The following is a 144,179-nucleotide window of genomic DNA, read 5'->3' as shown; positions in this document are numbered from 1 at the left end:
CATTGTCACAGCTGTGTCTGTCTCACCAATGCAGTCCCGCAATCATTGGTGTGCTTGCTCCTTCGTTGGCAATTTCTCCAAGTGCCACACACCCAGTTGGGGGCCAACTATAAATAAACCCAGCGATTGCTCTCGGAGAATAAACAGGTTTCCCCCCTTCACACACTCGTCTGACAGCAGCGTGTCGAATGAATGAACCGGGAGGGCGTGCAGGCAGAGAGAAAACGCTCTCTCCCTAAAACATGGGCTTGTCTTTACATCTCTTCCCATTTACTCTGAATACCCACCGTGGCCTCTCTGCGTAGCTCAGGTGGAATAACTCAGCCCATATTTGCTCTGATGAAAAATGGTTTGCTCCTCTGATTCAAATGTCCATTGTCATTAAAGCAAATTGCCACTGAAGCGTCAGTCTGTTGTGTTATTCACTGTGATGTCTCTTCACATTTCAGAGACACAATACCCATTACAGTATATAGTTGGCTCAATAACCCCAGTGACTGGACCACTGATCTGACATGACAACCTATTCCGAGGTTGTTCCGGTGTATCTGAGAATCAACAGATCAACAGTGCTGTAAATTAGCCTAACCTCGAAGCATTATACTGCAACGCACCTGGCTGTGGGTGATTCGGTGGTCAGCATGTCACTGTTTTAATTGTTTGTTCCCTGTAGAAACCATTGGAGGAATGTAATGGGAGTCACATCAAAACCACTGAGCCTCAGATGAATATCTTCTTCAGGAAATATGCACCAATTTACACTGCAAGGCATGTATCGCCACATAGACAATGTTGACGATAACCACCACAAACAAATTGGGATGCCTTATGCAGATACGAGAGATGTAAGATAAGAAAAACATTATTGTCCCTCAGGGGACACAGCTGTAAACACCATATATGGCCATGTTTTGATGTCATACTTAATTCTTATATAATATGTGCAAATATTAATCTATAATAAAACCCTCAATGGTGTCAACCTTTCTCAGTCTGCTGCATCCAATGATAGCAGTGTGTAATGTGAATTAATGACTGACAACATTAGCAGTGATGCATTATCAATCATCGCAGACCTTAGAATGCAGAGACAGGAGCAGGTCTTCAAACTCACTGAGGATTACTACATTACAAAGAAAGGCATTGTCACTGTTAATACAATCATTTTTTAAGGCTACATCAGAATTTTGTCAAGTGAAGAAAAAAATTCAAGACCTGTTCTCATGTCCACAAAGCAATTCAGAGTAGCAGTGAGATGGACCTGTCCATATATTTTAATTATGATCCAAAAGGCCAAGCGTATCCTAGATCAGCACTCCTACCCTGAGACGCTTTGTAGCTATGGGACAAGAACATTAAAATAGGCTATCCTTATTGGTAGAGTCGATCATAGATCTAGAACAATTAGAATTACAGGCAACTGATATATTGTCTATGGGCTCTATAAGGTCTCTCCTAAGTGAAGTATAGTATAAGAGACATTCAATAATAATATAAAACATCAGATTCAATAACTGGATCCAGGCCAGATGAGCAGATGGCAGAGGGGTTCCCTGGTCTAGATGACAGTACAGGTTTGGTTCTGCTGGACTACAGGGCCCGCCAGCCCTGATGTTCCGTCCTCATTACTGCTGGATTCCAGAAATAAGGGGTCTAGCAATCACCATGCCAACAGCTTTATTACATCACTCTTCACAAGGGAGAAAAAAATTAAATAAATAGTACATTAGAGATGAAAAAAATAAACATTCCAAGAGAAGTTTTTGGAAACAGACGAGCTGGGATGAAAGGAAACAAGGCCCCAGATGGCTTTCTCTGTTCTAGTGGGAAGGGGTCTAGACTGGGTTAACAGTATTTGTGTCTTAATGCTGCCCCCTACAGGAACCATTATGACATTGCAACAACCCCAACTACACTAGACCAGGCATTACGCAAACACTCTTTCTGCTGGTATTGTTATAAAAAGGAATGACAGAAATAGTTTTATTGTAAGACAGCAACTTTATTTCACGAGGGTAAAAAAGTAACATACATGTCTGAAATATAATCTATCAGAAGATAAAAAGGCCCAAAAAAAGCATGAATGTGGGGGACAGTGAAATCTGAAGGATGGCCCTATTGAAAGTCACGGTAGTCTCCTGAGAGATGGTAAGAGTCAGTCAGTGTGATCAGAAAGGCTTTATGTATGTCTAGAGGTGGGTTTGGGTTTTGGGATATGATGGTTATGTTCAGGTGTGGATGCGTTCAGAAGGGCCTCCCCATGCCCATGCGTGGGTTAAGTGGGGGGGCTCTGTTGGGTGGTGTGATGGCTATGTCCAGGTAGTCTCCTATCTGGAAGCGCTGCGACTGTAGCGTCATGGAGTCATTTTCCCCCTTCCTGCCTGACACAGTGTTGCCGATGTCTTTCACTCTGTAACCATAGAGACCGTGGGTGAGACAACAGTACTTTCATAATGACATCATCCAATCAAACAACCGAGGCAATGTTTAAATACTTTTAAAAAGGCAAACTCAGCCGATTTACCTAATCCACTGACCACCAAGCTCTTGATTTAAGGAAAAGTCAGCCATGCACAAAGCAAACAGCAATGCCAGGACGACTTCCGCAACAACTACAGAGCATTCGGAAAGCATTTAGACCCCTTGACATTTTCTTATGTTACAGCCTTATTCTAAAATGGATTCAATTCATTGTTTTCCCTCATTAATCTACACACAAAACCCCATAATGACAGAGAAAGTATATTTTTTTGCTTAATTTTTTTTTTTTTTAAATACCGTATTTACAGAACTATTCAGACCATTTGCTTTGAGCCATGAAATTGAGCTCAGGTGCGTCCTGTTCCTATTGATCATCCTTGAGATGTTTCTACAACTTGATTGGACATGATTTGGAAAGGCACACACCTGTCTATATACGGTCCCACAGTTGAAAGTGCATGTCAGAGCAAAAACCAAACCAGGTCGAAAGGAATTGTCTGTAGAGCTCCGAGACAGGATTGTGTCAAGCCACAGATCTGGGGAAGGGTACCAAACATTTCTGCAGCATTGAAGATAGCCAAGAACACAGTGGCCTCCATCATTCTTAAATTAAATAAGTTTGGAACCACCAAGACTCTTCCTAGTTCAGGCCTCCCAGCCAAACTGAGCAATTGGGGGAGAAGGGACTTGTTTAGGGAGGTGACCAAGAACCTGATGGTCACCGACAGAGCTCCAGAGTTCCTCTGGGGAGATGGGAGAACCTTCGAGAAAAACAACCATCTCTGCAGCACTCCAACAATCAGGCCTTCATGGTAGAATGGCCAGACGGAAGCCGCCACTCAGTAAAAAGCACATGACAGCCCACTTGGAGTTTCCCAAAAGGTACCTAAAGGACTATCACACCATGAGAAACAAGATTCTCTGGTCTGATGAAACCAAGATTGAACTATGTGGCCTGAATGCCAAGCCGCACGACTTGAGGAAACCTGGCACCATCCCTACAGTGAAGTATGGTGGCATCATGCTGTGGGATGTTTTTCAGCGGCATTGACTGGGAGACTTGTCAGGATTAAGGGAAAGATGAACGGAGAAAAGTACAGAGCGATCCTTGATGAAAACCTGCTCCAGAGTGCTCAGAACCTCAGACTGGGGTGAAGGTTCACCTTCCAAAAGGACAACGACCCTAAGCACACAGCCTAGACAATGCAGGACTGACTTCGGGACAAGTCAATGAATGTCTGAGTGGCCCAACCAGAGCCCGGACTTGAACTTGATCGAACATCTTTGGAGAGACCCGAGAATAGCTGTGCAGTGACACTCCCCACCAAACCTGACAGAGCTTGAGAGGATATGCAGAGAATGGGAGAAACTCCCGAAATACAGGTGTGCCAAGCTTGTAGCGTCATACCCAAGAAGACTTGATGCTGTAGTCGCTGCCATAAGTGCTTCAACAAAGTACTGAGTAAAGGATACGAATACTTAAGTATAAGTATAAGAATAAGAATATATATATATACACACTTTTTTTTTACAAATAAAACCTGTTTTGCTTTATCATTATGGGATGTGTAGAATGAGGCAAAAAAACAATTGAATCCATTTTAGAATAAGTCTAATGCAGCAGTGTGTAGTGCACCTACGCAGATGTTTTTTGCCAGTGCAACGTCTTGCATTGCACTCATCTGAAAACCCTGCGGTTCATCCTGCTGCTCGTGACAACATGTCGCTGAGTCTCACTTTAATTAAGTCAGGTGTGTTACAGGGTTCCATTAGCCAGCTCATGCCAGCTTTAGCCATAGAAAAACTAAGCCAATGAATAAAAATGTTGCCAGCCAAAATATAACAAATCCAGTTGCAAAATATTGCTTTTTAATCATTGATGGAAATACATTTGACTGTCATGCTTATTGGTCTAAAGGTTCATTTGAATAATTTAGTGGAATTCAAATTGTCCTGTTTGTTACTCATCGTGTATCTTATTTATCCAATACAACTATCACACATGCATACACAGCCTATTTTAAGCAGGATTTCTGCTGCAGCTCCTCTACTGGTTACTGCTGGAGTAAAACATGTGATTTATCAGCTGAATCAATGCACAACAATTTCTAAATGCAATCGCATGTTAACAGTTTTAGTATACGATTTAAAAAAAATAGCTAGTATTTTTATTTTTCAACTGGTAATTGAAGTGTGCCTCCCATTCACCATTCAAGTGCAGGTCAACAGGCTATCAGCACATCACCCACCACTTTACAATGTGAGCTGGAGGCACTATGTATTTTGTTTTTTAAATACTTAATTGTTTGAAACCTGAATATTTGATTTAATATTATGAGACATGTCTTACCTTGCTTCAAAGTAGCGTATAGGCAAAATCCGACCATGGAAACGTGGAGGCAATTATTTTATATAGACTTCAAAGGCAGCACGTGAGTATCAAGTTTGGGAAACCTTACAATTTATCCTACCATGTCTATCGTTCTGCCTGCTAGTTATATTTTCAGATACTCATTTTCTTGGACCAGTTTCATTTCAATAACGTTTTTGTTTCTCAAAATCATTGAAATGTTTAATCATAAAAATCTCAATTAAAATGTCATTGAATATAAAAGTCTACTAACACGAGATCAACAGCCTCTGCCATATGGACACGTTTTCAAATCTTCCCGGTCATGTTGTCCGGCGCCGGACATTTTCCTAACAGAAACCCTGGTGTGTTTGTACTGGGCTGGAACAAAACCGTGCACACCCTGTGTCCAAGATTATAGAGCATAGCCTGACTTCAATCTACAACAGCCCAGTTGCCCTGAAGTTAGACCCAATGATATGACATTGCCACGAGCAGCACCGCAGATATTGAGATGAGCAAGATGCAAGACTTCGCTCACACAGTCACACACAGTATCTGCAGATGTGAATGGGTTCGCCTCACGCTGTTATAGGGTGATAGCCACGGGACCAAAACAGCAGAGAAGTTGAGACTTACGCTTCAAAGTTCTTAGTTGTTACTGAAATTGACCCACAATGCGGTTTACTTTGTGCCTGTACATCTTCCCGCTGACTCTACCTTTAAGCTAGGGCCGTAGAGTAGTATACTAACCTGTAGCCATTTCTTTTGGGCTCAGGATAAACGATGGCGAAACCAAAGTGTGTTCCTTTCTTCCGAGCATCAGGGTACACCTCCTTCACTAGGCTGGTCAGCTCCTTTAGCGAGGCATCCATCCTTCAGGAGAAGGACACAACATCATGTCCCAACAATAATCAAAACTATGTAGCCATGGTACCCTGTATAACACACACAACACTATCACCAGTGCTCGACTTGGGCAAGAGCAGAGTGCAAGGTCCACATTTTTTCTCCTTGAGTTCGTGCATGTCTTATAGAATATTAGCTCAAAAGTATTGTGGCGCTACTGCGCCTAAATATAAACAGTAACGACACCCAAAATGAGTGCCGAAAATCCCCCCCTTCACGTTCTTCATTTCTGAGGCTTGGTTGCTAATTCATATTTCTGCTCTTCACTCAGTTGTCAGCTTAGCCGACATTTCACTGATCTTAGTAGCAGAAATCATTTGGTCTGCAGTTTGGCTACATGTTTCAAGTGTATGTGGCGGTTACAGCTTGTATGGCGCCCTGGGCGAACCCCCCTCTCAGCGCCTGCCCCCGGGCCTCGTTCCACCCCCGGCAGCTGCCCATGTCACCTGTACAATCCTCTACTGCTTTTGTCTATAAATAAATCTCTTTGCCAAAATTTGTCATCTCTCCATGTCTTATTCGACTAGTATGTTTGAAAGTGTACGGACAACAATTCAGACAAAGTTGTTCTGAAATGTTTATTGCATGCCAACATTTTACTCCCGCCTCTTTGTTTAATATAACACACATTAATTATTACTTTTGGTTGCCTGACGTGAAGTTTGTTCTATAGAAAGTATTTGACTCCGACAAAATGTATGAAATTAGAAGGGGGGGGGATTCTGGCAGAGGGGAGGTTTTCAGAAACAACACCGGAACCTATTTCAGTCCAATTCAAGCACTGGCTATCACATTTTTTAAACCTTTATTTAACTAGGTAAGATTCGATCTAGTTTCGATCTAGTTATTGGCCCAACGCTCTAACCACTAGGCTACCTGCCGGTCCTGCACCTTGGCTTACGTGAACCTAGGTGCAGCCATCCATTTATATATTCTTACCATGTGTAGATTTGCAGCTCACTTGAAGGGACTTGTCCTCGGGCGAATTCGTCCCCTCTGTGATGCCTGCCACCGTTGGTCGTAAATACCCGCAGCAGAAGAGGACAAGTCTATAGACACACAAACAGTTAGTTAACTGGTTAGACAGGAACGTGGCTAGTCTCTTAGAAAATGTGGTAGCAGGAAAAAGTATTAAATGCCCGTATAGCCACTTACAGAACTACAACCAATTAGTTTAGTTTGAAGTGGGAGTCACTTGCACAGTTCAGGCAGTGCAGCTGCATTTGCTAGCACAGCAGGCTAGTTAATGCTAACTCCGTTAGCGAATTGCTGTCTCACAAACCAAGCGAAGATAAAGAGCTTATATATCTACCTTTTCTCGGTCGATAGGCTTTTCGGGGATTTTTCGTATCTCTTCTTGTGTGATTCTTGATTCAAGAGCCATTTTAGGAGTAAATAAGTTAATTAATTCACGTTGTTGCTCACAGCAGATTTGCAAACACTGTCCCAAATAGTTATTTCCGTTTCCGCTTTCCTAGCGGATGACGTAGGAAAGGTGCGCAAAAACTTTATAAAACTTTAACGATTGCCATATAAAAAAACATATACGAATAGATTGCAGTTTGCTTGATTTTACAAGCATTTTTAAAAATAAACATCTAATCTCCAGTCCGATTAAAGATCATTAAAGATAGTTCTCAAGTGTATGCTTGTATTTCTAGTTTCCTCCCAACAGGTGGCGGTAGACAATGATAACCATTCTTATGTTGATTGCAATCTGGGATCCTTGGGAGGTCCACACTCTAAACAAAACCCTTTTTATTTTTATTTATCCTTTATTTAACTAGGCAAGTCAGTTAAGAACAAATTATTATTTACAATGACTGTCTTCCCTTGCCACAAACCCTATCCTCGGACGACGCTGGGCCAAATGTGCACCTCCCTATGGAACTCCCAATCACAGCCGGTTGTGATACAGCCTGGAATCAAACCAGAGTCTGTTATGAAGCCTCTAGCACTGAGATGCAGTGCCTTAGACCGCTGCCCTACTCTGGAACCTTAACCCCTACCCTTGCCTTTACCCTTACCCTAACCATAACCCGTACCTAACCGTAACCTTAACCCTTAACCATTTTAAATGTCAACTTCAATGTACCCCATTCTTATGGGACAGTGGTGCATCTCAATAGTATAAATCTCCTCTCCTCAATAAGGTTAAATTACTGTAAGTGTATGTCTACTGAGAATATTCTTTCACTTCCCAGTTCATGTCAAATCAAATCAAATGTTATTGGTCACATACACATGGATAGCAGATGTTAATGCTAGAGTAGTGAAATGCTTGTGCTTCTAGTTCTGACAATGCAGTAATATCTAACAAGTAATCTAACAAATTCACAACAACAACCTTATACACACAAATACACACAAATGTAAAGGGACGAATAGAATATGTACATATAAATATATGGATGAGCGATGGCCGTACGGCATAGTCAATATGCAGTAGATGGTATAGAGTACAGTATATACATATGAGATGAGTAATGTAGGGAATGTAAACATTATTAAAGTGGCACTATTTAATGTGACTAGTAATAACTTTGTCCATTTACAAGTCCGTTTATTTAAGTGGCCATAGATTTGAGTCGGTATGTTGGCAGCAGCCTCTATGTTAGTGATGGCTGTTTAACAGTCGGATGGCCTTGAGATAGAAGCTGTTTTTCAGTCTCTTGGGCCCAGCTTTGATGCACCTGTATCGACCTCGCCTTCTGGATGATAGCAGGGTGAACAGGCAGTGACTCGGGTGGTTGTTGACCTTGATAATCTTTTTGGCCTTCCTGTGACATCGGGTGCTGTAGGTGTCCTGGAGGGCAGGCAGTTTGCCCCCGGTGATGCGTTGTGCAGACCGCACAACCCTCTGGAGAGCCTTGCGGTTGAGGGCAGTGCAGTTGCCATACCAGGCTGTGATACAGCCCAACAGGATGCTCTCGATTGTGCATCCGTAAAAGTTTGTGAGTGTTTTAGGTGACGAGCCAAATTTCTTCAGCCTCCTGAGGTTGAACAGGCGCTGTTGCGCCTTCTTCACCACGCTGTCTGTGTGGGTGGACCATTTCAGTTTGTCCGTAATGTGTACGCAGAGGAACTTAAAACTTTCGATCTTCTCCACTACTGTCCCATCGATGTGGATGGGGGGATGCTCCATCTGCTGTTTCCTAAAGTACACGATCCTCTCCTTTGTTTTGTTGACATTGAGTGAGAGGTTATTTTCCTGACACCATACTCCGAGGGCCCTCACCTGCTCCCTGTAGGTCGTCTCGTTGTTGTTGGTAATGAGGCCTACCACTGTAGTGTAGCCACGCAGTCATGGGTGAACAGGGTGTACAGGAGAGGACTGAGAACGCAACCTTGTGGGGCCCCAGTGTAGAGGGTCAGCGGGGTAGAGATGTTGTTTCCTATCTTCAACACCTGGGGGCGTATTCCTCTTATCCAGATGTGATAGGGCAGTGTGCAGTGTGATCGTCTGTGGACCTATTTGGGCGGTAAACAAATTGGAGGAGGTCTAGGGTATCAGGTAGGGTGGAGGTGATATGATCCTTGACTAGTCTCTCAAAGCACTTCATGATGGCAGAAGTGAGTGCAATGGGGCGATAGTCATTTAGTTCAGTTACCTTTGCTTTCTTGAGAACTGGAACAATGGTGGCCATCTTGAAGCATGTGAGGACAACAGACTGGGATAGGGATTGATTGAATATGTCCATAAACACACCAGCCAGCTGGTCTGCGCATGCTCTGAGGACGCGGCTAGGGATGCCATCTGGGCCGGCAGCTTTGAGAGGGTTAACACATTTAAATGTTTTACTCACAGTACGACATCTCCAATGCACTTGCTAATTAACTCGCTCACAGAGTCAGCGTATACATCAATGTTATTATCTGAGGCTATCCGGAACATATCCCAGTCCACATGATTGAAGCAGTCTTTAAGTGTGGAATCCGATTGGTCAGACCACCGTTGTTTAAACCTGAGCACGGGCGTTTCCTGTTTTAGTTCCTGTCTATAGGCTGGGAGCAACAAAATGGAGTCGTGGTCAGATTTGCCGAAGGCAGGACGAGGGCTTTGTATGCGTTGCGGAAGTTAGAGTAGCAATGATCCAGAATGCTACGAGATCGCGTCATGCATTCAATATGCTGATAGAATTTAGGAAGTGTTGTTTTCAGGTTAGCTTTGTTTTCAAAATACCCAGCAACAATAAATGCAGCCTCGGGATGTATGGTTTCCAGTTTACATAGAGTCCAGTGAAGTTCTTTCAGGGACAACGAGATATTTGCTTGGGGGGATATACACGGCTGTGACTATAATCTAAGAGAATTCTCTTGGAAAATAATGTGGTCGGCATTTGATTGTAATGAATTTTAGGTCAGGTGAACAAAAGGACTTGAGTTCCTGTATGTTGTTGTGATTACACCATGAGTCGTTAATCATAAGGCATAAATCTCCTGCCCTTCTTTTTACCAGAGAGATGTTTGTTTCTGTCAGCACGACACATGAACAAACTGGGTGGCTGTACCGACTCTGACAACATATCCCGAGTGAGCCATGTTTCCTTGAAACAGAGAATGTTACAATCTCTGATGTCTCTCTGGAAGGCAACTCGTGCCCTAATTTCATCCACCTTGTTATGTAAAGATTGAACATAGGCGAGTAATATGCTCGAAAGCGGTGTATGGTGTGCTCGCCTTCTCAGTCTGACCAGTAGGCCGCTCCATCTGCCTCTCCAGCGGCGACCACATTGTTTTGGGTCGGCCTCTGGGATTAGATCCAATGTCCAGGGTGGAGGTCCGAACAAAGGATCCGCTTCTGGAAAACGTATTCCTGGTCGTAATGTTGGTAAGTTGACATCGCTTTTATATCCAAAAGTTCTACCCGGCTGTATGAAATAACACTTGAGATTTTCTGGGCTAACAATGTAAGAAATAATACATAAAATAATAAAAAACAAATAACTGCATAGTTTTCAAAGGACCTGAAGTGAGGCGGCCAACTCTGTCGGGCAAAGAAGCAACTATTGAAAACCCACATTTGTCATCATCATTTGTGTTACGAAACAATCATTTTACAGCTATTGAGGTATAGCTCAAATCTGACATAATGCATTAATTGATTTATCTGCTGGAGTGTGGACAGTGCATGTCAATATACAGTAGGCTACAAAACATACCAGACACAGTGGGCAATGTAGTGCGCATGTAGGCTATCTATCAATGCAGATCGTGTGTGAATTTCTATGCACGGGTGTGTGTTTGTAGTTGTGCGCGTGTCTACGTATGCCTCTGCTTATCTCCACATACTGTACTGACTTAGTGAGTGTGTAAATGTACTGGATATAAATGATGGGTTTGCAGTTGGGTCTGCATTGCAAGCCCCATTGTTTGAGCCTCTGGCCTGGACATCTGTGTGCGTGCGCTCGTGCAAGTGTGTGAATGTGCATGCTTGTGTGTGCGGCATGCCAGCAGGAGTGGGACCGTCCAGTCGTAGATCACCTCTGACCCCTGTTCTCAGATCAGCCCAAACCTCCCTCTTCAGGAGTTACACAATACAGCTGTATATCAAATGTGTTTAGCCTTGAAATGAATTGAGTCAACCCAACTCCATCAAGTGACTTCTGGCCTTTTAAGACATCTAAAGACAACTATGAGATTACCCTTTGATACTGTTTATCAGTATTCAAATTGCTGTGTATTGAAGAAACTAGAGTCAAGCACGTTCCACCCTCATCTATCACAACAAAACTTGGCTGGGATTAATGGTAATTGTCCACCTACACGGCCGAGACCTACTGTTTAGTCACATGCAGCTAGAGCCTCTCTCTCCCACTGTCTATCCTTCCCGCTGAGAGAGCCCTCACACTGGCCTCTTCTGTTCGGCTGCTGGCTGGATGACCAGGGTCTACTCTAACTAACAATCACATCCATTTTACCCCGAACCAGGCCCATCCCCTCACAGCATCGCACCAGAATTCTCATGGATCTACTTGAAAGAATCTATCCGCCACTCTCTCTCTTTTCTTTCTTCTTTTCTTCTTTCTTTCTCTCTCTCTCTCTCTCTCTCTCTCTCTCTCTCTCTCTCTCTCTCTCTCTCTCTCTCTCTCTCTCTCTCTCTCTCTCTCTCTCTCTCAATTAAATTAAATTCAAGGGGCTTTATTGGCATGGGAAACATGCGTTAATGTGACAGGTTAAAGGAAATATTCATAGCCTGTTATACATTAAAAAGTATTAGTAAATTCATAGTATGTGAGGATCTTAAAACATCTAAGGTTAAAAAGATGCATTCAGTATTAGTTGATAGAGGTTGATAACATTCATATAATTGTGTTAAAGTTCAAATCCGTCAAGTGTACAAAGGGTACGAATTGTGAGAGGAATGTGTAAACATTATATTGATTACTTTATTTTGTGGTGCCTAAAAGTGTTCATCTGTGATCTACGAAATGCTCTTAATCTATGAGCCTGAGATCGATGGCTCTGGTCTCCACCAATATTCCTGGGGAAATCGCGGTCTTTTCTCATTGAACTGAAAATTGAATTTAGAAAACAATACCTTATCACTCTCGTGATTATTTCTCCCCTGTTTTCAGGTACTTTATTGATGATTTTAAAAAAAATAGTAATTTAAATGTTATAACTCGCTAACGTTAAGAGTGTTTAAGATGTGTCTTAGTAACATCTTGAGGAAGTTAGAGTTAAGTTTGAAGAGAGTAATATGAGTCCTGCACGGTTGTAGTGAAGAATAGCATCGTACTGAGAGTAGCTGCCATTTTATGTCGATTGTGAATGAACATGTGCGTTGTTAATAAGATATTTTGCTGTGTTATTTGTATAATGGTTTTTCTGTTGTTTTGAAGTAAGGTAGATAATATACAAAAGTGAAATAAACAATAAAAATGAACAGTAAACATTACACATACAGAAGTTTCAAAACAATAAAGACATTACAAATGTCATAGTATGTACTGTATATATACAGTGTTGCAACGATGTACAAATGGTTAAAGTACACAAGGGAAAATAAATAACCATAAATATGGGTTGTATTTACAATGGTATTTGTTCTTCATTGGTTGCCCTTTTCTTGTGGCAACAGATCACAAATCTTGCTGCTGTGATGGCACACTGGTATTTCACCCAATAGATATGGGAGTTTATCAAAATCAAGTTTGTTTTCGAATTCTTTGTGGATCTGTGTAATCTGAGGAAAATATGTGTCTAATATGGTCATACATTGGACAGGAGGTTAGGAAGTGCAGCTCAGTTTCCACCTTTTTCTGTGAGCAGTGTGCACATAGCCTGTCTTCTCTTGAGAGCCATGTCTGCCTACGGTGGCCTTTCTCAATGGCAAGGCTATGCTCACTGAGTCTGTACATAGTCAAAGCTTTCCTTAAGTTTGGGTCAGTCACAGTGGTCAGGTATTCTGCCACTGTGTTCTCTGTTTAGGGCCAAATAGCATTCTAGTTTGCTCTGTTTTTTTGTTAATTCTTTCCAATGTGTCAAGTAATTATCTTTTTGTTTTCTCAAGATTTGATTGGGTCTAATTGTGTTGCTGTCCTGGGGCTCTGTGGGGTGTGTTTGTGTTTGTGAACAGAGCCCCAGGACCAGCTTGCTTAGAGGACTCTTCTCCAGGTTAATCTCTCTGTAGGTGATGGCTTTGTTATGGAAGGTTTGGGAATCATTTCCTTTTAGGTGGTTGTAAAATTTAATGGCTCTTTTCTGGATTTTGATAATTAGTGGGATTCGGCCTAATTCTGCTCTGCATGCATTATTTGGTGTTCATTGTACACAGAGGATTTCTTGCAGGATGACAATGTCTGTACTACCGATTTATTTGATGAAGTCCGGGTTCTTGCTCTTTAGGCCAGAGGCAGATGACCTCAGGCCTTGGATATTCCAGGATGATATAGTGAAGGATTTGTGTTCCATAAAGTGTCCAATGTTGTTGGTTTGGCCTCAGGCCAGTAGGTGTGAGCAGAGCCTGCTGGGCATCTGGTACATGCCATTGGCTTGGGCGAGTGTGAGAGTGGGGGTTGGGCCTGTTTGCCCGCTCGCTACCTGGGCGTATGTGTGGCTTCCATGTTGAGGCCCTCTTTGCGAGGGTGGGGTGCATGGGGTGGGCAGGAGGGGCATAGGTCTGATCTAAGGGGGCCTAAATGGGGTGTGGGCATGGTTGATGTGGGGGGGTGTTGATTGGTTGGGATGTGGTTGGGGTTGCTGTGGTCTGGATGTAAGTCCTCTTGCTGTGGGCCCTCTATGTGTAGGTCCAGGGGGGGGTCCCGCAGGTCTGGGAGGGGGTCTCGCTGGTCTGGGTGGGGTGTCTATTGATCTGTTGCTCCTGTGTGAAGTGTTGGGGATACGTTTGAGAGCGATGTCCTTTAGAGTCCGGGCAAAGGTGGGCACTGCTGCCTTTTAGAGGTGGACCTGGTCATAGAGGCTATTGAAGTCCAGGGTGGAGTGGTAGGCCAGGAACACATTTGGTTTTGAGGCACAGTCACGGGAAATACTTGCGTATTGTGGCAGGGTGGAAGTCTTTTTGTGGTAGCAGGGTGGAGATAACCACTTGTGCATTGGGGAAAGTAAGCTTTTTCAATCACTCCCTTCAGTGCTGTGGCCACCCTTTCCTGCTGTGCTCTCAGGTCATTTGTGCCTGTGTGTATTGTTATGTGGCTAGGTGAACCTAGTTTGTCCTCAGACAGAAGGTCTTACTCTTTCTCTCTCTCTCTTTCTCTCTCTTTCTCTCTGTCTCTCTCTCTCTGTTTATCTCTATCTGTCTCTCTCTCTCTCTGTTTATCTCTATCTGTCTCCCTCTCTCTCTCTGTTTATCTCTATCTGTCTCCCTCTCTCTCTCTCTGTTTATCTCTATCTGTCTCCCTCTCTCTCTCTCTCTGTTTATCTCTATCTGTCTCCCTCTCTCTCTCTCTCTGTTTATCTCTATCTGTCTCGCTCTCTCACTCTCTCTCTGTCGCTCTCTCTCTCTGTTTCTCTCTCTCTTTCTCTCTCCACCCTTATCTCTCTGTCTCTCTGTCAATTCAATTCAATTGACTTTATTGACATGGCAAGTTCATTATAACTTACATTGTCAAAGTATACATATCGAAGAATATAAATCCAATGAAAATATATATTTATATATAAAAAATATGTATATAGAAATAAATGGTGGGACCAACAGCAATAATAATAGTAGTAGTGGACATGGGATTACCATTAACAACAACTACAACAATATTAATGAGAACAACAATACATTAAAGCAATGGTAGTGGACCAGTGTCAACATGACTGAGAAGACACATGATGTGGTATGAAAGATAAAACATAACGAGATGGGAAATATTATCGACATTACTTTGCACTTTTCACTGGCTATCCCTCAGATTGTGGCAGGAGGACACATATTTGGCTGCCAAAACTGCACATTTTGGCTTTTCACCCAATAAATATTAGATTTTTTCTTCATGATTTATAGTTTCAAATTCTTTGTATTGAGTTATAATTTTGGGAAAGAAATATTCTCTTAGGTCTGAGTATTTGTCACAGTGTAATAGGAAATGCAGCTCTGTCTCTACCTCTACCCTGGAGCAGAATGAGCACAGCCTGTCCTCTCTGGGCAGCCAAGTTTGTCTGTGACGACCGGTCTCTATAGCCAGACTGTGCTCACTGAGTCTGTACCTAGTCAATGTTTTCTTCAGTTTTTTATCAGTCACAGTGGTCAGATAGTCTGTCACCATGTACTGTCTGTTTAGAGCCAAATAGCATTGAAGTTTACTTTGATTTTTTGTGGTGTCTTTCCAATAGGTGATATATTTTTGTTTTGGTTGGGCCAGATTTTCTGAGTGCTGTCCCGAGGCTCTATGGGGTTGGTGAACTGAACCTCTGAACCAGCTGGCTGAGGGGACTCTTCTCTTGTTCCATCTCTTGACATTGCAGAGCTGTGTGATGGAATGTTTTGGGGAGACTTGTTTTTAGATGGTTGTCAAATTTTATGGCTCTTTTTTTCTATTCGAATGAGGAGGGGGTATTGGCCCAATTCTGCTCTACATGCGTTATTTGGAGTTTTTCTTTGCACTTGCAATACAGTCTTGCAAAACTCTGCATGCAGTATTTCAATTGGATGTTTGTCCCATTTGGTAAATTCATTATTAGAGATTGGACCCCATACTTCACTGCCATATAGAGCAATTGGTTCTATAACTGATTGAAAAATGTTGTAGCCAGATTCTATTTAGATATTGATGTTCCTTTTAATGGCATAGAATGCTCTTCTTGCTTTGTCTCTCAGCTCATTCACAGCCATGTGAAAGCTACCTGTGTTGCTAATATTTAGTCCTAGATATGTGTCGTTTTTGGTGTGTTCTAATAGAACTGTATCCAAATAGAATTGATATTTGTCATCCTTATTTCCAGACCTTTTTTGGAATATCATTCTATTTGTTTTTTTAGGTTAACGGTCAGAGCCCAGGTCTGACAGAACCTGTGGTTAACGGTCAGAGCCCAGGTCTGACAGAACCTGTGGTTAACGGTCAGAGCCCAGGTCTGACAGAACCTGTGGTTAACGGTCAGAGCCCAGGTCTGACAGAACCTGTGGTTAACGGTCAGAGCCCAGGTCTGACAGAACCTGTGGTTAACGGTCAGTGCCCAGGTCTGACAGAACCTGTGGTTAACGGTCAGAGCCCAGGTCTGACAGAACCTGTGGTTAACGGTCAGAGCCCAGGTCTGACAGAACCTGTGGTTAACGGTCAGAGCCCAGGTCTGACAGAACCTGTGGTTAACGGTCAGAGCCCAGGTCTGACAGAACCTGTGAAGACGATCTAGGTGCCGCTGTAACCCCTCTTTAGTGGGAGACAGCAGCACCAGGTCATCTGCGTACAGCAGACACTTGATTTCAGTGTTGTGTAGGGTGATACCAGGTGCTGCCGATTCTTCTAATGTTTTTGCCAATTCATTAATGTAGATGTTAAATAGTGTTGGACTTATTGGGCAGCCCTGTTTCACTCCCCGTCCCTGAGAGAAGAAGTATGTTTGCTTGTTGCCAATTTTAATCGAACGTTTGTTTTTAGTGCACATTGATTTTTTTTAAATCATATGTTTTCCCTCCAAAACCACTTTGTATTAGTTTATAAAAAATACCTTTGTGCCAAATTGAATCAAATGCTTTCTTGAAATCTACAAAACAGGAGTAGATTTTTCCTTTGTTTTGGTGTACTTGTTTATCAATTAAGAGTGTGGAGGGTGTAAATGTGGTCTGTTGTACGATAATTTTTTAGAAATCCAATCTGGCTTCTGCTCAGGATGTTGTGTTCATCAAGGAAAGGATGTAGTCTGCTATTTATAATACTACAGAGAATCTTCCCCAAGTTGCTGTTAACGCAAATTCCTCTGTAATTATTTGGGTCAAATTTGTCTCCATAATTATAGATTGGTGTGATCAATCCCTGGTTCCAAATATCGGGGGAAATACCTGCAGTGAGGATAATGTTGAAGAATTTGAGTATAGCCAATTTGAATTTGTGGTCTGTATATTTGATCATTTCATTTAAAATTACCATCAGCACCACAGGCCTTTTTGGGTTGGAGAGTGCATAGTTTTTCCAATAATTCTTCTTCTGTAACTGGGGTATCCACAGGATTCTGATAGTCTTTGACTGCTGATTCAAGGATTTGTCATTTTTCTTGCATATCGTTTTGTTCTGGGCTCTTTGTTATATTGCTGTAGAGGTTTGCAAAGTGATTTCTCCACATATCCCCATTTTGGATAGCCAATTCCTCACGATGCGGTTTGTTTAATTCTCCCAGAAGTGGTTTGATTCTATGGATTCCTCAATTCCATCCATCTGATTTCTAATGTGCTGTCCCTTTTTTTGTTCTTATGGTGTGTTTGTACTGCTTCAGTGTTTCCCCATATTGAAGGTATATATTTTTGTTGTCTGGTTCTTTGTGTTTTTGATTAGATATATTTCTGAATGACTTTCTTAGATTTTTGCAATCATTTTTGCAATCATTATCAAACCATTTTTCATTATCTGTTTGCTCTTATGCTTCTTTAAATTAGCCAAGGAGGCTAATTTGTCAAAAATAAAGTTTATGTTCCAAACAGCCAAATTTACACCTTCATTGCTGTAGGAAAATGTTAAGGCTAAAAAGTTGTCCAGGAGAGATTGTATTTTTTGGCTACTAATTGCTTTTTGGTAGATGTCTGTACTGTTTGCACTCCATCTATAGGCCTGTTTTGTACCATGTCATTTATTGGGCCGTGATGCTTCATGGTTGGGTTCTGCTCTTCTCAGATACACTGTGATTTTACTGCTGTTCTAGCATTCATGTCTCCACAGACCAGAACGTTGAATTCGGCCTGAAAGTGACTAATTTTCCTCTCTAGAATGGAGAAACTCTCTTCATTGAAGTAGGGTGACTCTGAGGGGGGGAATGTAATGTGGCACAGAGGAAGATGTTATTATCTGTCAAGACAGCCTCCTTGTTGATTTTTAACCATGTAAAGAATTCTCCTGTTTTGATGAATTCGATAGAATGAATTAGTTCAGATTTATACCATATTCGCATTTCCCCTGAGTCTCTGCCCTGTTAGATTCCTTTTCATTTAGTGGATGGTATGATTATCTCCCTATAACCTAGTGGACAGCCAGTGGAAACATCACCTCTGCACCTTGTTTCCTGTAGTACTACAATATCAACATCATCAATTTCTTTCAGGAAGTCTGGGTTTCTGCTCTTTAGTCCAAAAGTAGAGGACTTCAAACCTTGTAAATTCCAACATGCAACGTAAAAAGATTTCATAACTTTTTTTCTTTCTTTACCTTCAAAATGAGACAAACACTCACAATCCAACAAGAACTCTCATTCTCTCTCCTCTCTCTGTCTGTCTCTGTTTCTCTCTCTCTCTCTGTCTATCTCACTCTCTGTTTCTCTCTCTCTGTTTCTCTCTCTGTGTTTCTCTCTCTCTCTCTCTCTCTCTGTCTCTCTCTGTTTCTCTCTCTCTGTCTCTCTCTCTCTGTTTCTCTCTCTGTTTCTCGCTCCCTCTCTCTCTCTGTTTCTCTCTCTCTCTGTTTCTCTCTCTCTGTTTCTCTCTCTCTCTCTCTCTGTTTCTCTCTCTCTCTGTCTGTCTCTGTTTATCTCTCTCTGTTTCTCTCTCTCTGTTTCTCTCTCTGTTTCTCTCGCTCTGTCTGTCTGTCTGTCTGTCTGTCTGTCTGTCTGTCTGTCTGTCTGTCCGTCCGTCCGTCCGTCCGTCCGTCCGTCCGTCCGTCCGTCCGTCCGTCCGTCCGTCCGTCCGTCCGTCCGTCCGTCCGTCCGTCCGTCCGTCTGTCTGTTTCTCTCTCTCTCTGTTTCTCTCTCTCTGTTTCTCTCTGTCTCTCTCTCACTCTCTCTCTCTCTGTTTCTCTGTGTCTCTGTCTCACCCTCTCTCTCTCTCTCTCTCTTTGTCTCTCTCTGTCTGTTTTTCTCTCTCTCTCTCTCTGTCTCTCTGTTTCTCTCTCTCTGTCTCTCTCTCCCATAACAGTGCGTTTTAGAGCCCTCCCGAGAAACTGATATCAATTCAATATTTTTGCAAAAACCAGATTACAATCAATGACCCCCTCCATCTCCTCTCTAAAAAGGGATAATTTCCTCTCTCCACATCTCCCCCCCCCCCCTTCCCCCCGAATCCCTGCATCCTCTGTGTTTAGTTCTAATGTATAAACTCCTCTCTTCAGATGGACACAATGCGGCCTTGTAACCCTGCTGGCGTATATTCTGCCTCAGGGAGAACAGAGACATTTACTGTAGCTACTGTACCTGAATCATGTAACAAGGTGACTGACTGATGTGAAAAGAGGGGATGGAGAGCGGAGGTAGACACTTCAGAGTCTCTGTGAAAGTGTATACTGTAGGCTGATTTTGAAGGAAATTTGGTCATTTCAGTGTGTGCTGCCTGGGTGCTGGACGTGTGTGCATGCATGCTTGCCTGAAGACATCTAATGTAATGGACATATGACTGTCATCATGACTGTCATCATCTGCCGTCGTCAGCTTAGTGGGGGCAGAGATGAGAGTGATATGACAAAGAGCAGCAGGGTAGACTAGTGGTTAGAGCGTTGGACTAGTAACCGGAAGGTTGCAAGTTCAAATCCCCCAGCTGACAAGGTACAAATCTGTCGTTCTGCTCCTGAACAGGCAGTTATCCCACTGTTCCTAGGCAGTCATTGAAAATAAGAATTTGTTCTTAACTGACTTGCCTAGTAAAATAAAGGTACATTTAAAAAAAAAAGAGGAGACATTTGGTTATAATGAGCGTTCTGTCTCCTGTAGATGTATGTACGTCGGTGCGAAAAGTGCAAATCAATCCCAGAACAACAGAAAAGGACCTTGTGAAGATGCTGGAGGAAACAGGTACGAAAGTATCTATATCCACAGTAAAACAAGTCCTATATCGAGATAAGCTGAAAGGGTACTGAGGAAGAAGCCACTGCTCCAAAACCGCCATAAAAAAAGCTAGGTTTGCAACTGCACATGGGGACAAAGATTGTACTTTTTGGAGAAATGTCCTCTGGACTGATGAAACAAAAATAGAACTGTTTGGCCATTAATGACCATCGTAATGTTTGGATGAAAAGGGGGGGGGGGCTTGCAAGCCAAAGAACACCATCCCAACCGTGAAGCACGGGGATGGCAGCATCATGTTGTGGGGTGCTTTGCTGCAGGAGGGACTGGTGCTCTTCACAAAATAGATAGCATCATGAGGAAAGAAAAATATGTGGATACATTGAAGCAACATCTCAAGACATCTGTCAGGAAGTTAAAGCTTGGTCGCAAATGGGTCTTCCAAATGGACAATGACCCAAGCATACTTCAGGACAACAAAGTCAAGGTATTGGAGTGGCCATCGCAAATCCCTAACCTCAATCCTATAGAGAATTTGTGGGCAGAACTGAAAAAGCGTGTGCGAGCAGGGAGGCCTACAAACCTGACTCAGTTACACCAGCTCTGTCAGGAGGAATGGGCCAAAATTCACCCAACTTATTGTGGGAAACTTGTGGAAGGCTACCTGGAATGTTTGACCCAAGTTAAACAATTTAAAGGCAATGCTACCAAATACTAATTGAGTGTATGTAAACTTCTGACCCAATGGGAATGTGATGAAAGAAATCAAAGCTGATAAAATCATTCTCTCTACTATTATTCTGACATTTCATATTCTTAAAATAAAGTGGTGATCCTAACTGACCTAAGACAGGGATTTCTTACTAGGATTAAATGTCAACAATTGTGAAAAACTGAGTTTAAATGTATTTGGCTAAGGTGTATGTAAACATCCGACTTCAACTGTATATTAGCCCTCTGATTAAAATCAAGAGCAAGACATGCCGGTCTGTTCTGGGCCAGCTGCAGCTTATCTAGGTCTTTCCTTATCTAGGTCTTTTCACTCAACCACAAGACCAGACAATAGTAAAGATAACACCAAATTAGAGCCTGCAGGACTTGCTTTTTGCAGTGCGATGTCATAAAAGCAGAGCATATTTTTGATTACGGACAGGCCTCTCCCCATCTTGACAACCATTGAATCTGTATGTTTTGACCATGACAGTTTACAATCTAAGGTAATGCCAAGTAACTTGTTCAACAGCCACACTATTCATTACCAGATTCAGCTGAGGTCTAGAATGATGTGTACCAAATACAATGCTCTTAGTTTTAGAGATGTTCAGGACCAGTTTATTACTGGCTACCCATTCCAAAACAGACTGCAACTTTGTTGAGGTTTCAGTGACTTCATTAGCTGTGGTTGTTGATTTGTATATGGTTGAATCATCAGAATACATGGACACACATGCTTTGTTTAATGCCAGTGGCAAGTTATTGGTAAACATAGAAAAGAGTAGAGGGCCTAGAGAGCTGCCCTGCGGTACACCACACTTTGCATGTTTTAAATGAGAGAATCTTCCATTAAAGAAAACCCTCTGAGTTCTATTAGATAGATAGCTCTGAATCCACAATATGGCAGATGTTGAAAAGCCATTCTCAACAACAGGTTAGGGTCAATCATGTCTAAGGCTGCTCTGAAATCTAACAGTACAGCGCCCACAATCTTATTATTATCAATTTCTTTCACACCAGTTAACAGGAATTTGTGTCAGTGCAGTACATGTTGATTGCCCTTCTCTATAAGCACGCTGAAAGTCTGTTGTTAATTTGTTTACGGAGAAATAGGATTGTATTTTAACAGTTTGCTAACTGGCAGTAAGCTGATATGTCTGCTGTTACAACCAGTAAAGGCCGCTTTACCACTCTTGGGTAGCAGAATGACTTTGGCTTCCCTCCAGGACAAAGACTTTCCTCTCGTCTCAGGTTAAAGATATGACAGATAGAAGTGGCTATAGAGTCAGCTACCATCCTCAGTAGCTTTCCATCTAAGTTGTCAATGCCATGAAGTTTGTCATTATTGACAAAATTAAAACTTAAAACTTTTTTAAAAACTTTTCTTTCATTATTATTTTTTTTCTGCTTGAGTACGATGGCTCACTGTTCGTTGTTGGCATTTCCTGCCTCAGTTTGCCCACTTTGCCAATTAAGTAATCATTAAAATAATTGGCAACATCAAATGGTTTTGTGATGAATAAACCATCTGATTCAATGAAAGATGGAGTTGAATTTGTCTTTCTGCCAATCATTTCATTTAAAGTACTCCAAAGTTATTTTTCTCCATTATTCTTTATATCATTCATAATACAATTTCTTATTCTTATTCTTTTTCAGTTTAGTCACATAATTTCTCAATTTGCAGTAAGTCAACCAGTCAGATGTGCAGCCAGACTTATTAGACACTCCTTTTGCCCCATCTCTTTCAACCATATGGTTTTTCAATTCCTCATCAATCCATGGAGCCTTAATGTTTCTAACAGTCAGTTTCTTAACAAGCGAATATTTAACAATAATTGGAAGAAGCTGTTTCATTAATTCATCAAGTGCAGCGTCTGGATGCTCCTCATTAATCACATCAGACCAAGATGTATTTTTTATATCATCCACATTAGAGTCACAGCAAAATATTTTGTATGATCTTATACACTATTTTAGGCCCTGCTTTTGGAACTTTGGCTTTCCTGGATATAGCCACTATATTATGATCACTGTATCCAATGTGTATGGATACAGCTTTGATAAAAGTTCTACATTATTAGTAAAAATCCTGAACCAGTTTACAGGCACTGGTTACAGTGAAAAGCTTCCTCTTGAGCGGACAGCTTGATGAAAACTAGTCAATTATTCAGGTCCCCAAGAAAGTACACCTCTCTGTTTACATCACATACACTATCAAGCATTTCACACATATTATTTTGATACCCACTGTTGGTGGGTTATTATTTTGATACCCACTTGGTGGCCTACAACAACACTGCAAAATAAAAGGCTTTAGATGTGCAAAGTGAACCTGCAACCACAACACTTCAATAACACTTGCATAAGATATTCTCTAAGCATTACAGCGATATGGCTCTGAATATATACAGCAACACCTCCCCCATAAGCATCCCTGTCTCTTCTTAGATGTTATGTCCTTGTATTGCTACTGCTGTATCATCAAATTAATTACATAAGTGAGTTACAGAAATGGCTAATATAAGAATGTTATCGGATGTTAGCAAGTTATTGATTTCATTAACCTTATTTCTAAGGCTACATATATTAATATGGGCTATTTTGAGCCCTTTCATGGGTAGCTTATTGGAGATAGACATAATATGGAAAAGAGCAAACAAAGCAAGAGACAAATATATACATTCAGCAGTCCATTAACCAGTTGTGTGTGTGTGTGTGTGTGTGTGTGTGTGTGTGCGTGCGTGCGTGCGTGCGTGCGTGTGTGTGCTGCGGGGTTGAAAGCTATGAACCCAAAGGCTTGGCTCTCTCATCCCTTCCAGGCTTTTGGGAGAGAGGGTGGACAAGGAGCCTGTCATAGCAGATGTAAGCAATGTCCCCACGCGCTCTGGCAGCTTTTATGGCTGGGACAAGTTCTTTCCTCTTCTGGTGCACAGCTTCCGGATAGTTCTAGTTGAGGAAGATGTACATTCCTCTGAAGTTCCTGGCTCTTTCCAGAACAGCTATCTTGTCCTTGAATCTCAGGATCTTGACCACTATCAGCCTGGGCCTGTCACCTGGGCCGGTGGTGGGTTTTGCAGATTTGTGAGTGTGCTCCACCTCAATCTTCCTGTGGTCCATCTTCAGTTTCTCCGAGATCATTTCCCTTACTTTGTCCTCAGACTCCGTCCAGGTCTCATGTGGAGATTCTGCAATTCCGTCCACAGCCATATTGTTCTGCCTTGAATGTCCCTCGAGATAATCTGATTTTTCCGTCAATGTTGTCATGGATTCACATACAGAACTAATGTCCTCTCTCAATGACTTACAGAATGCAGTCATGTTTCCATTCTCATGTTTAAAGTCATCGAGCTGAGACCCTGGGAGAACTGCCAATTGTTCTTCAGGTCCTGGACCTCTCTGGTCAGGTCGTCCATTCTTTTATTAGTTGACTCCACCAGTACTTGGACAAAATACTTGAAGCTATTTTCTTGTTGTTGTGACAACTGCTTGTAGAACTATTTTCCGTTGTTAAAAGATCCTTCCACTGTGATAGAAAGACACCACTGTCCTCCTGCCCGCTTTGGTTTTTGTCATGGTAGCAACACAGGTTACGCTGCAACTTCTCGCAGTTCCAGACAGGGCAGGTCACACGGACGATTGAAAACAACAAACAGCAGAGATCTAGACAGCCACAAGCCGCGGTCCCAGCTACATTGGCTAACAGCGTCACGTGCTGTGTTCATGCTCTCAGAAAACCCAGCTATTTTGATAAGCTGGCTGCTACGCCAAGCAGCTCCTCAGACCCTGGGTCGGCAGGATCACTGGACAGATAGCAGCGGTCCAAGCAACGGATGCCAGCCGCGTCGCAGACTCTGAACTCAGAAAGTAACTAGCTTCCAAGAAACTTTTCAATAGACTTTCAAAACTTTCCAAAAAAACAAACCAAGCTCTCCCTTGTTCTGCGTTCAACAGGAAGTGAATATACAAATGCTAGACACTGGAATTGGTGTTATGATTTTTTGTGAAAATGTCTTTCCAATCTTCCAATAGGGTAAACCAGATTTGGAGCCATCATATAAATGGGATAAATGAAGCAGAGAATCGTGCTGAGGTGACGCGTCCTACACTCCAACATGTGTGTCTATGTACCTACACATGGCTGGAGGTTGATCTTTAATGAGATCTGACTGGGACCCGTGCCAAGTGTGTAGAAGTGTAAAAAAATGAATATGCACATTAATCTTCCTGTTACACAAAAACATGCCATAGAAATATAGATTGTGATCTACACAGGGTGAAAGTTCAGATTGGATCTAACTGATCTGACGAAGTTCCAAAATCAGACAGTTATGCAGCCCTTGTTACATGTGCAGAGACACACATGACCACACAACCTCCCTTTCTCCCACACTGCCTCTCAATACAATACACACTCACAGTCTCAATACGGTACACACTCACAGTCTCACTACACTACACGCTCACAGTCTCAATACGATACACACTCACAGTCTCAATACGGTACACACTCACAGTCTCAATACGGTACACACTCACAGTCTCACTACACTACACGCTCACAGTCTCAATACGATACACACTCACAGTCTCACTACACTACACGCTCACAGTCTCAATACGATACACACTCACAGTCTCAATACGGTACACACTCACAGTCTCAATACGGTACACACTCACAGTCTCAATAAGGTACACACTCACAGTCTCAATACGATACACACTCACAGTCTCAATACGGTACACACTCACAGTCTCAATACGGTACACACTCACAGTCTCAATACGGTACACACTCACAGTCTCACTACAATACACACTCACAGTCTCAATACGGTACACACTCACAGTCTCAATACGATACACACTCACAGTCTCACTACAATACACACTCACTGTCTCAATACGGTACACACTCACAGACCCAATACGGTACACACTCACAGTCTCACTGCAATACACACTCACAGTCTCAATACGGTACACACTCACAGTCTCAATACGATACACACTCACAGTCTCACTACAATACACACTCACTGTCTCAAAACGGAACACACAGTCTAAATACTATACAAACTTTCTCAGATGAGCAAATCACATCTGGCTGAGGAGGACATGACCAGTTATCATCACTCTGGTTGTGTCTCTTGTCATGCAGCACCAGACCCCTGTGTCAATTCACCTCGTTGGTAAACAGAACTGTTGTTGTCACCAAAAGGAGCCACACAAAGCCATGCCTGTACTCACTACCCACCCCACCTCAGCCCTATCGAGCCCTGTACCCCCTCCTTCCTCTGCCCTCACCAGAGTTTGTGACCAGTGCCCACCCTTCAGCTCCTCTGCTCTGTCCACACCCAATCTACCATTGGGCATCCGCCCCCAATCCCCAAGAAATAGGAGACAATCGTGTGTGTGTGTGTGTGTGTCCTCACTGTGCCCTGCCATTATCCTGGTGGGGCAGGATGGGGGTGATTAGGGAAACCCAATCTGGTGGGAGCAGTTTGGTAGTGAGGGATGAAGGGAGGGAAGAACAGTGTAGGGAACAGAGAGATGAATAGAAAGGAAAGTGTTTCACCTCGTCCACTGAGCCATTCAGACAGAAGAGGAGTGTTTGGGGTGGAATCCTGTATACTGCTACAATGCAGTTCAACCAAGGTGCATGAACAAACTGGATCTTGCAAGCACCTGGATGGGGGTGGGATGGGGTTGAGTTGGGGTAGGGTTCAATGTGTTTTGTAGAGTGTTTAAGTCTAGATTTAGCTAAAAATTCATAGTGTGTAAAACATTCCCTGAGGTCAACATTTTGACCTCAGGGAACATCTTGAGACATCAAGACCTGGTTTGTGTATCCACACTGTCATGCTGGTGAATGAGGACCCAAAAGCGACTTGGCGAAAACAGAGTATTTAATCCAGAATAAACTTTACAAAACAAAAAGCATAATACTACACGTAAAGACGAGAACAGACTGGAGACTTGATCGAGAACTGCAGGTTGCCTCGGGAAGGCACTTGAACCTAGCAGACTCAGACACCTGCTCACCACGCAGCATCTGAGGGAAACACGACACGACAGGGCAAAACATAGACACAGCACGGTGAATTATAAATGAGGATCCGACAGGGCAGGTACGGGAAACAAGGAGAGAAATAGGGACTCTAATCAGGGAAAAGGATCGGGAACAGGTGTGGGAAGACTAAATGATGATTAGGGGAATAGGAACAGCTGGGAGCAGGAACGGAACGATAGAGAGAAGAGAGAGCGAGAGAGTGAGAGAGGGAGGGGGAGAGAGAGGGCTAGAAAGAGGGAAAGAACCTAATAAGACCAGCAGAGGGAAACGAATAGAATGGGAAGCACAGGGACAAGACATGATAATAAATGACAAAACATGACAGTACCCCCCCACTCACCGAGCGCCTCCTGGCGCACTCGAGGAGGAATCCTGGCGGCAACGGAGGAAATCATCAATGAGTGAACGGTCCAGCACGTCCCGAGACGGAACCCAACTCCTCTCCTCAGGACCGTAACCCTCCCAATCCACTAAGTATTGGTGAACCCTTCCCCGAGAACGCATGTCCATGATCTTATGTACCTTGTAAATAGGTGCGCTCTCGACAAGGACGGGAGGGGGGGAGGGAAGACGAACGGGGGTGCGAAGAAAGGGCTTAACACAGGAGACATGGAAGACAGGATGGACGCGACGAAGATGTCGCGGAAGAAGCAGTCGCACAGCGACAGGATTGACGACCTGGGAGACACGGAACGGACCAATGAACCGCGGAGTCAACTTACGAGAAGCTGTCGTAAGAGGAAGGTTGCGAGTGGAAAGCCACACTCTCTGGCCGCAACAATACCTAGGACTCTTAATCCTGCGTTTATTGGCGGCTCTCACAGTCTGTGCCCTGTAGCGGCAAAGTGCAGACCTCACCCTCCTCCAGGTGCGCTCACAACGTTGGACAAACGCTTGAGCGGAGGGAACGCTGGACTCGGCAAGCTGGGAAGAGAATAGAGGAGGCTGGTAACCCAGACTACTCTGAAACGGAGATAACCCGGTAGCAGACGAAGGAAGCGAGTTGTGAGCGTATTCTGCCCAGGGGAGCTGTTCTGCCCAAGACGCAGGGTTTCTGAAAGAAAGGCTGCGTAGTATGCGACCAATCGTCTGATTGGCCCTCTCTGCTTGACCGTTAGACTGGGGATGAAACCCGGAAGAGAGACTGACGGACGCACCAATCAAACGACAGAACTCCCTCCAAAATTGTGACGTGAATTGCGGGCCTCTGTCTGAAACGGCGTCTAACGGGAGGCCATGAATTCTGAACACATTCTCGATAATGATTTGTGCCGTCTCCTTAGCGGAAGGAAGTTTAGCGAGGGGAATGAAATGTGCCGCCTTAGAGAACCTATCGACAACCGTAAGAATCACAGTCTTCCCCGCAGACAAAGGCAGACCGGTAATGAAGTCTAGGGCGATGTGAGACCATGGTCGAGAAGGAATGGGGAGCGGTCTGAGACGACCGGCAGGAGGAGAGTTACCCGACTTAGTCTGCGCGCAGTCCGAACAAGCAGCCACGAAACGGCGCGTGTCACGCTCCTGAGTCGGCCACCAAAATCGCTGGCGAATAGACGCAAGAGTGCCTCGAACACCGGGATGACCAGCTAACTTGGCAGAGTGAGCCCACTGAAGAACAGCCAGACGAGTGGAAACAGGAACGAAAAGGAGGTTACTAGGACAAGCGCGGCGACGCAGTGTGCGTGAGTGCTTGCTTAACCTGTCTTTCAATTCCCCAGACTGTCAACCCGACAACACGCCCATAAGGAAGAATCCCCTCGGGATCAGTAGAAGCCACAGAAGAACTAAACAGACGGGATAAGGCATCAGGCTTGGTGTTCTTGCTACCCGGACGGTAAGAAATCACAAACTCGAAACGAGCGAAAAACAACGCCCAACGAGCTTGACGGGCATTAAGTCGTTTGGCAGAACGGATGTACTCAAGGTTCTTATGGTCTGTCCAAACGACAAAAGGAACGGTCGCCCCCTCCAACCACTGTCGCCATTCGCCTAGGGCTAAGCGGATGGCGAGCAGTTCACGGTTACCCACATCATAGTTGCGCTCAGATGGCGACAGGCGATGAGAAAAATAAGCGCAAGGATGAACCTTATCGTCAGACTGGAAGCGCTGGGATAGAATGGCTCCCACGCCTACCTCTGAAGCGTCAACCTCGACAATGAATTGTCTAGTGACGTCAGGAGTAACGAGGATAGGAGCGGACGTAAAACGTTCTTTTAGAAGATCAAAAGCTCCCTGGGCGGAACCGGACCACTTAAAACACGTCTTGACAGAAGTAAGAGCTGTGAGAGGGGCAGCAACTTGACCGAAATTACGAATGAAACGCCGATAGAAATTAGCGAAACCTAAAAAGCGCTGCAACTCGACACGTGACCTTGGAACGGGCCAATCACTGACAGCTTGGACCTTAGCGGAATCCATCTGAATGCCTTCAGCGGAAATAACGGAACCGAGAAAAGTAACGGAGGAGACATGAAAAGAACACTTCTCAGCCTTAACGTAGAGACAATTCTCTAAAAGGCGCTGTAGGACACGTCGAACGTGCTGAACATGAATCTCGAGTGACGGTGAAAAAATCAGGATATCGTCAAGATAGACAAAAACAAAGATGTTCAGCATGTCTCTCAGAACATCATTAACTAATGCCTGAAAAACAGCTGGCGCATTGGCGAGACCAAACGGCAGAACCCGGTACTCAAAATGCCCTAACGGAGTGTTAAACGCCGTTTTCCACTCGTCCCCCTCTCTGATGCGCACGAGATGGTAAGCGTTACGAAGGTCCAACTTAGTAAAGCACCTGGCTCCCTGCAGAATCTCGAAGGCTGATGACATAAGGGGAAGCGGATAACGATTCTTAACCGTTATGTCATTCAGCCTCGATAATCCACGCAGGGGCGCAGAGTACCGTCCTTCTTCTTAACAAAAAGAACCCCGCCCGGCCGGAGAGGAAGAAGGCACTATGGTACCGGCGTCAAGAGACACAGATAAATAATCCTCGAGAGCCTTACGTTCGGGAGCCGACAGAGAGTATAGTCTACCCCGAGGAGGAGTGGTCCCCGGAAGGAGATCAATACTACAATCATACGACCGGTGAGGAGGAAGGGAGTTGGCTCGGGACCGACTGAAGACCGTGCGCAGATCATGATATTCCTCCGGCACTCCTGTCAAATCGCCAGGTTCCTCCTGAGAAGTGGGGACAGAAGAAATGGGAGGGATGGCAGACATTAAGCACTTCACATGACAAGATACGTTCCAGGATAGGATAGAATTACAAGACCAATTAATAGAAGGATTATGACATACTAGCCAGGGATGACCCAAAACAACAGGTGTGAAAGGTGAACGAAAAATCAAAAAGAAATAGTCTCACTGTGGTTACCAGATACTGTGAGAGTTAAAGGTAGTGTCTCAAATCTGATACTGGGAAGATGACTACCATCTAAGGCAAACATGGGCGTAGGCTTGTCTAACTGTCTGAAAGGAATGTTATGTTTCCGAACCCATGCTTCGTCCATGAAACAACCCTCAGCCCCAGAGTCAATCAAGGCACTGCATGTAGCACCCGAACCGGTCCAGCGTAGATGGACCGACATAGTAGTACAAGATCTAGATGAAGAGACCTGAGTAGTAGCGCTCACCAGTAGCCCTCCGCTTACTGATGGGCTCTGGCCTCTTACTGGACATGAATTAACAAAATGTCCATCAAATCCGCAATAGAGGCACAGGCGGTTGGTGATCCTCCGTTCCCTCTCCTTAGTCGAGATGCGAATCCCTCCCAGCTGCATGGGCTCAGTCTCAGAGCCAGAGGAGGGAGATGGTTGCGATGCGGAGCAGGGAAACACCGTTGATGCGAGCTCTCTTCCACGAGCCTGGTGACGAAGATCTACCCGTCGTTCTATGCGGATGGCGAGAGCAATCAAAGAGTCCACACTGGAAGGAACCTCCCGAGAGAGAATCTCATCTTTGACCACTGTGTGGAGTCCCTCCAGAAAACGAGCGAGCAGCGCCGGCTCGTTCCAGTCACTAGAGGCAGCAAGAGTACGAAACTCTATAGAGTAATCCGTTATGGATCGATCACCTTGGCATAGGGAAGCCAGGACCCTAGAAGCCTCCCCACCAAAAACTGAACGGTCAAAAACCCGAATCATCTCCTCTTTAAAGTTCTGGTAATTGTTAGAACAATCAGCCCTTGCCTCCCAGATAGCTGTGCCCCACTCTCGGGCCCGGCCAGTAAGGAGTGAAATGACGTAAGCAACCCGAGCTCTCTCTCTAGAGTATGTGTTGGGTTGGAGAGAGAACACAATCTCACACTGGGTGAGAAAGGAGCGGCACTCAGTGGGCTGCCCGGAGTAGCAAGGTGGGTTATTAACCCTAGGTTCTGGAGGCTCGGCAGGCCAGGAAGTAACAGGTGGCACGAGACGAAGACTCTGGAACTGTCCAGAGAGGTCGGAAACCTGAGCGGCCAGGCTCTCCACGGCATGGCGAGCAGCAGACAATTCCTGCTCGTGTCTGCCGAGCATGGCTCCTTGGATCTCGACGGCAGTGTTACGAGCGTCTGTAGTCGCTGGGTCCATTCCTCGTTCGGATCCTTCTGTCATGCTGGTGAATGAGGACCCAAAAGCGACTTGGCGAAAACAGAGTATTTAATCCAGAATAAACTTTACAAAACAAAAAGCATAATACTACACGTAAAGACGAGAACAGACTGGAGACTTGATCGAGAACTGCAGGTTGCCTCGGGAAGGCACTTGAACCTAGCAGACTCAGACACCTGCTCACCACGCAGCATCTGAGGGAAACACGACACGACAGGGCAAAACATAGACACAGCACGGTGAATTATAAATGAGGATCCGACAGGGCAGGTACGGGAAACAAGGAGAGAAATAGGGACTCTAATCAGGGAAAAGGATCGGGAACAGGTGTGGGAAGACTAAATGATGATTAGGGGAATAGGAACAGCTGGGAGCAGGAACGGAACGATAGAGAGAAGAGAGAGCGAGAGAGTGAGAGAGGGAGGGGGAGAGAGAGGGCTAGAAAGAGGGAAAGAACCTAATAAGACCAGCAGAGGGAAACGAATAGAATGGGAAGCACAGGGACAAGACATGATAATAAATGACAAAACATGACACACACACCCAAAATAGTATAATCACCCAATGTGGGATTCGCTGTTTGGTTAGAACCACAAGAAAGCAAAACAAAACCTCTTTTGATAAACTGACTGAATGAACTCCTCCTCGGTCAGTATATACACACACACACACACACACACACACACACACACACACACACACACACACACACACACACACACACACACACACACACACACACACACACACACACACACACACACACACACACACACACACACACATAAATAAATATATTTGAGTGAAGCAGAGAAAGATGCAGATCAGCACAACATCTATAGCTGGTGTGTTTCTTACACAGAGGAACATCCGCTCAAGACTCGCTCAAACTGCACTTGTTGTCGCTCCAGATTTCAGCTCCGCCCCGAAACTGACGTCACGTAGGTGAATCCACAAGTTCAGGTGCGTCTCTGAGAGCTCAGAGCACATGAGTTGTAGTCAGCGTCTCACCCTACACGGCCTCTCCCTGGAGCTCGGATGGATCTGACTGTGGCAGAGTGAACCAAGCAGAAGACGTAGGGATACATGGAGCCTCCCTGACACTCAGGAGAGAAAAGGTGAGGAAGACAGGCTGATGTGTTGTTCTGTTCTCTGTCAGATCACTTCTTTTTCTCTGTTTATTTCAATAGATGGAACATTTCAAAAACTTTGGAGACGTGTTGTGTAAAATGTATTTTTGTCATCACATGATGAAAGTATTATGGGGTTGAAAAGAATAATTTCATGCACAATGTCTTGAATTGACCTATCATAATAATAATAGATGTATTTTATATAAGGCTTTTCATAACACATTGAATCTCAAAGTCACTTTAAAAACATTTAAAAAACAACACATCAACTTATTGATATTTTATTACTATAGCATGTAAACCCCATTGATGTGAATATTGTGTGTCTTCGAGAGGTGAATGTAACGTGCAGTTATAGTGCAGTTATTAAAACGTAGTGCTTTGACTGTCCCTATAGGAGAAACCTTTGTAGAAACCCTTTTGGTACTAGGTAGAACCTTTTTTGGTTCCAGGAAGAACCCTTTTTGGTTCCATGAAGAACCCTTTCCACGGTTCTACATGGAACCCTAATGTGTTTGATTTGGAACCTTTACTACACAGTACTACACATTAGAAATGTTGGTTGGATCAATAGTTCATTATAACATTGGCACTGGTCTAGCCAAGCAACTGTATTCAGTTCTCTTTCTCTGTCTCTCTCTCCTCTCATCTCTATACTTCCTCCTCTCATCTCTATACTTCCTCCTCTCATCTCATTCTTATTCTCCTCCCTCTCTATTTATTTTTTTAACCTCAACTTTCACCCCCCTTCTCCTCTCCTCTCTCCCTAGAGTAGAGTGGATTGTTCCTGGGCAGCAGAGGAACGATGAGCTTGGGGACCCTGTACCTAATATTTTCTTATCTCCTCCTTCCTCTCTCTTCTCTGGTCTCTACCCAGGGTAGAGGTGTGTGTTCTGGGCCAGAGGAGCAGGAGAGATGACCTGGGGGACCCTGTATGCCCAGCTGGCTGGTGTGAACCGCCACTCCACCAGCCTGGGGAAGGTGTGGCTGTCTGTCCTCTTCATCTTCCGTGTCACCGTACTGGTCCTGGCGGCCGAAAGCGTCTGGGGGGACGAACAGAGTGACTTTGTCTGCAACACCCTGCAGCCGGGCTGCGAGAACGTCTGCTACGACCACTTCTTCCCCGTGTCCCACATCAGGCTCTGGTGTCTGCAGCTTGTCTTCGTCTCCACGCCCGCTCTCCTCGTCGCCATGTACGTGGCCTACCGTAATCACGGCGACAAACGCCAGGTCCTGCAGCAGGGTTCAGCCGGGGGGCGTTGCCGCAGCGACAAGGCCCAGGCGGCCCAGGAGGCTGAGCTAGAGAGTCTGAGGAGGCGGAGGCTGCCAATCGCCGGGCCGTTGTGGTGGACCTACGCCTGTAGTCTGGTCTTCCGCCTGCTGTTCGAGGGAGGCTTCATGTACGTACTGTGTTAGCTCACTGAGCAAAGCCTAACAAGTCTTTATTTCAGGCAGACAAGTTACTTGAGTGTAGCTCAATGAACCACCTCCATTACATACAAACGCTTAAGAATAAGATGTAGATACACTTCCTCAAGATTCATGACATCACCATGTACAAGTGTAAGATCTTAATTTGATCACCCTGTTGCAGGAGAATGTTCTCGCAATGCAGGAAATGTCAATCTTGTATTGTATTTGAGGTTAAAAAGGCTTCTGAAGTTTGTAATTTCCACTTTGAAATGTCAGACATGATTTTCCCTTTACGAAAAATATATCAACCCCTACAAAAATATCCATTCATTATAATCAACAAAATAATTCACACGTCCTGTTGCTGTAGGATTATTTACCCGCTGTTGCAAACTGGCTGAAATAAAGATGCTACATCTGTAGTTCTAAGCCTTTGTCTTCCCCTTCGTTCTCCAGGTATGCTCTGTACGTGTTGTACGACGGCTTCCAGATGCCCAGGCTGGTCCAGTGTGACCAGTGGCCCTGTCCCAATGTGGTGGACTGCTTTGTCTCCCGCCCCACAGAAAAACTGTCTTCACCGTTTTCATGGCCGCCTCTTCCTGCGTCTGTATGGCTCTCAACATGGCCGAACTGGCCTACCTGGTCGCCAAGGCTATCGCTCGGTGCCCGTCATCACGGCGCAGAGGGGGGAAACAGAAAGGGAAGGGTGCAAACTGTTCCTCAACCTCTTCCAAAGACAAGACTCTGCAGCAGAACAAGAAGAATGAGAAGTTGTTGTCGTCCTCTTCGTCTGGGTCCACCTGCAGCAAGGCGGTGTGAGGACGGGGGAGCTATAGACATCGCGTACATATGCACACACAGACGTGCAAAACATAATTAGCCTACAGTACACACACAAACACACCGAATCATAAATATGTGTGAACACTGTGTAGTCCACTCCAGACATGCACAGAAGATCTCCTTCCCTACTCAGTCACTGGAGTCACTCCGCCATCTAGTGGCCAATATTCACACATGGCCACTGACCCCTCATAGGCGAAGACAGGCCAACAGACAGACAGACAGACAGACAGACAGACAGACAGACAGACAGACAGACAGACAGACAGACAGACAGACAGACAGACAGACAGACAGACAGACAGACAGACAGACAGACAGACAGACAGACAGACAGACAGACAGACAGACAGACAGACAGACAGACAGACAGACAGACAGACAGACAGACAGACAGACAGACAGACAGACAGACAGACAGACAGACAGACAGACAGACAGACAGACAGTTTGTATTGCTCCTATGGAATTGTGATGTTGGTAATGAAGAGATAACATTGTAAATACACTGACAATGGCATTCGCAGAATCACAGTAGAGTACTACGAGTAAAGACTTATGCAATGACCTACAGAGGATGTGTGTGTTTTAAAAACTCGTGAAATAAAAAAAATATTAGATATTTGATATACGGTCGGATCATTAAGACACATTTTAGCAAAGCTGCATTTCACAATTTGGGTGATTGTGAGTGGTCAGATGTTTGTAAATCATGTGGTTGTGTTAGTGGGCCTGAGAAAGCACATCCCAGCACTTAATCATGAGATGTGATGTATTATATATATTATGTTCAGATAGCACAAATGTAAAATAGAGTACTACAAAAAATATACAAAGTGCACAAAGAAGATGTTCAGATAGTACAGATAATATAGGAGAGGAACATCCAGTCCTGTACTATAACTCATCTATATTCATTTATGCCTACTCTCCAACATAGTGAAGGCCATCGTTTTCCCCCTGAGCGCGGAGACGCCATGCAAAATTTTGGAGTCCTGGTGTGGAATTTCAGAAGAGCAGGGTGGCAGGGTGGGATGGGAGGTTACGGGGATTGACGGGTGGGCGACGCCACCCCCACCCTCCACCCTCCCCCACGCGTGCACTCATGGATGGTCACACAATGTGACAGTAGCGATGGCTGGGCACGGGACGCAGCCGCTGCGCTTTGCGGGACCCCATCTCCAGGTTCCACACGCGCCCTTAGACTAGCATCGCTTTGCTCACCCTCGCGCTGTCTCTCTCTCTCTCTCTCTCTCTCTTGTTCGCTCTCTTTCTCTCGCGCACGCCTGGCCTCGAACCCCGCGGGAGAAAAGAAGAGAACGCAGATCGCGACGCTTCCGGGAAAACGTTTTTGGCCGGCCGCTTTCAAAGGAGATTGGTAAGCTGTCAGAGCTGGGGAGTGAGAGGGAAGGGGAGGGATCTTTCTACCTGGGAAGGTCTGTAGGATTTTCCAAGCCTTTCAAAATAGGGATAGCTTCAGTGACCACCGGATATTGCTTCAAGTGGCCAAGGCTTAGGGAGTCTGTCCATCCACCCTGTCCTTACGCTTATTTGGGAACGCCAAGTAGACACTTTTACGCTCACCAATTCCAATGCGAGTGATGTTGACTTGGCTTAGCCTGCAATCAATTAGTGTATCAATAGGTATTCTGTTAGGATATCTACTGCCTAAGGTTTATATATTTAAACAACTTGGGTCAGTGTGGTCAAATAGTTAAATGGTGCGGCGGCTGGAGCACAATGCCGCTGATCCCCGTCAATAGCCAGTGCCAAGGAGCACAATGCGTGTCTGGCAGCTTCTCTATTGTCACAGGTGACAGACGGTATTTCATCAAAACCTCAAAAGGATCAACACATATACTGTGCAGCTCGACACATACTGTCATTATAGAGGGGTATTGCACCACTTTGATACCAGCGCGTTATTGAGTAGGCTAGGCCAGGAATAACGACCATGGAATCATCTATTGAAATGAATATTGAACTGTAGAAGGCCAGTGATTTGAGTTGAGCTAGTATGGGCTACATTCAGCAACAATGCACCATACAATCGATAGATTGGGATACTGTGGTAATCATAGTGATCATAGATTTGACAGTAACAGCCTGCCTGTGTTTTAACATGGGGAAAATAGGTCCTTGTTTTCAAAGTTTGTAAAACCACTTAATGTCCAAACAGGAGTGTGTAACAGGTAGAGTAATGCAGCTGGGATCTGTTGCTTTGTTGTTGTTATATGCATTGGTGATATAAAGCCCACTGTAAATGCATATCAGTCGATCCCGGGGCAAATATTTCCCCTCATCAGCAGTTCTGTGTTCTGATGATCCGAGCATTCCTCCCAGGCTGTTATGTACTCATTCAGACTGCCACAGATGGCCAGCCATTGTAACCCGCTTGCCCAGCAACACACAGACAGGCCTATGGATGGATTGTATACATTCCTCAATTAAATCTGCCTTTCAAAACAAAACACATATGTCTATCAATTCTGTGGCATTCAAAGGGTTCATGGTTTATTGTAGTCTGTCCAATTAGAAACACCAGTCACCTATTTCAGAGAAATAGACATTTTGGGGGAAGATGATGTAGGTTTTTGACTTTGAAGACATGATACATTTTTATTGGTGGCCAGTAAGTAGGCTTGTAGCCAGTCTAAACAGATTAGAGTTTTCCACTCATCTCCGAAGTGTCTATATCGTAAGTTACATGGACAATAGGCATACAAAATAATGGTTAATTAGGGTATTTGGGCAATGTGAGCATATTTAAATGACATTATAATTGTAATTCATAACTGATATGATTTGGTTTTTGCTTCCAGGTATTGTATTTCTTTTGAACCACTAGTTGATGGATTTATCACTGACAATACAACAACATTTTAGTAAGTCCACCGTCTGTCACTACTTTGGGTGCTTTTTTGTGTCATTGGATACCTGGTCCTTTTTTCGTCTGCTTTGCAATGTGTTTAAAAGTTGCCGTGGGCACTAGATTCTCAATTGTAGCTGATTTGAAATTGATACAACTGTAAAATGTCAGCACTGGGAAAAACGTTCCTTTGAATTGCTGCTAATGATTCTAGTAGGCCTGTAAGAAGCACAATGGTGGTGCTCAGGATTTTTTACTGGCACGTTTAACCTCAGGCTCCAGTACTGTGATTAGAGAATCTATTAGAGAAGTATGTGGCCGGTCGAGAGGGAAAGTGATCAAGGCAGCTTGTTTTTCCCGTATGACTGACTCGATGGCGTCCATCCTGTGTCTGAGGGTGGTTGTTCGGTGGTCTCCACAGCTGTTCTGGGCTGTGCTGAGTGGGATGCCACATTACAGAACCTCAAGATAGAAATATATTAGAACAGATATGTATCCTTTACGTAGAACAAGAATCATGCCGCCTCCTAAATGCAACCCTGCTGCCTCCTTCAGTGCCAAACGCATTGGCTTTGACTGAGAGATTGTGTGACTTCACAGAGTGATGTCGGGAGCAGAAAGTGCATAGGATGGATACAATGTTTGAGCATAATATGACAGTAATCTTTTGGCTTCAAACCAGAGGTCAATGTTTGTTTTGGCTTCTGAACCTGTACATTTTCATTCAAAGTTTTTATTCCCCTCTTCTCTCATGTCCCCTTCTCTCATTTCCCCACCTCCCTTTCCTGTTTTCTTACCCTCTCAGTTGTTACTCACCCGTGCCTGTGCTCCCCCTCTCCCTGGCCTATGCTCTCTCATTCTGTGTGTGTTCTCTCCCCACCTCTCTCTTCCCTCTCATCCCCAGTCGGTGCCTACACAGCCCTATTCCCTCTCTGTTGCTCCCACCTATCTCCAGCTTTCCAGCTTTCCTCTACCTCTCTATCTGCACCTCTCTCCTGCTTCACCCAACCTCTCTCCTCCAGCCTCTCCCCTCCTCTCTCCCCCAGCCATTACCCCCCAGCCTCTCCCCACCCAGGCCTCACCCAGTTGCTACTCATCCCAGGCTGTGCTCTCTCTCCCCAGGCTAGAAATCGTGTGAAGCATGGGTGACTGGAGCTTTCTGGGGCGGCTGCTGGAGAACGCTCAAGAACACTCCACCGTGATTGGCAAGGTGACTGATTGATACATTGATACATTTATACAGTTATTTGATTGATTTACCCTTTTATTCCTGTGGTATATAGCCCCTTATGCCGTCTTATGTGGCGTTATGTCCCTTGTGTCCAGGTGTGGCTGACAGTCCTCTTCATCTTTCGTATCCTGGTCCTGGGGGCGGCTGCGGAGGAAGTGTGGGGAGACGAGCAGTCAGACTTCACCTGCAACACGCAGCAGCCCGGTTGCGAGAACGTGTGCTACGACGAAGCCTTCCCCATCTCGCACATCCGCTTCTGGGTGCTGCAGATTATCTTCGTGTCCACGCCCACCTTGATCTACCTGGGACACGTGCTGCACATTGTCCGCATGGAGGAGAAACACCGGGAGAAGGAGGAGGAGCAGCGGAAGGCCAGCCGGCACCAGGAGGAGAGAGACCCTCTGTACAGGAACGGAGGAGGAGGAGGCAAAAAGGAGAAGCCCCCCATCAGAGACGAGCACGGTAAAATCCGCATCCGGGGGGCTCTCCTGCGCACGTACGTGTTCAACATCATCTTCAAGACGCTGTTCGAAGTGGGCTTCATCCTGGGTCAGTACTTCCTGTATGGCTTCCAGCTCAGCCCCCTGTATAAGTGTGGTCGCTGGCCCTGCCCCAACACGGTTGACTGCTTCATCTCACGCCCCACAGAGAAGACCATCTTCATCATCTTCATGCTGGTGGTAGCCTGCGTCTCCCTGCTACTCAACCTGCTGGAGATATACCACCTGGGATGGAAGAAGGTAAAGCAGGGGGTCAGCAACGAGTTTGCGCCCGACAGAATGGCGCTCCCCCTGGCCAGAGACGAGGCGGTGGATTCCAACATGATCCAGGAGGGGATCGCCCACCCGGCCCTCAACTGCCTGCCCACGTACGGTGGCGTGAACGTGGTGTACCTGCCCAACGAGCAGGCAAACGCCACGGACGCTTTATCCGAGCAGCAGGCAGCGGCGGCGGAACTCAAAATGGACCCTTTCCATGAAGACTTCCTACTGGAGGCTCCTCCTACATCCTTCTACAACAGTGAGGGCAGTGGCCAGCAGCAGTCCATGGAGCAGAACTGGGCCAACATGGCCATGGAACTGCAGACCCTGGATGCTGCCAAGTCCTCCTCCTACCCTCCTCTTCCCTCCTCCTTTTCTCCGCCACCCTCCTCCTCCTCCCCCACCTCCTCTGACCAGGAGCAGTCACCCCCTCCACCGGACACTGCCCCTCCTATCCCCGACTCCCGCTCCTCCACCCTCCCGCTGGGGGAATCGAGAAGGAGTGAGGAGCACCAGCAGCAGGAAGAAGAGGAAATGGAGGTGGCGCTGCCACTGACGCACGTTGATGATGTCCCGGTGACCCGGGTGGAGATGCACGAGCCACCCATTTTCTTTGCGGCGGACGCCCGCAGGCTGAGCAGGGCCAGCAAGACCAGCAGTGTCCGAGCCCGGCCCGACGACCTTGCCGTGTAACACATACACACACACACACACACACTCTCACACACCTTCACACAATCACATACCAACACATGCAGACCCCTATCCACCACCGCACCCCAACGCCTCTGGGTTCTATACATTATATATCTTTGAGGCTCAGGTGTCAAATGTTGTGTGAAATACAGAGGCGATGTGGGAGGGGGGGGGGGGGGCTCTGGAGTTGAGATGCTCCTGACATTACTCTCTACAGAAGTTGCGTTATCTGGAGATGCATTCGGTGAGGTGAGGCATAGCTTAGTGCTTCAACGTTATGAGGTGCCAACACGTGTGTGGAGAGGGAACACACACATTCACTGTTTGCAGCTCAGATGCCATGAAAGGATTAGAGATATTGGACTAACTCGTTTGGGACATTAGCAACATTTCGGATGAATATAATTCTGCTGTTTTCTTTATTCTTTGATGGTAGACATCAGAAGAGGGTTTGCGCTTTCGTTTATTTTTTTCTCTCCCCCCTTTCTCTTTCTTTTCTTGTGATGGACCCTTTAAGATGAAGTCGATATGTCCTATTGTCTCTTCCTAGTGTCCTGGTGTCTGTCTGTCTGCCTCGTAACTAGCCGTCTGTCTGTTCCATGCTCACCCTTCCTATTAAGCTGAATGAAGAGAGGGACGCTCTGACAGTATGGTGGAGTGGAGAGAGACGGGGATAGGGTACCTGGGTGGCACTTTATTCAAAATGACTTGCTATTTACTTACAAATGACATGTTAATCACACAATAATACCTTGTGAATTACTTGTAAAACAAGCACGACTAGGCACATTTTGGTACCAGGTCGTTAACAATGAAGTACCCTCTGATAATATGTAATGTACCAGTAAATACCAGGTTAATACCAGTGCATAAGGTAACGTCCTACCGGTTACTGTCGTGTGTAGCCATACTAGTGTGAAGCTTCAACCTATGTTACCACCTCGATCCCAACCTGAGGTTGGTCTTTAGGCTTCATAGGCTTTGTGTGTGTGTGTTTCTGTCTGTGTGTGTGTGTGTTTCTGTACGTTTCTGTGTGTGTGTGTGTGTGTGTGTGTGTGTGTGTGTGTGTGTGTGTGTGTGTGTGTGTGTGTGTGTGTGTGTGTGTGTGTGTGTGTGTGTGTGTGTGTGTGTGTGTGTGTGTGTGTGTGTGTGTGTGTGTGTGTGTGTGTGTGTGTGTGTTTGTGTGTGTGTGCGCGCAATAGATATATTATAGAGTCTTGTTTCAATGTCTACAACAACATTTAGGCAGTTACATCCGGGTAAATAATATATATATGTAAGTATATTACATAGTACATACAGGGTATATTATACATATAGAATTATGACTTCTAAAGAACCCATACTGATGCTTGTGTTTGCAGTGTGTTAAAGACGTGTGTGTCCTCATCGTAAAGAAATTCAGCAGATTTAAGACTGTAGGCCCCCACTGGTAGTCAGTATGGGAAGTTTCAGTATAGTGCTTAGAGAGAGTAGGCAATAGAATTGCTAGAAGATAGATAGATAAGGAGTATTATTTAAGGCAATGACATTTCATTCTTTGTTACTGAGTCATAATAGCAAAATCAATAGGAATGTGCATTTGCGCATCATTTTCCTAAACTCCTGCCAGTTTTTTAAATCAGAAAATGGCTCTTAACATGCAGTTGTATTTCTTTTAAGCTTCCTGTTTTTTCTCTCTCCAAATTAATTAATTTTATTGTCATCTAACATTCAGGAAAAAATCATAGCTATTGAACAATGTTTTAGACAAATCTCTTTTGCATTTTGTACCTCTTTATGTTTTGAACAACAGTATATTCTGTTACTGTGAAACTACAACTCACTACAACTGACTCCCTCAAGGACTTGACCTTTGACCTTGTTATGATGAAATCATATGTTATCATTCAACCACCACCTGGGGTTATTACCATAAAGCAACAAGAAACAGGGGGCACTTCAATTTTGCTATTTAAAGTAAGAACAGAAAGTTGTGATTCTTACAGTACATTTCAACAATGTAGATAGGCTGTTTGTTCCCATTTCTCTCTCTATCTCCCCCTCCCTTACCCTCACACTCGTCCTTCCTTCCTTCCTTCCTTCCTTCCTTCCTTCCTTCCTTCCTTCCTTCCTTCCTTCCTTCCTTTCTTTTCTCTCTCTCTCTCTCTCTCTACACACACACACACAGACACACACACACACACACAAACTCTACATTGGGGTATATCTTGGGATAGAGGGTTTAGACCGAGACTGTGAATGGGCTGTTGCTGTGCTCTGCTGTATGATGTGTTAAAATGCTTAGAGAATCGGGTCTGCTGTTAGTTGCGTTGCCACACACACAGAATCCAAGTGCCTCACAAATCGTTTACATACCATGCACATACAGTATGTTAAAAAAAGCCACCAGGTGATGGGATCGAGCTGTGACATTGTAATCCAAAAAAAAACACTGTCCACCAAAGAGAGAAAATCTAAAATGGCCACCAATAGAACTCTGTTAAGAGTTGTTGAAAACAGGTTACGTTACTGTTAACTCATAATTTCTGTTTATAACCTTGTCATTTCGGTTGTTTAAAGTTGACACTTTAGCATGTAGATAATGATCTGGACAGTTAAGACAGAATGGTGTTCTAAGATCAAATAACAAAGGACATCTCAAAAAGAGGATGTCTCAATATTTTAGAAAGTATTTATTTTTATGAGAGAATTACCAGATTACCAATTACAAAAAAATAGATTTAAAAAAAAATATTGCTACTTTGTTGATTGTTTTGTCCAAAAAATACAGGAGAGGTGTTTGGCTAGGTTAAAGTTATACTCCATTGTTGTGTCAGCCCCCCCCCCCACCACATCGGAAAACTGACATTTTGTTGGACTTTTGGAATCTCTGGCGTGGAGTGAGATTTCATTGGCCAGTGAGGCAGGGAAGGAGATTTAGACATGCTCAGACCAGATACCCCATTGTGAAATCACTGTCTATGAAGAGAAGTGCCTTACGTCTGAACTTTTGTAAGAACATGTTGATGTAAATGTTCATTTACCTCAAATGTTTACAAAACTGTTACTGAATAAACTTTTTGTACCATATCTAACTTGTCGCCTGGGGGTTTTGTTTGGTGAAATAAAATATGTACTTTGGCTTCTCACAATGCATACAGAGATAGTAGTTATGCATTTTGAGGACATGGGGGTATGAAGGGAGGGGGAGACAAAGTGAGAGGAAAGGAAGGGGTGGGGTGGGGGAGAGAGGAGAAGGGAGTGAGAGGTTGGGAAGACACACAGGCACACGGTTTTCACACTGTGATGAGGAACATCCATCAAAATGTAATTTAGTTTCCTTTATAACATGCAACTATAGCTAGCCTATCTGACAGGCTGTATCCAACACCGATGGGGAACATTTGAGTGTGATAGTGAAAGTCAAGATATCTCAGTCACTTTCAGTATTTAGCCCTTACTGGTTCAGTATTCACAGAGATAAAAAAAGACAATTTGGGGAGGGGCCTGAGGGAAGTGTAGGGGTGGAATGAATCACTATCTTGGAGAATTGGGGACGTCTGGAGTGAATTTGGTGGATTGAAGAAAAGATAGTGGGCGAAGTGTTGGGCTAGGAGAGGGAGATCTTAGTCCTTGGAAGAGTACAGACAGCATATTCCATCCTTAGCTCTCCCTCTCTTCCTTCCCATCTCCCTCTTTTACTCTACATACAGCTCTCCTACTCTTCCTGTCTCTCTCTCTCCCCCAAACCCCACCCTGTAGTATGCTCTCTCCCGCTACATACCTCCCCCCCTCCCTCTGACCCCCAAACCCCACCCATCTCCCACCTCCCCTCCCTCCATCTCTCCCCTGCCTCTCTCACTCTGACCCCCAAACCCCACCCTGTAGTGTGCTCTCTCCCGCTACATACCTCCCCTCCCTCCACATCTCCCACTCCCCTGCCTCTCTCACTCTGACCCCCAAACCCCACCCTGTAGTGTGCTCTCTCCCGCTACATACCTCCCCTCCCTCCACATCTCCCACTCCCCCGCCTCTCAATTCAATTCAAGGGGCTTTATTGGCATGGGAAACATATGTTAACATTGCCAATGCAAGTGAGGTAGGTAATATACAAAAAAGAAGTAAATAATAAAAATGAACAGTAAATATTACTCACAAAAGTTTTTAAAAAATAAAGACATTACAAATGTCATAGTATGTACTGTATATATACAGTGTTGTAACAATGTGCAAATGGTTAAAGTACAAAAGGGAAAAAAAATAAGCATAAATATGGGTTGTATTTACAATGGCGTTTGCTCTTCACTGGTTGCCCATTTCTTGTGGCGACAGGTCACAAATCTTGCTGCTGTGATGGCACACTGTAGTATTTCACCCAGTAGATATGAGAGTTTATCAAAATTGGGTTTGTTTTTGAATTCTTTGTGGATCTGTGTAATCTGAGGGAAATATGTGTCTAATATGGTCATACATTGGGCAGGAGGTTAGGAAGTGCAGCTCAGTTTCCACCTCATTTTGTGGGCAGTGTGCACATAGCCTGTCTTCTCTTGAGAGCCATGTCTGCCTACAGCGGCCTTTCTCAATAGCAAGGCTATGCTCACTGAGTCTGTACATAGTCAAAGCTTTCCTTACGTTTGGTTGTCATGGTGGTCAGGTATTCTGCCACTGTGTTCTCTCTGTTTAGGGCCAAATAGCATTCTAGTTTGCTCTGTTTTTTTATTAATTCTTTCTAATGTGTCAAGTAATGATCTTTTTGTTTTCTCATGATTTGGTTGGGTCTAATTGTGCTGCTGTCCTGGGGCTCTGTGGGGTGTGTTTGTGTTTGTGAACAGAGCCCCAGGACCAGCTTGCTTAGGGGACTCTTCTCCAGGTTCATCTCTCTGTAGGTGGTAGGTGTAGGAATCACTTCCTTTTAGGTGGTCTCTCTTTCTCTCCCCCTGTTGTTTTTTCATGGCCACACTAGTTCATATCATAGGATTGGCAGAGGATTGCCTAGTTAATCTCTGGCTATAATTCCCCCTTCGCCACTGGCCTCCCCTGCAGACCTAGCCCACTGACCCTGCTGAGAGCAGCACTTCCTTTATGCCCCTGAAAGCACAGGGGATTGAGCCCTAACAACAAAAACTAATCACCCTCCTCCCCTCTCTTTCTATCGCCCGGCCACTAGCCTGGCAGTGTGTGTGTGTGTGTGTTCATGTGACACACACACACATCAGTCAGGTGAAGGTTAGCTGCCAAACTTTTCTCTGTGACCCTTTCCAGGGATCTGGGAAGACTATCGTTGCTATGCAAACATTAGCACACAGACAATAAATTGGGTGTATCAGGCATCTGCCTGACAACTTTGGTAAAGAGACACCAGATGCTGCGTAACTAGCCCATCACAGATCTAGATACCTATAAATGATTTTGCCACTGAGCTTGTCCAGGTAGAAATGGACCGTTGGCAAAGATCTAGGACCAGTTTACCATCACCTTAATAACCATTAAGGGGGAACACAAAACTGACTTAAGATCAATGTCAGGGGCATCTTAGTACATCCTACTCTGAGGGAGTCACCCCCCACAGATCACTATGGAGATGAGCGAGGAACATTCTAATAATGACTGGGCGCCCTTCATACCTACTGTATGAGTGGCTGAATGGCTTGCAATGTCAAATTATGGTGTTCCTGAGTCAGACAATAGGAGACAAGAACAACTGGGCCCCACCTTACTTGACAGAAGGGGTACATTCATCTGTAATGAGGATAGAATACCAGCTGTCATAAACAGTAATGACAGCTTATAACCAGTTTATGTGGGCACTGGTCAACTATGTGGGGAATAGGGGTTTTATTTTACAATCAGCTACCTGTCGTTTTTACACAATATACAATACATAGGGAATAGGGTGATTTTTACTGTCAGGCATCTGTGTCTGTCTGGCTTCCAGTGACCCTGGCGTCTTTTGTCATCACAATGGGCAAAAATGTGGCTACAGGGCCATTTAGTTGTGTGAAGGTCCGTGAATGCCATCGTTATCACATGACCAGTCTCAGTCATCGTTGTCACATGACCGGTCTCAGACATCTGGCACAAAGAGACCAACCATCCCTTTTATCACCCCATGAACCCCTTCCCTCCACTTTACCCCCATAGGATGTGTGGGACAGAGGGACTGAGTATGAGCTCTGCCCCAGGCCTAAATGGCATTAATGATTTAATGATTATAATGATTATAAGCATAGTGAGCCTACAGGCATCTACCACTGCCAAGTGGAGTAATACTCCTACTGACATAGTGTTCCATTTACATTTACGTCATTTAGCAGACGCTCTTATCCAGAGCGACTTACAAATTGGGAAGGGAACCAACATACTGCTGTTACAAATATCAATCATTTAGATAGTAAAGTGTCAGCGGCAGCACACTGAATCTTCCTATTACTTTTTTAACCTTTATTTAACCAGGCAAGTCAGTTAAGAACAAATTCTTATGTTCAATAACGGCCTAAGAACAGTGGGTTATCTGCCTGTTCAGGGGCAGAACGACAGATTTGTACCTTGTCAGCTCAGGGATTTGAACTTGCAACCTTCCAGTTATTAGTCCAATGCTCTAACCACTAGGCTACCCTGCCACCCCATTGACCTTGAACATGTGCGACACCAGCATCAGCATCAACAGCATCAGCATCAGCATGCCACCGTGCCATGCAAAACCTTCCCGACATCCCTGATCTTGTGAAAGTCTTCGTACACCACCTAGCGGCCAAGGGGAAAAACACAGCCACGTTGAATACCTCGCGTCCACGGTGCGCGCGCAGTCATCGCCATTTTGAATTACAGCCGCACTTCGCTGGCTGATGACTGAAAGGAGACAAGACTTCTTCGTTTCTGAAATATTTCTGCGCATTCAAAGCTATACTTACTGGATACATATTGTGAGGGATTTACATCGCTCTAAGTATGGCTCACCGAAATCTAAAACAGGTCAACATTCAAAACAACGCACCGTCGCCGAAACCTCAGCAGCAGCAGCAGTACCACCACCAGCAGCAGCACACAAAGCGCAACATGGATTCTCCAGGCTTGGAGCGAAGGCCGAATGTTGCGGATGGGAAAACCCCACCACCAAAGCCGCCGACGGCTGCCAGCCCTGCTGCAGAGGGGGAGGGTGGAGCCGGAGAGTCGCAGGAGATGACGCTGGATATAAAGAGTTTCAGGAGACCCGGGGAGAAAACCTTCACGCAGCGTTGTAGGTTGTTCATCGGTAACCTCCCGACAGACCTCACGGAGGATGATTTCAAAAAGCTGTTTTCCAAGTATGGCGAGGCTAACGAGGTGTTTATCAACCGAGACCGAGGATTCGGCTTCATTCGACTGGTAAGACTGCGTTTTAGAGTAACGTTAATCAGTAATATCTAACTCCGCGGTGAAGGAAGCTCCTTTTGAATGTTGGCGTTTAGGCCGCATTAGTATCGATAGACGTCTGTTTCCCCTCGTTAGTTAGCTACTATTTATTACTCAGGCGGATAGGTCTGCCTGACTAGTTGTTAAGCCCACTCCCCCACCCGAAGCCATTCATTGATACATTGGGTCCCTTTGACACATACTTGAGTAGATTTTATGGCAACACTATCTAGGTGGCAATAATCATAAATCAATCAAGACTGCATAAAAACGCTTGAAAGTTTGCTATCAATGGAGCCTAACCTTTGACCTGGTATTCTAGGAAACCAGGACGCTGGCAGAGATTGCAAAGGCAGAGTTGGACGGCATAGTGCTGGGGAACCGACCTATCCGGATCCGCTTCGCCACGCACGGCTCTGCCCTCACGGTGCGGAACCTTTCCCCCGTGGTCTCCAACGAGCTCCTTGAGGAGGCCTTCTCCGAGTTCGGGCCCGTGGAAAGGGCTATCGTTGTGGTGGATGACCGAGGAAGGCCCACTGGGAAGGGCTTCGTGGAGTTTGCTAACAAACCTTGTGCTCGTAAAGCCCTGGATCGCTGTGCTGACGGGGCGCTGCTGCTCACCACGTAAGACAACCAACGACTGCATTTACTTAGTTACCTGGTTTATGAAATAACCCAGAAGCGCCAAATCAATTCCAAGCCCTGTGAGTGATCACTCCCATCTCACCATGTTGTCTCCAGGTCTCCTCGGCCTGCCATAGTGGAACCCACCGAGCAGCTGGATGAAGAGGATGGACTCCCAGAGAAGTTGCTGGTGAAATCTGTACACTACCACAAGTACGTTATACACACAATCTCCTATTGGGAGTTTTACTCTCTGTACCAGTCTTGACAACAGTTCTTTATCATATTTGTTGATTTATTCACTTGCCTGTCGGTGTGTGTGTGCACCGTTCCACCTTCCTCATGGTCTCCCTGCAGGTCTTAGTCCAGCCACTAACCCCTCTCCTCCCTGTCTCTCCAGGGAGAGGGAACACCCCCCACGGTTTGCCCAGCCGGGGACATTTGAGTTTGAGTACTCGTCCCGCTGGAAAGCCCTGGACGAGATGGAAAAGCAGCAGAGAGACCAGGTTGAGCGCAACATCCGAGAGGCAAAGGAGAAGCTGGAGCAAGAGATGGAGGCCGCCAAGCACGAGCATCAGCTCATGATGATGAGACAAGGTACACACACTCAGAGGAACCTCTCACACACACTGAGGAAGACGCTCACTTCTCAAGGACAAAGTTAACATGTTACCTTTTGTGTTGTGCGCATATTCAACATTAGCAGACATAGCCATAGGCCTACTTCAAGTGTTGTCAGAAACTGTCACATGTGAATACAAAAAAACATTAGTACCAAGCCAACCCCTCCTATCAGACCTGATGTATTACCAAGCCAACCCCTCCTATCAGACCTGATGTATTACCAAGCCAACCCCTCCTATCAGACTTGATGTATTACCAAGTCAACCCCTCCTATCAGACCTGATGTATTACCAAGCCAACTCCTTTCTCTCAGACCTGATGTATTACCAAGCCAACCCCTTTCTCTCAGACCTGATGTATTACCAAGCCAACTCCTTTCTCTCAGACCTGATGTATTACCAAGCCAACTCCTTTCTCTCAGACCTGATGTATTACCAAGCCAACCCCTTTCTCTCAGACCTGATGTATTACCAAGCCAACTCCTTTCTCTCAGACCTGATGTATTACCAAGCCAACCCCTTTCTCTCAGACCTGATGTATTACCAAGCCAACTCCTTTCTCTCAGACCTGATGTATTACCAAGTCAACCCCTCCTATCAGACCTGATGTATTACCAAGTCAACCCCTCCTATCAGACCTGATGTATTACCAAGCCAACTCCTTTCTCTCAGACCTGATGTATTACCAAGCCAACCCCTCCTATCAGACCTGATGTATTACCAAGCCAACTCCTCCTATCAGACCTGATGTATTACCAAGCCAACTCCTTTCTCTCAGACCTGATGTATTACCAAGCCAACTCCTTTCTCTCAGACCTGATGTATTACCAAGTCAACCCCTCCTATCAGACCTGATGTAATACCAAGCCAACCCCTTTCTCTCAGACCTGATGTATTACCAAGCCAACTCCTTTCTCTCAGACCTGATGTATTACCAAGCCAACTCCTTTCTCTCAGACCTGATGTATTACCAAGCCAACCCCTTTCTCTCAGACCTGATGTAATACCAAGCCAACCCCTTTCTCTCAGACCTGATGTATTACCAAGCCAACTCCTTTCTCTCAGACCTGATGTATTACCAAGCCAACTCCTTTCTCTCAGACCTGATGTATTACCAAGCCAACCCCTTTCTCTCAGACCTGATGTATTACCAAGCCAGCCCCTCCTCTCACACCTGATGTAATAACAAGCCAGCCCCTCCTCTCACACCTGATGTAATAACAAGCCAGCCCCTCCTCTCACACCTGATGTAATACCAAGCCAGCCCCTCCTCTCACACCTGATGTAATACCAAGCCAGCCCCTCCTCTCACACCTGATGTAATACCAAGCCAGCCCCTCCTCTCACACCTGATGTAATACCAAGCCAGCCCCTCCTCTCACACCTGATGTAATACCAAGCCAGCCCCTCCTCTCACACCTGATGTAATACCAAGCCAGCCCCTCCTCTCACACCTGATGTAATACCAAGCCAGCCCCTCCTCTCACACCTGATGTAATACCAAGCCAACCCCTCCTCTCACACCTGATGTAATACCAAGCCAGCCCCTCCTCTCACACCTGATGTAATACCAAGCCAGCCCCTCCTCTCACACCTGATGTAATACCAAGCCAGCCCCTCCTCTCACACCTGATGTAATACCAAGCCAGACCCTCCTCTCACACCTGATGTAATACCAAGCCAGCCCCTCCTCTCACAACTGATGTAATACCAAGCCAGCCCCTCCTCTCACACCTGATGTAATAACAAGCCAGCCCCTCCTCTCACACCTGATGTAATTCCAAGCCAACCCCTTTCTCTCAGATCTGATGTAATACCAAGCCAACCCCTTTCTCTCAGACCTGATGTAATACCAAACAACCCCTCCTCTCAGACCTGATGTAATACCAAACAACCCCTGCTCTCAGACCTGGTGTAATTCCAAGCCAACCCCTCCTCTCAGGCCTGATGTAATACCAAACAACCCCTCCTCTCAGACCTGGTGTAATTCCAAGCCAACCCCTCCTCTCAGGCCTGATGTAATACCAAACAACCCCTCCTCTCAGACCTGATGTAATACCAAACAACCCCTCCTCTCAGACCTGATGTAATACCAAACAACCCCTCCTCTCAGACCTGGTGTAATTCCAAGCCAACCCCTCCTATCAGACCTGATGTATTACCAAGCCAACTCCTTTCTCTCAGACCTGATGTATTACCAAGCCAACCCCTTTCTCTCACACCTGATGTATTACCAAGCCAACTCCTTTCTCTCAGACCTGATGTATTACCAAGCCAACTCCTTTCTCTCACACCTGATGTATTACCAAGCCAACCCCTTTCTCTCAGACCTGATGTAATACCAAGCCAACCCCTTTCTCTCAGACCTGATGTATTACCAAGCCAACTCCTTTCTCTCAGACCTGATGTATTACCAAGCCAACCCCTTTCTCTCACACCTGATGTATTACCAAGCCAACCCCTTTCTCTCACACCTGATGTATTACCAAGCCAACCCCTTTCTCTCACACCTGATGTATTACCAAGCCAACCCCTCCTCTCACACCTGATGTATTACCAAGCCAACCCCTTTCTCTCAGACCTGATGTATTACCAAGCCAACCCCTTTCTCTCACACCTGATGTAATACCAAGCCAGCCCCTCCTCTCACACCTGATGTAATACCAAGCCAGCCCCTCCTCTCACACCTGATGTAATAACAAGCCAGCCCCTCCTCTCACACCTGATGTAATAACAAGCCAGCCCCTCCTCTCACACCTGATGTAATTCCAAGCCAACCCCTTTCTCTCAGATCTGATGTAATACCAAGCCAACCCCTTTCTCTCAGACCTGATGTAATACCAAACAACCCCTCCTCTCAGACCTGATGTAATACCAAACAACCCCTCCTCTCAGACCTGATGTAATACCAAACAACCCCTCTTCTCAGACCTGGTGTAATTCCAAGCCAACCCCTCCTCTCAGGCCTGATGTAATACCAAACAACCCCTCCTCTCAGACCTGATGTAATTCCAAGCCAACCCCTCCTCTCAGACCTGATGTAATTCCAAGCCAACCCCTCCTCTCAGACCTGGTGTAATTCCAAGCCAACCCCTTTCTCTCAGACCTGATGTATTACCAAGCCAACTCCTTTCTCTCAGACCTGATGTATTACCAAGTCAACCCCTCCTATCAGACCTGATGTAATACCAAGCCAACCCCTTTCTCTCAGACCTGATGTATTACCAAGCCAACTCCTTTCTCTCAGACCTGATGTATTACCAAGCCAACTCCTTTCTCTCAGACCTGATGTATTACCAAGCCAACCCCTTTCTCTCAGACCTGATGTAATACCAAGCCAACCCCTTTCTCTCAGACCTGATGTATTACCAAGCCAACTCCTTTCTCTCAGACCTGATGTATTACCAAGCCAACTCCTTTCTCTCAGACCTGATGTATTACCAAGCCAACCCCTTTCTCTCAGACCTGATGTATTACCAAGCCAGCCCCCTCCTCTCACACCTGATGTAATAACAAGCCAGCCCCTCCTCTCACACCTGATGTAATAACAAGCCAGCCCCTCCTCTCACACCTGATGTAATACCAAGCCAGCCCCTCCTCTCACACCTGATGTAATACCAAGCCAGCCCCTCCTCTCACACCTGATGTAATACCAAGCCAGCCCCTCCTCTCACACCTGATGTAATACCAAGCCAGCCCCTCCTCTCACACCTGATGTAATACCAAGCCAGCCCCTCCTCTCACACCTGATGTAATACCAAGCCAGCCCCTCCTCTCACACCTGATGTAATACCAAGCCAGCCCCTCCTCTCACACCTGATGTAATACCAAGCCAGCCCCTCCTCTCACACCTGATGTAATACCAAGCCAGCCCCTCCTCTCACACCTGATGTAATACCAAGCCAGCCCCTCCTCTCACACCTGATGTAATACCAAGCCAGCCCCTCCTCTCACACCTGATGTAATACCAAGCCAGACCCTCCTCTCACACCTGATGTAATACCAAGCCAGCCCCTCCTCTCACAACTGATGTAATACCAAGCCAGCCCCTCCTCTCACACCTGATGTAATAACAAGCCAGCCCCTCCTCTCACACCTGATGTAATTCCAAGCCAACCCCTTTCTCTCAGATCTGATGTAATACCAAGCCAACCCCTTTCTCTCAGACCTGATGTAATACCAAACAACCCCTCCTCTCAGACCTGATGTAATACCAAACAACCCCTGCTCTCAGACCTGGTGTAATTCCAAGCCAACCCCTCCTCTCAGGCCTGATGTAATACCAAACAACCCCTCCTCTCAGACCTGGTGTAATTCCAAGCCAACCCCTCCTCTCAGGCCTGATGTAATACCAAACAACCCCTCCTCTCAGACCTGATGTAATACCAAACAACCCCTCCTCTCAGACCTGATGTAATACCAAACAACCCCTCCTCTCAGACCTGGTGTAATTCCAAGCCAACCCCTCCTATCAGACCTGATGTATTACCAAGCCAACTCCTTTCTCTCAGACCTGATGTATTACCAAGCCAACCCCTTTCTCTCACACCTGATGTATTACCAAGCCAACTCCTTTCTCTCAGACCTGATGTATTACCAAGCCAACCCCTTTCTCTCAGATCTGATGTAATACCAAGCCAACCCATTTCTCTCAGACCTGATGTAATACCAAACAACCCCTCCTCTCAGACCTGATGTAATACCAAACAACCCCTCCTCTCAGACCTGATGTAATACCAAACAACCCCTCCTCTCAGACCTGGTGTAATTCCAAGCCAACCCCTCCTATCAGACCTGATGTATTACCAAGCCAACTCCTTTCTCTCAGACCTGATGTATTACCAAGCCAACCCCTTTCTCTCACACCTGATGTATTACCAAGCCAACTCCTTTCTCTCAGACCTGATGTATTACCAAGCCAACTCCTTTCTCTCACACCTGATGTATTACCAAGCCAACCCCTTTCTCTCAGACCTGATGTAATACCAAGCCAACCCCTTTCTCTCAGACCTGATGTATTACCAAGCCAACTCCTTTCTCTCAGACCTGATGTATTACCAAGCCAACCCCTTTCTCTCACACCTGATGTATTACCAAGCCAACCCCTTTCTCTCACACCTGATGTATTACCAAGCCAACCCCTTTCTCTCACACCTGATGTATTACCAAGCCAACCCCCTCCTCTCACACCTGATGTATTACCAAGCCAACCCCTTTCTCTCAGACCTGATGTATTACCAAGCCAACCCCTTTCTCTCACACCTGATGTAATACCAAGCCAGCCCCTCCTCTCACACCTGATGTAATACCAAGCCAGCCCCTCCTCTCACACCTGATGTAATAACAAGCCAGCCCCTCCTCTCACACCTGATGTAATAACAAGCCAGCCCCTCCTCTCACACCTGATGTAATTCCAAGCCAACCCCTTTCTCTCAGATCTGATGTAATACCAAGCCAACCCCTTTCTCTCAGACCTGATGTAATACCAAACAACCCCTCCTCTCAGACCTGATGTAATACCAAACAACCCCTCCTCTCAGACCTGATGTAATACCAAACAACCCCTCCTCTCAGACCTGATGTAATTCCAAGCCAACCCCTCCTCTCAGACCTGATGTAATTCCAAGCCAACCCCTCCTCTCAGACCTGGTGTAATTCCAAGCCAACCCCTCCTCTCAGACCTGATGTAATACCAAACAATCCCTTTCTCTCACACCTGATGTATTACCAAGCCAACTCCTTTCTCTCAGACCTGATGTATTACCAAGCCAACCCCTTTCTCTCAGACCTGATGTATTACCAAGCCAACCCCCTCCTCTCACACCTGATGTATTACCAAGCCAACCCCCTCCTCTCACACCTGATGTATTACCAAGCCAACCCCTTTCTCTCAGACCTGATGTATTACCAAGCCAACCCCTTTCTCTCACACCTGATGTAATACCAAGCCAGCCCCTCCTCTCACACCTGATGTAATACCAAGCCAGCCCCTCCTCTCACACCTGATGTAATACCAAGCCAGCCCCTCCTCTCACACCTGATGTAATACCAAGCCAGCCCCTCCTCTCACACCTGATGTAATACCAAGCCAGCCCCTCCTCTCACACCTGATGTAATACCAAGCCAGCCCCTCCTCTCACACCTGATGTAATACCAAGCCAGCCCCTCCTCTCACACCTGATGTAATACCAAGCCAGCCCCTCCTCTCACACCTGATGTAATACCAAGCCAGCCCCTCCTCTCACACCTGATGTAATAACAAGCCAGCCCCTCCTCTCACACCTGATGTAATAACAAGCCAGCCCCTCCTCTCACACCTGATGTAATTCCAAGCCAACCCCTTTCTCTCAGATCTGATGTAATACCAAGCCAACCCCTTTCTCTCAGACCTGATGTAATACCAAACAACCCCTCCTCTCAGACCTGATGTAATACCAAACAACCCCTCCTCTCAGACCTGATGTAATACCAAACAACCCCTCTTCTCAGACCTGGTGTAATTCCAAGCCAACCCCTCCTCTCAGGCCTGATGTAATACCAAACAACCCCTCCTCTCAGACCTGATGTAATACCAAACAACCCCTCCTCTCACACCTGATGTATTACCAAGCCAACTCCTTTCTCTCAGACCTGATGTATTACCAAACAACCCCTCCTCTCAGACCTGATGTAATTCCAAGCCAACCCCTCCTCTCAGACCTGATGTAATTCCAAGCCAACCCCTCCTCTCAGACCTGATGTAATACCAAGCCAACCCCTCCTCTCAGACCTGATGTAATTCCAAGCCAACCCCTTTCTCTCAGACCTGATGTAATTCCAAGCCAACCCCTTTCTCTCAGACCTGATGTAATACCAAGCCAACCCCTTTCTCTCAGACCTGATGTAATACCAAACAACCCCTCCTCTCAGACCTGATGTAATACCAAGCCAACCCCTTTCTCTCAGACCTGATGTAATACCAAACAACCCCTCCTCTCAGACCTGGTGTAATTCCAAGCCAACCCCTTTCTCTCAGACCTGATGTAATACCAAACAACCCCTCCTCTCAGACCTGATGTAATTCCAAGCCAACCCCTCCTCTCAGACCTGATGTAATTCCAAGCCAACCCCTCCTCTCAGACCTGATGTAATTCCAAGCCAACCCCTCCTCTCAGACCTGATGTAATTCCAAGCCAACCCCTCCTCTCAGACCTGATGTAATTCCAAGCCAACCCCTCCTCTCAGACCTGGTGTAATTCCAAGCCAACCCCTCCTCTCAGACCTGATGTAATTCCAAGCCAACCCCTTTCTCTCAGACCTGATGTAATACCAAGCCAGCTCCTCCTCTCACACCTGATGTAATACCAAGCCAGCCCCTCCTCTCACACCTGATGTAATACCAAGCCAGCCCCTCCTCTCACACCTGATGTAATACCAAGCCAGCCCCTCCTCTCACACCTGATGTAATACCAAGCCAGCCCCTCCTCTCACACCTGATGTAATAACAAGCCAGCCCCTCCTCTCACACCTGATGTAATACCAAGCCAGCCCCTCCTCTCACACCTGATGTAATTACAAGCCAGCCCCTCCTCTCACACCTGATGTAATACCAAGCCAGCCCCTCCTCTCAGACCTGATGTAATACCAAGCCAACCCCTTTCTCTCAGACCTGATGTAATATCAAGCCAACCCCTTTCTCTCAGACCTGATGTAATACCAAGCCAGCCCCTCCTCTCAGACCTGATGTAATTCCAAGCTAACCCCTTTCTCTCAGACCTGATGTAATTCCAAGCTAACCCCTTTCTCTCAGACCTGATGTAATACCAAACAACCCCTCCTCTCAGACCTGATGTAATACCAAGCCAACCCCTCCTCTCAGACCTGATGTAATACCAAGCCAACCCATATTTCTCTCATCTCCTCTTTCTCAGACCTGATGAGGCGTCAAGAGGAGCTGAGACGCCTGGAGGAGCTTCGCAACCAGGAGCTGCAGAAACGCAAGAATATAGAGATGAGGTACGTGTGTGTGTACCTCCCACTCTATTTTCTACTCGTCATAAGTGTGTGTGTTAAACGTTCTCTCCTGTTTGTAGACATGAGGAGAGGCGTAGGCAGGAAGAGGAGATGATGCAGCGCCATCGAGAGCAGGAAGAGATGAGACGCCAACCGGACGGCTTCAAGCCAAACTATGCGGACACCGTGAGTTCACCGGACAGACACACAAACATGCACACACAAAGGTCAGACCGGTTCAAGCTTGGAGAGCACACACACACAGCCAACACAGACCTTCACATCAGTACAGTCAGTATCACTCATTTCTTGGTTTTTGAATACACAAACTATCACACTTTTTAAAAAAGTTTCTTCAATTCAGAGAAGCAGTGTTCACACACTTTCATTCACATGATTCTGCTGAGGGTCTGTGTTTTAGATGCCTAACAGTCCTACCGCTCTACGTCACACTGATGACGATCAAGCATACTAGGGATGGGCACGGTTAATTAAATACCCGGATATCCCACCGAATGTTGGTATTCAATTACTTGAGTGTTATTTTTTTTAGATATATATTTATTTATTTAGACCTATTTTAACAATGGAAAAGCTTTGTCTATATTACATCATCCTTGTGATATTTTTATCTACAAAGAAATACCAGGACATTTGAAATTCTTAATTTAACTAAACAACAAACCTTTGAATGTAGTTTCTATAGCGGTGCGTTGAGCTACTGCTGGGTATTTAGCCCTCCAGGCTGCCCTGACTTGGTATGCCATTTCCCCCACTTCAAATAGCAATGACCGGCACTCCCTTGACAGAGTTTCCACTATACCTGACACAGATCAATGCAAAACACTCACCAGAAAACCTTTTTTTTTGTAGCAGAATCGGTTCTATCGTGGCGAAAATCAGACTTCTCTTTCGCTGTTGCTGTTAGCCAAACTACCGGAAGCGCAGTATCTCCTCTGTTTACCTCTGCCATGTGCATGGGCATTTTTCGACTATCCGGATATCTGGAAAATATAAGTGATGATATTATTTGAATGGTAAAATAATTTTGAATACCCATTCCTAAAGCATACCAGAATGCTGCCTTTTTCTTTTCAAATAGTGTCCCATATCACTATAGGAGCATATCTTTTCTAGGTAACTACAGATGAACATAGTGTACCATAGTCCTGTGTGTGAAAGTCTAATAAAAATGTATTTTGGGTTGGTCTAGTTTAGGGTAGCCTACTACCGATTTAGTGCTATTTCTTATCTAAGTAGCATGTCACAATACCAACGGGGCTTTAGGTTTGGTTTTGATATCTTCCAAAGACTTTCGCTTGGAAGACGTAAACCTGATCTGAAATTGACCTCAAGCCACTTCATTCTCCTTCTTACGGGACTGATAGGTGTAAGTAGTGCAGCGATTGCTCAACCTAACCCTCCGATGGGCTTAGGGTAGCAGCTGACAGCCACCATCTTATTTACACCCATCTGGTTTCTTCAGATCTGCTAAAACTGCTAAAACTGCTAAAACCAAGAGAGAAAGGCCGAGGGGTTTTCATATTGGTTCATCGTTGTTTTACTGTGGTTTTCAGGATGTATTTTTCTCACCAAACTGATGTCTAGCAATTAGCTGCCCTTCTAAGCAGTGTATCCACAATACTAGCCTCATAGCTAGCGACATAAAACACTATGTAGCTGTCCCACGTTATACGTATGTCATCTATTCAAATGTCTGTTGTATTTACCTGGGCTTTGAACACCTATTTCACTAAAGTATACCTGCTAGAACAAAATACTGCTCTATCTCTGCTGAGTTGTCTGAAGTAAGTTGGATCCTGTAACCGACAGCTTGGCTTTCTTGTGGGAACGTTAAGAGGGGAGAGGCTAATGATTGACAGACCCTTTCACCACAATGATCATTTGCTTGAGTGTGTTCCAGATGAGAGTAACTTCACTTCCAGAGAGAGTCCTCAGAATAGTTCTAAGGTTTTCCATGAAGGCGATAGGGTAACTTGAATGTCAATCTGTTAAAATTTTAATGGCATGTCTATAAATGGCCACTGTGCAAATGCTGTGTCCTTTGGTATCTTCACTTTATCTAATCACTTGACAAAAACACAGGCAAAGAGGTGAGGAATCTGTCATCAACTTTTTTTAGGTGGATTTGAATGTCTTTTATTTCAGGTCTTGGTCCCAATTTTCAGTACTTCAATAGTCTCCAGTCAACTTTTTCATCATTGCAACTCTGTGATCATGGGTTGGGAAACATACTGACATTCTCAGGAAACATGTGTTTATCTACCTAGCCCTTGGTGCACTTGTATTACTGCATGCCTGTGGATGTGATGTGTCTTATGATGTTGCTGCATAATAACTTTTCTTCTCTGTTTCTATTGTGTGTTGAGAGGCCGTAGAGAAAGAGGACCGGCTGGAAATATCGTACAAAGCACCCTCTGCTGTTACAGCCACCCTTACACTACTCTTAGCATGAACTCTTGCTCATATGCAACAGTTACAACTCCTACAGCTTAACCCAAAACAACCTGCACAAGGATTAACATAGATCTATTGTCGTTACCCTTTACCATTAGTCTTGGGGGGGTTAGACTGGCGGCAATCTTAGAACATGCTCGCAAGCCTCACACACATTTACGAACAACGCGTATACCTAACACACTTTTTGTCTTCCTCTTACATTTGAGTAATTTAGCAGACGCTCTCATCCAGAGCGACTTAGTTAGTGCATTCATTGTAAGAAAGCTAGGTGAGACAGCCACATATCAGTCGTAGTAAGTACATTTTTTCCTCAATTAAAGTAGTGATCAGCAATGTCAGTGCTAGTAGGAAAAGACGGGTGCAAGTAAAAACAAAATAATGATGCTCCATCCCCTAACTTAACGTGCTATCGACCGAGGAATGAAAACCAAAAGGGATGGTTGAATAAAAGTCCATAAGACAAAGCTGAACTACAACTTAGAAGTCAGAAGTGTCTGGCAATAATATAACTTTTAAAGATCTATCAATTGGGTGCCACTTTGTATTCAATGTGTCCCGTCATCCAGAGTGCCAAAGTTGTGCTCGTGTAAAACATACACAGGGTTACAGTACAGTATATGTAGGCCTACTATTATTAGTGGCACTAGCAAAAGTCCTCACTTTAAATATTGTACAACAAAAAAAAGACTTATGGTTGTTATTATGTAGCACGCTAGTTAGTCCTCTAACGCCGTTTCAGATAGAAATACCATTTCAAATGTTAAAATGTATAGACTGGTCTGGATTAAGTTGCTTGCATAGCGGTTTTTTCATAGCATTTTATTTTGATAATAATAATTTTACCCCCTTTTCTCCCCAATTTCAATCTTGTCTCATCGCTGCAACTCCCCAATGAGCTCTGGAGGTGAATGTCGAGTCATGCGTCCTCTGAAACATAACCTGCCAAACCGCGCTTCTTAACACCTGCCAGCTTAACCCGGAAGCCAGATAAACCAATGTGTTGGAGGAAATACCGTTCACCTGACGACCAAGGTCAGCCTGCAGGCGCCCAGCCCACCACAAGGAGTCGCTAGAGCGCGATGAGACAAATGAAGCTCCCCCTGTCAAACTCTCCCCCTAACCTGGACGTTGCTGGGCCAAATGTGTGCCGCTCTATGGGATTCCTGATCATGGTCGGTTGTGTGATACAGTCTGGGATCGAACCCGGGTCTGTAGCGACACCGCCTTAGACCGCTGCGCCACTCGGGAGGCCCTGCATATATACTTTTTAAAGTATTCAACTTTTTGTCCTTAAAAAAACTTTGTATAACAATGTGACTTTTTACACATCAGCTGCTTTGACCTCTTTTCCAACAATTTAGACAAAACTTAGAGGACATGAAATATTTCTTCTCTGCTATTCAAATCTGAAATCGGGAACCAAATTACCTTCTAACAATCAAACTATACAGCTGTTTTAACTTTTGACTTACTTTCGTAAAAACTTAGTGTATGAAATCTTAAGTCTGCTTTTCAAATCTGAAATCAGAACAGCAAAATCAAATTATTATTATTATTTTTTTAAATGTATTTTACCTTTATTTAACTAGGCAAGTCCGTTAAGAACAAATTCTTATTTTCAATGACGGCCGGGGAACAGTAGGTTAACTGCCTGTTCAGGGGCAGAACGACAGATTTGTACCTTGCCAGCTTGGGGATTTGAACTTGCAATCCTCTAACCACTAGGCTACCCGTACTCTAGCTAACACATCGCCTACCTATCTAAAACAGTCACTACTTCTGCTACTAGTACTTCTGGGCTACTTACTATACTACCTAGTCTCCCACTGAAGGCTACTATTCACTATTTATAAATCAGTCACGCCCTCTACTACACCAGACTCAAATTTCAATGTTAACAAACTTCTAAACTTCTACCACTAGGTGTAACATATTCATCACCCCTAATTATAGCCTACAACTTTTATAATTCCTTATGAGTAAAAGTGTTGTAGTCTGAGTGTATTTACTGTATTCGTGATGAAATATGTGCTCTAAATCCCCCACACGCCAAAGTAATACGGTTTTTATAGTTGTCTATCATGGTATGAGCTTTGATAGTATGGGCTTATCAGACTAGATATTTTATCATTTAACTTTGGCTATAATTCTTCACTTAAGTAAAATATTTTACATTTCTTCAACTACCACACAAATACTTTCAAATACCTAAAGCAAGTCCCACAATTTTTTGTTAATTGATCATTACCTTCTAGTTACTTTTTAAGGTAAAAAATAAAATACAAATGTTTAGTAGTAGTGCATACTGTACTTTAGGGAGTATTTATCCATAAACATTTGTTCCAGGCAAAAGACCTATATCAGATATTCTGATCAATACTCAAGATTTAACAAATACTGTACATTTTGTTTTGTTTCTCGTTTAACAGTTCTCGTTCTTTTTCTTCTAAAGATTTTTCATTTAATTAACTCAAACTTTTGTAATACTGTCACGTGTCATGTTAATTAACATGACATTTTAATTTCCCATACTGCACTTACCTCTGTACTCAACAGAGACGAGTGTGTGTGTGTGTGTGTGTGTGTGTGTGTGTGTGTGTGTGTGTGTGTGTGTGTGTGTGTGTGTGTGTGTGTGTGTGTGTGTGTGTGTGTGTGTGTGTGTGTGTGTGTGTGTGTGTGTGTGTGTGTGTGTGTGTGTGTGTGTGTGTGTGTGTGTGTGTGTGTGTGTGTGTGTGTACTTAAAATACTCCATGTGCTTAAAATACTCCATGTGCTTGTCTTGAGGGAGTGTTGTGTGCAAGTATGTGTGATGGAAGTGTTCGATCTTCAATGTGGAACATTTGCATTGTATTCCGGGTAAGTATATTCAGGTGGAGCTGTAACTATATAACTAGAACACAATTTGTCCCACAAAAGATGAGTGAATGCAGCTGGTGAAGGTTTTTTAGTGTCTATCCCTCATTAACTATTTAAATGTAACATGATTTGAAATATAGTATATTAATATGTAATACATGTACTATTTACCCATGTTTACTTTGTTTTAGCTGGCCAGTTTAAAATTCACAGGAAACTCAGATTTGACAACATATATCTTAAGACATTTTGGACCAGGAGGTGTATTCTGTGGTGCTGCAGTGTTTAGAATGTTGCTGGTAGAAATGTATTGTGTAGAGCTGACACTGTTCCCTGTTACACGTTACAGAGCATGTCTGTTCTAAACAATGCTTTTCTATCTGTAACTCGTCTGACGTTCACACTATAACGTAGCACACAGCACTATACTGTATGTTTATCATATTTGTATGATGGTGTGAGTGAGCGAGTTGGGAGGATGTTGAGTGTACTTGCATATTATTTGTGTCTGTGCGAGTGTGTTGGAGGGGGTTGAGTTGAGTGATAATTGTGTGTGTGTGTGTGTGTGTGTGTGTGTGTGTGTGTGTGTGTGTGTGTGTGTGTGTGTGTGTGTGTGTGTGTGTGTGTGTGTGTGTGTGTGTGTGTGTGTGAGAGCGAGTGGGGGCATGTTTATTGCATGTCCTTTATGATAAGATATTTTATTTGAGTGTGTGTGAGGGGAGGTCAGTGTTGATAATGTGTGTGCTTTGTACAGCTTCATTTGTGCGTTTGTGTAGAGTACATATATATTTGTGTGTACTCATGTTTAGGTTGTCTGAACATCAATGTGTGGAGGGGATTTGGGGATGTATCTACTTCTCTATCTTTTCTCTTGCATATTTATCATTAACCCTTATTCCTCTATTAGGCTGAAATGACCACAAGGTCACTTCAGTGTTTGATCAACTTTGGACTAAATCCATGTTATATTTTGGTTTGGCCCATATTAAGTTATCACATACAGACCCATATTGGCCTTTTTAAATGGACCTTGAGAATCCATACTGGACACATAAGTAACTTAAGCAAACCTAGGAACTCAGATGATCATTTCGTATGTGCTCCTCTCTCACTAAATTCTTACATATCCAATACAGTATCATTCCACACACAGCTTTTGTAACTCCTCCATGACTTTTTCTATCACAGTTGGGAGAACATTATTAACCTTATTCCCTGGCTGTTGCTTATATATCTGTGTGAGTGTTGTGATGTGTGAGGAATCATCCTACACATGTCCTAATGGTCCTAGTAGTTATTGTCCACAAGGTTTACGGGTGCACCACTCTTCTTCACTTCTTCCAGAGAGAACAGGAAATGAGAATGGGTGAACTGGGCCCTCGTGGAGCCATTAATATGGGAGGTAGGGTCATAATGATGACTCAGCACTGACTGGTCCATAAACAACCATGAACTACCCCCTCCCCCTTTCGGTGTCTACAGATCTAAAGGAACTGGGAAGGTGTTGGCCATATGGCTAGGTTTGTGAAATTCTGGTGACTTTCTCAATTCCCAGGGACTGGGATTCCTGGAAAGCCTGGGAATTTGAGGAAAGTTACTGGAGTTTTGCCGCCCCAGCCATAAGGCAGAAGTTCCCCCTAAGAAGGCTAGGTGGAGCCCCCGCCATATTGTGTGCACCTGGCTAGTTCCTTCAGGTCGGCAGACATTAAAGGGCCCGGAGCAGGGCTAAAGATATATTGTGAGGCTCTGAACGGGATGGGCTGTGTGAGGCTCATGGTGGCTCCTTCACCACTTCATGATGGTAACCCGGGGCTGCACATCACCTACATACTGTGTGTACTGAAGTACTAATACTACTGGGGGAAATATGCTCATGTGGCGTAGTCCGAGAACATGCTAATTATGTTTTTGTGTCACTGATTAGATATGTGTGTAAGTGTGTTTTGGGGGATTGTGAGACTGAAATCATCGCGGGGGGGTTAAAGTTATCCATCACTGCAAAGGATTTCCGTCATGGAATTTTTTAGAGATTTTTTGTTTGTTTTAATGGCTAAATGGTGTAACTCAGTTTTAATACATGTACAAAATGATCCTATTTCCTGACAAGAAATGATGGTCATGCCTTTTATTTGAATGAAAGGGGAGTTTTTCAGTCAGATCTGAGATTGACTTAAATTTCAGTCATGGGATTTATTTTGTTTTTACACCTGATTTGTGTGGAGAAACTGAGTACATCAATTCGTAGAAAGTCACATCTACCTTTTTTAGTGTGAATTTTACATGATTACTTCACCAATGATCTTTTCATTATCAGGTCATTTGTTATTTAGTCAACTGGTTGAAGTAAACCATTGTTTTCATTAGTCCTTAATGTTTTATGTAACTTAACTTTTGCTCTTTCACAGACCTACTTATTTATCGTGCCACACATGTGGAAGGTTACCTGATTCGTACAGTAGATGAGGCCCAAACCAAACAAACATTTCTAGCTTGAGGGTTTTTAGCAAATATTTTGTATCAGCAGTAGCCACCAATCCAACAGTTGGTAAACATTTCTTATCTACAAGCTTAGAATAAACCTATCCCTTTGTTTGTATTTACATTTTATGTGTGTGTATGTTTACTACTTACAAACATAACATATTATTATTATTATAATGCCGTGTGTTCAATGAGATGATGGGAGATGATGGGGGGGGGGGGTGCTTTTTGCAGCATCATTTCTGTGTACATATACCATCTAGGAAAAGTTTATAATCTGTTCATTTCTAGCAATGTGTGTGGGTGGGTGGGGTCAATTCATAACTAATACAGCTCTGTCTCATTTAGTACCTCGAAAGCATTATGAACTCTTTACTCGTGTTTCCATTAGTAGTTGATGCAATATTTTCTATCTTTAAAAAACAACAATTAATGTTATTTTTGATTAAATGCCTTGTCATCCTACGGATGCTTTTAAAGACCTGTATCGTATGGCTATGAATGCTGTGAATGGGATTTGGGTCTGGGGTTGAGTATCTGGCAACGGTGATGTGCAGTCACGGTATTTAACCTAGAAGCAGAACTGGGTGATGGCGTTCTTTCGCCTGAAATCGGAAATTCATCCAGACTATCTGAGGGCCTCTCACAGCTTGTCCCACATTGCTATTTTACTGTAATGGAACTCTTGCTCTGTTGATTTAATGGTATGATACACTGCTCCTGTTCCCAATGCCCTGTAAATAGTCTGTTGTAGGCATCTATCTGCTAACGTTGGTTGTTGGTTGTTCAGCTATATATTCATTCAATTTGACCAATTTTAAGGCATAGCCTAATGATTACAGGTGCTGTAGACTGTTAACCTGCCTTATGAAATCATTAACAAATTATGTATGTATGTTTTTAAAACAGTATTTTCATATATATATATATATATATATATATATATATAACAAAAACTAAATATGCCATGCAACATTTTTAAATATTTAACTGAGTTAGTTCATAGGAAAAAAACTGTCAATTGAAAAATTCATTAGGCCCCCAGCTCGTGTAACATGGGACCAACATTTTACATGTTGCGTTTATATTTTTGTTCAGTGTATATATCGATATGGATATCTCACCACAGACTAACAAAATGTGATATGTTTTCAATTGTGTACCACAGTGCTCAATATTTTTGACTTATTTTCCTATCAAACTAGGAAAATGAAACATTTGACACCTACATAATTGGCATTGCTTGTGTGACCAACAACCAACGTTAGCTAGCTCTGTCAGCCCTGAGAGATTTTTACACCACTCTACAACAACAAACAGTGCACACGGGGTGTGATGGGTGGGGTTTACTTCCAGTGTGACCAAACGATGCTACGTTGTTTTGCGTGTAGATGGGTTTAACCCCGCCTCTGTTGCCGGGGCCAGTGTAAACCAGGGACCCCCTCAAATGATTGGAATAGGCATGAGCGGAAGGGCCGGAGCCATGCTCCCCGAGGGAACTCCAAACATGGGCGCACCAAACATGATGCCAGACAATGGAGCCATGGTAATGTATGCGCTAAGATGGGCGCTTACTCTCAACCTCTTCAATTTCTCTCTCAATAATTCGCTCTCCTTAACCTGCTCAACCCTTGGTGTTGAATAGAAACTGCAGTGTATTGTTTTCAGGTTTTAACCAGTGGTGAGAGGAGATGCCAGAGGCTATTTAGATGCTGCTTATGGATATTACATTCCAAGGTGTTTTGCCAGTGACTTTGATTTTAATAGTTTATGGTACAGATATCTCGTCCAGTTGGTCTTTTCTGGCATCTTTTCCCCTACCATTGCGGTATATTTAATCATGATATCATTGTATCCCTTGGTGGTGATTAGCAAATTGAGGTTAATAATAACATTTACTCCCATGACTTCACTGTTCACATCATGAGGTTAGTGCGGTTTAGGAAAGGGATTCTCATAGCTTATATCAGCTCTGCACCCATAACTAATGGACTGATTCCTCTCTCCCTCTTCTGACTCTGCCCGGAACTCCTCTGCTTGCCTACTTTGACGTTCGGAACGCCTTCTCATTGCCTCGCCAAAACGAACATTTTTATTGAATATCCCTCCCATCTGATTCTTCTGCATCTGGACTGCTCATAATATCTCCACCAACCCTATCCCTTTATGCTGTAGCAGCGCAACGATAGGTTCCCCCAGGGGGCTCCTAATCAGATTGGTTCGTCCCCAATGAGTGGCCGTCCAGGTGTCGAGTCCCCTCAGCAGCAACAGGCAGTGGGGGCAGGGCTTATGGGGGCAGGGCCTGGACCTGCAGTGGGGGGGCCAGCAGGCTTCGGGAGGGGAATCCCTGTTGTGGGAAACTATGAAGGGCCTAACAACAAACGTCGCAGATACTGATTGTGTTATTATGTTTACATTTTTTTCAACGGTGTACCCCAAGGCTCAATATTTGGATCTCTTGCTTTTCCTTTCTCATTATGTAAAATAACTGATTTATTTTCTCATCAAATGTTTGTTTCTGTTCTTTTAATTTGGGCTGATTATTTCCCTCAGCTTCTTCATGTGTACCAAATGTTGACTGAGGGGAAAAAAATACTTGTTTTATATCAAAAGCCAGGCCCAATAGTCATGCAAAACCACAAATCTTCAATGTTGGCCGCCAAAGGCCAATATCAACTGCGATGTATCTTGATGTAGTCAGGTCTGTAGGTAAGGTTTAGGCCAATATTAACTGTGATGTATCTTGATGTAGGCAGGTCTGTAGATGGCTTATAAACTTCTGTATGATGTTGTTTCTTGCTTTATGCTATCAGTATCCTATCCTCCTGTTGTTGTTTTCAGTAGATCCTAGTAACAAGTGAAGACCTGCATTGCCTCTGCAATGGTTAGCTTACTTTGATTTCCTCCCGTCCATGGAATGTCTTTCCAGTACATTGCATCCTGTAGTAGTAGTTTGGCTAACTGCAATAAAACTGTGAAATGCCATTTTGTGAAAACTAAGTTGATTGAAGTAAAACAAAACAAAAAAACTTTTGTAGCCTCTCTCTCTCTCTCTCTCTTGCCTTTTTTTTATAGATATTTGGGGATTTTTCTCACCTCCATCCTTATTTCAAGTATTATGAACGCAAACTAATCTCTTAATTTTTCAGAGCAGAGCCAAAATTATGTCTGTGTAAAACATGCACAACCTTATGTTGTCACCCAGAGTCACATTTGTTTATTTGCAAGCTATAGGACACAATATTTTGCCAAGGAACATCTATCGTAGTATCGCGATACTGGTATCGGGACATCACTATTGGGTGTAATTGATCCTCAACCAGGCAAAATACCTATGTTGGATATTCTGATCAATTCACTAGAGTTTAATTTGAACCAATGGGCTACTCTACATTTTGTTAGTCATTTCTCATTCTTTTTCCGTATATTTAAAGTTTCTTGCATTTTAATTAACTCAACAGTATAGACAAACTTTTGTAGTGTTGTCATGTGTTATGTTAATTTATCATGGCATTTGGATATCCCGTACTCGTGCACTTACCTCTGTACTTGAGCGAGAGAATTTGTGTTGCCGTGTGTGTAGTAACATAGTAAAATCATGTGCTTGTCTTGAGTGTTGTGTGGAAGCATGTGTGATGAGTGTTTGATCTTCAATGTGTAACATTTGCATTATATTCCAGGTAAGCATATTCAAGTGGAGCTATGACTACACTACATGACAGTATGTGGACACCTTCTCATTGAACATCTCATTCCAAAATCATGGGCCTTAATATGGAGTTGGTCTCCCCTTTACTGCTATAACAGCTTCTGGGAAGGCTTTCCACTAGATGTTGGAACATTGCTGTGGGGAATTGTGTCTATTCAGCCACGAGCATTAGTGAGGTCGGCACTGATATTGGGCGATTAGGCCTGGCTCGCAGTCGGCGTTCCAATTCATCCCAAAGGTGTTTGATGGGGTTGAGGTCAGGGCTCTGTGCCGGCCAGTCAAGTTCTTCACACCGATCTCGACAAACCAGTTATGTATGGACCTCGCTTCATGCACAGGGGCATTGTCATGCTGAAACAGGAATGGGCATTCCCCAAATGTATTTATTTTTGATTGAATATCCAAAACATACAATATACTTGCAGTGAAGCCGCTCAACAACTACACCACACCAGTCATCCAACAGACTCCCATTCAGAGCGACACACGGAAGCATCCAGGGTCAACGCCCTGCTAAAGGGCATGTCAACAGATCTCCCATAAGGCCAAAAACGGATCCAAACCCGCCTAGCCTGAACCAAGAAAACAGTCTGACCATTGTTCCTCGTCCACCAAACTTTACAGTTGGCACTATGCATTGGGGCGGGTAGTGGTCTCCTGGCATCCGCCAAAACCAGATTCGTCCGTCGGACTTCCAGATGGTGAAATGTGATTCATCACTCCAGAGAATGCGTTTCCACTGCTCCAGAGTCCAATGGCGGCGAGCTTTACACTGCTCCAGCCAATGCTTGGCATTGCGCATGGTGATCTTAGGCTTTTGTGTGGCTGCTCGTCCATGGAAACACATTTCATGAAGCTCCTGACGAACAGTTTGGAACTCGGTAGTGAGTGAAACCGATTACAGGCAATTTCTACATGCTTCAGCACTCTGTGGTCTTGTTCTGGGAGCTTGTGTGGCCTACCACTTTGTTGCTCCTAGACGTTTCCAATTCACAGTTACAGTTGACCGGGGAAGCTCTACTGGAGCAGCTCTGGCAGGACAGAAATTTGACAAACAAACTTGTTGTAAAGGTGGCATCCTATGACGGTGCCACGTTGAAAGTCACTGAGCTCTTCAGTTAGGCCAGTCTACTACCAATGTCTGTCTATGTAGATTGCATGGGTGTGTGTGCTCGATTTTATACACCTGTCAGCAATGGGTGTGGTTGTAATAGCCAAATCCGCTAATTTGAAGTGGTGTCCACATACTTTTGTGTGTGTAAATATGTATGTGTGTCTATAACTTGAACACATAAACCCACTACAGACGAGTGAATTCAACCGGTGACGGAATTAGTTTAGTGTCCATCCCTCATTAAGTATTTTAAATATAGTATATATGTTTAATTTATGTTAGCTGGCCAGTTTTTTTAATTCAAAAGAAACTCATATCTTGCAACATCTTAAGACATTAAATTTTTGGACTAGGTCTATTCTGTGGTGCTGCAGTGTTTAGAATGTTGCTGATAGAAATGTATTGTGTAGAGCTGACACTGTTCCCTATTACACATTACAGAGCATGTCTGTTCTAAACAATGCTTTTCTATTTAACTCTTGACTTTGACAATATAACGTAGCATACAGAACTATACTGTGTGTGTATTTGTATGATTGAGCAAGTGGGGAGGATGTGTAGAGTGATAAGCACACTTACACATGTTTGCGAGGGAGTGGGGGAAGATTTAGTGGCATGTCCTTCAAGATGATTTGTGATTTTAGTAGTCTTCTGTCAGGCTGACTGCAGGAATGTCCACCAGATTTGTTGCCAGAGAAATTAATGTTAATTTCTCTACCATAAGCCGACTCCATGTTTAGAGAATTTGGTAGTACGTCCAACCGGCCTTACAACAGCAGACCATGTGTGACCACGCCAGCCCAGGACCTCCACATCCGACTTCTTCACCTGCAGGATCGTCTGAGACCAGCCAGCCGGATAGCTGATAAAAGTGTGGGTTTGCACAACTGAAGAATTTCTACACAAACTGCCTGCATGCTCGTCATCCTCACCAGGGTTTTGACCTGACTGCAGTTCGGCCTCGTATCAAATCAAAGCTTATTTGTCACGTGCGCTGAATACAACAGTGAAATGCTTACTTACAGGCTCTAACCAATAGTGCTAAAAAAGGTATTGGGTGAACAATTGGTAGGTAAAGAAATAAAACGGTAAAAAGACAGCCTATATACAGTAGACAGGCTACATACAGACACTGGGTAGTCAGGCTGATTGAGGTAATAGGTACATGTAGATCTGGTTAAAGTGACTATGCATATATGATGAACAGAGAGTAGCAGTAGTGTAAAAGGGTGGGTGGGGCACAATGCAGATAGCCTGGTTAGCCAATGTGCGGTGCACTAGTTGGTCGGCCCAATTGAGGTAGTATGTACATGAATGTATAGTTAAAGTGACTATGCATATATGATAAACAGAGAGTAGCAGCAGCGAAAAGGGGGTGGGGGGGGCACACAATGCAAATAGCCTGTGTAACCATTTGGTTACCTGTTCAGGAGTCTTATGTCTTGGGGGTAAAAACTGTTGAGAAGCCTTTTTGTCCTAGACTTGGCACTCCGGTACCGCTTGCCATGCGGTAGTAGAGAGAACAGTCTATGACTGGGGTGGTTGGGGTCTTTGACCATTTTTAGGGCCTTCCTCTGACACCGCCTGGTGTATAGGTCCTGGATGGCAGGCAGCTTAGTCCCAGTTATGTACTGGGCTGTACACATTGGGGATGAATCAGAATTAGTTGGGTAACATAGATAAGATGTATTATTTTCATATGCTTGTGAGATACTTGTCATTTAGAAGTTATCTTTTTGTACTATAGTGTTGGCCATTTGCAGTTATCCTTTCTCTGTCCTGGGTTCAGTTACTGGGGCCACACAGAGGGGAGAGGTCAGGCTTGTCATGTGTAAACGTATCTTTTAAACCATGTGAAGGGATGATTGAGGGGGAACCAATTATTTCTTGGCTCCACAATGTCTGTGTTCCAGTCACTCCCTACTTTGCCCATCGGGGAGAGGAGGATGGCAGTGTCTGGAACCATTCTATGTTCCCTCTGAGGTTGCCCTTATTTATCTTGACCTAGAGGCTCACTCTCCTCTCTGTGAGATTGTCCAGGATGGGTTGTATTTGGGATGGGAGTATCTAAAATGACAATTGATATATACCATTGGATGAGGTTATGTCTTGGTACTATTTTGTACCAAGAACGAGATGAGCTTCGTTTAGGAGACCAAACTGAATGACAATGTATAGCTAAATACTGTCTGGCGATGGGAAACTCCTCTCTCAAGTAAAATCTTTCCTTGTGAAAGTTCCTATTATCTGTGTTTTGTCTTGTCGACTAGGGGTGTGGATCTTTGCTATAAAAGATCTCAGTTGCCATTATGTTGACCACTCTCAACTTTTTATTAGAGATACTGAAATGTTGAAAGTCAAAATGCTATTGCAAAACCTTCATTATTATTAAAGGTGAAGATTAAGCATAACTCTGACTGGTGTGTGATTTGCTCTCTCATCATTTGGTAATACAGGAAATTTCCACGACAACACACTACCCTCTGTAGTGCCTTGCGGTCAGAGGCCGAGCAATTACTGTACCAGGCAGTGATGCAACCAGGTTGCCCTTGATGTTGTAGAACCTATTGAGGATTTCAGGACCCATGCCAAATCTTTTTAGTTTCCAGAGGGGGAATAGGCTTCGTCGTGCCCTCTTCACGACTGTCTTGGTGTGTTTGGACCATTCTAGTTTGTTGTTGATGTGGACACCAGGGAACTTGAAGCGCTCAACCTGCTCCACTACAGCCCTGTCGATGAGATTGGGGACGTGCTCGGTCCTCCTTTTCCTGTAGTCCACAATAATCTCCTTAGTCACGTTGAGGGATAGGTAGTTATTCTGGCATCACCCGGCCAGGTCTCTGACTTCCTCCACTTTCGATGGCCACTGGCATGCTGGAAAAGTGTGCTCTTCCTGAATGAATCCCGGTTTCAACTGTACTGGACAGATGGCAGACAGCATGATGTCGTGTGGGAGAGCGGTTTGCTGATGTCAACTTGTGAACAGAGTAACCCATGGTGGCGGTGGGGTTATGGTATGGGCAGGCATAAGCTACAGACAACGAACACAATTGCATTTTATCTATAGCAATTTGAATCCACAGAGATACCGTGACGAGATCCCGAGGCCCATTGTCGTGCCATTCATCCGCCTCAATCCCCTCATGTTTCAGAATGATAATGCACACTCCATGTCGCAAGGATCTGTACACAATTCCTGGAAGCTGAAAATGTTCCAGTTCTTCAATGACCTGCATATCTACCAGACGTGTCACACATTGAGCATGTGTGGGATGCTCTGAAAGTCAAGATCAACGTGCATGACAGAAGGTTCCAGTTCCCGTCAATAACCAGCAACTTTGCACAGCCATTGAAGAGGAGTGGGACAACATTCCACAGCCACAATCAACGGCCTGATGAACTCTATGCAAAGGAGATGTCACGCTGCATGGGGCAACTTGTGGTCACACCAGATACAGACTGGTTTTCTGAACCACGCCCCTACCTATTTTATTTTTTTAAGGTATCTGTGACCTACAGATGCATATCTGTACTCCCAGTCATGTGAAATCCATAGATAAGGGCCTAATGAATTTATTTCGATTTGATTTCATCATATGACCATATGAACTCAAGTCTTTGGAATTGTTGCATGTTGTGTTTTATATTGTTCAGTGTAATTTGGCCCCCAAAAAATGTATCAACAGAAAGAAACAAAACTGGTTTAAACCTTCACAAAAGTTTTGAACAGGCTTATATTGCAGCAATTACCAACAAAGGCGGGTGCCTTCTGTAGGCCTACACACAATAAAAAACGGTACAAACTTAATTTAGCCAACAAAAATGTCTCAAAATAGAAACAAAACACTTTTTGCAATAATAATATACAATACAAAAACAAACTATAATCAATATGAAAATAATATTTTCACTATATTATACTTTGTCGCTTATGGAGATACGAATAAATTAAATCAAAATCCTCTAATTTTACATCAATGAAAATCCATCTTCGCAATCAATAGTAGGGCTAGGGCTGTTGCGGTGACCATATTACCTCCACACCGGCGGTCATGAGTCATGAAGGCAGTCAAATTCTGATGCTGCTGCTGATTAGTAGCCTACCAAACTTGCTAACTGCCTGGTACTCAGCGCACTAATTGTCCCTCTAATCACTGACATCAATGCAAATGTATTCAAATCTAATAAAACCGAGATTATGTTGTGCAACTTTTTTTTAACCCCTTTTTCTCCCTAATTTCGTAGTATCCAATTATTGGTAGTTACTATCTTGTCTCATCGCGACAAATCCCGTACGGGCTCGGGAGAGACTAAGGTCATGCATCATCCGAAACACAACCCAACCAGGCTGCTTCTTAACACAGCGCGCATCCATCTCGGAAGCCAGCCGCACCAATGTGTCGGAGGAAACACTGTGTACCTGGCGACCTTGGTTAGCGTGCACTGCGCCCGGCCGGCCACAGGAGTCGCTGGTGCGTGATTAGACAAGGACATCCCTACCGGCCTAACCCGGACGGTGCTAGGCCAATTGTGCATCGCCCCACGGACCTCCCAGTCGCGGCCGGCTGCGACAGAGCCTGGGCGCAAACCCAGAGTCTGTGGTGGCACAGCTAGCGCTGCGATGCAGTGCCCTAGAACACTGCGCCACCTGGGAGATCTGCAACATTTCTATAGGCTATGCAAGTGCTGGAGAAAACAGAGCGATGGCCGCTGAGGGTCCCATCATCTTTCTATAGGATAGGCCTACTATATTTATTTCTCAACTTTCCATGTATTAAGCACATGACTTATATTTACAACAGGAGTATAGCCCACCTGGCTGACATGAAATAAACCACTGAGAAAAGCTTCCTCCATTTGCTACTTAAGTACATAGATGACATGTATTTTTTCCTGCTGCCCGTTTCCATACACATGCATGATAATGGTCCATTCTAAATCTAAACAAATGTCACACATTATTTAGTATATGTAAAGACGAATAAATCAAGAATAGTCTGATGGGTGACAATATTAGCTTATCACTTGTGAATTATATACTATTATTTGTGAATTATGCCCAGCATATATTATAGCCCTTAGGCCTATATGTTTTAAAAGTTTGTATCACAACTAAAGTGGCCAAATAACATCTTAAAATGAAGCACATTAATCCGCTTTACAAAGGGTGTAGAGCCTAACTGGCATACATAAACAGCACGAGTTTCAAGTTTGGGGAAGATAATTTTCACCATTAAAAATGCACCTTTATAATAAAAGCATTACATGCATAACTGCATTTGAGGTTAGTTTTCATAATAGTGTTTTCTGCTAATTGATCATTCACGCATATAGCCTACTACCATGTGCACATTGCTGCGTGTATAATGTGAAGAAATAGCCTAATATGTAGTAAACATCTAAAGCTGAAGTTTTGATCTGTTGCGTCAGCCACATTGCATTAAAAACAAAATGTTTTGATGCTAGTGGTTTTATTCGTTTGGGATCTCGCACCCCACAACTGTCCCAGACTGTTTGGAATATTTATTTCTCTCACTGAAAAGAATAGGTCAACTTTTGTGCTATGGGGGATAGTAGATTGAAATAGGCTATTCCTTTTGCTGTTCATTAGGCCTACTCATCTTGTTGGCTGACGAAAAGTAAATGTGGACAGTTCTTCCCATATCTTCAATATGATTTTTCAAATCATCATGCAGCCTAACAATGTATTAAAAAGCAAAACATATAGCCCAACATTTGTAGAACAAGTTACATTAATAACTCTAAATTGAGCATAAAGGAGTACCTATTTATTTGTTAACGCACTCCCTCAAATAATTATGAGACGATATATTTTGTTTACCTTTGTTCAATTTAATTCTTAAAACTATGAAATAATGCCACGGAATTATAAGCAAATCCTGTCCGCTAAAGGAACTAGTGTAGCCCACAACCATTTCGCATAGCCACATCAAGACCTAACATAAGGACAACTCAGAGTATACTATTCTAATGAAATAGACATTTTCTTCATATCATGCTTCTTTAGACATGTCTAAAATAAATAATGGATTTATTGTGAAGGTGTAGGCTATGTTACATGGATTTATTGTGAAGGTGTAGGCTATATTACATGGATTTATTGTGAAGGTGTAGGCTATATTACATGGATTTGACTTTTTAAAATTGTAGGCTATATGTTGAAAACAGGAGATGCTAAATGTGTTCATGTTAATTAACGGTCAATTACCTTATTTGCTTGACAATCACCGGCTGATGAGATTTCGTGACTGCCCTAGCCTAGGCCAAGGCTCCTTTCACTCGCTCTCTCCATCTCCACATCAGAAGGCACATGTGAGGTGAGCAGCCGGACCCAGTTTCAGCTATACATTTTTATTGAGTTGCAATTGGCTGACACATAACAAGCTTGGATAGTTGTCATCACCTCACACACACATTAAAGAGGACGGTTCCGGTTGGTAAATCAATTTCAATTGCACGTACCTGAGACCGTGACAATTATATCAGATCTGAGTCAAGTCTGAAATATAGAACCCGACCGGGTCCCTGGTCAGATCTCAATATTTCAGGCTTGTTGAACATGAAATAACAGCATTTCTGTAGCCTGTTGGTTTCCTAGCAGCAGGACTGACAAACACTGCTTTAGGGCCATCTGTTCCGTTTAACACAACAGTCCTTACAACATACAACATACACCTGTCATTAGTATCCTGAATGAATGTTGTTTCATTGTCCTCTGTGACATGACACTATTAATCCACTTGGTGGAACCCACTGTGTATTAGTAGAATGAAGGATGTATTAATAAGTGAGTCAATGAATGAAGGATGCTTGTCCTTCAAGTGGATATCACCTGGCGACCATCTCGCACATCAAGGCCGCAGCACTGTGTCATTCTAAAGGGTCGGTCTGACTTGTCCTGTTTCACTAAAGCATGTACCACATGGAGTTTCGTATTGCATCTGTCTGACACACACACACAATTGTTTTCTTCGATATGTGTTTGTCATCTACAAAGCGTGCACCCAGAGGGGTCCCAGGACCGAGTTTGGGAAACCCTGAACTACTTAGTAAATGAACCTCATCTATCAGTACTCATCATAAGCCAATTGACATATCAATATAACGAGTAGTAATGATGGCCTGTTTTATGGATGGAGGTCCGGTGTTGAAACAACCCCATGGGTGCACAACTATGCTCCTTGAAGGCAGCTGGTTTTCATCCTAGTGTAACATCAAGGATGTATTCAGTGAGGTGAAACATTGACCATTTCAGATCAACATCGAAGTTAATGAGAAGAGCTGACATGATTTACTCATCTAATGATAGACAACCATATATTACATTTAAGTCATTTAGCAGACACTCTTATCCAGAGCAACTTACAGGAGGAATTAGGGTTAAGTGCCTTGCTCAAGAGCACATTGACAGATTTTTCACCTAGTCTCTGGGATTCAAACCAGCAACCTTGTGGTTACTGGCCCAACGCTCTCAGTGGGCTACTTGCTGCCCTGTTCTAATCTATACAATGTATTTCTGTCTGTAGAGGTTTTCCTGGGTTGGGATAGGTCGACTGGTGTGGAGGTGGTTTTAATCATGTCATTGTCTCCCTCTGTTCCCCAGGTGCACTCGCTCTACATGCTGCAGATATGAGACCAGAAAACTGGTTAAAAACAACAACATAAACATTGCTCTTCAGTGTTACCTCACTCCAACTGTTTTTATTAGGATTCCCTACAGGTAAGTGTTGCTTTTTCCTATTTATTCTTCAACGCAGTGTTATGTCTCTTATTACAGTAAATAAAAAATACAGCTTTCAAAAACCAAGTGTTTGGTGTCTTATTCCTTTATTGATTGATTTCAGAGGTAATGACAAATGAGTGTGACTTTAGTGTATGATTCTCATGCTAGTATTGTTCTGCTTAGAAATTCAGATTATTTAAACTTGTTCTAATGAATTAAGCAAGTTTTGTGTGAAAAAATACTCAGGACTAGATTTGATTAGAAAGCAATAAAAAAACAGGCCAAATCAATGTTGGTGTCTTGGTCTCGTCTTGGGACCCTCATTGACACTGAAAACAGCTCATACTGCTCAAAGATCACAATACTGCAAAAATACCATAACTTGTGAAATCGTTGGGAATGAATTTATCCGACACCTGTTCTGTGTCAGATGCGGCATTATAGCAAAATAGCTGGAAATTCAGTACAGAGGAAAGTCTGTTCACGTTGTTCGATATCCACTTGTAGGTGTAGGCTACTTTTATGTCTTACAGTGCATTTGGAAAGTATTCAGACCACTTGACTTTTTCCACATTTTGTTACGTTACAGCCTTGTTCTAAAAATGTATTTAAAAAAAAATATTTCCCTCAATCTACACAGAATACCCTATAATGACAAAGCAAAAACAGGTTTTTAGAAGTTTTTGCAAATGTTTAAATATATATATTTATTTCACATTTATATAAGATTCAGACCCGTTACTCAGTTGAATTACCTTTTGGCAGTGATTACAGCCTTGAGTCTTCCTGGTTATGACGCTACAAGCTTGACACACCTGTATTTGAGGAGTCTCTCCCATTCTCCTATGCAGATCCTCTCAGGCTCTGTCAGGTTGGATGGGGAGCGTCGCCGCACAGCTATTTTCAGGTCTCTCCAGAGATGTTCGATCGGGTTCAAGTCCGGGCTCTGGCTGGGCTAATCAAGGACATTCAGAGACTTGTCCCAAAGCCACTCCTGCATTGTCTTGGCTGTGTGCTTATGGTCGTTGTCCTGTTGGAAGGTGAACCTTCGCCCCAGTCTGAGGTCCTGAGTGCTCTGGAGCAGGTTTTCATCAAGGATCTCTGTACTTTGCTCCGTTCATCTTTCCCTCGATCCTGACTAGTGTCCCAGTCCCTGCTGCTGAAAAACATCCCCACAGCATAATGCTGCCACCACCATGCTTCACTGTAGGGATGGTGCCAGGCCAAACAGTGCAATCTTGGCTTCATCAGACCAGAGAATCTTGTTTCCTCATGGTCTAAGAGTCCTTTAGGTGCCTTTTGGCCAACTCCAAGCGGGCTGTCATGTGCCTTTTACTAAGGAGTGGCTTCCGTCTGGCCACTCTACCATAAAGGCCTGATTGGTGGAGTGCTGCAGAGATGGTTGTCCTTCTGGAAGGTTCTCCCATCTCCAGGTTAGTAAACTCGCTACAATCATGCAGTAATGTTACAGTGTACAGTCAGTAAGCAGTTTAGCACTGACACCGGTGGGGCCCAGTGGTAATAAATGAGTAAAACCAAAATCTTACCTTGCCTTGGAAGAGTTCCGGTGTTGTGTTGGATAGTCATAGCCAGCTAGCTAACATAACATCCCTCTGTTTGAGTAGGCTAAACTAGCTTGCTGCATTTGCTAGCTAAGCAAGTCAAACAAAGGAAATGACAGTCTCCCTCTTGCTTCTCCTTAATTTTGGAAGACATTAATAAATTGTTCAAAACTGTTCAACTATTGTCTTTCTCTCTCTTTGACTGAACTACTCACCACATATTATGTACTGCAGTGCTAGCTAGCTGTAACTTATGCTTTCAGTACTATATTAATTATCTGATCCTTTGAGTTGGTGGGCAACATGTCAGTTCATGCTGCAAGAGTTCTGATAGGTTGGTGGACATCCTCCAGAAGTTGTCATAATTACTGCGTAAGTCTATGGAAGGGGTTGAGAACCATGAACCTCCTCGGTTTTGTATTGAAGTCAATGTACCCTGAGGAGGACGGGAGCTCGCTGTCCTCCGGCTACACCATGGTGATACCCAACAGAGTACTGTTGAGGCTACTGTAGACCTTCAATGCAAGTGTCTTTTAATACATTATTTGGTGACGTGAATATATGTAGTAAAGTTTTATCTAAAAAGGATCACTTTTAATGTATTACTATTTTAATTTTTATAAAATTCACTGAGGATGATGGTCCTCCCCTTCCTCCTCTGAGGAGCCTCTACTGGTCCATTGTTGTCCAAAGGTTGCTACCAGCCGCTAAACTAGATGTCCCGTCCTTCCAGGATGTTGGCCTGAGGTAGGACTACATAGGTTTAAATAGTGGAATAGGGTGATGGTGTTGTAATGAGTGTAGGGTTAGATGGTACCATATTTGACCTTTTTCATGTAAAGTATAAAGGATTTATACCCCAGTCTAGTTGGTGGCGGTAATGCAACATTTATTGGATGCCAACCACTGTTATTAAACCTCATCGAAGAAGAAGACGACGAAGAACGCTAAGCAGAATCAAAGATAGAGGTTTCAACCAACATTTCTTTGATAAAGCGAAAAGCTACTTTCATAACCATTGCTAATATGTCAAAACTACAGATGTTGAATGTGTTCGTCACGGAGCGTTTGTCAGCGGCTGCTGTGGAGATATTCGGAGCCGTGGAGAAGACCGTAGCAGAGTATCAGGAAGAAATCTGCCGTTCCGCGGAGGAGAACGAGCGTTTACGCAGGCTGTTGGATTTGGTTAGCAAACCAGAGATAAAGTTACACAGAGCAGGTTCGTACAACATTCTGTTGTTGTAACGAGATTTGACTAGATTCATGTTTATTTTCGATTTTTTTTTACCGTTATTTTATCATGGAGTCATTCGTGTGCAGGGTTGCCAGGTCTAGCCAACATTTCTAGACAATGACTACTCAAAACCTGCCACAAGGCCTGAAAACTAGCCCCAATTTGGAGGGTTTCAGTAAAAGATTTGCCACGTTTATCCAGTAAACCCTTTTCCATAACGTTATCGAGCGAATTAAGAAGGAATATTCGCATCACGACGTAAGAATCTAAATGCGTTTTCCATGAAAATAATCATTATTCTGAGCTAACGTGATTGTAATTGAGGAATTTTAACATGTCGCAAGAGGAAAGACAAATCGCCCTTATTAAACTCGCCAGATCATTTTCAATCAACGGGTGTAGATTTAACTCGTTTGACTGCTATGATTGTAAATCAATCCCATTTGCGAATGTGTATAACTATACATAAATCCGACAGAAGATTTTGAGTGATGAAAGTTGGACAGAGGATCACAATCTCTGCTGCAAGACACACTTGGACGAACTTCAGGCTATTTTCTGTCAGTTGTGTCCTTACGTGCCAGCAGGGTTGGGTAGGTTACTTTCTAAATGTAATCCATTAGTTACTAGTTACCTTTCCAAAATGTAATCAGTAATTTAACTTTTGGATTACCCAAACTCAGTAATGTTATATGATTACATTCTGTCACGTTCCCCTTAAGAGGCATTATTAAAAGACAAAAATGTATGTTTACTTTATTTGACTGTTGAGCCACATCTATTGCAGAATAAAACAATGTTACATTAAACATAGCTGGCCATATATGGATGTTAAATTTTACTTTATAGGGTTGATTATGTAGGCTTCTGACCATTCTCTTTCTACTATATATAATAATATGATTCAATTATATCTTTACATTAAAAACCAAAGTCTTTCAGAATTCCAGTCATTCCAATAAATGCTATACACCTTGATCTTCAAGAATAGGACTTGGAAATATGTGTAACCGATGTGAAATGGCTAGCTAGTTCGCGGTGGTGGCGCTAATAGTGTTTCAGTCGGTGACGTAACTCGCTCTGAGACCTAGAAGTAGTGGTTCCCCTTTACAGTGTTTGTTTACATGTACAATGTTTTAGAAACATTGGAGTAAAACAAGCTTATATTTTGGGTTCTCGTGGAATGTGACAGTTGAACGAAGCTCATGAGGCATTTATAAGTTATATTCTTCAAGAATCAATTGATCAATTGAGATATATACAGGACCAGTCAAAAAGTTTGGACACACCTACTCATTCAAGGGTTTTTATTTTCTACGTTGTAGAATAATAGTGAAGACATAACTAAGAAATAACATATGGAATCATGTAGTAACCAAAAAAGTGTTAGACAAAGTAGCCACCCTTTGCCTTGATGACAGCTTTGCATATGCTTAGTATTCTCTCAACCAGCTTCACCTGGAATGCTTTTCCAACAGTCTTGAAGGAGTTCCCACATATGCTGAGCACTTTCCTTCACTCTTCGGTCCAACTCATCCCAAACCAGGTCTGGTGATTGTGGAGGCCAGGTCATCTGATGCATCTGATGGTTACAACATTATTCCATATGTGTTATTTAATAGCTTTGACGTCTTCACTATAATTCTACAATTTAGAAAATAGTTTAAAAAAATATAAAAAACTAGAATGGGGAGATGTGTCCAAACTTTTGACTGGTACTGTATATTTATAATTTATAAGTCCAAAAATGGATTGCCACTTTTAAGTCTATCAAAAGTGTGCAAGTTTGAGCATGTGTATCATGTATTTTCAATGCTGATTTGAATGCCATTGAGAACAGAAGTGTACAAAAAAAATCTGCAAACATACTTTCTGAATTTAACAGTAATCCTCAAAGTAATCACCTAGTTTTTCAAAAGTATGTGTATCCGATTACAATATATTTGCTGGTAACGTATTACAGTTACCGTTTTGTTGTAATCCCTTACATGTTACGGATGAGATGTAATCCGTTACTCCTCAACCCGTTGTGCCAGACTTCAAACCATTATAAAAGGCCTATTTGCGATATTGGATTGTCATTTCAATAGGCATAGGCTACTGACAAACATCTGGGTTTATGATTGTAATTAATCTTTGTCATGGTTTGGTTAGCTAGATGCAGGTAGCCTATAGCCCCTGATAGGCAAGATGTAAAGTGAACTTGCTTAGTTCAAATTGACAGACTCGTTTATTCAACAGCGATTTTGGGGTAAGAAGTGCTTGTTGCCCAATAGCCTGCTGGAATAGGCTACTAAGGGGTCGTAATTTCAATCACTGAATAACATATTCATATGGATATGAACTAATATGCTTGTCAACAACAGCCAGTGTTAATTATTTTTTTTACCTGTAGCCTATTCTGACTGATTCAACAGTCAATCTAATGCTACAGTAGCCTACAAAGCCATAGAAATGAGTACTTTACTTGATGTCTAACATATGTCATTCTCCACATTTTAATGTCAGTTTTTTATTGTGGAATTTTCCCGGAGAGGGAGTTCCATAACTGCCATTTCAAATGTCCACTTGAGACTCAAGAACTGCTGCTGTCACACCTCCTTCCGCCCCTCCCCATCACTCATTCAGTAACAGCCCCCCTCACTGCCTGATAGTCAGCAGCAACCGGTCACAGTAAAATGTATATATATATTTTTTTTTTTCAAGAAATGCGATGGTGACCGCAGTGCAGAGTAGGCCAAAAGTGGACAAAAAACCTGCAGCCCAAGCACAATTCACCCGCAACATCGTTTTCCAAGTAGCCCAAATTTCGGGGAAACCCACGGGCATGGCAACCCTGCTCATGTGACACGTTGTGATATGTTTAAAGAAAGAGGCTATACGAACACGCCTTGTTCCCAAATTGATGACGTATGTTTCGCAGTTGATATTCGAGTGGAGACGAATGGATTCGGTTCAGTCAGTCATCCTGGTGATACTAGTTTATGCTGGCTAGTTGTCACAGCAGCATTGCGCTAGTTTAAACGTGTAAAAGACAGTGAGGTTTATTTCGATGGGCGAGGGAGAAATAACTTGTGGTATTGGTCACCATCTGGATATCACCCTGATATGTCAATTAGCTAACGTATCGACAAACTCGATCCATTGGAATACTGCGTTACTTGATCTTATTTCAAAGAGCGCTCCGTTAGCCACGCCCCAGGACATTGCTTGACATTTTGCAGTGAGACACGTTTTAATAGGAAGAAACACCTCTCAATTTAAAAATGGGTCGGTGACGTCACTCTCTGAGACCTTGAAGGAGTTGTTCCCCTTGCTCTGCAAGGGCCGCGGCTTTTGTGGAGCGAGGGGGAACGATGCTTCGAGGGTGACTGTTGTCGATGTGTGCAGTCTGTCCTTCACTCTTGATTGCCAAGCACTGCTGTCCTGCAGTAGGGAGAGGGACGTAGCTAGATAGTCTAGCCAATTGCCAATATCAGGCCAGAGTGACAGCTAAAGCACATTTATTGTAGTGATTTTCACCGAAAATGTACAACTGCGACATAAAAAAATCAACAATGGAATGAAGTCCCAACTTCGGCAAACAAGTTTACAATTCTCGACAGGTTACGTGGGTACAGTAAGGATGTGGCGTGACTGTAAACATATTTGATATCAAGCATCTCAATCACGTCGCGTGATTTCGCATAGGTTGTTTGGTGACCCGTTACAAAATAGAACTAGCTAGCTGAGGAGGACGAATGACTGAACCGAATCCGTTCATCCCCACTCAACTCTCTGCACGACATACGTCATCAATTTTGGGCACCAGGCTGGTTTGTATAGTCTCTCCCATGCTAAAGAGCTTCGTCTCTTCCTCGGTCGTCACTAGATACCACAGCCACAAAGTCATACATCCCTCCTATTTCTAACATGTATCTTCATAAAATGTGATTTTAAACTTAACCACACTGCTAACTTTATGCCTAATCTTACGAAAGGTTAAATAAAAAAATATCAAAAAGCACATCTTAGCCAATTTTGACTTTGTGGCTGTGGAAACCCTTTCTCTCTGGTTATAAGCACCCTCGAACGAAACTCTGGTTCACCAACATTGCTTTGTATAAATCACGTGCTGGGGGAGCGGCTCTAAGGATATTCCTGACCCGTAAACGAAAAACCAAAATCTAAAACCAACCCTTACCTTAACCCTAACCAAACCATTAACCTTAACACTGAACTTAAACTAATTTTAAACTAATTCTGAAATAAAATACATTTTTGCAGATCAGGAGTGCCCTTATAGTCTTTTCTGTGCTGTTTAGTGTAGACTAGTCAACAAAGTCTTATTTTTGAGCACAGAGGGGGCTTCCAAACAACATTTCTGATACTTTATTAAAGCTGAAATATGTCATTTGTTTGGCCAACTGATCAAATTTACATAGAAATGTAGTTATAGATCTGTCATTCTCATTGAAAGCAAGTCTAAGAAGTGGTAGATCTGTTCTAAATGTGTTAATTCTCTGCTTCCCATTCTTAAGTTTAGTTTTTTACTTTCAGTTTTTTACACCAGCTGAAAATACAATATGTTTGGTTATGGAAAATATATTTCACAGCAGTTTAGATGGTACAATGATTCACTACACTATACTTGCTTGTTTTGTCACAAACTGAAATAAGGCAAACTATTAGAATTTTAGCAACCAGGAAATGACTGAGCGATTTATGCATAGTGCACCTGTTTAAGATATATTGTTTCCCTCCAGACTTCCAGGTACTGACTCCCGCCGTTTACCCTGAGCAACTTAACTGTAAGCAGGAGTGGAGCCCCAGTCTGGGGCAGGAGGACCCAGAACCCACACAGATTAAAGAGGAACAACAGGAGTTCAGACTCAGTCAGGAGGACTCACCTCAGCCCTCACATCTTTACCAAAACCAAACTGTGGATGACGGAGAGAGGGGTATTCTACCTATCATCATAACTGAAGAGATCAAAACAGAAGCTGATGGAGAGGGCTACATAGTACCAGAACCAACCAGTGATCAGCCCCACTCAGTTCATCCAGACTGCTCTGCTGCAGTGGAGAAACCATATCGGTGTCAACAATGTGACAAAAGCTTCACACGTAAGGGACACTTGACCATCCATTCAAAGATACACACAGGAGAGAAATCTTATCTGTGCAAACAATGTGACAAAAGCTTCATCCAGAAAGGCGACTTGGACAGACATACTAGGGTACACACAGGAGATAATCCATATCAGTGCAAACAATGTGGCAAGATGTTTAACCAGAAAGGAAGCTTGACCATCCATTCAAGGATACACACAGGGGAGAAACCTTATCAGTGCAAAGACTGTGACAAATCCTTCAACCAGAAGATGGAATTGATATTGCATATGAGAGTTCACACAGGGGAGAGACCATTTAATTGTCCTGTATGCAAGAAAGGTTACATGGCATTAAGCTATTTAAGACTTCATCAGCGTGTTCACTCCGGGGAGAAACCTTACCAGTGCAAAGAATGTGGAAAATGCTTTGGTTATAAAGGAAGCTTGAAGTCTCATATGAGCACTCACACAAAAGTTTCAGCCTGAAGTGAGAACAACAAATGATTTCTCACTTGAATTTCTTGTTATATCCAACTTGGAAATAATTTATGTTCTATTTTCTGGCATTTGACAACTAAACAAATGTTGTTATGTGAGAGGAGTGATAAAACATCATTCAGTATCAGATTCGTAAGCTCATTTTAGCTCTTACTTTTTTTGGATACCTACTGGCCAGGACGATGAGGGAATTTGACCATGCTGGCCCGGCTGAAACGTGATTGCATCCTTTTTGAAACCAGGCTGCCTCACAGGCATGAGCCACTCCTCCCTCACCGCTTTTGCCTGGTCACATGACAGGCCATAGTCCGGTGCACCGCGTTTCAGCCTAATCAAACTCCTGCACTGCTGGCTTCAGGAAGTCGTCACAGCTGTGTCTAGCAGAGCACACACTTGGATTCCTAAACAACAGGAGTTCATATTCAATTGTTTAACAATGACATACAGGATATTTGGGCCACTATCTGTACTTCTGTCTGCATGTTAGAATATTGAAGTAGCCTATTATGTCTTTGTTGACTATATAATGCAGCAAATATAGATCAGCTTTAATATTGTAGACAGATTGTGGCTTTCAATGTAATTGTCTGCATCATTTCCCCCATATATATACATATATCTATATATATATATTTACATTTTATTATTTTCCCCTAACCCTACCATCCCTCCCCTAATTGGAGTAAACTAAACTTAATGGACAACAACACTTAGGTTTCTACTTCCATCTTATATATACACTATATACATTTTACGGATACAGTATATTTTACAATAGTTATCTTTTGTTTGTTTTTAGTCCCTTCCTTCAGCAACCCTCAACCCCTCCCATATATCTCTGAACACCATCCAATGTTGATTTCTATTTGCCATATGTTTTCCAACTCTGCTGTTTCACATATGTTCTGAAACTCTACACATTTTACGGACACTATATTTGACATGAGTTATCTTGTTATTTTTAGTCTTCAACTCCACTCAACCCCTCCCATCTATCTCTGAACATCAGAAAGTTTGGATTTCTATTTTCCAGACCAAAGGACAGATTTCCACCGGTCTAATGTCCGTTGCTCGTGTTTCTTGGTCCAAGCAAGTCTCTTCTTCTTATTGGTGTCCTTTAGTAGTGGTTTCTTTTCAGCAATCGACCATGAAGGCCTGGTTCATGCAGCCTCCTCTGAACAGTTGATGTTGAGATGTGTCTGTTACATGAACTCTGAAGCATTTATTTGGGCTGCAATTTCTGAGGCTGGTAACTCTAATGAACTTGGGTCTTCCTTTCCTGTGGCAGTCCTCATGAGAGCAAGTTTCATCATAGCGCTTGATGGTTTTTGCTACTGCACTTGAAGAAACATTCAAAGTTTTAGAAATTTTCCAGATTGACTGACCTTCATGTAATGATGGACTGTCATTTTTTCTTTGCTTATTTGAGCTGTTCTTGCCATAATATGGACTTGGTATTTTACCAAATAGGGCTATCTTTTGTATACCACCCCTACCTTGTCACAACACAACTGATTGGCTCAAACACATTAAGAATGAAAGACATTCCACAAATGAACTTTTAACAAGGTACACCTGTTAATTGAAATGCATTCCAGGTGACTACCTCATGAAGCTGGTTGAGAGAATGCCAAGAGTGTGGAAAGATGTCATCAAGGCAAAGGATGGCTACTTTGAAGAATCTCAAACATATTTTGATTTGTTTAACACTTTTTTGGTTACTACACGATTCCATGTGTTAATTCATAGTTTTGATGTCTTCACTATTATTCTACAATGTAGAAAATAGTAAAACGGTGTGTCCAAATGTTTGACTGGTGCTGTAATATATATATATATATATATATATATATATATATATATATATAAATAAAACATTCTATTGGTTGCAAGAATTTTGTATAATAATTAAAAATGAAAAACACTTGAATAGGCCGTCATTTGGTGTATTCGTACATCAAAAATCTCTTCCCAACTATTTTGCAATATGGCTATTTTTTAATATGACAGCGGTTATTTCTTTGGTCCTTAAATGAAACTGGTATACTTCTTTTCTTTATCATAATTTTCGTTAACTAATTCTGGTCTTTAATTCAGGGCCGATAGGCAGGTTTCTTTCTCCCCCCTTCCACTTGCCTCTTCCATTTTTGCATTAATGCTGCAATTAGTTGGGTGTAATTTTGGGTAGAGCAGACATTTCCATATATTTGTGTTAGCTGCATGTGTGACAACTCCACTAGTCCTGTCTATGATATCATTTACAAAGATTATACAGATGTAAAAAAATAAATCTCCAAAATCATGATTTTCTAATCAATTAGTATATTTGAGTTGAACTGTTATTTATTGTAATATTTGTTCTGTCTTTTCTGGTGGATTAAACTGAAATTGCAACCAACTTTCTACAGCTTGTTTTAAAAGTAGAGATATTTTGGAGATTTAAATTTTAAATAACCAAAAGTGAGAGGTTGTAATCTGAATAAAGGGGAAAGGGCCCTTCTTGAACATGGGTGAGACATTCTTACTAATCTGCTAGAAAACCAGTTTGGATTTAAGTATAACTTTGTATGACTGAAGCCTTTAGTGAGAGGTCGAATGCTTTAATATTTAATCATTTCTGCCCTCCGAGTTCATATTCATTATTTCAATAGGCCCGTTTAATTTAGTCTGGTTTATCGTTCCAAATAAAATGGAATATTTTTTGTTCATATAATTTAAACAAGTCACTAGGTGTAGGCAAGGCCATAAGTAAACTAGGACATGACTAAAGAGTTAATCACGGGACTTTTCCACAAATATGCAGGTATTTTCCTTTCCATGGTAGCAAGATCTTATCTATTTTTACTAACTTTCTATTAAAATGTATTGTAGAGAGAATTTCTTTCTTTCGGGATATGAAAACAGTATGTTCTCCAACCCTAACCACTCAGCCCCTACCCAGATGGTCATGCGCCATCGCAATCTTCGCTCTCTCTATCCCACTACTCTCTGCTCTTCTATCCTATCATCTCTCCCTTCTGCTAAATCCTTCTCCCCCTGATTCTGCCTCTTCGACCCCACTCTCCTCCCTTTCCACATCCTATGACTCACACTGTCCCCTTTCCTCCCGACCGTGTTGGCCCTGTCCTCCTGCTCCGTGGCTGAGTGACTCATTGCGAGCTTACAGAGCAGGACTGCAGCCAGCTTAGCAAAAATGTAGGAAAACTAAACTTCTGGAGGACCTATCATCCTTTCACTCCCACCGCTCTACCTTCTCTTCCTCTGTATCCACTGCTAAAGCCACTTTCTACCACTCTAAATTTCAAGCTTCCTCTGAAACTTTTTCACCTTCTCCTCCCTCCATCCCTCACTCCCCCTTCCTCTCTACGGACGACCCCATACCCTTCTTCAGACCCTCTCTGGAGACCTTCTCCCATTCCTCACTTCCCTCGTCAACTCATCCCTGACCACTGGCTGCGTCCCCTCTGACTGCAAAATGGCCTGAGTTGCTGACCTCCTCAAGAAACCAACACTCGACTCATCTGACATCAAAAACTAGACCTGTATCTCTTCTTTCTTTTCTTTCCATAACATTTGAGCTTGCGGTCTCTGATCAACTTTCTTGTTATCTCCCTCAGAATGATCTTCTTGACCCTTAGCAGTCAGGCTTATTCTCCGAGTCATGGAGGCTCTCCCCACTGCCAAAGCTGACTCTCTTTCCACTGCCTTAGACACCGTGAACCATCAGATCCTCCTCTCCACCCTCTCAGGGCTGGGTGTCTCAGGCTTTGCACACCCTTGGATTGCATCCTACCTGGCAGGCCGCTCTTACCAGGTGACGTGGAGAGGATCTGTGTCTGCACCACGTGCTCTCACTAATGGTGTCCCCCAGGGCCCAGTTCTAGGCCCTCCCCTCTATTGGTTGTGGAAATTCTAACCAGAAAAGAAGACAGAGACTAGATTCCTCAAAACACCTTATTTTATTATAAGATTTGCAATAATGGAGCAGGTGCAACAGTCAAGAGCCCAACAAACAACAGTTGGTTCGCACCCTTTATAGGAAAATACAACCTCTTGTCTATGTGGCATTTTAGCAGGGTTGTGAGATCATGGTGGGAGCATAGTGTATAAACAAGTGATAATGCCAGTTTTGTTACTCCTTTCTGCAGATAAAATTGTCGCTGCTGCTCAAGCTAGCCTCTGTGCTCTTCATATCTCCACACAGCTGTGCCCTTGAAAGATGGGAAAAGAACAGGATGGCCCAAAAAACGGGGCACTCAGACGGCCCTTTTGTCAACTACTGTTTGTGTGGAAGTATGTGCGTAGGATACCTACTGTTTGTGTGGAAGTATGTGCGTAGGATACCTACTGTTTGTGTGGAAGTATGTGCGTAGGATACCTACTGTTTGTGTGGAAGTATGTGCGTAGGATACTTACTGTTTGTGTGGAAGTATGTGCGTAGGATACCTACTGTTTGTGTGGAAGTATGTGCGTAGGATACCTACTGTTTGTGTGGAAGTATGTGCACATCTATAAAATGGATGTCTTTGTATAATGGACTTTAGAACGTTCTCTGAATAAACTGTACTATCTTTTTGCATAAGCTGAGTCTTTGACTAATTATTGTTAAACCCATGGTCTTGCAGATCTCAGGGATTGGTCAAAGCTATTGATTGTCAGTTATTATCATTGGGATTGAAAATTCTCATGACAGTTACATATTTAACCTTCGTTATGTAGCACTATATTGGATCACTCCAAAATGGTATCACAATACAAGATTAATCGGTAAACTATGTAAGGGCCAGACAGAGAACAAAGTCCCATAGAACTGGGGCTGTGCTTTGGCAAAGTGGGTGGGGTTATATCCTTCCTGTTTGGCCCTGTCCGGGGGTGTCCTCGGATGGGGCCACAGTGTCTCCTGACCCCTCCTGTCTCAGCCTCCAGTATTTATGCTGCAGTAGTCTATGTGTCGGGGGGCTAGGGTCAGTTTGTTATATCTGGAGTACTTCTCCTGTCCTATTCGGTGTCCTGTGTGAATCTAAGTGTGCGTTCTCTAATTCTCTCCTCCTCTTTCTTTCTCTCTCTCGGAGGACCTGAGCCCTAGGACCATGCCCCAGCACTACCTGACATGATGACTCCTTGCTGTCCCCAGTCCACCTGACCGTGCTGCTGCCCCAGTTTCAATTGTTCTACCTTATTATTATTCGACCATGCTGGTCATTTATGAACATTTTAACATCTTGGCCATGCATGTTCTGTTATAATCTCCACCCGGCACAGCCAGAAGAGGACTGGCCACCCCACATAGCCTGGTTCCTCTCTAGGTTTCTTCCTAGGTTTTGGCCATTCTAGGGAGTTTTTCCTAGCCACCGTGCTTCTACACCTGCATTGCTTGCTGTTTGGGGTTTTAGGCTGGGTTTCTGTACAGCACTTTGAGATATCAGCTGATGTACGAAGGGCTATATAAATACATTTGATTTGATTTGAACTGAGCTCAGGGCAGTCATAGTTGCTGTGTCCCTCCGTCCCCACTCAGGGAAGAGGAGGCAACACCCAGCACAGCCGTCCCAACCTTATTGGCGGGGGTAACATTGACTCAATTGTACCTAGAAAAAGTGCTATACGATGCCCAACTGGCCGAGGCGAAAATGTAATTGAGGGGAAACTCCTCAGAGCAGGGCCCACCATGTAGCTACTCCTCTAATAGAATACGCTACTACAACAGAGGTCAGAGGCTGGCTGTCCAGCCAATATACTGCAGTAATAGTGTCCACAATCCAATGTGAGTCTTTAGGCTCTGTAGGCTCTGTCCCAGAACTCTCTCACTATAGAAAACGAATAGCTAATCAGACTGTCGTATTGCCTGTGTAATGTAAGTGTCCAAGGTTCTGGCCGGGCACAGCACACACTTGGGGAAAAACACCCATCTCACGAAGGGGCATAACAGTGCATTTGGAAAGTATTCAGACGCTTTTCCACATTTTGACATGTTACAGCCTTTCTCTAAAATTGATTAAATCACATTTTCCTCCTCAATCTACACACAATACCTGATAATGACAATTCTAAAACACTTATGTAAATGTATTTAAAAAATAAAACATAAATACCTTATTTACATAAGTATTCACACCCTTTGCTATGAGACTCAAAATTGAGCTCAGGTGCATCTTGTTTCCATTGATCATCCTAGAGATGTTTCTACAACTTGATTGGAGTCCACCTGTGGTAAATTCAATTGATTGGACACAGTTGACAGTGCATGTCGGAGGAAAAACCAAGCCGTGAGGTTGAAGGAATTGTCCGTAGAGCTCCAAGACGAGTCGAGGCACAGATCTGGGGATGGATGCCAAAAACTTTCTGCAGCACTGAACATAGTTGCCTCCATTATTCTTAAATGGAAGAAGTTTGAAACCACCAAGACTCTTCCTAAAGCTGGCTGCCTGGCCAAACTGAGAACATGGGGGAGAAGGGCCTTGTCAGCACTCCACCAATCATGCCTTTATGTGGCCAGACAGAAGCCACTCCTCAGTAAAAGGCACATGACAGCCCGCTTGAAGTTTGCCAAAAGGCACCTAAAGGACTCTCAGACCATGAGAAACAAGATTCTCTGGTCTGATGAAACCAAGATTGAACTCTTTGGCCTGAATGCCAAGTGTCACATCTGGAGGAAACCTGGCACCATCCCTACGGTGAAGCATGGTGGTGGCAGCATCATGCTGTGGGCATGTGTTTCAGCGGCAGTAACTGGGAGACTAGTCAGGATCGAGGGGAAGATGAATGAAGCAAAGTACAGAGACATCCTTGATAAAAACCTGCTCCGGAGTGCTCAGGACCTCAGACTGGGGTGAAGGTTCACCTTCCATCAGGACCTCAGCCCCTAAGCACACAACATAGACAATGCAGGAGTTGCTTCGGGGAATGTCCTTGAGTGGCCCAGCCAGAGCCCGGATTTGAACCCGATCGAACATCTCTGGAGTGTCCTGAAAATAGCTGTGCAGTGACGCTCTCCAGAGCTTGAGAGGATCTGCAGAGAAGAATAGGAGAATCTCCCTAAATACAGGTGTGCCAAGCTTCATAACCAAGATAACTCGAGGATGTAATCGCTGCCAAAGGTGCTTCAGCAAAGTCCTGAATAATGGGTCTGAATACTTATGTAAATGTGATATTTCAACATTTTAAACAAACCTGTTTTTGCTTTGTCATTATGGGCTATTGTGTGTAGATTGAGGGGGGGGGGGGACAATTTCATCCATTATAGAATATGGCTGTAACATAACAAAATGTGGAAAAAGTCAAGGGGTCTGAATACTTTGAATGCACCGTACAAGTTTTGCTCAAAGCAGCCAACTAAAGTAATGTAGTTAACGTAAGTTCAATTACAAAGGCTGGTCTGAGTGCATTTCCTGTTTCATTCAGTAGTACAGCACAATTCACAGTTGCATTTCATCATGGGTACAGTGGGAATTTATATCTGTGATGTTTAAATTATGTCTTACCACCAGAGCGAGAAAGTACATCACTTCCAGCAGATCTCTTGCTGAGGGTGGCGTTGACCATGCACTGCTTCTCGTGGGGTGAACCTGATGTTCCGCATATCATGTCTATGTGTTTAACATGGGGAAAAGGGGACACAGTCAAAATTGATGCATCTACAAATTCACTGTTTTACACAATATTGTATCATATTTGATGAGTTGTCTACAGGCTTGTCCTGCTGTAGTCTCCACAACCGGATCACACTGGCACGGGATGTCCATGCACTGGATGGACTGAGGGATCCACTCCTGTTGGACTGGAAAACAAAGAGACATGGTCAGTGGTGGGTATTTTTCAATGCTGTATCACCATATTTATCTGGACAAAAAACACATTGTTTCTCATACTCAACACCCAATCCTCATGCCTTATTATTGTTTCTTGTTTCCCAATCAACAGTCTGGATCTTCATCTTCTGCCATGGTGGATGAGCTACCTTTTCTGGTAAATACAGGGCCTTTTCTCTTTCCCACCGGAAAAGGGCAGCTACAGACCCAAGTGTTGTCACTGGGTTTCCGGTCCATCCCACCTGAAAGACAACAAAAGTTACTTTTACCAGCTAGCTAAATTGATTGCTGAAATGATATCCACATTAAAATACCATAACCCACAGACTTGACTATAGTAACAGTAAAATAGACTGGGCTTTGGTCTATCTTTACATCTAAAATCATACTATGTGGATGGGATATTTCTGCTGAGATGAAGGAATTATCTGGAATGCTCAACTAGATGATCAGGACAGTCTAGGTTACTATTTGCCAGAAGAGGTGAAGTATTGCAATGAGATATACAACTGATTCTAATTCTCAAGAGGAAAGTTAAAACCTTCAGCCATACGGTCACTGAAGAGGACCAACAGTGATTGGGGGATTGTCTGAAAGGTACTGACATGCAGGGATAATAACATAAGGATTTTGGGCACTGGCCTGCAGACCAAGATTTCTTCAGTCAGGTCCTAAATCTGTGGCCTGCGATGTTTACAAAGAAACATTTTCAATAAAGAGGTCACAACATTCATTATGCTATTATATGCTAGTTTTCTTTTTTTCTTTTACTTGTAAGGAGGGTAATGTGCATTGTACTTGTAACTACAGGCAGTGGTTATCTATACTGAAAAAAATCTAAACGCAACATGTAAAGTGTTGGTCCCATGTTTCATGAGCTGAAATTAAAGATCCTTGAAAAGGTTATTTCCCTCAAATGTTGTGCACAAATTTGTTTACACCTTGTGTTGGAGAAAATAAGAGGCCACTAAAATGTGCAGTTTGTCACACAATGCCACAGATGTCTCAAGTTGAGAGAGCGTGCAATTGGCATGTTGAATACAGGAATGTCCACCAGAGCTGTTGCCAGAGAATTGAATGTTAATTTCTCTACCATAAGCCGACTCCAACGTCTATTTAGAGAATTTGGCAGTACATCCAACCAGCCTCACAATCGCAGAACATGTGAAATCACACCAGCCAAGGACATCCACATCCAGCTTCTTCACCTGTGGGATCATCTGAGACCCGCCACCTGGACAGCTGATGAACTTGAGTATTTCTATTTGTAATAAAGCCCTTTTGTGGGGAAAAACTCATTCTGATTCGCTGGGCCTGGTGATGCCAAGAATGCCAAGAGTGTGCAAAGCTAAGTCAAGGCAAAGTGTGGCTACTTTGAATAATCTCAAATATATTTTGATTTGTTTAAAACTCTTTTGGTTACTACATGATTCCATGTGTTATTTCATAGTTTTGATGTCTTCACTATTCTACAATGTAGAAAATAAGAAAAATTAAAAACCCTTGAATGAGTAGGTGTGTCCAAACTTGTCTTGTATATTAACCTGTATTTACTCCACAAAAATTAAACACTAATTAGCTACTAATGTGGCTTTCATAAAGAACTACAATTCACTATGGGAAAAATGAATGGTGGAAAGGCGATTGGAACCATTTCTCTGTTTGACCACTAGATTTGATGGGTATTATGATACCTCCACTGTGGGGCTCTATTGCAACTTTAATTAGAAGGTACTAACAGACAAGGCAAAGGCATGAATAAAACGGCGTCTTGGGACCCACATTGAAACTGAGGGCAAAACTCTGCTTTGTCCAGATAATGGGCTGGATCCAATAACTGGTTTTCTAATTAAATGCTCCAAAACAGCAGGTGGCGCTAATGTAATGCAGTATTTTCTTTCTGCCGACCAGCTTTTGTGAAAGGAGAACACTATCAATTTTTTTCTTTTTTTTTAATATAGAAATTGTTCAAAGGGCGCTAAGAAGATTCTTATAGAATGGTTTCAACAAATATTTATTTGATTAAACGAACAGCTACACTTTCATAACCATTTCCAATATGTCGAAACTACAGTTTTTGAATGTGTTCGTTACCGAGCGTTTGTCGACAGCTGCTGTGGAGATATTCGTGGTCGTAGAGAAGATTATAGCAGAGCATCAGGAAGAAATCTGCCGTTCAGCAAAGGAGAACGAGCGTCTACGGAGGCTGTTGGACATGGCTACCAAACCAGAGAGAATCTCACACGTAGCAGGTTTGTAGTGAAATACAGTTGTTGTACGAGATTTGATTTGTAGACGAATAGATTAGATTAATGTGGCACATTGTGATATGCCAAAGGGGAGGTGAAGGGTGTAGCTTCATCCCAATATGGCGACTGGATTAAGGGCGAGTATAATGAAGTGGGTACGTCATAAACGCTCTGCTATGGGTTAGACGGTTTTGATTGGTGTTTTTCTTTTTCTTCGGGTTCTTACCATGTTGTTCAACTACTTTCCATGGAGCTACTGTACCGTTTTCATGCTAGAGGACGAGTCTGACGAGTCTGAGCATTGGTGGAAAAAGTACTAAATTGTCATACATAAGTAAATATACCACAATAGAAAATGCCTCAGATAAAAGTGAAAATCCTAGTAAAATATAGTACTACTTGAGTAAAAGTATTTGGTTTTAAATATAGTAAACACTAGAACCGCTGGGCCTCGAAGGATCCCCCTTTATGCAAATGAGCAGTCATTCTGACTGCAAAATTCTAACAGAGTAATGAATACATTTCATATGCTATCACTGAAATAATCATTTGATTGTGTTCATGATGGTCTTTGGTAACATTGGAAAATATGTGTTCCCTGATTCCAAGTAACAAAATAGCATTTATTAGTTGATGTAGGCCATATGTAAAAACACATTCCACTGTTAAATCAATTTTATTTGTGGAGTGCCTTTGTTACAACTATGAAACAGAAACGATATAATATGCGTTGGAACATGGTAACAGTTTCTTTTTACAAGTACTTTTGTTTGTACAAAATACTAGGGCTGAGTGATATGGACAAAATATATCACAGTATTTTTCTAAATGTTGACAGTATTTGACGGTACTTTGTTTTTGAATATAAAAGTTCGACATTTGCTTTGAGTAGTTCTTGACCCTGGGGTGGCAACACATTCATTCTAACTTATGTCAATGGGTCTTACTCATTCTAATTGTTTTCTACTGTTCAATTCAACTTCAACTCAAAATAATTTCCTGCACTCATTTGAGATTATTTCCACACTGTCGCGTAGGGCTGCACGATATGGGCAAAAAAAAAGTGAGGTAGCCTAGTGGTTCGATCGAATCCCAGAGCTGACAAGGTAAAAAAAAAAATCTGTTGTTCTGCCCCTGAACAAGGCAGTTAACCCACTGTTCCTAGGCCGTCATTGAAAATAAGAATTTGTTCTTAACTGACTTGCCTAGTTTAATAAAGGTTAAATAAATAAATAAAATAAACTTGTGATTTAGATCAACACTTGGGTGAACTGTTGGAATCATGGAAAAATGATTATTCTAATTCTATAGCTAGAAGATAATAGTGGACACTTTGAATACAGTGTTGTTTGACAGGACACAAACAAAAATACCAGGGAGGAGTTAGTGTCAGGGTAGGAGCCAAAGTGATGGTCAGTGTTTTTTTGGGTAACCTATAATCTCTCTCTTAGCTAATTGCCTATAATTTGCACCTGTTGTCTATTCCATTTGCACAACAGCATGTGAAATTTGTCAATCAGTGTTGCTTCCTAAGTGGACAGTTTGATTTCACAGAAGTGTGATTGACTTGGAGTTACATTGTGTTGTTTAAGTGTTCCCTTTATTTTTTTGAACAATGTATTTTTGTAGGTCAGGAGTGTCAGTATAGCCTTTTCTGTGCTGTAGTGTAGACTAGTCAACAAAATCGTTTTATTTTTGAGTGCAGAAAGGTCTTCCAAACAAAATTACAGGTATTGTATTAAGAAGTCAATATTGATTGACTATATTTTTTTCCCTCCAGACTTCCAGCTACTGACTCCTGTCGTTCCCCCTGAGCAGCAGGAGTGGAGCCCCAGTCTAGAGCAGGAGGACACAGAACCCACACACATTAAAGAGGAACAACAGGAGCTCAGACTCAGTCAGGAGGACCCATCTCATCCCTCACATCATTACCAAAACCAAACTGTGGATGGAGAGATGAGCGCTCTACCTATCATCATAACTGAGGAGATCAAAACAGATCCTGATGTAGAGGGATACAGAGTACCACAACCAACCAGTGATCAGCCCCTTTCAGTACATCCAGACTGCTCTGCTGCAGTGGAGAAGCCATATCAGTGTAAACAATGTGGCAACAGCTTCACACGTAAGGGACACTTGACCATTCATTCAAGGACACACACGGGAGAGAACCCCTATCAGTGCAAACAATGTGGCAAAAGGTTTAACCAGAAGAGCAACTTGACCATCCACACAAGGGTACACACAGGAGAGAATCCATATCAGTGCAAACAATGTGGCAAAATGTTTAACCAGAAGGGACACTTGACCGTTCATTCAAGGATACATACAGGGGAGAGACCATATCAGTGTAAAGACTGTGACAAAGCCTTCAACCAGAAGATAGAATTGACATTGCATATGAGAGCTCATACAGGAGAGAGACCATATATCTGTCCTGTATGCAAGAAAGGTTACATCGCATTAAGCTATTTAAGACTTCATCAGCGTGTTCACAAAGGGGAGAAATCTTACCAGTGCAAATAATGTGGCAAATGCTTTGGTTATAAAGGAAGCTTGAAGTCTCATATGAGCACTCACACAAAAGCTTCAGCCTGAAGTGAGAACAACAAATGATTACTCACTTGAATTTCTTGTTAATAATGATTAACAACTTGTAAATAATAATTATATTTCCTGCCACTTGACAACAAAATAAATGTAGTTGTGTGTTAAAGGTTTTGTTTTTCAATTTATGTTTTCAGGTTGGACTTTAGGATGTATAGCACTTTAGCACGTTGGAGGCAGCGATTTGTGTCACCTCGTTAGTCAGTATGTGTTACACCTGTGCTGGCCCTTGTGCTATTTAAGAGTGGCTGGCCCAGTGCTTCAGTTGCCTTGAAATGTGGATGTTCGGTTAACACCTTTTTAGTTGGCTCTCCCTATTTCATTTATAGAAAATGTTTCATTTGTCTGATCTTCCCTGTATTTGTTTTGCTCAACTTTTTGGTTTGCTTCCTGTCTTAAGTTTGGTGTGGGTTTTTCTTGTGTTGGCCTCTTCTTGGGCAATTTTAGTGGGTGCTCGTGGTGGTTGTCATTTACGTTCCAGTTGTTGTGACTAGTCAACTTTCAGTGGATACCCCAATGAGTGTCTTTCAGAACCCCTCGTAAAACCCTGCCTTTTTTGTTTTGGTTGTCAGTGACTTTTTGTTACATCCCCCTTCTGTTTGAGCACCGTTATGTGGTTTTGTAGCTGAGGAAAGTAACAATGTGCGTGTGGAGTGTAAAGCATCACTCTATCCAATTTGTAAGCTCATTGTAAACCCAGGTGAAAAGTGATTGCATCAGTTTGAGACTATGCTGCCTCACGGGTGTTTTCCAATCACATGACAGGTCATAGCCAGGTGCACCGCGGTTCAGCCTAATCAAACTCCCTCACTGCTGTATCTAGCACAGAGCACACATTTGGATTTCTGAACAACGAGTTCTTATTGTTTAACAATAACATACAGGATATTTGGGCCACTATCTTCTATCTGTACTGATGTTAGAATATTGAAGTAGCCTATTACGTATTTGACAATCTATATAATGCAGCAAATAATTTGTTGTAATAAAGTACTTTAAAAATAATGGATGCCATTCATATTGGAGGATGTATTAAACCTGCCTATTTCCTGCCTCCTACCCCAACCCTATCCTGACCCATTAGGCAGATGGGAATGTATCTGGGCCTGTTTTCATGAAGCATTTTGGATGAGTGCTAATCTAGGATCAGATCACTCCTGTCTGTTCATTATAATTGAAAAAGCTAAACTTATCCTAGATCAGCACTCCTACTTTGAAACGCTTTGAGAACACAACCCCTGACCCTGTGTTACTGTTTAGGATCAACATTTACCTCCTCCCAGTTGGTGCATCAAAGACATTACAGTATGAAGATGGGTAGAAACTGCTTCTCCAATAGAAATCCCGATCACACTTTTAGGCGATGCAATGGCGACATTGTGAAGGCGCAGAAACGTCATTGGGTCTTACGGTCGCACCGCCCCGAACTGCGCATGTGCAAATCAAAGGCACTCTTTTGAAATAAAGTTGTTTTTGACAAATTAAAACATGTCAGTTTGTTACTTTCACAAGGTTGGAGTAATAGCATGTTCAATTACTTATTACAATGACTCAAATCTAGTTTGTGCCTTTTTAGATTTAGAGAAAATGAAAAACAGAAAGTTTCCATCTGAATCATCTTGGCTCCTGGACTCTGTCCACACATTTCAAGGATGTGTTGAGACGATGACTTATTGATGATCCAAGCACAGCTCAGTTAAGCCCTACCATTTTGTCGCTGAGTTGTCATAATGCTGCAGCAAATGTACATTATCCCAATGGTGTTTGCAGGCACAATGTAAGTAACCTAATTCATGTCCCCCTAACTGCCCTGAATGCCTCTGTTGATCCTACAGTTATTGTATGCAGTAATCATGTGCCTATGAACAGGAGTTCTACTGCTAGCACTGAGGCGGTGTGCCCTAGTAGGAAGTCCACTCAGCTCAAACATAATGAGCCCACATTAACATCTGTAACCTAAGAAACATGGTTCATGAAATCAATAACTTGCTAGTAACAGATGGAATTCATATCTCTGAAACTCACTGAAATAAAACATTTGATACAGTGGTAGAAATACATGGTTATAACATTTACAGAAAATACTAAATGCCAATGGTGGAGGTGTTGCTGTTTATATTCTGAACCACATTTCTTTAAAGCTTAGAGAGGGTCTCACGTTAAATAATGTTGAAGTAATATGGCTACAGGTTCATCTGCTTAACCTAAAGCCCATTCTTGTGGGAAGCTGCTATACACCACCAAGTGCTAATGGGATCTGGATAATGTGTGTGAAATGCTTGATAATGTATGTGATATCAACAGAGAGGTATATTTTCTGGGTGATTTAAATATTGACTGGCTTTCATTAAGTTGCTCACTCAAGAAAAAGCTTCAAACTAACCAGTGCTTGCAAGCCTGGTTCAGATTATCAGTCAACCTACCAGGGTAGTTACAAACAGCACAGGAATGAAATCATCAACATATATTGATCACATCTTTACTAAAGCTGTAGAAATGTGCTTTAAAGCAGTATTGAAATCCATTGGATGTAGTGATCACAATACAGTAGCCATATCTAGGAAAACCAACATTTCAAAGGCTGTGCCTAGTAGTGTATGAGGTCATACAATGTGTAGTGATTCTTATGTTGAGGATGTAAATAATATTTGCTGGTCTGTGGTGTGTAATGAGGAGCAACCAGACGCTGCTGGTCTGTGGTGTGTAATGAGGAGCAACCAGACGCTGCTGGTCTGTGGTGTGTAATGAGGAGCAACCAGACGCTGCTGGTCTGTGGTGTGTAATGAGGAGCAACCAGACGCTGCTGGTCTGTGGTGTGTAATGAGGAGCAACCAGACGCTGCTGGTCTGTGGTGTGTAATGAGGAGCAACCAGACACTGCTGGTCTGTGGTGTGTAATGAGGAGCAACCAGACGCTGCTGGTCTGTGGTGTGTAATGAGGAGCAACCAGACGCTGCTGGTCTGTGGTGTGTAATGAGGAGCAACCAGACGCTGCTGGTCTGTGGTGTGTAATGAGGAGCAACCAGACGCTCCACTTGACATCTTTATAAAATTGCTTATTCCAGTTACTAATAAGCATGCCCGCATTAAGACAATGACTGTAAAAACTGTTCAATCCCTGGAGTTTGAGTGAATAATTAAAATATTGTAAGGTTGAGAGCGATGAGGCAAAGTAATGGCAAATAAATCTGTCTGCGCAACCGATTGGCAAACATACTGCAAATTGAGAAGTCATATTACTCAACGGAATTTAAACAAGAAACCATAGTATGAAACACAGACAAAAGTATATAAAGAATAATAGTAAAAAGCTTTGGAGCACCTTAAATTACATTTTGGACAAAAAGGTCAACTTGGCTCCATCATTCATTAAAACAGATGGCTCATTCATCACAAAACCCACTGACATTGCCAATTACTTTAATGATTTTGTCAATAGCAAGATTAGCAAACTTTGGCATGACATGCCAGCAAAAAACGCTGACACTACACATCCAATTATAACTCGTAAAATTATGAAAATTAAGCACTGTCATTTTGAGTGTGGAAGTGGTGAAAACATTATTGTTGTCTATCAACAATGACAAGTCACCAGGGTCTAACAACTTGGATGGAAAATTACTGAAGATAAAAGTGGATGATACTGCAACTCCTATTTGCCATATCTTCAATCTAAGCCTACTAGAGAAAGTGTGTGCCCTCAGGCCTGGAGGAAAGCAAAAGTAATTCCACTACCAAAGAATAGTAAGCCCCCTTTACTGGCTCAAATAGCTGACCAATCAGCCTGTTACCAACCCTTAGTGGGCGTTGTTTTGTTAGACTTCAGTGCGGCTTTTGGCATTATCGATCAAAGTCTGCTTTTGGAAAAACGTATGTATTATGGCTAGGGCTGTCACTGTGACCGTATTACCTCCACACCGGCGGTCAGGAGTCATGAACGCAGTCAAATTCCACGTGACCGTTTAGTCACGGTAATTAGGCTTCTCCAAGCTCTGATGCTGCTGATGGTCATTAGTAGTCTACCAAACTTACTAACTGCCTGGTACTCAACACTCTATTGTCTCTCTAATCACTGACACCAATGCAAATGTATTCGAAAATATAATCAGCCCCTTCTTGAGAGCCCATGACCTCATGTTGCACAACATTTCAATAGGTTATGCAATTGTGTGAGAAAACAGAATGATGGCCTCTACTAAAAAAAGGAGGATCAAATTTCTGATAATGGTCTATTCTAAATCTAAATAAAGTTCACACATATTATTTAGTATAATATATTATGTAAAGAAAAGATTGAATCAAGAATAGTCTGATGGGTGACAATATTAGCCTATCACTTGTGAATTATATATTGATGCCCAGCATAAGAAACAATGCCTTTTTTGCAACTTTTTTTAATCATAGTCTCACACCTCATGTAGCCTAGCCCATAGGCCTATATGTTTTAAAGTTTGTATCACAACTAAAGTGGCCAAATAACATCTTAAAATGAAGCACATTTAATCCGCTTTACAAAGGGTGTAGAGCCTAACTGGCATACATAAACAGCACGAGTTTCAAGTTTGGGGAAGATCATTTTCACCATAAAAATGCACCTTTATAATAAAAGCATTACATGCATAACTGCATTTGCGGTTAGTTTTCATAATAGTGTTTTCTGCTAATTGATCATTCGCACTTATAGCCTACTAGCATGTGTGCATTGCTGTGCGTATAATGTGAAGAAATAGCCTTATAGTTTATCAAAATGTTAAGCTAAATGTTCTGATCTGTTGCATCAGCCTCATTCCGTAAAAAATGTTTTTGCTGCAAATGATTGTATTAATTTGGGATCTATCGCATCCCACAACTGTCCCAGACTATGTTTGGAATATTTATTTCTCGCACAGAATAGAATAGGTCGAACTTTGTACTATGGGGGATAGTAGATTGACATAAGCTAGTGCTTTTGCTGTTCGTTAGGCCTACTCATCTTGTTGGCTGATGTAAAGTAAATGTGGACAGTTCTTCCAATATCTTCAATATGCACCTCAGAATTGGATAAGGACGGCGCAGTTGCGTCCCTGATGTGTCTGTCTTGTGGCCTGTGAGAAAGACCCGATCACGTGATGGAGAGTGCAGCACTCAAGGAGAAGGGCATAACTTCCACTGGCTGCAAAAGGCATGGATTGTTTTAGGGGGCATTACGGCCACACAAAGGGATGCCGGCGTGAAATTGTAGGCATTATCAAGTGCTTGTCAAATTGTGAAATAGTGACTGATGTACAGTAGTGTGTACAGTCTACACAAAATAAACCAAAGCAGAGCTAATGCCTTCCAAGCAACTTTAAAAAAAATCATCATTAGAGTTGCATCATGCAGCCTTACAATGTATTAAAAGGTGTGTGTAAGCCAGGAGATGCTAAATGTGTTTATGTGAATTAACGGTCAATTACCGAGACCGATAGTTGTTGTCATGACAATCACTGGTTGATGAAATTTCATGACTGCCAAAGCCCTAGTTATGGCTTTACACCCTCTGTTATATTTTGGATAAAGAGTTACCTGTCTAACAGAACACAGAACGTGTTCTTTAATGGAAGCCTCTCCAACACAATCATAGAATCAGGAATTCCCCAGGGCAGCCCCTTACTTATTTCAATCTTTACTAATTACTTGCCAATGGCTTTGAGTAAAGCAAGGAATACATTGGTCAGTAATAAAGCCTCTCTTGAAAAAGCCAAACCTTGACCCAGAAAATATAAAAAACTATCGGCCTATATCAAATGTTAGAAAAAGCTGTTGCGCAGCAACTCACTGCCTTCCTGAAGACAAACAATGTATACGAAATGCTTCAGTCTGGTTTTAGATCCCATCATAGCACTAAACTGCACTTGTGAAGGTGGTAAATTACCTTTTAATGGCATCAGACCAAGGCTCTGCATCTGTCTGCGTGCTCCTAGACCTTAGTGCTGCTTTTGATACCATCGATCACCACAGTCTTTTGGAGAGAGTCGAAACACAAATTGGTCTACATGGACAAGTTCTGGCCTGGTTTAGATCTTATCTGTCGGAACGATATCAGTTTGTCTCTGTGAATGGTTTGTCCTCTGACAAATCAACTGTAAATTTCGGTGTTCCTCAAAGTTCTGTTTTGGGACCACTATTGTTTTCACTATATAGTTACCTCTTGGTGATGTCATTCGAAAACATAATGTTAATTTTCACTGCTATGCGGATGACACACAGCTGTACATTTCAATGAAACATGGTGAAGCCCCAAAATTGCCCTCGCTAGAAGCCTGTGTTTCAGACATAAGGAAGTGGATGGCTGCAAACGTTCTACTTTTAAACTCGGACAAAACAGAGATGCTTGTTCTAGGTCCCAAGAAACAAACACATCTTCTGTTGAATCTGACAATTAATCTTGATGGTTGTACAGTCGTCTCAAATAAAACTGTGAAGGACCTCGGAGTTACTCTGGACCCTGATCTCTCTTTTGACAAACATATCAAGACTGTTTCAAGGACAGCTTTTTTCCATATACGTAACATTGCAAAAATCAGAAATTTTCTGTCCAAAAATTAATCTATGCTTTTGTTACTTCTAGGTTAGACTATTGCAATGCCCTACTTTCCGGCTACCTGGATAAAGCACTAAATAAACTTCAGTTAGTGCTAAATACGGCTGCTAGAATCCTGACTAGATAGAACCAAATTTGATCATATTACTCCAGTGCTAGCCTCCCTACACTGGCCTCCTGTTAAGGCAAGGGCTGATTTCAAGGTTTTACTGCTAACCTACAAAGCATTACATGGGCTTAGAATTTCCAAGCAAACAGCTGGAGGCAGGGATTTCTCCTATAGTGCTCCATTTTTATGGAATGGTCTGCCTACCCATGTGAGAGACGCAGACTCGGGCTCAACCTTTAAGTCTTCACTGAAGACTCATCTCTTCATGGCGGAGATCTTTGTGGGCTATACTCGGCCTTGTCTCAGGATGGTAAGTTGGTGGTTGAAGATATCCCTCCAGTGGCGTGGGGGCTGTGCTTTGGCAAAGTGGGTGGGGTTATATCCTTCCTGTTTGGCCCTGTCCGGGGGTATCATCGGATGGGGCCACAGTGTCTCCTGACCCCTCCTGTCTCAGCCTCCAGTATTTATGCTGCAGTAGTTTATGTGTCGGGGGGCTAGGGTCAGTTTGTTATATCTGGAGTACTTCTCCTGTCTTATCCGGTGTCCTGTGTGAATTTAAGTATGCTCTCTCTAATTCTCTCTTTCTCTCTGAGTACTTGAGCCCTATGACCATGCCTCAGGACTACCTGGCATGATGACTCCTTGCTGTCCCCAGTCCACCTGGCCGTGCTGCTGCTCCAGTTTCAACTGTTCTGCCTGCGGCTATGGAATCCTGACCTGTTCACCGGACGTGCTACCTGTCCCAGACCTGCTGTTTTCAATTCTCTAGAGACAGCAGGAGTAGTAGAGATACTCTTAATGATCGGCTATGAAAAGCCAACTGACAACTGACATTAATCCTGAGGTGCTGACTTGCTGCACCCTCGACAACTACTGTGCTGGTCATTTATGAACATTTGAACATCTTGGCCATGTTCTGTTATAATCTCCACCCGGCACAGCCAGAAGAGTACTGGCCACCCCTCATAACCTGGTTCCTCTCTAGGTTTCTTCCTAGGTTTTGGCCTTTCTAGTGAGTTTTTCCTAGCCACTGTGCTTCTACACCTGCATTGCTTGCTGTTTGGGGTTTTAGGCTGGGTTTCTGTACAGAACTTTGAGATATCAGCTGATGTACGAAGGGCTATATAAATAAATTTGATTTGTCCTAAATATTTCAAAAACTAAAAGCATTGTATTTGGGAGTAACCCTGGATTGTATACATGGTCAAAACATGTTGATACAACAGTAGGTAAGATGGGGAGAAGTCTGTCCATAACAAAGCACTGCTTTGCCTTCTTAACAACACTATCAACAAGGCAGGTCCTACAGGCCTAGTTTTGTCGCACCTGGTCTACTGTTCAGTCGTGTAGTCAGGTGCCACAAAGGGGGACCTGGGAAAATTGTCTCAGAACAGGGCAGCATGGCTGGCCCTTAAATGTATACGGAGAGCTAACATGAATACTATGGATGTAAGTCTCTCATGGCTCAAAGTGAAGGAGAGATTGACTTCACTACTTGTTTTTGTAAGAAGTGTTGACAAGCTGAATGCACTGAGCTGTATGTTTAAACTACTAGCACACAGCCGAGACACCCATGCATACCACACAATACATGCCACAAGAGGTCTCTCCACAGTCCCCAAGTCCAGAACAGACAACGGGAGGCACACAGTACTACATAGAGCCATAACTACATGTAAATCTATTCCACATCAGGTAACTGGTAGCAGTAGAATCAGATTTAAAAAGCAACCTTATGGAACAACGGGGACTGTGAAGAGTGTGTCAGACCAGGGGGTTGGGTCAAAATGTTTACACAGATCAGACACAGACAGAGTACCATTAGCTCAGTTTCAAAGGTGTTTATTACAATAATAGTCCAAAAGAAAAGAATAGGTCTCCCCCAAGAGACCCTCTCTAGGATACAGTCTTCTGGGCTCCGGGTCTTGCTGTATCCTGTGGGGGTCAAAAGTAAACTCCTTCATGTTACCTCTGGTACCATCCCCAACTATACAGGAGTCCTTTCCTCCCCCAGTCTCTCCTGTGTGCTGCGCTTCTGGCAGCTTTATGGTACCTGTACAGCTGGTGAGCAATCAGCCCATGATTACTCACCAATCCCCAAACAGCCCCAATTAGTCCTGGCCGGAGATCCCCTCGAGACCTGGCACGTCCAGCAGATGGAGCCATCGCCTCGTGACGTTTTCTCCGTCTGTCACCAAGGCCTCGACGAGTCTCCCCCTGGTAGCCACAAGAGATACCCAGGAACAGACACACGCATACACACGCATACACACGCATTCTACACACACGTTCACTGCAATATTGTTGAATGGTGGTATTGTATATTTTGTATTGTAGATATGTAGTGGTGTAATAATGTTATATGATGTACTGTTTTGGATCCCTAAGAAACAGCTATGGAAGATTTGTTTTCACTTCTCTCATTGACTTCCCAAACCCCGGCTTTGTCTGCTTGGTCTGTTTCACAAGGATCCTGGAAGTCTCAAGATGTTGCGCCTCTGGGTTTTACGCATCGATCGCACCAACAGTGGCTTGGCATGTTGGAACACAAGAACTACATTCATTTCCAATGGATTGCGTTGCAGAGGCAGTTGCAGTGCGTTCTGCGTGGTGCAGAAATTGGATTTATCGAACGTATGCATCAAATTGTATGTGTAGATGGCTTGAAGGAAATGGTAGCAGAAGGTGAAAGTGTCACTTTTATTGCACACATATCCACATGACGCTGTAGGTGTGTTCAAGATGTTAGAAACTTTGTGGGTGCACTATGCAGAAATCTCTCCGCCATTTATTGGTTGCTAAAATTGTAATAGTTCGCCTAATTTAATTTTGTGACAAAACAAGCAAGTATAGTGTAGAGAGTCACTGTACCATCTAAACAGCTGTTGTATTTGGCGCATGAAATATAACCAAAAACATTGTAATTTCAGCTATTTGAAGCTGTTGTACAAAACTGAAAGTAAAATATTTGCTTTCTATGAGAATGACAGATCTATAACTAACATTTCTAAGTGAATTTGGTCGTGTCGCCCGACAAGTTAGATATCAAATCAAATGTTATTTGTCACATGCGCAGAATACAAAAGCTGTAGACCTTATCATGAAAAGCTTACCTACAAGCCCTTAACCAACAATGCAGTTCAAGAAATAGAGTCAAGAAAATATTTACTATATAAACTGAAGTTAACAATAATCGAATCAAATCAAAAAAGTATCAAGAAATGTACATAACAATAACGAGGCTACAAATCAATGTGCGGAGGTACAGGTTAGTCGAGGTCGTTTGTAAAGTGTCTTTGCATAGATAATAAACAGCTAGTAGCAGCAGTGTAAAAACTACTAAAGGGGGGAATAGCTGTTCTTATGGCTTGGGGGTAGAAGCTGTTCAGGAGCCTGGACTTGGCGCAGAGAGAACCTTCTATGACTTGGGTGACTGGAGTCTTTGACCATTTTTTGGGCCTTCCTCCGACAAAATGTTACATATTGCAGCTTTTTATTTTACCTTTATTTAACTAGGTAAGTCAGTTAAGAACACATTCTTATTTACAATGACGGCCCACCCCCTTCCAACAATGGGCCAATTGTGGACTCCCAATCACGGCCGGTTGTGATACAGCCTGGAATCGAACCAGGGTCTGTAGTGACGCCTCTAGCACTGAGATGAAGTGCCTTAGACCGCTGTGCCACTCAGGAGCCCAGGTTCTTTAATTAGAAGATACTAAAAGACAAAGCAAAGGCATTTAAAAAAGAAAGTGGTGTTTTGTCTGGTTGGGACCCATATTGAAACTGAGGGCAAAACTTGGTCCAGGTAATTTGGCTCAAAGATCTCGTACCTTAAAATATTTGGGAATATACTGACTGACAACAATGGTTTTCCATTAAATGCTCCAATACGGCAGGTGGTGTTATTGTAATGAAGTCTTTTTTTCACCGACCAACTTTAGTGAAACGACAACAAGGTCGCTATCAACCGGTACGCAGAATCAGAGAGAGGTTTCAACCAACATCTCTTTAATAAAACGAACAGCTTGACTTTCATAATCATTGCCAATATGTCCAAACTACAGTTGTTGAATGTGTTCGTCACCGAGAGTTTGTCAGCAGCTGCTGTGGAGATATTGTGGAGATATTCGTAGTCGTGGAGAAGACCGTAGCAGAGTATCAGGAAGAAATCTGCCGTTCAGCGGAGGAGATCGAGCGTCTACGGAGGCTGTTGGACATGGTTAGCAAACCAGAGATAGTTACACAGAGCAAGTTTGTAGCGAAATGCAGTTGTTGTAACGAGATTTGACATGTAGACTAGTTAATAGACTAGATGCATATGGCGGGTTGTGTTATGCCGAAGGGTACATGCATTGTGCCCAAATTGATGACGTATGTCGAGTGGAGACGAATGCATTCGGTTCCTCAGTCGTCCTGGTGAGACTAGTTTATGAAGGCTAGTTGTCAACGACCCCATTTATTTCGATGGGCAAGGGAGAAATGACTTGTATTATTGGTCACCATTCTAGATATCACCGTGACCTGCCAATTAGCTAACGTAACGAATTAAAAACTCGATCCATTGGAATACTGCGTTACAAATGCTTATTTCAAAGAGCGCTCCGTAAGCCAAGTATCAGTGGTTGAAAACTAGGTATGTTGCACATTTTAATATGAAAAAAAGCCATACATTGGGTCCGCCATGGTTCAGTGTAGCCTAGTAACGCTAATATATGGAATATACAGTGCATTCGGAAATATTCAAACCCCTTCCACATTTTGTTACATTACAGCCTTATTTTAAAACGGACACAATTTAATTTTACCCTCATCAATCTACAGACAATAACCCATAATGACACAGCGAAAACAGGTTATACATTTAACACTTACATAAGTATTCAGACCCTTTGGTATGAGACTCAATTGAGCTCAGGTGCATCCTGTTTTTATTGATTATCCTTGAGATGTTTCAACAACTTGATTGGAGTCCACCTGTGGTACATTCAATTGATTGGACATGATTTGGAAAGGCACACACCTGTCTATTTAAGGTCCCACAGTTGACAGTGGATGTCCGAGCAAAAACCAAGCCATGAGGTCGAAGCACAGATCTGGGGAAGGGTACCAAACATTTCTGCAGCATTTGAAGGTCCCTTAGAACACAGTGGCCTCCATCATTCTTAAATGGAAGAGGTTTGGAACCACCAAGTCTCTTCCTAGAGCGGGCCACCTGGCTAAACCGAGCAATCAGGGGAGAAGAGCTTTGGTCAGGGAGGTGACCAAGAACCCATTTCGCTACACTCGCATTAACATCTGCTAACCATGTGTATGTGACAAATACATTTTGATTTGATTTGATTGAACCCGATGGTCACTCTGAAGAGCTCCAGAGTTCCTCTGTGGAGATGGGAGAACCTTCCAGAAGGACAACTATTCTCTGCAGCACTCCACCAAATCAGGGCTTTATAGTAGAGTGGCCAGACGGAAGCCACTCCTCAGTAAAAGGCACATGACAGTCCACTTGGAGTTTGCCAAAAGGCACCTAAAGTATTCACTTTGGCCTGAATGCCAAGCGTCACATCTGGACCTGGCACCATCTCTACGGTGAGGCATGGTGGTGGCAGCATCATGCTGTGGGGATGTTTTTTCAGCGGCAGGGACTGGGAGACTAGTCAGAATCGAGGGAAAGATGAACGGAGCAAAGTACAGAGAGATCCTTGATGAAAACCTGCTCCAGACCGCTCAGGACCTCAGACTGGGGGCGAAGGTTCACCTTCCAACAGGACAACAACCCTAAGCACACAGCCAAGACAACGCAGGAGTGCCTTCGGGACAAGTCTCTGAATGTCCTTGAGTGGTCCGGCCAGAGCCCGGACTTGAACCCGATTTGAACATCTCTGGAGAGACCTGAGAATAGCTGTGCAGTGACACTCCCCATCCAACCTGACATATCTTGAGAGGATCTGCAGAGAAGTATGGGAGAAACTCCCCAAATACAGGTGTGCCAAGCTTCTAGCTTCATACCCAACAAGACTCAAGGCTGTATTCGCTGCCAAAAGTGCCTCAACAAAGTACTGAGTAAAGGGTCTGAATACTTATGTAAATGTAATACTTCCTTTTTTTTGGTCATTATTGGGTATTGTGTGTAGATTGATGAGGGGGAAAAACAATTGAATCCACCTTAGAATAAGGCTGTAACGTAACAATGTGGAAAAAGTCAAGGGGTCTGAATACTTTCCGAATGCACTGCACTGTACCAACGTTTACTACCTGAATTATTGGGATCATCTGGTCACCACCAGTGTTTGGAATACATTGAGCTTGTTGACAAAAACAGACCATGGGAGGCCTTTTCACACGGGGATGTATTTGTCAAAGGTGGGTCTGTGTAAACTATGAGGTTATATTGGAGAAAGGTTGATAGCAGTGAATGTCATCAAATGATTTACTGTTGCAGTATATCTAAGTAGCAGCCATATCAGACAGGGAAACTAAGAACATTAGTTTTAGTTAAAATGTTCTTGTGATTAAAACAAAACTACTTATTTTACTAAACTATAGATTTAAATAAATTGTGATTCTTTAAAAAAAAAGATGGGCCTGACTGACGTGGACTGTTTCCTCACCTTATTCTCCTTGTGGTTATCCGTGGTTGTTGGTTGGTCAGATTCATTCTGTTTTTATCTGAGTAATCTCACAAGTTCCAACTTTGGCAGACAAATGTCAAATTCAGCACATCTCAATCAGATCACGTGAAGGGGAAGGAGTTCCCATAGGTCATTTGGCGTCCCTTTACGAAAACATCGAGAGCTAGTTACGATGACTGACTGAACAGAATCCGTTCGTCTCCACTCAACTCTCGCTGTGCGACATACGTCATCAATTTTGTGCTCCAGGCGTGTCCGTATTGCCTCTCTCATGCCAAAGAGCTTTGTCTCTTCCTCGGTCGATACTAGTTACCACATCAACAAAGGCATAAATCCCACCGATTTCAAAAATGTATCTGAAAATATTAAACTTAACCTTAACCACACCTTAAATTAAGATCAAGAAGCAAATGTTCGTTTTCACTATTTTGCCAATTTTGACTTTGTGGCAACTAGTTGAATCCCTCTTCCTCTCTGGCTATGCGCACCCTTTAACGCAACTCCTGGTTGGCCAACATTGCTTTGTTAAGTCACGTGCTGGGGTACCGGCTATAAGGACACTCCTGTCCTGTAAACAAGTAGCCAAAATCTAGAACTGACCCGTTACCTTAATCCTGACCATAAACATAACCTACTTTGAACTAATTCTCAAATTAAATATTTTTTTGTATGTCAGGAGTGTCAGTATAGCCTTTTCTGTGCTGTAGTGTAGACCGGTCAACAAACTAGTTTTATTTTTGAGCACAGAGAGGCGTTCCTAACAAAATGACAGACATTAAGATAAGTCTATATTGATTGAATATATTTTTTCCCCTCCAGACTTCCAGCTACTCACTCCTGCCGTTCCCCATGAAAATCATTACTGTGAGCAGGAGTGGAACCCCAGTCTGGGGCAGGATGACCCAGAACCCACACAGATCAAAGAGGAACAACAGGAGCTCAGACTCAGTCAGGAGGACCCACCTCAGCCCTCACATCATTACCAAAACCAAACTGTGGATGATGGAGAGAGGAGGGCATAAATTATATTACTACACTGAGTGCAATAATAGCCTGAAATGAATCTGAAATGAAAACAACAAATGAATACTTCGTCATTGGAAATTTCTTAATACGTCCAACTTCTGAATAATTATGTTGTTTTCTGGCAATTGACAACAGAACAAACTGAGTAATGTGTGTTGAGGGGAAATCACCAGTCAGTATTAGATTGGTAAACGGAATCTAGCGCTCAGTTTCAGGGACCTACACTGCTGGCTTCAGGAAGTCCTCACAGTTGTATCTAGCACAGAACGCACAGAACACACTCCTGTTCTCTGTATACACAAATAAAAACTGTTTGCAAAAACAGTGACCTCACCTTCATCAAATACCTGTATGCGGATGACATGGCTCTGGTTGCTTGCCTGGATGGCAAATCCAGCTCAAGTTTCTCCCAGTTAATTGATGACCTCGTGACATGTTTTGACAATAGCTTAATTGACGTCCATTTCACCAAGACTAAAGAACAATGCCTTAGTGGTAAGATGCGGAATAATGTAAGCGAACACACACTGACCATGGTGTAAAGATCCCTGATCGAGAGTGTTCTCACCATCTCCACCTGGTATGGGAATTGGGACCCTCTCGTTCAGGGACAGGAGTAAACTGGCAAAAGTTGTCAGTCAGGTCAGCAAAATAATCAGCAGCAAAACAGCCACAACTGCAGAACTGTACACACAGAACATTACAAGGAAAGCACTCCAGGTCTTCAACGACCACACCCGCCCACTGCATTATCCTTCCAAATGCTGCCGTCTGGTTGGAGATAAAAGGTGCCACTCGCACGGAAGAATGGCTGGAGAAATCCCCTCCTCAGTGGCAATTCTAAATAAGATGAACTGACATGTAAATGCTTCATGTAATGTGTATGTTTTCATCCATTTAATGTAAGCCAGAGCGCCAAAGACACTTTCCCATTCTGTGAAAACTCAATGGACCAACACGTTTTCTAATCTCATCTTTCTAAACAACAGGAGTTCTTGTTCAATTGTTTAACAATGACATACGGGACATTTGGGCCACTATCACATCTGCACTGACAGCTACATGTTAGAATATTGATGTAGCCTATCACATCTGCACTGACAGCTACATGTTAGAATATTGATGTAGCCTATCACATCTGCACTGACAGCTACATGTTAGAATATTGATGTAGCCTATCACATCTGCACTGACAGCTACATGTTAGAATATTGATGTAGCCTATCACATCTGCACTGACAGCTACATGTTAGAATATTGATGTAGCCTATTACATCTGCACTGACAGCTACATGTTAGAATATTGATGTAGCCTATTACATCTGCACTGACAGCTACATGTTAGAATATTGATGTAGCCTATCACATCTGCACTGACAGCTACATGTTAGAATATTGATGTAGCCTATCACATCTGCACTGACAGCTACATGTTAGAATATTGATGTGCCTATCACATCTGCACTGACAGCTACATGTTAGAATATTGATGTAGCCTATCACATCTGCACTGACAGCTACATGTTAGAATATTGATGTAGCCTATCACATCTGCACTGACAGCTACATGTTAGAATATTGATGTAGCCTATCACATCTGCACTGACAGCTACATGTTAGAATATTGATGTAGCCTATCACATCTGCACTGACAGCTACATGTTAGAATATTGATGTAGCCTATCACATCTGCACTGACAGCTACATGTTAGAATATTGATGTAGCCTATTACATCTGCACAGCCTATTACATCTACATGTTAGAATATTGATGTAGCCTATTACATCTGTACTGCATGTAGCCTGCATCTGCACTGACAGCTACATGTTAGAATATTGATGTAGCCTATTACATCTGTACTGCATGTTAGAATATTGATGTAGCCTATTACATCTGCACTGACAGCTACATGTTAGAATATTGATGTAGCCTATTACATCTGTACTGCATGTTAGAATATTGATGTAGCCTATTACATCTGTACTGCATGTTAGAATATTGATGTAGCCTATTACATCTGCACTGACAGCTACATGTTAGAATATTGATGTAGCATCTGACAGCTACATGTTAGAATATTGATCTATTACATCTGTACTGCATGTTAGAATATTGATGTAGCCTATTACATCTGCACTGACAGCTACATGTTAGAATATTGATGTAGCCTATTACATCTGTACTGCATGTTAGAATATTGATGTAGCCTATTACATCTGCACTGACAGCTATCATGTTAGAATATTGATGTAGCCTATTACATCTGTACACATGTTAGAATATTGATGTAGCCTATTACATCTGCACTGACAGCTACATGTTAGAATATTGATGTAGCCTATTACATCTGTACTGCATGTTAGAATATTGATGTAGCCTATCACATCTGCACTGACAGCTACATGTTAGAATATTGATGTAGCCTATCACATCTGCACTGACAGCTACATGTTAGAATATTGATGTAGCCTATCACATCTGTACTGCATGTTAGAATATTGATGTAGCTTATTACATCTGTACTGCATGTTAGAATATTGATGTAGCCTATTACATCTGTACTGCATGTTAGAATATTGATGTAGCCTATTACATGCATGTTAGAATATTGATGTAGCCTATTACATCTGTACTGCATGTTAGAATATTGATGTAGCCTATTACATCTGCACTGACAGCTACATGTTAGAATATTGATGTAGCCTATTACATCTGTACTGCATGTTAGAATATTGATGTAGCCTATCACATCTGTACTGCATGTTACAATATTGATGTAGCCTATTACATCTGCACTTATGACATCTGTACTGCATGTTAGAATATTGATGTAGCCTATCACATCTGTACTGCATGTTAGAATATTGATGTAGCCTATCACACATCTGCATGTTAGAATATTGATGTATCACATCTGTACTGCACAGCTACATGTTAGAATATTGATGTAGCCTATCACATCTGTACTGCATGTTAGAATATTGATGTAGCCTATCACATCTGTACTGCATGTTAGAATATTGATGTAGCTATTACATCTGTACTGCATGTTAGAATATTGATTAGCCTATCACATCTGTACTGCATGTTAGAATATTGATGTAGCCTATCACATCTGTACTGCATGTTAGAATATTGATGTAGCCTATCACATCTGTACTGCATGTTAGAATATTGATGTAGCCTATCACATCACATGTTAGAATATTGATGTAGCCTATCACATCTGTACTGCATGTTAGAATATTGATGTAGCCTATCACATCTGTACTGCATCTATCACATCTGTACTGCATGTTAGAATATTGATGTAGCCTATCACATCTGTACTGCATGTTAGAATATTGATGTAGCCTATCACATCTGTACTGCATGTTAGAATATTGATGTAGCCTATCACATCTGTACTGCATGTTAGAATATTGATGTAGCCTATCACATCTGTACTGCATGTTAGAATATTGATGTAGCCTATCACATCTGTACTGCATGTTAGAATATTGATGTAGCCTATCACATCTGTACTGCATGTTAGAATATTGATGTAGCCTATCACATCTGTACTGCATGTTAGAATATTGATGTAGCCTATCACATCTGTACTGCATGTTAGAATATTGATGTAGCCTATCACATCTGTACTGCATGTTAGAATATTGATGTAGCCTATCACATCTGTACTGCATGTTAGAATATTGATGTAGCCTATCACATCTGTACTGCATGTTAGAATATTGATGTAGCCTATCACATCTGTACTGCATGTTAGAATATTGATGTAGCCTATCACATCTGTACTGCATGTTAGAATATTGATGTAGCCTATCACATCTGTACTGCATGTTAGAATATTGATGTAGCCTATCACATCTGTACTGCATGTTAGAATATTGATGTAGCCTATCACATCTGTACTGCATGTTAGAATATTGATGTAGCCTATCACATCTGTACTGCATGTTAGAATATTGATGTAGCCTATCACATCTGTACTGCATGTTAGAATATTGATGTAGCCTATCACATCTGTACTGCATGTTAGAATATTGATGTAGCCTATCACATCTGTACTGCATGTTAGAATATTGATGTAGCCTATCACATCTGTACTGCACTGCATGTTAGAATATTGATGTAGCCTATCACATCTGTTAGACTGCCTATCACATCTGTACATGTTAGAATATTGATGTAGCCTATCACATCTGTACTGCATGTTAGAATATTGATGTAGCCTATCACATCTGTACTGCATGTTAGAATATTGATGTAGCCTATCACATCTGTACTGCATGTTAGAATATTGATGTAGCCTATCACATCTGTACTGCATGTTAGAATATTGATGTAGCCTATCACATCTGTACTGCATGTTAGAATATTGATGTAGCCTATCACATCTGTACTGCTGTACCATGTTAGAATATTGATGTAGCCTATCACATCTGTGACACTGCATGTTAGAATATTGATGTAGCCTATCACATCTGTACTGCATGTTAGAATATTGATGTAGCCTATCACATCTGTACTGCATGTTAGAATATTGATGTAGCCTATCACATCTGTACTGCATGTTAGAATATTGATGTAGCTTATTACATCTGTACTGCATGTTAGAATATTGATGTAGCCTATTACATCTGTAGCTGCATGTTAGAATATTGATGTAGCCTATTACATCATCTGCCTATCACATCTGCACTGACAGCTACATGTTAGAATATTGATGTAGCCTATCACATCTGTACTGCATGTTAGAATATTGATGTAGCCTATTACATCTGCACTGACAGCTACATGTTAGAATATTGACAGCCTATTACATGTTAGAATATTGATGTAGCCTATTACATCTGTAGCTGCATGTTAGAATATTGATGTAGCCTACATACATCTGCACTGACAGCCTATTACATCTGCACTGACAGCTACATGTTAGAATATTGATGTAGCCTATCACATCTGCACTGACAGCTACATGTTAGAATATTGATGTAGCCTATCACATCTGTACTGCATGTTAGAATATTGATAGTACAGCTGCATGTTAGAATATTGATGTAGCTTATTACATCTGTACTGCATGTTAGAATATTGATGTAGCTTATTACATCTGTACTGCATGTTAGAATATTGATGTAGCTTATTACATCTGTACTGCATGTTAGAATATTGATGTAGCCTATTACATCTGCACTGACAGCTACATGTTAGAATATTGATGTAGCCTATCACATCTGTACTGCATGTTAGAATATTGATGTAGCCTATCACATCTGTACTGCATGTTAGAATATTGATGTAGCCTATTACATCTGTACTGCATGTTAGAATATTGATGTAGCCGATCACATCTGTACTGCATGTTAGAATATTGATGTAGCCTATCACATCTGTACTGCATGTTAGAATATTGATGTAGCCTATCACATCTGTACTGCATGTTAGAATATTGATGTAGCCTATCACATCTGTACTGCATGTTAGAATATTGATGTAGCCTATCACATCTGTACTGACAGCTACATGTTAGAATATTGATGTAGCCTATCACATCTGTACTGCATGTTAGAATATTGATGTAGCCTATCACATCTGTACTGCATGTTAGAATATTGATGTAGCTTATTACATCTGTACTGCATGTTAGAATATTGATGTAGCCTATCACATCTGTACTGCATGTTAGAATATTGATGTAGCCTATCACATCTGTACTGCATGTTAGAATATTGATGTAGCCTATCACATCTGCACTGACAGCTACATGTTAGAATATTGATGTAGCCTATTACATCTGCACTGACAGCTACATGTTAGAATATTGATGTAGCCTATTACATCTGTACTGCATGTTAGAATATTGATGTAGCCTATTACATCTGTACTGCATGTTAGAATATTGATGTAGCCTATTACATCTGCACTGACAGCTACATGTTAGAATATTGATGTAGCCTATTAGTTATAATATTGATGCCTATTGCATCTGCACTGACAGCTACATGTTAGAATATTGATGTAGCCTATTACATCTGTACTGCATGTTAGAATATTGATGTAGCCTATTACATCTGTACTGCATGTTAGAATATTGATGTAGCCTATTACATCTGCACTGACAGCTACATGTTAGAATATTGATGTAGCCTATTACATCTGTACTGCATGTTAGAATATTGATGTAGCCTATTGCATCTGCACTGACAGCTACATGTTAGAATATTGATGTAGCCTATTACATCTGTACTGCATGTTAGAATATTGATGTAGCCTATTACATCTGCACTGACAGCTACATGTTAGAATATTGATGCAGCCTATTACATCTGTACTGCATGTTAGAATATTGATGTTACATCTGCACTGACAGCTACATGTTGAATATTGTAGCCTATCACATCTGCACTGACAGCTACATGTTAGAATATTAGAATATCTGACATGTTAGAATATTGATGTAGCCTATCACATCTGCACTGACAGCTACATGTTAGAATATTGATGTAGCCTATCACATCTGTACTGCATGTTAGAATATTGATGTAGCTTATTACATCTGTACTGCATGTTAGAATATTGATGTAGCTTATTACATCTGTACTGCATGTTAGAATATTGATGTAGCTTATTACATCTGTACTGCATGTTAGAATATTGATGTAGCCTATTACATCTGTACTGCATGTTAGAATATTGATGTAGCCTATTACATCTGTACTGCATGTTAGAATATTGATGTAGCCTATCACATCTGTTGCATGTTAGACATCTGTACTGCATGTTAGAATATTGATAGCCTATCACATCTGTACTGCATGTTAGAATATTGATGTAGCCTATCACATCTGTACTGCATGTTAGAATATTGATGTAGCCTATCACATCTGTACTGCATGTTAGAATATTGATGTAGCCTATCACACATCTGCCTATCACATCTGTACTGCATGTTAGAATATTGATGCCTAGCATCTGTACTGCATGTTAGAATATTGATGTAGCCTATCACATCTGTACTGCATGTTAGAATATTGATGTAGCCTATCACATCTGTACTGCATGTTAGAATATTGATGTAGCCTATCACATCTACTGCATGTTAGAATATTGATGTAGCCTATCACATCTGTACTGCATGTTAGAATATTGATGTAGCCTATCACATCTGTACTGCATGTTAGAATATTGATGTAGCCTATCACATCTGTACTGCATGTTAGAATATTGATGTAGCCTATCACATCTGTACTGCATGTTAGAATATTGATGTAGCCTATCACATCTGTACTGCATGTTAGAATATTGATGTAGCCTATCACATCTGTACTGCATGTTAGAATATTGATGTAGCCTATCACATCTGTACTGCATGTTAGAATATTGATGTAGCCTATCACATCTGTACTGCATGTTAGAATATTGATTAGAATATTGATGTAGCCTATCACATCATGCTGCCTATCACATCTGTACTGCATGTTAGAATATTGATGTAGCCTATCACATCTGTACTGCATGTTAGAATATTGATGTAGCCTATCACATCTGTACTGCATGTTAGAATATTGATGTAGCCTATCACATCTGTACTGCATGTTAGAATATTGATGTAGCCTATCACATCTGTACTGCATGTTAGAATATTGATGTAGCCTATCACATCTGCACTCACATCATGTTAGAATATTGATGTAGCCTATTACATCTACTGCTACATGTTAGAATATTGATGTAGCATGTTAGAAATTATTGATCTGTACTGCATGTTAGAATATTGATGTAGCCTATTACATCTGTACTGCATGTTAGAATATTGATGTAGCCTATTACATCTCTGACAGCTACATGTTAGAATATTGATGTAGCCTATTACATCTGTACTGCATGTTAGAATATTGATGTAGCCTATTACATCTGTACTGCATGTTAGAATATTGATGTAGCCTATTACATCTGTACTGCATGTTAGAATATTGATGTAGCCTATTACATCTGTACTACATGTTAGAATATTGATGTAGCCTATCTGTACATCTGTACTGCATGTTAGAATATTGATGTAGCCTATTACATCTGCACTGACAGCTACATGTTAGAATATTGATCTAGCCTATTACATCTGTACTGCATGTTAGAATATTGATGTAGCCTATTACATCTGCACTGACAGCTACATGTTAGAATATTGATGTAGCCTATTACATCTGTACTGCATGTTAGAATATTGATGTAGCCATGTTAGAATATTCACATCTGTACTGCATGTTAGAATATTGATGTAGCCTATCACATCTGTGACAGCTACATGTTAGAATATTGATGTAGCCTATCACATCTCTGCATGTTGAATATTGATGTAGCCTATCACATCTGTACTGCATGTTAGAATATTTACATGTTAGAATATTGATGTTAGAATATTGATGTACATCTGTACTGCATGTTAGAATATTGATGTAGCACATCTGTACTGCATGTTAGAATATTGATTGCTTATTACATCTGTAGCTATTACATCTGTACTGCATGTTAGAATATTGATGTAGCTTATTACATCTGTACTGCATGTTAGAATATTGATGTAGCCTATTACATCTGTACTGCATGTTAGAATATTGATGTAGCCTCACATCTTACAGCTACATGTTAGAATATTGATGTAGCCTATTACATCTGTACTGCATGTTAGAATATTGATGTAGCCTATCACATCTGTGACAGCTACATGTTAGAATATTGATGTAGCCTATCACATCTACTCACATCACATCTGTACTGCATGTTAGAATATTGATGTAGCCTATCACATCTGTACTGCATGTTAGAATATTGATGTAGCCTATCACATCTGTACTGCATGTTAGAATATTGATGTAGCCATGTTGGGAATATTGATCACATCTGTACTCATGTTAGAATATTGATGTAGCCTATCACATCTGTACTGCATGTTAGAATATTGATGCCTATCACATCTGCTGCATGTTAGAATATTGATGTAGCACATCTGTACTGCATGTTAGAATATTGATGTAGCCTATCACATCTGCTACTGTTAGAATATTGATGTAGCCTATCACATCTGTACTGCATGTTAGAATATTGATGTAGCCTATCACATCTGTACTGCATGTTAGAATATTGATGTAGCCTATCACATCTGTACTGCATGTTAGAATATTGATGTAGCCTATCACATCTGTACTGTACTGCATGTTAGAATATTGATGTAGCCTATCACATCTGTACTGCATGTTAGAATATTGATGTAGCCTATCACATCTGTACTGCATGTTAGAATATTGATGTAGCCTATCACATCTGTACTGCATGTTAGAATATTGATGTAGCCTATCACATCTGTACTGCATGTTAGAATATTGATGTAGCCTATCACATCTGTACTGCATGTTAGAATATTGATGTAGCCTATCACATCTGTACTGCATGTTAGAATATTGATGTAGCCTATCACATCTGTACTGCATGTTAGAATATTGATGTAGCCTATCACATCTGTACTGCATGTTAGAATATTGATGTAGCCTATCACATCTGTACTGCATGTTAGAATATTGATGTAGCCTATCACATCTGTACTGCATGTTAGAATATTGATGTAGCCTATCACATCTGTACTGCATGTTAGAATATTGATGTAGCCTATCACATCTGTACTGCATGTTAGAATATTGATGTAGCCTATCACATCTGTACTGCATGTTAGAATATTGATGTAGCCTATCACATCTGTACTGCATGTTAGAATATTGATGTAGCCTATCACATCTGTACTGCATGTTAGAATATTGATGTAGCCTATCACATCTGTACTGCATGTTAGAATATTGATGTAGCCTATATCACATCTGTACTGCATGTTAGAATATTGATGTAGCCTATCACATCTGTACTGCATGTTAGAATATTGATGTAGCCTATCACATCTGTACTGCATGTTAGAATATTGATGTAGCCTATCACATCTGTACTGCATGTTAGAATATTGATGTAGCCTATCACATCTGTACTGCATGTTAGAATATTGATGTAGCCTATCACATCTGTACTGCATGTTAGAATATTGATGTAGCCTATCACATCTGTACATGTTGAATATTGATGTTCACATCTGAATGTTAGAATATTGATGTAGCCTATCACATCTGTACTGCATGTTAGAATATTGATGTAGCCTATCACATCTGTACTGCATGTTAGAATATTGATGTAGCCTATCACATCTGTACTGCATGTTAGAATATTGATGTGCCTATCACATCTGTACTGCATGTTAGAATATTGATGTAGCCTATCACATCTGTACTGCATGTTAGAATATTGATGTAGCCTATCACATCTGTACTGCATGTTAGAATATTGATGTAGCCTATCACATCTGTACTGCATGTTAGAATATTGATGTAGCCTATCACATCTGTACTGCATGTTAGAATATTGATGTAGCCTATCACATCTGTACTGCATGTTAGAATATTGATGTAGCCTATCACATCTGTACTGCATGTTAGAATATTGATGTAGCCTATCACATCTGTACTGCATGTTAGAATATTGATGTAGCCTTCACATCTGTACTGCATGTTAGAATATTGATTAGCCTATCACATCTGTACTGCATGTTAGAATATTGATGTAGTATGTACTGCATGTTAGAATATTGATGTAGCCTATCACATCTGTACTGCATGTTAGAATATTGATGTAGCCTATCACATCTGTACTGCATGTTAGAATATTGATGTAGCCTATCACATCTGTACTGCATGTTAGAATATTGATCTAGCCTATCACATCTGTACTGCATGTTAGAATATTGATGAAGCCTATCACATTTGTTTTGACATAATCCAGGAAACAAACTACTTCCTGTGTAACCCCCTAGAGTCCATTGACACATCGGTGCATCAATCTAAGTAACGTAATAAAAATCTGTCAGTTTAAGATAGAGATGTTTTTGTTTGTTGCATTGGATGCTTCTCAATCCGCCTATGTTGCACTTCTGCATTTGTGGTAAACGGTGGCAGAGGTAGTGGTGTTTGTCAGACCATGTGACCTCGGTCTTCTCACAAAACATCTATCAGTGTAAACAATGTGGCAACAGCTTCACATGTAAGGGACACTTGACCATCCATTCAAAGATACACATACGGGTGAGACCATGTCAGTGCAGAGACTGAGAAAGCCTTCAACCAGAAGATAGAATTGACATTGCATACGAGAGTTCATACAAGGAAGAGACCATATATCTGTCCTGTATGCAGGAAAAGTTACATCGCATTAAGGTAAACTACATGACCAAAAGTATGTGGACACATGCTCGTCGAACATCTCATTCCAAAATCATGGGCATTAATTTGCAATTGGTCCTCCCTTGCTGTTATAAAAGCCTCAACTCTTCTAAGAAGGTTTTCCACTAGATGTTGGAACATTGCTGTGGGGACTTGCTTCCATTCAGCTACAAGGATTAGTGAGGTCGGGCACTGATGTTGGGTGATTAGGCCTGACTCAAAGTCAGCGTTCCAATTCATCCCAAAGGTGTTCGTTGGGGTTGATGTCAGGGCTCTGTGCAGGCCAGTCAAGTTCTTCCACACCGATTTCGACAAACCATTTATGTACGGACCTCGCTTTGTGCACGGGGGCATTGTCATGCTGAAATAGGAAAGGGCCTTCCCTAAACTGTTGCCACAAATTTGGAAGCACAGAATCGTCTAGAATATCATTGTATGCTGTAGCGTTAAGATTTCCCTTCACTGGAACTAAGGGGCCTAGCCTGAACCATGAAAAACAGCCCCAGACCATTATTCCTCCACTAAACTTTACAGTTGGCACTATACATTGGGGAAGGCAGCATTCTACTGGCATCCACCAAACCCAGATTCGTCCTTAAGACTTCCAGATGGTAAAGTGCGATTCATCACTCCAGAGAATGCGTTTCCACTGGTCCAAACTCCAATGGCGGCGAGCTTTACACCACTGAAGCTGAAGCTTGGCATTGCGCATGGTGATCTTAGGCTTGTGTGCGACTGCTCGGCCATGGAAACCCATTTCATGAAGCTCCAGAGGCAGTTTGGAACTCGGTAGTGAGTGTTGCAACTGTGGACAGATTATTTGTATGCGTTACGCGCTTCAGCACTCGGCGGTCCCGTTCTTGTGAGATTGTGTGGCCTACCCCTCGGCGGTCCCGTTCTGTGAGCTTGTGTGGTCTACCACTTGGCGGTCCCGTTCTGTAAGCTTGTGTGGTCTACCACTTGGCGGTCCCATTCTGTGAGCTTGTGTGGCCTACCACTCGACGGTTCAGTTCTGTGAGCTTGTGTGGCCTACCACTAGGCGGTCCCGTTCTGTGAGCTTGTGTGGCCTACCACTAGGCGGTCCCGTTCTGTGAGCTTGTGTGGCCTACCACTCGGCGGTCCCGTTCTGTGAGCTTGTGTGGCCTACCACTCGGCGGTCCCGTTCTGTGAGCTTGTGTGGCCTACCACTCGGCGGTCCCGTTCCGTGAGCTTGTGTGGCCTACCACTCGGCGGTCCCGTTCTGTGAGCTTGTGTGGCCTACCACTCGGCGGTTCCGTTCCGTGAGCTTGTGTGGCCTACCTCTCGGCGGTCCCGTTCTGTGAGCTTGTGTGGCCTACCATTCGGCGGTCCCTGTTCTGTGAGCTTGTGTGGCCTACCACTCGGCGGTCCCGTTCTGTGAGCTTGTGTGGCCTACCACTCGGCGGTCCCGTTCTGTGAGCTTGTGTGGCCTACCACTCAGTGGTTCCGTTCCGTGAGCTTGTGTGGCCTACCTCTCGGCGGTTCCGTTCTGTGAGCTTGTGTGGCCTACCTCTCGGCGGTCCCGTTCTGTGAGCTTGTGTGGCCTACCTCTCGCGGTCCCGTTCTGTGAGCTTGTGTGGCCTACCATTCGGCGGTCCCGTTCTGTGAGCTTGTGTGGCCTACCACTCGGCGGTCCCGTTCTGTGAGCTTGTGTAGCCTACCACTTGGCGGCTGAGTCTTTGTTGCTCCTATATGTTTCCACTTCACAATAACAGCACTTTCAATAGACGGGGGCAGCTCTAGCAGGGCAGATATTTGTTGGAAAGGTGTCATCCTATGAGCTCTTCAGTAAGGTCATTCTACTGCCAATGTGTGTCTATGGAGATTGCATCGCTTTGTGCTCAATTTTATACACCTGTCAGCAATGGGTGTGGCTGAAACAGCCAAATCCACTCATTTGAAGAGGTGTCCATATACTCATGTATATATAGTGTATCTAAGATGTCATCAGCGTGTTTCACATGGGAGATCTCTTACCAGTGCAAATACTTTAGTTTAAAAGGAAACTTTAAGTCTTATATGATCACTCACAAAAGGGGTTACATAAAAGCTTAACCTGAAGTCTGTAAACTGAATCTAGCTTTGACTCAGGGACCTTACCCTCCAGGACACTGCTGGCTACAGGAAGTCCTCGCGGCTGTCTACAACAGAGCACACACGCCTGTTCTCCGTTTTGACGACATGCTCTAGTTGCTTGCCTGGATGGCAAATTCAGCTCAAACTTCTCCCAGTTCATTGACGGCCTCCGGACGTGGTTTGACGTGCTCCAAGCCAGCAGGTGGCGCTAATGTAATGCAGTCTTACACCGTCCGCGGTTGATGAATAGAAAACACAGCACGTGACATTGTTGTTTACAAAGGTATCTGCTAGGTAGTGTAAACCCGCTAGGCTGAAGCAGACAGATGTTTCAACATTTATTTGATAAAACAAACAGTTAGACTTTCATTGTCCTCGCCAATATGTCAAAACTGCAGTTGCTGAATGTGTTCGTTACCGAGCGTTTGTCGGCGGCTGCTGTGGAGATATTCGGGGCCGTAGAGAAGATTATAGCAGAGCATCAGGAAGAAATCTTCCGTTCAGCAAAGGAGAACGAGCGTCTACGGAGGGAGATGGACATGATTATCAAATCAGAGATACAGTTATACAGAACAGGTCTGTAGCGAGTTAACGTATAACAATATTTTACTTGTAGAATAATGGTACTAGACAATTTATGTGGCACGTTGTGCAATTCTCACCCTGGCCGCAACTCTGGGGAGTAATCATTAGTGCAAACAGATGCAAAATGAGAATTTATATTAAACAAATTCAGGTAGATCCCTTTCCGTTTTGTTCCGTTTGCTTCCGTCTAAGAAACGTTTTGCAACAGAATCAGCGTAAGGAATACACCCCTGGTGTGCCAACGTTGCTTCATTGAATCACGTACTGTAGTGTAGACAGAAAGGGGTGCAACGTTGAATTTAACGGAAACGGAACGTAGTTGAAAAAGTTAGGATTATGGTGGCCAGAGGGCGGTTACCATATGGTGATGGACGACTTTTTGCAATTTCAGACTGAGAGGATTGGATTAACCTGCCCGGGTTGAACCGCTAGCCCGGGCTACTCAAATCGAATGGTAATCTGGGCGGCTCGGTCATATTGTCAAAAATGGATCATGGCGCATCATTCAGGAACATTTAACATCTCTTCACCATGAAATATGAAGTACCAGTCAAAAGTTTGGAGACACCTACACATTCAAGGGTTTTTCTTTCATTTGGACTATTTTCTACATTGTAGAATAATAGTAAAGACATCAACATTATGAAATTACACATATGGAATCATGTAGTAACCAAAAAAAGTATTAAGCAAATCAGAATATATTTGAAATTCTTCAAAGTAGCCTCCCTTTGCCTTGATGACAGCTTTGCACACTCTTGGCATTCTCTCAACCAGCTTCATGAGGGAGTCACCTGAAATGCATTTCAATTAACAGGTGTGCATTGTTAAAAGTTCATTTGTGGAATTTACTTCCTTCTTAATGCGTTTGAGACAATTGGTTGTGTTGTGACAAGGTAGGGGGGTATACAGAAGATAGCCCTATTTGGTAAAAGACCAAGTCCATATTATGGAAAAACAGTGCAAAGACAAACGACAGTCCATCATTACTTTAAGATGTGAAATGAAGGTCAGTAAATGTGGAAAATGTCAACAACTAGTGCAGTCGCAAAAACAATCAAGCGTTATGGTGAAACTGGCTAGCAGGAGGACTGCCACAGGAAAGGAAGGCCCAGTGTTCCCTCTGCTGCAGAGGATAAGTTCATTACAGTTACCAGTCCAAATAAATGCTTCACAGAGTTCAAGTAACAGACACATATCAACACCAACTGTTCAGAGGAGACTGCGTGAATCAGGCCTTCATGATTGAATTGCTACAAAGAAACCACTACTAAAGGTAGATGATCTCTGCATATGTGATTCCCACTGTGAAGCATGAAAGCGGTGTGATGGTGTGGGGTACTTTGCTTGTGACCCTGTCGGTGACTTATTTAGAATTCAAGGCAACCAGCATGGCTACCACAGTGATACGCCATCCCATCTGGTTTGTGCTTCGTGGGGCTCATTTGTTTTTCAACAGGACAATAATGCAACACACCTCCAGGCTGTGTAAGGGCTATTTTACCAAGAAGGAGAGTGATGGAGTGCTGCATCAGATGACCTGGCCTCCACAATCAACCGACCTCAACCCAGTTGAGATGGTTTGGAATGAGTTGTACCACAGAGTGGAGGAAAAGCAGCCAACAAGTGCTCAGGATATGTAGGAACTCCTTCAAGACTGTTGGAAAAGCATTCCAGGTGAAGCTGGTTGAGAGAATGCCAAGAGTGTGCAAAGCTGTCATCAAGGCAAAGGGTGGCTACTTTGAAGAATCTAAAATATATTTAGATTTGTTTAACACATTTTTGGTTACTACATTATTCCATATGTGTTATTTCATAGTATTTATGTCTTCGCTATTGTTCTACGATGTAGGCTTTATTCATCGGCCAGAACGGAGCACCTGGCTCACAACCGGGAGGCAGCCCGGTTCCAAAACAAATGCAGTCAACGCTAACCCGGTACACCAGGAGCATCGAATCCCCTCCTGTTTACACATATGTATTAGGTAATACTGCCTAGCGACCAGGGGTGTGTTCAGTTTGTTTGAAAGTTTGCTATGTTGTGGAACGGTTTGTCTTGTACGTTCTTTGAACTCACAACCCAACCTTATCCGTTCAATTGAACATTATTTCTAAGTTTGTATGTACTGAATGCAACCCAGGCAGATGAACTGCCACAGGCGCTTTAAAAACTAGCACAGACCTCAAACAAAGTAGTTTTTCTACAGATTTGGGAAAAAAATCCAATTTGAGCTTCTCATATCGCCCCAAATCTACTCCAGTTACTGTGTGTGGGGAGAATCAGTAATATCCAATCAGATCCTATGTCTGTCTCATAGTCACCAATGTGATATCAGCTGAACATACACTTTATCTTTTGCATTGAAGTGTGTATCAAATCAAATCAAACTTTATTTGTCACATACACCGAATACAACAAGTGTAGACTTTACCGTGAAATGCTTACTTACAAGCCCTTAACCCAACAGTGCAGTTCAAGAAGAGTTAAGAACATATTTCCCAAATAAACTGAAGTTTAAAAAAAATGTAAAAGTAACACAATAAAATAACAATAACGAGGCTTTATACAGGGGGTACCGGTACCGAGTCAATGTGCAGGGGTACAGGTTAGTCGAGGTAATTTGTACATGTGTGTAGGGATGAAGTGACTGCATAAATGGCTATCACTCTGAGTAGACACTGTTTTAGAATTCGTGGGCAGTGCACCATAGGTTTGAGAAAAAGTCAACGCAAAACAGGCCCTATTCAATTCAAAAGATCTGTTTACATCCCCTCCAAAGACATTTGATCAAGTTCACTATTTCTATATCCTTTAGAAACATGCTTCGGCCTAATTCATTAAAAGTTAAAAGTATACAGCAAATAAGGGTGTTATTGTGACCATAAAAGGTGAACGATAAGCGTCTTTCAGGCAGAGTTTTAATGCTCATTCACGAGTGCACAGTTTCAGGATGGGTCTGATTTTATAACCGTAAACATGCGTATGTATGTACGTACAAATTTAATTGGTGTGAAATTTAAGTAACGTTATAAATGAGGCTGGTTTACTTATGCGGCAACCAGATAATATGAGCCTATGAGGTGTCTCGGTTTCTACACCTTCGCTGGTGTAGATGCTGCGTTCATAGCCAAGTGGGAAATTGTTAATTACCAACTGTGGACTCGTAAATACGAGTTGGATGCATTCACATGCTTTGAACTCGTTGAGAAATGCAGATTGGCCAGTGGCAAACAAGCTGCTTCAACCATAATCTAAAATTACAGTTATCATGCTCACAAACAAATGGTGTAAAAACCATATTCATAGATTTTATAAATAATGTTTTGTTGCATTTACTGGCCAAAAATGCCATTCTCAAGATGATTATCTTAATGTGTGACGTCAGGTTCAGCATGTGGGATAAGTCTGAGCTTGGGACGATAGATGAGTTTCCAACTAGTATTTACCAGTTGGTAAATACCATCTTCCCATTTGGTTATGAACAAAGCAAGACCAGTCTTCTTCTAAAGTGGGATTTTAGGGCATACAGCATCAGTCATCCAAAATGCACTCAGAACCAGGTCTCCAGCCAGTACTCTGTGTAGCCCCTCGTCCATGACATCATTCAATCCTAAGAGGTGTTCAGCTGCAGATATGATATCGATCAATCTTGAGTTCTTATCCACTCCAGCAGTGCAGTTTATAACCATAGCGATAAATGCCAAAGTCCACCTTTTTCACAACGAGGGTATCTGGACCCTGCACCTGGCGAACGGCACCCGCAGGACTAGACTACAGTGTCTCCGCCATGGCAACCGACCCACGAGCACTTTTTTTCACTCTTTTGGCTGCCTCGGCATAAGAGACACTGGACAGCTCTTATCCTGGAAATCTCTGCCTCCTTCACCCTTACAGGGAATTCAGGGAGCTCATTTTCATGTTTCCCATCAGTGTAGACAAGACAACAAATCATCTTGTTTTTTTTTGCACAGACAGACCTTCCAAGTAAAAGTACAGATTTTGTATTAAGATAAGTCAATATTGATTGAATATATTTTTTTCCTTCCAGACTTCCAGCTACTCACTCGCTCTGTTCCCCCTGAGCAGCAGAGCTGTGAGCAGGAGTGGAGCCCCAGTCTGGGGCAGGAGGACCCAGAACCCACACAGATCAAAGAGGAACATCAGGAGTTCAGACTCAGTCAGGAGGACCCATCTCAGCCCTCACATCTTTACCAAAACCAAACTGTGGATGATGGAGAGAGGAGCGCTCTACCTATCATCATAACTGAAGAGATCAAAATAGAACCTGATGTAGAGGACTACAGAGTACCACAACCAACCAGTGATCAGCCCCTCTCAGTTCATCCAGACGGCTCTGCTACACTGGAAAAACCATATTGGTGTCAACAATGTGGTAAAAGCTTTACACGTAAGGGAAACTTGACCTTGCATTTAAAGATACACACAGGAGAGAAACCTTTTCTGTGCAAACAATGTGGAAAAAGGTTTAACCAGAAGAGCAACTTGACCATCCACACAAGGGTACACACAGGAGAGAACCCCTATCAGTGCAAACAATGTGGCAAAAGATTTAACCATAAGAGCAACTTGACCAGCCATGCAAGGATACACACAGGAGAGAACCCCTATCAATGGAAAGCTATTTAAGACTCCATCAGTGTGTTCACACGGGAGAAATCTAACCAGTGCAAATAATGTGGCAAAAGCTTTGGTTATTTTTTTATTCAATTTTATTTCACCTTTATTTAACCAGGTAGGCAAGTTGAGAACAAGTTATCATTTACAATTGCGACCTGGCCAAGATAAAGCAAAGCAGTTCGACACATACAACAACACAGAGTTACACATGGAGTAAAACAAACATACAGTCAATAATATCGTAGAACAATAAGTCTATATATAAGTCTAATAAGTCTAATAAGTCTATATACGATGTGAGCAAATGAGGTGAGATAAGGGAGGTAAAGGCAAAAAAAGTCCATGGTGGCGAAGTAAATACAATATAGCAAGTAAAACACTGGAATGGTAGATTTGCAGTGGAAGAATGTGCGAAATAGAAATAGAAATAATGGAGTGCAAAGGAGCAAAATAAATACATACAGTAGGGGAAGAGGTAGTTGTTTGGGCTAAATTATAGATGGGCTATGTACAGGTGCAGTAATCTGTGAGCTGCTCTGACAGCTGGTGCTTAAAGCTAGTGAGGGAGATAAGTGTTTCCAGTTTCAGAGATTTTTGTAGTTCGTTCGAGTCATTGGCAGCAGAGAACTGGAAGGAGAAGCGGCCGAAGGAAGAATTGGCTTTGGGGGGGACCAGAGAGCTATACATGCTGGAGCGTGTGCTACAGGTGGGTGCTGCTATGGTAACCAGCGAGCTAAGGGGGGACTTTACCTAGCAGGGTCTTGTAGATGACATGGAGCAAGTGGGTTTGGCGAAGAGTATGAAGCAAGGGCCAGCCAACAGGAGCGTACAGGTCGCAGTGGAGGGTAGTAGATGGGGCTTTGGTGACAAAATGGATGGCACTGTAATAGACTGCATCCAATTTATTGAGTAGGGTATTGGAGGCTATTTTGTAAATTACATGGATGGTCAGTTTTATGAAGGTATGTTTGGCAGCATGAGTGAAGGATGCTTTGTTTGCGAAATAGGAAGCCAATTGTAGATTTAACTTTGGATTGAAGATGTTTGATGTGAGTCTGGAAAGAGTGTTTACAGTCTAACCAGACACCTAGGTATTTGTAGTTGTCCACATATTCTAAGTCAGAACCGTCCAGAGTAGTGATGCTGGACGGGTGGGCAGGTGCAGGCAGCGATCAGTTGAAGAGCATGCATTTGGTTTTACTTGTATTTAAGAACAGTTGGAGTCCACGGAAGGAGGGTTGTATGGCATTGAAGCTCCTCTGGAGGGTTGTTAACACAGTGTCCAAAGAAGGGCCAGAAGTATACAGAATGGTGTCGTCTGCGTAGAGGTGGATCAGAGACTCATCAGCAGCAAGAGCGACATCATTGATGTATACAGAGAAGAGAGTCGGCCCAAGAATTGAAGCATGTAGCACCCATAAAGACTGCCAGAGGCACGGACGAAAGGACCTCCGATTTGACACTGAACTCCATCAGAGAAGTAGTTAGTGAATCAGGCGAGGCAATCAATTGAGAAACCAAGGCTATCCAGTCTACCGATGAGGATGTGGTGATTGACAGAGTTGAAAGCCTTGGCCAGGTCAATGAATACGGCTGCACAGTATTGTTTCTTATCGATGGTGGTTAAGATATCGTTTAGGACCTTGGCTGAGGTGCACCCATGACCAGCTCTGAAACCAGATTGCATAGCGGAGAAGGTGCGGTGGGATTCGAAATGGTCGGTAATCTGTTTGTTGACTTGGCTTTCAAAGACTTTAGAAAGGCAGGGTAGGATAGATATAGGTCTGTAGCAGTTTGGGTCAAGAGTGTTCCTCCCTTTGAAGAGGGGGATGACCGCAGCTGCTTTCCAATCTTTGGGAATCTCAGACAACACGAAAGAGGTTGAACAGGCTAGTAATAGGGGTTGCAACAATTTTGGCAGATCATTTTAGACAGAAAGGGTCCAGATTGTCTAGCCTGGCTGATTTGAAGGGTATAGAATTTGCAGCTCTTTCAGAACATCAGCTGACTGGATTTGGGAGAAGGGGAAATGGGAAAGGCTTGGGCGAGTTGCTGTGGGGGGTACAGTGCTGTTGACCGGGGTATGAGTAGCCAGGTGGAAAGCATGGCCAGCCGTAGAAAAATGGCTGTTGAAATTCTCAATTATAGTGGATTTATCGGTGGTGACATAGTTTCCTATCCTCAGTGCAGTGGGCAGCTGGGAGGAGGGGTTCTTATTCTCCATGGACTTTACGGTGTCCCAGAACCTTTTTGAGTTTGTGCTGCAGGAAGCAAATTTCTGCTTGAAAAAGCTAGCCTTGGCTTTTCTAACTGCCTGTGTATATTGGTTTCTATCTTCCCTGAAATGTTGCATATCACGAGGACTGTTCGATGCTAATGCAGAATGCCATAGGATGTTTTTGTGTTGGTTAAGGGCAGTCTGGTCTGGAGAGAACCAAGGGCTATATCTGTTCCTGGTTCTGCATTTCTTGAATGGGGCGTGCTTATTTAAGATGGTTATTTCTTTAAATAACCAGGCATCCTCTATTGACAGGATGAGGTCAGTATCCTTCCAGGATACCCCGGCCAGGTCGATTAGAAAGGCCTACTCGCTGAAGTGTTTCAGGGAGTGTTTGACAGTGATGAGTTGAGGTTGTTTGACCGCTGACCAATTACGGATGCAGGCAATGAGTCAGTGATCACTGAGATCTTGGTTGAAAACAGCAGAGGTGTATTTAGAGGGCAAGTTGGTTAGGATGATATCTATGAGGGTGCCTGTGTTTACGGCTTGGTACCTGGTAGATTCATTGATCATTTGTGTGAGATTGAGAGCATCAAGCTTAGATTGTAGGATGGCCGGGGTGTTAAGCATGTTCCAGTTTAGGTCACCTAGCAGCACGAGCTCTGAAGATAGATTTGGGGCAATCAGTTCACATATGGTGTCCAGAGCACAGCTGGGGGCAGAGGGTGGTCTATAGCAGGCGGCAACGGAGAGAGACTTGTTTATAGAGAGGTGGATTTTTAGAAGTAGAAGTTAAAATTGTTTGGGTACAGACCTGGATAGTAGGACAGAACTCTGCAGGCTATCTCTGCAGTAGATTGCAACACCGCCCCCTTTGGCCGTTCTATCTTGTCTGAAAATGTTGTAGTTAGGGATGGAGATTTCAGAGTTTTTGGTGGTCTTCCTAAGCCAGGATTCAGACACGGCTAGGACATCCGGGTTGGCAGAGTTTGCTAAAGCAGTGAATAAAACAAACTTGGGGAGGAGGCTTCTAATGTTGACATGCATGAGACCAAGGCTATTATGGTTACAGAAGTTATCAAAAGAGAGCGCCTGGGGAATGGGAGTGGAGCTAGGCACTGCAGGGCCTGGATTCACCTCTACATCACCAGAGGAGGAGTAGGATAAGGGTACGGCTAAAAGCTATGAGAATTGGTCATCTAGGACGTCCGGAACAGAGAGTAAAAGGAGGTTTCTGGGGGAGATAAAATAGCTTTAAGGTATAATGTACAGACAAAGGTATGGTAGGATGTGAATACAGTGGAGGTAAACCTAGGTATTGAGTGATGATGAGAGAGATATTGTTATAAACAGCCATACATCACATATGAGCACTCACATTAAAGGGCATACATTATATTACTGCAGTGAGTACAGCAAAAGCTTCAGCCTGAAGTGAAAGTGAAAACAACATGGTACTTTGTGTCGCTGTGGATTTCTTCTCACATCCAACTTGTAAATTAATGTTCTGTTTTCTGGCACTTGACAACAAAACAAATTGAGTTGTGAAAATCCTCAGTCAGTATTAGATTTCTTAGCTGAAACGAGCTCTCACTTTCAGAGACCTACAGTGCATTCGGACAGTATTCAGACTTTTCCCATGTTGTTATGTTACAGCCTTATTCTAAAATGGATTACATTGTTTTTCCCCCTCATCAAGCTACACACAATACCCCATAATGACAAATCAAAAACATTTGTTTCAAAATTTTAGCAAATGGATCTCTCTGTACTTTGCTCCGTTCAGCTTTGCCTCGATCCTGACTAGTCTCCCAGTCCCTGCCACTGAAAAACATCCCCACAGCATGATGCTGCCCACCACCATGCTTCACCGAAGGGATGGTGCCAGGTTTCCTCCAGATGTGACACTTGGCATTCAGGTCAAAGATTTCAATCTTGGTTTCATCAGACCAGAGACTCTTGTTTCTCATGGTCTGATAGTCTTTTAGGTGCCTTTTGGCAAACTCCAAGCGGGCTGTCATGTGCCTTTCACTGAGGAGTGGCTTCCGTCTGACCACTCTACCATAAAAGCCTAATTGGTGGAGTGCTGCAGAGATGATTGTCCTTCTGGAAGGGTCTCCCATCTCCACAGAGTGACTATCAGGTTCTTGGTCACCTCCCTGACTAAGGCCCTCCTCCCCGGATTGCTCAGTTTGGTCGGGCGGCCAGCGCTAGGAAGAGTCTTGGTGGTTCCAAACTTCTTCCATTTAAGAATGCTGGAGGCCACTGTGTTCTTGAGGACCTTCAATAGAGCAGAAATGTTTAGTATCCTTCCCCAGATCCGTGCCTTGACACAACCCTGTCTCGGAGCTCTACGGACAATTCCTTCTACCTCATGGCTTGGTTTTTGCTCTGACATGCACTGTCAACTGTGGGACCTTATATAGACAGGTGTGTGCCTTTCCAAATCATGTCCTATCAATTGAATTGTAGAAGTTGTAGAAACATCAAGGATGATCAATTGAAACCGGATGCACCCGAGCTCAAATCCCAGTCTCATAGCAAAGGGTCTGAATACAGTATCTGTTTTATATTTTGAATACATTTGCAAACATTTTCTAAACTGTTTTTGCTTTGTCATTATGGGGTATTGTGTGTAGTTTGCTGAGAATTATTTTTTTAAACTCTATTTTAGAATAAGGCTGCAATGTAACAAAATGTGGAAAAAGTGGAGGACACAACTGGCTTCAGGAAGGCCTCACCATATCATTTGAGGAAAACTTTCTCTCTGTATTTGTGTTTTTTTGTTTTTAATGCGTTGGTTGTTTAGTGTAAAGAAGAGAAAAATGAAATAAATTGTGTACATCTAAAGAAAAAGGAAGTCCTCACCACTGTATCTAGCACAGAGCACACATTTGGATTTCTAAATAGGAGTTCTTATTCAATTGTTTAACAATGACACACAGGATATTTGGGCCACTACCTTCTATTTGTACCAAAGGCTGCATGTTAGAATATTGAAGGATTCTATCACATCTGTGTTGACAGTTAATAATGCTGCAAATCATTTGTTTTAATAAAGTAGTTTTTTTCAATAGATGTCAAAATGAAACGCTCTTTTTTGCTGTTGAACATGATTTCTGTGATGGTTCATATTAGGCAGGTTTAATACATCCTCTATCAGCTCTATTTCTTGCCTCTTACCCTCAACCCTATCCTGAACCGTTTTCATAAAGTGTCTGAGCTGAGGTCCGATCTAGAATCAGTTCGCTCCTGCCCATTCATTATAATTGACATAAAGCATTTCCAATGAGTGCTGATCTAGGATCAGATTGTCCCTGTCCAGTCATTATAATTGAAAATCGAAACTAGATCAGCACTCCCAATCAGATGCTTTGGATCCGATTCCGATTTAGGAAATGATGCCTTTTAAACGCCCTTCTCAGTAGTTGGTATTCAGACTTACCATATGAAGGTGCATAATGGGCCTTGCAGGTGTGATTCTTTTGTGTGCGCTGAATAAATGTAATTCAACCACTAAAATCCGCTGGCCAACAGATGTTCTCATTGAGTTTTAATTCAGAAAGGTTTTCAGGTCATTTATCTTAAGCCGTGATCCCTTTAAATACAGTGTATCTACAATTAGAATTTTGTCGACAGACTAGAATACATTGAGAGAACGAGTTCAGAAACGGTTCAGAAAATAGGGGTAAATGAAAGAACGCCATCTAAATATGATTTTTTTAATCCATATCCCTATTTTCTGAACCTGTTCTCTCGATATATTCTAGTCTGTCGACAAAATTCTAAATATTGCGCCATGGGTTTGGTTCAAACTGTTACGGCTCAGTCTGTGCCTCAGCACCATAACGATTGAATTAGCCTGCATCAATTTTTTGGGTAACACTTTACTTGACACCAAGCATCATAACGCGTTATGACACGGTCATATTCATGTCAAAATATGCCATAACATCTGACATAACTTGTCATAACCTGTCCATAATATCGTCATAACACTGCCATGACACATATATTTACACCTGTTGTGACACATTGCGTTATTTTATGGCTGGTGAAGATGCCTACATAAGAGTATCAAAATCTACATTTATTCAAATGTGGTTTTTTGCAAAATCTCCCCGCAGCCATGTTTAATCATTGCAGTCGCCCAAACTCATATTCCTTATATAAATAGGCACCTTTAATTAGCAATATTTTTGGCTCATATGATTTAAAAACAACATGTCATCTGGAGTAGGCTGCGCCATAAATTAGACCGTAAAATGGAGATTGGACTCGAGTTAATCAATGTGATTTGTCCATAAATAAACAGGTATACCTCTCAATGGTTGCAGAATCTTGTCTATTTTTGCTAACTTTTTATTGAAATTTCTTGTGGTAAATTAATTGATATCTTTAAGGATATGAATATCAGGTATGTCTACTTCACCATCAGGCCATTTTATAGGTAAACTACAAGGTCATGTAAAAATGTTGTCTTTTAACAATCCCATACATAAGGTACACTTATCATAATTGGGTTAGAAAATGGACCAAGATCTTCAATGAGACTGTGCAGGGATCCAGATGTGCGGATTTAAGAGGTCATTTTAGTCATTGACATACATTGACACTCGTTTTCAAGCTCTCGATTTCTAACCCCTAGAATTGGGGCCTTTGTGAATACAACCCCATGGCCCTAACCCTAGGGTCAACTTTGACCTCACCTCAACTGGTGCCTCCTGGGACATGGTGGTTTTTCATGCAGAGGCATTAAAAAAAACGTCTCGTTGTTACAGAATATACTGACTGACAACAGTTAGAAATCTAAACTAGCAATTCAGAGTATAGTCTGCTAGAAACGAAGAAGAAAAGACATTTTAGCAAAATTTGGTGTCGGGGGTAGGATCCAGTGACTGGTTTTCCATTAAATGCTCCAAGACAGCAGGTGGCGCTATAGTAATGCAATCTGTTTTTCACCGATCGTGTTGTGTAAGGAGCACACCGTCCATCGTTGTTTACATATGTTATAGATTAGATCTGCTAGGCCAAAGCAGACAGAAGTTTCAACATTTATTTGATCGCCAATATGTCCAAACTACAGTTGCTGAATGTGTTCGTCGCCGAGCGTTTATCCGCGGCTGCTGTGGAGATATTCGGGGCCGTAGAGAAGACCATTGCAGAGTTTCAGGAACTCATTTTATGTTCAGCAGAGGAGAACGAGCGTCTACGGAGGCTGTTGGCCATGGTTATCAAACCAGAGATAAAGTTACACAGAGTTGGTGTGTATAGTGAGCTACAGTTGTGATACGAAATGTGTATATTTAACGTCACTAGACTAGATAATTCAGATGGCACGTTGTGATATGCGCACTCTTAGCCCAATATTATACCTTTGATCAATTATTTATTTCATTAACTAATAAGACGAGGTTTAAATAGCCAGTAGATGAGACATGTTCGCTTACAGCTGCACTAGGGTCGGACAGGCTTCCTGCATAGATTAAGACCCCGTGGAGGGATGACAATTCGGAGTACAACGCATTTCTCAACCCTGGATTGAGATACATTTTTCGAGACATATCTCGCAGAAGCCTGTCCAAATTTACTGCAGCTGTAAACACGCGGGTTGGGTATGCTGGCTGAGGTCTGAAGGGCATTCCATAACGAAAGCATTTGAGAACTCATGGTCCGATGACTGTATCTATAGTAGACCCACGTGTCTCGCGTCTGAAGCTATCTACATCCTAGTTCTGATTAGACCCATTTGTCCCGCGTCTGAAGCTATCTACATCCTAGTTCTGATTAGACCCATTTGTCCCGCGTCTGAAGCTATCTACATCCTAGTTCTGATTAGACCCATTTGTCCCGCGTCTGAAGCTATCTACATCCTAGTTCTGATTAGACCCATTTGTCCCGCGTCTGAAGCTATCTACACTCTAGTCCCGATTAGCTAAACACATTTACAGCGCATTCGGAAAGTATTCAGACCTCTTGACGTTTTCCACATTTTGTTATGTTTCTGCCTTATTCTAAAAAAAAATAATCCTCATCAATCTCCACACAATACCCCATAATGACAATGCGAAAAACATATCGCTGACCAGTGAACAAGAAACTATTAAATCCCGTTTTTAGATGCTACCCCCCTCTTCAAATAATGATCTAATATGGATGCCAATGTTTTGCTCTACATAGCCTATTTCCATCTGGATTTAATCGTTTTTTGTTCACTGGTCAGCGGTGCACGCGGTTTCTGCAATTTCTGTTATTCAATACGTTTCAATGGGCTTTATTAGTAAAGGCCAAACTCAATATTTTATCAAATAATTGTATGTATTTTTTTTATACCTAAAGGGGTCCTACAATTAAAAATCAAATAGCTAAATGATCCATATAGTATGACCATCTTAAAACAATTCCATATGACAGCTTAGCACATTTTTACTCTTGAACTTATTTAGGCATGCCATAACAAAGAGGTGGAATACTAATTGACTCGAGACATTTCAGCTTTTCATTTTTAGTTAATTTGTAAACTTTTCTCAAGACATAATTCCACTTTGACATTATGGGGTATTGTGTGTAGACCAATGACGCAATCTCAATTTAATCTATTTTAAATTCAGGCTGTAACACAACAAAATCTGTCAAGGGGTGTGAATACATTCTGAAGGCCCTGTAGCTTTGGACTTGGGACACATGCTGCTAGTGGTCATTGGACCATGAGTTATCTCCAATGTCACTATGAAATGCCCAAAGACCTAGTCACTAATTCATTAAATAATGAATGACAGGTCTAATATTGGGATAGCGTACGCTGAACATAACTTTGGTTGGCCAACATTGCTCTGTTGAATCATGCTGTAGCTAGTGTAGTAGACCATTCAACAAATCCTCTTGTTTTTAAGCACAAAGAGGCCTTCCAAACAAAATCACAAAATCACTATTGAATGAATATATTTGTTTCCCTCCAGACTTCCAGCTACTCACTCTAGTCGTTCCCCCTGAGCAGCAGAACTGTGATCATGAGTGGAGCCCCAGTCTGGGGCAGGATGACCCAGAACCCACACAGATCAAAGAGGAACAACAGGAGTTCAGACTCAGTCAGGAGGACCCACCTCAGCCCCCACATCTTTACCAAAGCCAAACTGTGGATGATGTAGAGAGGAGCGCTCTACCTATTATCATAATTGAGGAGATCAAAACAGATCCTGATGGAGAGGACTACAGAGTAGCACAACCAACCAGTGATCAGCCCCACTCGGTTCATCCAGACTGCTCTGCTGCAATGGAGAAACTATATCAGTGTAAACAATGTGGCAACAGCTTCACACGTAAGGGACACTTGACCATCCATTCAAGGATACACACTGGGGAGAAACCTTATCAGTGCAAACAATGTGGTAGATGTTTCAATGTTAAGAGTAACCTGAAACAGCATATGAGAATACACACAGGACAGAAATCTTATCAGTGCAAAGACTGTGGCAAATGTTTCAGTCGGAAGTGTGACTTGGACAGACACACAAGGATACACACAGGGGAGAAATCTTTTCAGTGTGAAGACTGTGGCAACGCTTTCAACCAGAAGATAGAATTGACATTGCATATGAAAGTTCATAGAGGACAGAGAACATACAGCTGTCCTGTAGGCAGGAAAAGTTACATGGAATTAAGCCATTTAAGACGTCATCAGAGCGTTCACACAGGGGAGAAACCTCCATCAGTGCAAAGAATGTGACAAATGCTTTAGTTATAAAGGAAGCTTGAAGTTGCATATGAGCACTCACACAAACGGGATACATAATATCACTGCAATAATTGCAGCAAAAGCTTCAGCCTGAAGTGAATCTGAAGTGAAAACAACAAATTATACTTTATCATTGTGGATTTCTTGTTACATCCACCTTTAAATTAATGTTTTATTTTCTGGCACTAGACAAAAAAACTAATTGAGTTGTGTGTGTGGAGGGGGAAGCATCACTCAGTGTCAGCTTTTTAAGAGGAATCTAGCTCTCACTTTCAGGGACCTACCCTCCAGGACACTGCTGGCTTCAGGATGTCCTCACCCTGTATCTAGCACATAGCACACACTTGGATTTCTAAACAACAGGAGTTATTATTCAATTGTGTAACAATGACATACAGAATATCTTCTATCTGTACTGATGGCTGCATGTTAGAATATTGAAGTGGCCCATCACATCTGTATTGACTCAATACAGCAAATAAACTTTGTTTTAATAAAGTTGTTTTTTTCAATGGATGTCATTGTGAAACCCTATTTTTCTCTGTTGAACATGATTTCTGTGCTGGTTCATATCAGGAAGGTTTAATACATCCTCAATTCCCTGCTTCTTACCCCCAACCCTTCCTGAACCATTAGGCAGATGGGAAACTATCTGAGCCCAGGTTTAATACATCCTCTATCAGCTCTATTCCCTGCCTCTTACCCCCAACCCTTCCTGAACCATTAGGCAGATGGGAAACTATCTGAGCCCAGGTTTAATACATCCTCTATCAGCTCTATTCCCTGCCTCTTACCCCCAACCCTTCCTGAACCATTAGGCAGATGGGAAACTATCTGAGCCCAGGTTTAATACATCCTCTATCAGCTCTATTCCCTGCCTCTTACCCCCAACCCTTCCTGAACCATTAGGCAGATGGGAAACTATCTGAGCCCAGGTTTAATACATCCTCTATCAGCTCTATTCCCTGCCTCTTACCCCCAACCCTTCCTGAACCATTAGGCAGATGGGAAACTATCTGAGCCCAGGTTTAATACATCCTCTATCAGCTCTATTCCCTGCCTCTTACCCCCAACCCTTCCTGAACCATTAGGCAGATGGGAAACTATCTGAGCCCAGGTTTAATACATCCTCTATCAGCTCTATTCCCTGCCTCTTACCCCCAACCCTTGCTGAACCATTAGGCAGATGGGAAACTATCTGAGCCCAGGTTTAATACATCCTCTATCAACTCTATTCCCTGCTTCTTACCCCCAACCCTATCCTGGAACAGCATTCCTAAACTCTCAGACGCTTTGTCCATACAGGCCCTGTGTCAATTTTACCTCCTGACTGGTGTCTCCTGGGACATGGCTGAAAGTAAATCTGTGCCTTTGTTTGAATTATTGGGTCACAAAAGCCTTTGTTGGGTAAAGGTCAGGCTGTAAAGGACTTTGTGAACCATTACCTTATACTGACAGTGGCTTCCTGTGAAAACTGTGAGTGTTTAAATGTAGGTCAGTGTGATATTTGACAGGCCACATTCCTAAGGAACACCAGCGTCATGGAGAATCCTAAACATTCCAACTGACCTGACCGCGCTCTCCACAAGCGTCTCCTTCCCCCATCCCGAGCCTGACCCCAGAGGGCCCTGAGGTACAGTGTTGTTAGAATCAGGACCAGCTTTAACTGAGTGTTTGGGGTCCCTCAGTAGTCATAAGTCTGACCCCTCCCCTTTTCCACTCCTTTGCAATTCTTCTGCAGGTCGTTGTTTTGTGAGAGAAGGGTTCTCCATTAACTAAAGTAACTGGAGTAAAGAATCAGGTAGATGATAGCAGGATAGCTATAATGATGCTTTTTGCCTGTGCATACTGTTCTCTACTTGCAGGGCTCTCAACACATTTTGGGGTTGAGGTTATTCCTCCTGTGGTAGTGACTGTCAGAAATTCCACTACAATGGCAAACTTGAACTGCTGCTGACCTGACACCAAGACAACTGTCTCATCATCTCTAATAACACTTGGCAAAATAATGTTGTAGGGATTTATTCAGATAGATATTACTAGATCCACAAAAATCTACTTTCATCCAAATATTTGCCTGTAGGATTAGGGGGACAGTGTCGCTGGTGCCCGTCTTACAAAATCAATAAAGATTCAACCACAAAGTTGACGCATCATGAAATATAACACAAATATTTCTGAAGATAATAAACAGGTTGTCCCACTTCTAAACTAATCCTCGACCAGCTGTGGGGTGGTTTGATTTGGCCCTATTTGGTCAATGCCTCCTAATAATCTCCAGTCATTTATCAATCAATAAGAACTGAATTTGAACTAGTACTGGCCGCTTAACATTTGTCTGGGTGACTTTTGTCAGAACCGGTAGTTTCCTCTGTTCCCTGTGTTTCCAGGGCAGATCTGGGTCTGTGTTTGTTGTCATAGGCTGTGATAATCGCTCCTCAGGCTGCCACCAGTACAAACTAAATGAAGGCGTCTGAAATGAAGTCCAACTAAAAGGAAGGCCTCTGACAGTTGTGGCCAGAAACATTGTTTTAAATTAAATGAATGTAAGCCGGCATTGTTCGTGTGCCAATGGTGGAAATGTCAGATTAATTTCAGAGAGAAATGGGTCAAGAAAACAGAGAGAGGAGCTGGAGGGTATAGGACTCTTTTATTACTAGTTTTCAGAGTGGAAATATGTAGGAGAAAAATTCCCTGAGGTCTATCATCTAGTTTTCAAAGGGGCCAGAGACCGTAATAGATGACATAGGCCTGCTAGCAGAAAACAATAGACCCTA

At 42.8% G+C, this 144,179-nt stretch overlaps 7 protein-coding genes, 1 long non-coding RNA gene and 1 pseudogene across 15 annotated transcripts; 7 read left to right on the top strand and 2 right to left on the bottom strand.

Moving 5' to 3' along the window:
- Window positions 1–1,981: 1,981 nt before the first annotated feature.
- Window positions 1,982–7,203, bottom strand: LOC124008133 (histone deacetylase complex subunit SAP18-like). Its single transcript, XM_046319142.1, has 4 exons — window positions 7,053–7,203; window positions 6,680–6,789; window positions 5,585–5,707; window positions 1,982–2,410 (listed from the first exon to the last, which is right to left on the bottom strand). Exons 1-4 carry the CDS (start codon window positions 7,122–7,124, stop codon window positions 2,245–2,247), a joined length of 471 nt encoding a protein of 156 aa, XP_046175098.1. The 5' UTR covers window positions 7,125–7,203; the 3' UTR covers window positions 1,982–2,244.
- Window positions 7,204–32,431: 25,228 nt separating this feature from the next.
- Window positions 32,432–35,190, top strand: LOC124008130 (annotated as a pseudogene).
- Window positions 35,191–35,981: 791 nt separating this feature from the next.
- Window positions 35,982–43,505, top strand: LOC124008123 (gap junction alpha-3 protein-like). Of its 3 annotated transcripts, none has more exons than XM_046319124.1 (4): window positions 35,982–36,254; window positions 37,699–37,761; window positions 38,868–38,955; window positions 39,072–43,505. In XM_046319124.1, the coding sequence occupies exons 3-4, from the start codon at window positions 38,887–38,889 to the stop codon at window positions 40,428–40,430; spliced, it is 1,428 nt and encodes a 475-aa protein (XP_046175080.1). In that variant the 5' UTR covers window positions 35,982–36,254; window positions 37,699–37,761; window positions 38,868–38,886; the 3' UTR covers window positions 40,431–43,505. The 3 variants fall into 3 exon arrangements, with proteins under 3 accessions (XP_046175080.1, XP_046175081.1, XP_046175082.1); XM_046319126.1 differs by lacking the exon at window positions 35,982–36,254 and adding an exon at window positions 37,516–37,574; XM_046319125.1 differs by lacking the exon at window positions 37,699–37,761.
- Window positions 43,506–47,232: 3,727 nt separating this feature from the next.
- On the top strand, window positions 47,233–77,488 carry LOC124008122 (paraspeckle component 1-like). 3 transcript variants are annotated; one of them, XM_046319121.1, is made up of 9 exons: window positions 47,233–47,780; window positions 48,130–48,431; window positions 48,549–48,644; window positions 48,832–49,028; window positions 56,965–57,049; window positions 57,127–57,232; window positions 63,728–63,785; window positions 66,256–66,410; window positions 67,043–68,477. In XM_046319121.1, the coding sequence occupies exons 1-9, from the start codon at window positions 47,364–47,366 to the stop codon at window positions 67,259–67,261; spliced, it is 1,635 nt and encodes a 544-aa protein (XP_046175077.1). In that variant the 5' UTR covers window positions 47,233–47,363; the 3' UTR covers window positions 67,262–68,477. The 3 variants fall into 3 exon arrangements, with proteins under 3 accessions (XP_046175077.1, XP_046175076.1, XP_046175079.1); XM_046319120.1 differs by having other exon boundaries at window positions 67,040–68,477; XM_046319123.1 differs by lacking the exons at window positions 63,728–63,785; window positions 66,256–66,410; window positions 67,043–68,477 and adding an exon at window positions 77,312–77,488.
- Window positions 77,489–79,685: 2,197 nt separating this feature from the next.
- Window positions 79,686–95,076, top strand: LOC124008126 (zinc finger and SCAN domain-containing protein 31-like). 3 transcript variants are annotated; one of them, XM_046319134.1, is made up of 3 exons: window positions 79,686–80,212; window positions 93,507–93,614; window positions 93,738–95,076. In XM_046319134.1, the coding sequence occupies exons 1-3, from the start codon at window positions 80,020–80,022 to the stop codon at window positions 93,767–93,769; spliced, it is 333 nt and encodes a 110-aa protein (XP_046175090.1). In that variant the 5' UTR covers window positions 79,686–80,019; the 3' UTR covers window positions 93,770–95,076. The 3 variants fall into 3 exon arrangements, with proteins under 3 accessions (XP_046175090.1, XP_046175089.1, XP_046175088.1); XM_046319133.1 differs by having other exon boundaries at window positions 93,507–93,621; XM_046319132.1 differs by lacking the exons at window positions 93,507–93,614; window positions 93,738–95,076 and adding an exon at window positions 84,973–86,483.
- Window positions 95,077–95,537: 461 nt separating this feature from the next.
- On the top strand, window positions 95,538–99,962 carry LOC124008128 (zinc finger protein 583-like). Its single transcript, XM_046319136.1, has 2 exons — window positions 95,538–95,877; window positions 97,655–99,962. Exons 1-2 carry the CDS (start codon window positions 95,685–95,687, stop codon window positions 98,398–98,400), a joined length of 939 nt encoding a protein of 312 aa, XP_046175092.1. The 5' UTR covers window positions 95,538–95,684; the 3' UTR covers window positions 98,401–99,962.
- Window positions 99,963–106,977: 7,015 nt separating this feature from the next.
- On the bottom strand, window positions 106,978–112,560 carry LOC124008135. Its single transcript, XR_006834059.1, has 2 exons — window positions 111,763–112,560; window positions 106,978–107,368 (listed from the first exon to the last, which is right to left on the bottom strand). It is a non-coding gene; the product is annotated as an uncharacterized LOC124008135 (long non-coding RNA).
- A 13,922-nt stretch (window positions 112,561–126,482) lies between these two features.
- LOC124008129 (zinc finger protein 135-like) lies at window positions 126,483–132,201 on the top strand. Of its 2 annotated transcripts, XM_046319138.1 has the most exons (3): window positions 126,483–126,798; window positions 130,857–131,476; window positions 132,141–132,201. In XM_046319138.1, exons 1-2 carry the CDS (start codon window positions 126,606–126,608, stop codon window positions 131,453–131,455), a joined length of 792 nt encoding a protein of 263 aa, XP_046175094.1. In that variant the 5' UTR covers window positions 126,483–126,605; the 3' UTR covers window positions 131,456–131,476; window positions 132,141–132,201. The 2 variants fall into 2 exon arrangements, with proteins under 2 accessions (XP_046175094.1, XP_046175093.1); XM_046319137.1 differs by lacking the exon at window positions 132,141–132,201 and having other exon boundaries at window positions 130,857–131,651.
- Window positions 132,202–138,645: 6,444 nt separating this feature from the next.
- Window positions 138,646–141,888, top strand: LOC124008127 (zinc finger protein 566-like). The gene is made up of 2 exons (XM_046319135.1): window positions 138,646–138,931; window positions 140,627–141,888. Exons 1-2 carry the CDS (start codon window positions 138,739–138,741, stop codon window positions 141,391–141,393), a joined length of 960 nt encoding a protein of 319 aa, XP_046175091.1. The 5' UTR covers window positions 138,646–138,738; the 3' UTR covers window positions 141,394–141,888.
- Window positions 141,889–144,179: the final 2,291 nt, after the last annotated feature.

Source organism: Oncorhynchus gorbuscha, linkage group LG21 (assembly GCF_021184085.1).
Source record: "Oncorhynchus gorbuscha isolate QuinsamMale2020 ecotype Even-year linkage group LG21, OgorEven_v1.0, whole genome shotgun sequence".
Taxonomy (NCBI): Eukaryota; Metazoa; Chordata; class Actinopteri; order Salmoniformes; family Salmonidae; genus Oncorhynchus; species Oncorhynchus gorbuscha.
The sequence above is the reverse complement of the archived record's forward strand: the minus strand, read 5'-3'. Positions and strand labels throughout refer to the sequence as shown.

Coding starts and splice junctions, on each gene's coding strand:
- LOC124008133 (XM_046319142.1), bottom strand. CDS start 7,124: ATGGCTCTTGAATCAAGAATCACACAAGAAGAGATACGAAAAATCCCC. Junction 6,790..7,052: donor AGCCTATCGACCGAGAAAAG/GTAGATATATAA, acceptor GTGTGTCTATAG/ACTTGTCCTCTTCTGCTGCG. Junction 2,411..5,584: donor CCCAAAAGAAATGGCTACAG/GTTAGTATACTA, acceptor CTATGGTTACAG/AGTGAAAGACATCGGCAACA.
- LOC124008123 (XM_046319125.1), top strand. CDS start 38,887: ATGGGTGACTGGAGCTTTCTGGGGCGGCTGCTGGAGAACGCTCAAGAA. Junction 38,956..39,071: donor ACTCCACCGTGATTGGCAAG/GTGACTGATTGA, acceptor CCTTGTGTCCAG/GTGTGGCTGACAGTCCTCTT.
- LOC124008122 (XM_046319120.1), top strand. CDS start 47,364: ATGGCTCACCGAAATCTAAAACAGGTCAACATTCAAAACAACGCACCG. Junction 47,781..48,129: donor GATTCGGCTTCATTCGACTG/GTAAGACTGCGT, acceptor CTGGTATTCTAG/GAAACCAGGACGCTGGCAGA. Junction 48,645..48,831: donor AAATCTGTACACTACCACAA/GTACGTTATACA, acceptor CTGTCTCTCCAG/GGAGAGGGAACACCCCCCAC.
- LOC124008126 (XM_046319132.1), top strand. CDS start 80,020: ATGTCAAAACTACAGATGTTGAATGTGTTCGTCACGGAGCGTTTGTCA. Junction 80,213..84,972: donor GATAAAGTTACACAGAGCAG/GTTCGTACAACA, acceptor GTTTCCCTCCAG/ACTTCCAGGTACTGACTCCC.
- LOC124008128 (XM_046319136.1), top strand. CDS start 95,685: ATGTCGAAACTACAGTTTTTGAATGTGTTCGTTACCGAGCGTTTGTCG. Junction 95,878..97,654: donor GAGAATCTCACACGTAGCAG/GTTTGTAGTGAA, acceptor TTTTCCCTCCAG/ACTTCCAGCTACTGACTCCT.
- LOC124008129 (XM_046319138.1), top strand. CDS start 126,606: ATGTCAAAACTGCAGTTGCTGAATGTGTTCGTTACCGAGCGTTTGTCG. Junction 126,799..130,856: donor GATACAGTTATACAGAACAG/GTCTGTAGCGAG, acceptor TTTTCCTTCCAG/ACTTCCAGCTACTCACTCGC.
- LOC124008127 (XM_046319135.1), top strand. CDS start 138,739: ATGTCCAAACTACAGTTGCTGAATGTGTTCGTCGCCGAGCGTTTATCC. Junction 138,932..140,626: donor GATAAAGTTACACAGAGTTG/GTGTGTATAGTG, acceptor GTTTCCCTCCAG/ACTTCCAGCTACTCACTCTA.